Genomic DNA, 144,179 nt, shown 5'->3' with positions numbered 1-144,179 from the left:
TTAAATACTGAAAACCTCTGAGGACAGAGATTCTACTACCTCGCTGGACAACATACTTTGGTCCTGCACTATCACCACAGTAAAGATGGGATTTTTTTTCTGAGGTCCATCCTGAACCTCCCAAGTCAGAGTTTGTGGCAATTGCACCTTGTCATATGGTCTGCCACTACCATGAATTTGACTCTATCATCTTTGTAACTGTCTTCTGAGTAGTTGTAGGCTGCTATTAGATTTCCCCCTAGCCTCTTCTTCATCAGACTAACCAAGCCCAACCTTTCCTTACAAGACGCATCCTCTAGGCCTCTGACTCTCCTGATAATCTTCCCCTGGATCACTTCCAGTTGCTCCACGAACAAACAACTTGGAAAGCCTGAGAGCCCCACCAGTGGAGCAAGATCAGGACTTGTGTGTGTCCCTGGACATGGAGCTGAAGCACTTAGGGTACTCAGGCTCCCCACCGCAGCACTAGGGGAGTACACCATGACACCACAGCTGTCATCTCCAAATGTTTGTCTGGGATTCAGGTGTCTGTAGCAGGTAGCCAGATGTGTCAATGGACATTGAGGCAGTTACACACAGGAGACACCCAGGGTGCACTGAAACAAAACAATTTTTTTCACCAAGCTTTTATTTTTTGGCACCTTGATGTTCCTCCACCCCAGTAAAACCTCGGAAATCATATGGGTTACTTCAGGGGAAGGGTGCTGGCTGGAGAAAGGACTACTTTTGAAGAGCTTAACCGATGCACGCGCTCTGAATTGCTCAATAGCACTGCCTTGCAAAGCAGGAGTGGAAAAAAACAGAGAACAGAGTGACCTGAATTCAAAAAGCCTGACAACAAGCCCAGTTGTTGAAAGACTACAACACAGAAAGCTCACAGTGGGATCTCTGAAGCAAGGAGACCTAGGATCTTGGGAAAGGAGCATGGACATTCTGACTCATTGTCCACAGCAATCTGTCAGGTATTGCTAGGCCCATTGTATGTTGGTGAGACCTTGAGCTGCCAAATGTTATGAAAAACATTTCCAGTTGTATTTAACAGTTTTGTAACAGCAAGAAAACTCTCTCACCCTTCTCAGTCCTAAGAGAGCTGCTGTGGGGACACAGCAGAGCTGCACTTTTCCAAGGTCTGTACTCTCCCTGGATTTATGCATTCAATGACCTTGGCAGAGGTACAGAAGAAACCCTTTACCATAGCAATGGACTGTTTTTCATTTCTTTCAAGATTAGACACAAACATACTTTCTCTCATCAGATACACAGGTTTTGAAATTACATTTCTTTCCTCCCTCTTCAATAAAAGGATTTTCAAGTGCAGAGAAAAACCATATACTCCAGCTGTTTGGTTTCTGCTGCCCTCCTACAGCATCCCAAGACAGCAGATAAAAAGCTGCTGTTTTGAATCCTCTTTTCTGAGTCCAGTATTCAAATTGCAATTGAAGTTACTATCTACGTTGGCAATTTTAGCTCTCTGGTGATTGAAACCAATTCTTCTCAGCTAGACATGTACGGATGCGGTGCGTTTTCCTTCATCTGAGACTATGCAGGAATGGTATTGAGACACAGATGACGTGAGTTTGGAGGATTCCCAACTTAAACAGAGGATGTGCTGTACTGGATCGAACAGGTTTCCTATCCCACCCCTCTGCCCTCCAAACTGTTACTGCGTTTGGTAACGACTTATTCATGTGTCTGAGGGAAACGACAAAACCTCCCTATAACCGATGCTTCATGCCAACAGCGCAATACTGGAGGTGGAGAGAAGGCAGGTTCCTTCTGACCTTGAAAAAGGACAACTTAAGCAATGAAATTGCCATTACGCAGGCCAACAGATGCTGCAGTCGATTTTAAAAATCCATCCCTTATGGAAAAAAAGATGCTAATACTGCATGTGAAGGCTATGGTACTCTCAAGAAACATCAGACGGTATGTTGGACTAGATGATCTCCAGAGGTCCCTTCCAACCCCATGATTCTATGATTCTATGATTCTATGATTCTATGATAATCCACCAGATTGTGTTTAATTAAATGTCAGGACATTTACATCTTGTGGAAGCTTGTGCTATAAAATGCAGATCTTTTTCAAAGTTGCTTGACCACCATTCTAGCCCAATGCCTCCACACTTTTCTGACTAGAATTATTCCTTCTTGCTGGCAACCTGCCTGAGGGATGTACCCTTGTGAGCAAAATGAGAGCCGTCTCCAGGTACAATGCGTCCTTTCCTTAGTGACTTCCACCATGGAGCTACTCACTCTAAAAAATCCTTGCAGGATCAGCCTGCAGTTGTCCAGAAAGAGAGTCAACTGCCCACATTTTCAAAGGAACAGTCATGTGTCTCTTATCATGATATTAGTGAAAGTAAACGGATTACAAAACCTCTCTTCATCTTACACAGGTTATTATGGTGAATGGCCACATAAATGTATTGTAGATAACTGTGTTCATTCAACCCCTCAGCCCCATCACTTCTCTTTTTAGTCTGTGGAAGCACTACTAGTTACAATGCTAGCGATGGAAATGCCTGATGAAGCCTTTGGATTAGAAAATAGGTGGCTTCGCCAAGTCATCTGGTCTGTATTCACTGCCTGGAAAATTACTTAATTCTTTCTAGATAATCCTGAAAGTATAATTACTACACTGTATTGTATGAGCAAGTTCATCAGTTGTAAAACAAAACATTGACATTATCCATTTTATCCACATCAATTTTTACTCCTCACCTGCAGGCATGGCTCTTTATAGACAGTGGCATCAGCAGCCACTCTAAGAAGGTTTCTTCACAGAAACACGACTGATGCCAAATATTTGCCCACTTGCAAAAGATTTCCTTATTTACCTTTTTGTTAAACAGTGTTAATGTGATTTTCATTAGCCCCTCATGAAGGGCTAATGAGCACAATTTACCTGTGCACACATCACACTGAGGCACTTATCAGTAGATTATTGACATAAAAGAGTTACCAGAGCTACCATTACAACAACGCATAAGTAGAGGGAAGATGAGACATAATACACAAACAAGTCAAAGCCTTTCAAATTACTGTATAGCCCTTCTGGTTCCCTTGCTCACTGGTTTTGCTTCAGAAGGGGTTGCTCTTCCTTGCAAGTGGCATAACAACATTACAGAAGGCAGAATGAAAACAGGAATATTTCCCATACACGTGAACATTGATGATCTCCAGCTGTTCAGTGGTCCTGTGAGTGTAGCCCACTGTTGCTGATCCAGGTCTGGCACCCCCTTTCTCCGTGCCCCAGCTATTACCAAGTGTTGGAGAAGGAAAGCAGCTCGTGGTGCCAGCAGCTTCCCCCACCAGCCTGTCCCCAGATGGGCTCCTGGGGCTTCACACACACCACCACGCCAGCCGGCCTGGCTGGGGTCCAGTCATGGCTGCTCCTCTCCCCTTCTTGATGTCTGGCATCTTCTCACAAGAGTTTCTGGCAGGCAAGACGCACCAAGGGTCAAAATTCATTACAGAGATGGTTTGCAGAGAGCAGTCCAGCAATCTGTATCTTTCCGCACAGCCTAACTGCTGACAAGAAGTGCAGGCGATTGAGGCAGACCTGGCTTCAGCCATTCTCCCTCTTTTGTGTCTGGTACTGCGTTTTCCTTCCTAAAATGCTACGTCATAGAATCATAGAATGGTTTAGGTTGGAAGGGACCTTAAAGATCATCTAGTTCCAACCCCCCTGCCATGGGCAGGGATGTCTATCACTAGACCAGGCTGCTCAAAGCCCCATCCAGCCTGGCCTTGAACACTTCCAGGGATGGGGCATCCACAGCTTCCCTGGGCAACCTGTTCCAGTGTCTCACCACCCCCACAGTAAAGAATTTCTTCCTGATATCCAATCTAAATCTACCCTCTTTCAGTTTAAAACCGTTACCCCTCATCCTATCACTCCATTCCCTGATGAAGAGTCCCTCCCCATCCTTCCTGTAGGCCACCTTTAGGTACTGGAAGGCTGCTATAAGGTCTCCCCAGAGCCTTCTCCAGGCTGAACAACCCCAACTCTCTCAGCCTGTCTCATAGCAGAGGTGCTCCAGATCTCTGATCATCTTTGTGGCTCTCCGACGGACCCGTTCCAACATGTCCCTTCCCACATGTTGGCGGAGAGAGCGATAGCCATCAGTGCCACGCAAGGCTGTGGACAGAGGTGGCACATGTGGGGAGAGACATCCGTGCTCACCCGGGCACGCTGCTCCCTGAGGCTGTCAGCAGAGCGGAGAGCTGTGGGCGCTGGGACTTGGAGCCGTGTATAGAAAGAGAGAGGACTGACAATTATAAAGGTTTTTAGCTTTAATGAGAGGAGCAGGACTCGCAGCTTCCACTGACTTTCCCTGGGAAAGTAGTTCACAGACACTTGTGTATTTATTGTTTCCTCTCTTGATTGGGCCATAAAATAGAATAACTACCAGATAGACAGACAGATGTTGAAACAGGTAGATATTTTGTCTGGCAGGCTTTCACTTTACAAGACATACATTGGGCTAAGGCAGCTGCTGTTAAATTTCAACTCAAAATTCAGTTGTAACCCTATGATAAGCAAATCTTGCCTTCTGCAGAGGCATTTTTTTTCTGGGGAAAAGTATTCTGTAATGCCTTCAAGCCATCCAGAGACAGACAACATGAAAGCAAGAGGAAGGCTTTCCTCCTGAGCTGACTGAAAAGACCTACTTAAACCTTGCAGTTTGTGACCTGTTCTTCTAAGCTTGTGGAGACGCACCATGGTCCACCTCTGTTTAAAACCCCGACACAACATCTACCCAAAGAAATTCTCTTAGACATTATATAGAAACAGACGGGACTCTGCTGAATCTTCCAAGCACTGATCCAGTCCTGTCATCCTCTGAACGCCTCAGCAAATTAATACTACCCTAACCTCTTACAAGTGAAATATTGTTCGCCGCATTTCAGAGGTAAAGCACAGAGACAATAACTGGCTTTACACACATGAAAAAGTGCCTGTCACATACCTAGACTTTGAGACCAAATTGATGGTGTCCCAGGTGAAAGCATCTCCCTGGGCCACCACACTGGCTGAGTGACAGTGTGCCCAAGAGCTGCATCCTGCTCCCGCCGCTGGGCGCCGTGCCATTAAGCACAGCTCGTCAGCGAGGGCTCCTCAACAGGGACGGCAAGGCTTGCTGCAGCAGGCGAAAATAATCCTCTCCTGGAGCTCAGAACAACTGGAGTAATACCTGTTATTCACTACGCTGGAGTTGTTCAAGAGACCCAGAGGCCAAACCCATTAAAAACTTGGAAAACAGACAACAAAGACCAGGGAAGCACCATTTGTATTCACACTAAATATCATCTAGGAGTCTTAAATTCTTGTGTTTTATACACGCTGAAGAAACTTTACAAATTTTACTCCCCTCTCCCCCTTAGTAAAAACACATATTGAAAATATAATTGAGAGACTGAAAAGACCTCACCTTGCAGTTTTTTCATATAACTGCGCGAGGCGCTGACTAACTTAAACTCTCTCTTAACAAGTACCCTGTTTTCTCCAGCTGATCAGAGGCTTTCTGCGAGCACGACTGGCAGAGTAACGCTGTATCTTGAGAACTGAAACTTTTCACAGCAGGGTGCTGGCTTCTCTGCGAAGTCTTTCAAGCAGGTTCACAGCCCTGCCACGGCACTTCTGCTTTGCCAGGTTTATGCCGGATAGCCTGGCCTTGTTTCACAGCAAGCCGATGGCTTTGGTACTCATGCTCAAGGCTGACCTCTCCGGGTTTAAGCTGTGACCCGTTCCTGTTTCAGCTGGCACTGACTGGGGGGCTGTAGCCGCTTGAATATTGCTTGTCTGGGAATAAGGCACTATCTTCTGTGTTTTCCTCTCTCAAATAATTTTTTTGGAAAGAAGGACCCATCTACCCTGGGCTTCCTTGGGAATACTAGGGGAGCCAAAGTGCCGATGCTGCTGCATTCCATCTGCTGCATTGTGTGAGCTGCGGTGGCCTGAATGGACCCAATTCCTGGGGTCAGGCAGCAGGTTTTCTCAGCGTGTTTCTTTTTCCGCTAGATCTTTTCCTTCCCAAGACAGCTTAGGAGTTTTCTTAGGGCCCAGTTAGGAGTGAGAAGCAGGTAAGAGATTTAGAAGAGGCCAGAGCTGTGTCAGGGGCAGAGCACGACAGTCCCTCAGGACATCTTCTACCCTACTGTCTTCACAGCAGATTTTTGGGAAACTTTCCTGGAGGAACTCAGAAAGGTTCTGCAGGAGAAAGAAATGAAAATATTTTGAAATTTTGCTTCAGTCAGATGTACTTTCTTTCTCTTGCTCTCCTTCTCTTTTCTTAATGGAATCTGTTGCCTAAACACTTCCGTGCTTTTGTCTCCAGTTCTATTCTGCTCTTACTTGAAGGCAGCAATTTTGCTCAAGAGATTTATAGCAATAGAAAATGGAAGACAAAAGTCTCATTGATGATTTCAGACAACAAAGGAAAAAATGAACAAGAAGGTAATTAAAGTAAAATCCTGAAAGCTCTTCATTCTACAAGGTAAAAAAAGTGTCTCTAAATCCCAGTTTAATTTTTCTTGTCGTGTTGACTATCTGGCTCCAATGAATAGACAAAATGTTCCAGTGTATCTCCCTTTGTGTACATATTTTTAATTCTTTTTCTTGCACTTACATTACAAAAGGTTGAGAAGCTGGAAGCGATTTTGTGCACAAAGGAAGGGTATTTGCTCTGCAGTCTGATGCCTATTAGATTTTAAACCTGTTTGAAATAATGAATTGCAATCTATTGTAATTAAATATAAAACATTAATTAAGTGAGTATTATTAACAAAGCAAACCAAGAACAGTTTGTAAAGTTTATATTTCCTTTTATAGAAATTTCCCCTGCATATGAGAATGCTGTCGTCTAACCCGTAAAGGCTCCATGGCAATCACAAAAGGCATTTTTCAGTTTCAGATATGAGAATTGCATTCCTTTATGCAATGTAATATTATATTATTCAAAGTGTAGAATTATGGTACGAAGAGCTTATGCAAGAATTCTGCCAGTAAAAACCATATTTCTCTCATTGCAGATATTTCTCTACACATCAGTTCCAGCAGAAAGATGCATATGAGCAGTGTCATTGAATTACTGTAATACACAGAATATACATCACTCGATAATCTGGGTCTGAAAAGCCACACCAGAGACTATCATCTCAAGCAATCTGGCACTAAGAAGGTTCTTTCTTACAGCGAAATTTCCAGATGGGAGGGAGTAGATGAATTTATTAAATGTCACTGAGATTTTACTTCTTAAGAGTTGATTGATTCTGTCCCACATCACACTTTGAAGTGCAACTGATGAAATTTACTTTGGGGCAGAAGCTACTTGTCTCTGGGAGACCTTAGTGCACCTAAAGGCTTCTTCAGTTTGGAGCAGCGCAGCGTTGCCCAGGATGGTTATGGCAGCAGATGACTACAGAGGGAAAGCAACACCTTTGGTTGCATGCTATTGTGCGCTGCCTGTTCCCTTCTTCACTACCCCCCCGTTGCATGGGACCTACTGACTGTAGTGTATCACTGAGCTGCAGGACGTGCCTGCCGGGATCCAGCACCCAAGGCTACAGACTCAGCTACACTTGTTCTTTCCTCTCTCGCTCGCACTAAAGGCAGCCAGTTTCCCAGTGCCCCAAAGCAAATACAACAATCCCTTAGAACTCAGTAACTACTGGGTTTTTCAAAGGAAAAAAAAAAAAATTGTGCAGGAAATGTCTTTTCTTCTAGGCTCTGAGGGGAGCGAGAACGAGCAGTGGCTCCACTGTGCAATGAGGATTTGCCTTGCAGCAGCATCCGAATGCCAGTATTTCACCAGCAGTGCAAACATTTTCTGCACCTCGTGTCAAGCCAGAGATTAATTGTTAAAGCAGGTATTTGCATTAGGACACATGAGAGCGCACCCCGCAACAGCACGCAGACACCGCAGCCTCCACCTTGCTCAGGGCGCAGCATCAGCAGTACTCTACTAAGCTGTACCCAAAATCATGTCATTTACTCCTAACAGGGGTTTTCCTCCCTGTGTTGGTGCTATTTCTTCAGCACGGATCAGGAATAAAGCCAAAGCTCAGCAATCTCTTTAGCCCATTGCCTCCAAACTTCTCAAGAGCCGCTGGCAGGAAAAGATAGAAAGGTTCGGGTTTATGTCTTTAGCTTCCTCTCCTCCTAAGTCAAGGAGAGTGTTTGCATGGGTTTTGCGTAGCTATCCTTAACCAAACCCCAGCGTTCAACCTGGTTAATCCTCACAAGTTCTCTGTGCACACATAATCCAAACATCCATCTTTCCCAATATTTTACTGTCTTCTTTTCTGTTTGCATAACCCCTGTGAGGTTTGCAGGCTACGTCTCGTTCCCTCAGGGAGGTGGCAAAATCACAGCAAATCAGGCTCTTTGCTCTATAATTTCCCAAAGATCAAAGTTTAGTTATCATTAGAATGTAAATGTCACAATATTATGAAACTGGTGCGTCAGGACAGAACATATCTTTCTCTTTGAAAGTGTTTCTATGTGATGTGACATTTTGGTAACATTTGAAGGAGGACTTTTTTTTTTCTTTTTAATGATCTTTCTCAGCTTTTTTTGGCCAGTATACGTATGCTACTCCCACCTGCTAAAATAAATTTAAAATAAAGTATTTTATAAAGTATTTTTGTTTTTCAAATCAGGTCCAACATCCACCTTGTTATTTTTTTTTAGTCTGTTTCTCAAGGCAAGAAAAAAAAGGGTTGAGTTTTCACAAATATTAAGAAAGCATAGCTCCTAATCTGCCTATAAATAATCTCAAATTATCAACGTATCACAGCAAGAGTTGGGTTGCTGGAATGTATGGGAAGAGAGGATCGACTTGGGAAAAGCAAGAAGAGAAAATCCAATAAAGTAGTTATTCCTTTGAACAATAAAAATATTTATCTTAACCTTTCCCCTGTGAATCCATTACAACTACAGAATTTACAGTCCATAAAGCATCTCAGCTTTGTTTAAGGCCACAAACAGCTGGAGATCCTGAACTGAATCTGTAAAATTTCTTGGGCTTTGCTTCCGAACGCAGCTCTAGATTGCATCAGAAGTTACTGTTTTTTAAAGCTCCTCTATAAACTAATTGCGTGCTGTATGCCATATATCGATACAAAATGTGATGTTAGAGAACGGCAGCCAGCAATCTGCAAGTGAATTTTACCAACGCCGCAATCCCCAGCAAGCATTCTCAATGTCAGGATTTTTCTCATTTTTTTTTCAAGCCCATCAGGGTAACGTAGTTAAGTTGAGAAGTTTCAGGAGACAATAGAAGGCAGTTTTCACTAATTTAAGTACCAGGGTGGTTTAATGGGAATTCTTCTCCAGCAATGGCCAGGGCAGAAATGGAAACGTTTCAAAGTGGTCTTCACCAGTCTGCTTCCCTTGTTTTGGCATAATGCACTGGGTGTTTCGAACCCTCCACTAATTGAAATCCCATCTGAAGCACCGAGTGAGGTTGCCTTTGTTCAAGAGATGGGAGGTGAGGTGGAAAAACCCCAAATGTTTAGGTTTATTTTCTCTCCATTTGAAAGGAAAGAAAGAATATTGCTTGTGTGAGATGCTTGAATCCCGACCTGCATACACCATCTCCAGTGTGAGATCTAGCACGTGTTATCAGCTCATGTTTGTCTGTTTCTTCTCCAACAAGTCAATTAAACTAACAGGACTGAGGTTTCCTAAGATGTATTACACAAAGCACTGACTGCGGGAACCACGCAGTGATTATATCAGGTAACTCCAGTACATTGGACTATTACTTAAACCCTGCAGCCTGGAAACATTCATCCCCACAGCAGCCCGGTTTAATAAATGATTAATGGAGCTAGTCAGTTTGGACTGAGGTAAGCACTTATTCGGGGCCCAGGAGAGGTTGGGCAGCCAGTGCTGGGCAGAGGCTGGGCTGCGGACCAGTGTCACACCTGCCAGCCCCTTCGTGGTGCCACGGGAGCTACCTCTCGTTTAGTATGGCCTCTGTGCCTCCAGGAGAGGTGGGAGCAGCTCCGACTGCTTCCTAACTCCCCCAGACAGACATGCCCCTGTGATCTTGTAAAAAGTACAGCTATATGTTTAAGAGTGTGTGTAATACTGGCAATCAGACTCATCTGGAGCACCTCAGCCCAAAAGGACTGTAAAGGGACTCAGTAATACCTTTGAAATTAAGTATTTTAAAACCATAAATGATCTCTCTAATCAAGTGATGCTCTTCATTATCAGCCAGGAGAAAGGCTAAATACCAAGTATGCATCCTCGGGCAACTGGAAATAAAAAGGTAGAAACCCAAGCAAAAATTCCCCGCATCAGTAAGATCCACTAAATCATTCTATGCTCAGAAATATCTCTTTTCCAAGAAAGCAGGATTGTGCTTGGGATCAAAGACTCTTCCAAATACCTTTGAAATTCATTAAATTCATGTTGACCATTTTAAGCTAGTACACTCCTCCAGCCATAATAAATATCAAGGCAAAGATGGAAAAGGTCAGTGCAGGAAATAGCTTTAAGTGTCAGAAATGTCTGGCTCATGGTCTTTTTCTATAAGCATTAGAAACCACCTGTATTTTAAATTATACCTTTTCAGGTACAAAATTTGCAAGACTGCTGAATCTTGGCATGGACCTTTTGGTGGGAAAATCCCTGCAAGGTCCTGATTCAGGACAAAACTCCTGAAGAGGTTGGTTTTTTTGCACATTACTGCCTAGAGACTCCTGCAACATTCTGTAGCTGTGAAAACAAAGCATCTGGAAGCTGATAAAAAATAGCTGAGGGTGAGGTGCTTATGGGCCATCGTCTTCGTGCATAGTGTCTGGGATTGGCTGCATGGTAATCAGACCATTGCTATAGCCATGTTAGTCCGGGCACATAGGAGAGATCAGGTTTGTAGAGACTGGTAATGAGTTTTCTTAGATCAACATCAACATTTTAGCATCTCATCAGGCATCATGAGGGGATAGTGTGTCTTGAAGTCTTCTTTTCTCCAGTTGTGCCACCTGGCCTAGCACCTACATGTTAGGGAGAAGGTAAATAATGTAAAAATTATGCAATAAGTGTTACAACGTTATAAAACAACGTAAGAAGAGTTTTCCCTGCGCCGCTGTTGGCTGTATTACTCCCCACAGACAATTCCGAGACATGCATGAAGATGTGAGTGTGGTTCACAAAGGGCAGAGTCTAAGGACATTTGAGTGGGAGAACCGAGGGCAGGGACACAAGCTCTACAACCTGCTATAAAAAACAACAAGATTAGCAACAAAAAGCGAGGCACTGGCTGTAAAATCATTGAAAATTTAAAATTGATAGAGAAATCCCAGCTCCACTGAAATCACCAGCAGCACTTCACTGGCTTCAGAAGAACCAATATATTGCTGGGGATGAGTAGAAGGCACCTCACCGAACTCAGGCTGGTCAAATTGTATTAGAAAGACCCCGCATTACATTATATTTAGAAACAGGAACGCCTCAGAAACAGGAACCATATTGCTCTACAGGGCAAGCTCCCTATAGCAAGCGCAACAGAGAGTGAACCAGAGGGTCACTGAGGTAAATTTCAAAGCATTGCATGTTGGTAAATTCTATCCTGTTTTAATACTGAAATCTTTAATTGGAGTGTTTGTGGCCATTAAAGAGAAATTTATTATTGCAGAGCAGTTCTTGTAAGAAAGAAAACAAGTCTAGACTATATTTTTTTGCACATTTTGGCTTGGACTTCTTAAGGAATACTTGCAATCTTAACTAGCTAAGGGTTGAGGTTTTTTGTTCATTATAGTGCAGCCAAAATTATACCCTGTAACAACTCTGATAAGATTTGGAAAGGAAACAAAGATCCAAATGTAGTTTTAACTTGGCTTTCTTTTTTCTCTTCCTTTTTTTTTTTTTAAACCATTTTTCAGATTCTACTCATGTTTCTGACTTTTTTTTCCTATGCAGATAAATGCTATCAACTTATACCATCATATCATTGTTACTGTGCAGCAGGCAACTCAAGTAAAGTCTTGTTTTAGACCCTGTTTTTATAAACCAAGTTCTGTTTTCATATGACTAAAATGGTATGGAAAGGTAGGAATATTGCCCGTTATTGCAATGCTGTAATGCATTGCATATGGAAAAACTGAGTGATAAAGAGCTTAATTAACTGCGATTTATATTGATCTATATGTTCATAAAATCACCAGAGTTTGGAACAACTTAATTTGTTTTTAATAAGTGTTGCCTGGAAGACTAGTAATTACAGTCGTAAACCAATTACTGAATTAAAGCGTAGTAAATTTAAAAACAAAAGCAGTCACAGGATACTTCATTAGGAAGCCCACTAAGTCAAAGTAAAGGTTAATTTATGTTTATATGACACTAAAACAGCAGTAGCACCAGTGACAGGTGAATTTTCAAGTCTTTTCCCACTCTAAACTCGCATTCTTGAGCTTTCCAGAAACACTTATGTTTTGATTTAATAGTTGTGAGCAGGGTCCCAAAGCTGTCTTGTTGATTTAAGTGGACAATGTTAATATTATTTCTGTGCTGTGTGGGGGTGAGAAATCCTGAGCTGACCCAGAAGTTGGTAGGTTGCGGTGAGTCCACAGTTGAAGAACTCTGGAGAACACATTTGTGGGTTAACAGAGAAAAGAGTTGCTCTTGGCAAAGCCGACAGTTGTTGACTGATGTACAAGCTAGACAGGTAAGAGGCAAAAAATTAATTTCACTCTTTCAAGTCAAATAAAGTTCATCAGGAAAAAGCCGACATGCAGAGGTCAGGCTGTCCAAGAGATGATGGGAGCTCCATCCACAGCAACTGGAGACTTGTACACATGTAGCACTAGGTTTTGTCATAGAATCATAGAATGGCCTAGGTCGGGAGGGACCCTTCAGATCATTGAGTCCAGCCATCAGCCTAACACTGACAAAACCCACCACTAAACCATGTCCCTCAGCACCATGTCTACCGGACTTTTAAATACCTCCAGGGGTGGCAGTTCCACCACTTCCCTGGGCAGCTTGTTCCAATGTTTGATAACCCTTTTGGTGTAGAGACATTTTTCCTAATATCCAATCTAACACTCCCCTGGTGCAACTTGAGGCCGTTTCCTCATTTGTCTTTCTTATGCTGAAAATAACTTCCCTTTTTTTTTATTTAACATATTGCTAGGGAACCTCGGAGGAAGTTAAAAATGGGATGGCAAAATGATAGTGAAGACACAACCGTGTCAACATTTCTGCTATGACAACGCTTTGTTGGGTACTAGAGAGGACCTAACACCTTGTAAAATCTTGTGCTCCAGGCACCACAACACTGGGGGGCCATGTCTGAGGGAACTGAAGAGAAAAGGGAGCTAGAAGGAGAAAGTAACTATTCCACTTGGTGAATGAAGACTGGTAAACCCTGTAGCTTTCCTTAAGTGGTCTCTGAAGATAACATTGAGAGTCAGAGATGTGACAGTTCCCACGAATGTACTGCTAGGGTTCCCTGTAAAAAATTGACAAGGATTTATACTATAACTCATTGAAAGGGAAACTTGTGAAAGGTGATTATTAATAGATGGTCAAGCTTAAGAATGGCAATTGCTTAAGAACTTCAAAGAACTATTTGTTTTTTTTAACAGATAAAAGAACTAACAAAATTTGAAGACGGAGCAAAATAATTTTGGTTCTTCCAGAGCAAGCAAAGAGTCTGATGAATGCCACAGGCTCTGACACACCAAGCTGTGTGGGCAGAATGATGTCTGGTGAGGTTAACCCTCAATTAATCTAAGGACATGTGTATTTGAGAGAAGCCTTGAGTAACATGCAGTTGGGTACTAATTCAGGTGTAAATATTAAGGAAAAAGTTGTTCTTACCGAGGACTGTTCAATGGAAACGTGCTCAACACAAAACAAAGAGAAGTTCTGGCTGATCTTGAACATCATGTCCTTACTGTAGGTGACCCAGTGTAGGTGTTCACATCACCGCTCTCCAACCCTGTTCTGTCACCGTGATCTAGGTCAGCCTTAACACGCCGAACAATGTGTTCCTGTTTTTCTGTTGTTTTGTGGGTTGTTGTTTTTTTTTTGACGTGGATTACTGTGACTGAAGTGGGTTAGGGGGAGGATGGCTTGTGGTGGTGTGCTGACAGATCTGGTGACACTCTGCCTCATGAACGGCAGGAAGGGGCAAGAAGCTCTGGCTGAGCTGCCAGGGGTGACTTCAGACAGGGCTTGTAAAGCTCAACCATTGCTCCAGCAAGTGCAAAGACTGCAGAAAGACAAGAAAATATCATTAGCACTACCTCAACGGCGTACGCCTGGATAATGGAACTTCTCATCTTGACTACGCTAGTCAGTTTTGCTAGGACACCTTGGAGCAGGTAGTTTGCCGAGGAAAAAGTTAAGGGCAGGCACAATCATGGCCTCTGCACCTGCACAGTGAACAAAACTGTGGCAGTGGGCTCTTCAGCCTTGCAAACAAATATACAGCAATCGCTCAGGGCTGCTGTTCGAAGCTGGACAAATTCAGACGGGAAAGGAGATTACAATTTATCTGAGCAGGGGGTTATTAACCACCGAAATGATTTAGTAAATGCTGTTTGGGGTTCTCCATCACTGCCTTTGTTCAAATCAAAATAGGATTGCTCAACTGAAATACAGTCTGTAATTTGAAAGGGAACTAACTCATGCCTGGTTATAATTGGTGTTATGAAGAAAGTCAGACAAAACAATTACAGTGATCTCATCTGGTCTAAAAATCGATGAGTCTATTTAAAAGGAAAAAAAAAAACATCAAAAACCCAACATAACAGAAGTCACTCAGGAGGAATTAATTTCTAGAGATTGTGTTTCTCAATGGCATATCACTTTCCACTAATGCAAATTCGTACCTGGGGTGATAGCGCTGCATTTCTCAAAAACACTGTTTAAGGAGGCAAACTGCTTTTTAAAGGAAGCAGTAACTGTAATTCTTGGCTGAAATCACAGCCTCGGTGACAGAAATTACATGAGATTCACTTCTACAGGGGGTCAGAACTTTATCTGCTTTTCCCTCCTCTCACAGCCATAAGCGTGTCTCATTCTGCATGATTTTACAGAAGGATACAGGAAAATTTCTGCTCTGCAAGTTGTAGTATTTTGGAAATGAAGAAAACCCAGCGTACACTGGCTGAGTGGTTGGCTTTGATCTGAGGATGTCTCGAAGTCAAGGATTAGATGAACAGAGAAATGTCACTGATACTTTTCAGCTACAGAGGGTTGCAGTTGCATCACATCCTCAGCAATAATGATTTGGTCTTTTTTATAGCCTATCACTGGGAAGGACTCAAAATCAAAGTGAAAATGCAGAGTGCATGCAAAGAATCACTGCTACCAGCCCAGAAATTGAACCACTGATGGAAAGGAATATGATGAGTTTTTAATGCAATGAAAGAAAATAGATTCAATGAAAGAGACAACGGATAACTTTTCCAAAGCAAAGGAACGACAACAGCCCTCTATACAGCAAAGGTACAGTATGCTCACTGTTCAGAAGTGGCCAGAAAAATATTGGGACCTCAGCAACACAAAGCCAGGTTGCTCCATTTTGGTACTCCGGTATGTTATCTCAGGGCGTATACTGAATTGTCAGAAACATTTCGCTCAGTATCCAAGCATCCCAAAGAAGTCTCCTGTTCAAATCCTGAGCAGGGCTGACTGCCAAGCTGAAATGCAGTGTTTCAATGCTCACATTCACGTTTCAAGGTAGCACTTTGTTTGAGAAGGCAGTCAATCCCATCCCACCCCTCAGCGGCTGCCAACATGCAGGGGGCTGCTCCGCAGTCCAAAACCTAACCTGTAAAAAGAAAAATCAGTAGTCTCCCTTTATTTAGAGTTTTCAGTGGTTTAAGTGTGAGAAATGTGTATTTTACAATATGTGGTATGAGCATGGACCCATTTTTTGTAGTGTGAACACTCCTGGAGAGCCAAAGAAAAGGAGAGGGCAAATAGTTACATTTCTTAATTATTTTCCAGGGTCTTTATTCCTACAGTTTGCTACAGAGAACACATTTCTAAGTTTTGCAGATTTTTCTTGGACAGAACTGAAAAAAGGAGGGGTTGTAACTGCTGTAAATGCCTACTTGAGATTACAGATAAGCCCGAAAAAACAGCTGGCAGCTGCGCCGACAAAAGCAACCCTGTCTCAGGAAAAAGTCCTCTCCAGAAAAGACTGAGATCTCAAAATTCAGTTTCCAAAGAATTTTGAAAGCTCCCACAGAGTAGAAAGCACCAGCGCAGAGAAGCAGGGCCTCAGAGCACAGCGTTTCCCCCCCGAGGTGACTTGACCACAGGATACGTTGATTCTGATGACCGTGAATTCTCCTGGCTCCCTTTGGAGCTACCCAGTTCAGACATGGCAGATGCAAACTGGTACATCGGGGGCTACCAGCTGCCTCCCTGTCCGTCACCCACTGTGGCATCAGGTTGTGGAAACGCCTTCACGCTCTGTGAAGCGTGTGCTCTTACAGGCCACGTAAGCAACTGGTTGTGGCGGAGGGATTGCTGAGATGGAATGAAACACGTATTCCTAAAGATGACGGGACCTAAACCAGACACAGCAGCACCAGAAGAGACAACCATGCAACGACTGCGGTTGCTCAGGTTTTCTGAAAGAGAGTCGTCTTTGGGAAGCAAGGCGGAGAGAACGTGGTAAAGCAGCAGCCATCTTAAAGCAGCAACTTAGACAAAAGCCCTAATTTAATTTCAAAGATGGAGCTAACTCTGCTTGTGAGCAGCAACCCCAAAGCGGTGGGCTGGGACAGCAGGGGGGTGGGCTGCAGGGGGTGGCAGGGCCCTTCCACCCTGGGTTCCGCAGAAACCACAAATCCCTGGAAGCAGAGATTTACTGCTCTTTCATTACTCACCTGACAATCAAATTCTTTGCTAGAAATAATGCAGAAGTGTTTCAACATTTGATTTGGGGTTCCTCTCACTTGAAGGTGGCTTTTTTTTTTATTTCCCCTGTTCCACAGAAAATTTTCTCAAACCAATTCTGTTATGCACTTTTGAAAAATAAACAGGGCTCAAAATGAGTTATTTCTTATGGGAAAAAGGTCTGTTAGGAACACATCACATGTTCCATTTACTAATCAGAATCTTCTGATAATTTTTCCTGTGCATTGCAAATGCAGGCAGCCCGCGTTACATCTGCAGTGCTCAGATAGACTGGAACTGCTCCAAACTACTTCTCAAAAATTTATTTCTGAAATTTCCCATACATTTTCTGTTCCTTCATCCTGATCTCTAATGCATGTTTATCCGATGGACTAACTACATGCATATCAAGTTTAATAGAGTCACACCTACCATAGTGTTAACAAGTAATAGATTGTCTTTCGAAGTGCATGGAAACTGCTGCCTAAAGAAATAAATGTTTCAACCTGAGGAAACTCAAAGACAAAAAATATCAAGGAAGAAAGACAAATGGCCTCAGTTTACAGTAAAAAACCAAAGCAACAGGAAAACTCAAATTTTAGTGATGTGCTTCATGAAACAGTTTCACATGGCTGGTCATAAACGAAGTAGGGACCCAGGCCGTTCTCAGACAGATTTCAAGGATGAGCCAAACTGTCAAACAGCTACAGCTCTGATTTCTGCCTTCACCGCTCAATATCAGAATGATGAGGTCCAGGAGAAAGGATCTTTGGCTCCTGAGTAGCTAATGTGAAAACATGGGTCTGGGAAAGAAATAGCAGTGGTGAAGCACAGAGGAACCATTGAGGCAAGAAGTGCTGTTCTGCAGAAGTCTAACTTCCTGCAGCAGGGTGGGAAGGCACATGTGAGGACACAGCTCAGCCAACGAGATCCTGAATGTGCCATTTCCCTCCCCCCCCACCCCGACACTGACTAAATCACTGTAGAAATGCTGCTTATTCGCAGCAGCAAAGATTCTTGAGGTGGCATGCAGCGCAGGACTGAAAAAAGTGGCAATTTGTTTTCAGCAGACGCTCTGAGGGAGCCTGGCATCGGCATTTCGTTCAAAGGGGCTGGTAATTCCTTTCCAAAAACATTTGAAGGAGGCAGGTCCCACCTCTGCTGTTGCACATCGCTGCCTCCCCCAGAGGAGGTGGTTTCTGAGGGGAAGAGGCTGAGGATGATTTCCGGGACTCCTGGACCTTTCGTATCGCTCTCATTTCTGCTGCGCTTCGCTGCTGAGAGTACAAAGGCCTCCAGTATTCTTATCTTGGCATTTCCCACTTAGGGGAATGAGGGAAGCATTACAAATGAGTCTGCAGGGATGTATCGTGAGAACGGCAATAAAAACCAAAAAGACAGCACCGGGGGCCGTGGCCACTCAGATCTTTTGGGAGCGGTGAAACTCTTCCGCTGAAAAGCTTGTTCATTTGAGCACGGTGACTAGCTCCACTCCCGTGGACTGTTCCCGAGGAAGACCTCATGGTCGGACCGTCACGGCTAATGCTATTTTGAGGTCACATTTCTGCTCGCCCTGCTGCTCTCCTGCAGACCCTGCACTGAAGCAGCCTCCTCTCCCCTGGCTGTCCCCCGCACCAGGCAGGACACGAGCAGGGTACGCCAACATCAAGGACGCTCTAAAAATTCACGCTCTCTCTCCTGCTTCCTTGTTTAATGGTTTTATAGACAGCGAGTCTATCAATTATTTTTGGAGCCTAAAACCATACCCGTAGCTGTTGGGAAAAACACATGTGCAATGGCCAGCATCAGTCAGGAAAATGCTTTGGTTTTAATCAGGTTTTTTTCTGAAGAGCCATAACCCAGCTAACATCCCCATATTGTTATTGACGTGACCTGCTATCATCTGGCACAGTGAAAAAAAGCGCAGGGTGTCAATAGCTGCCAGGTGTTCATGTTGAACTACTTCTCTAACTTAAAATAATATTAAAAAATTAAAACAAACCACCATCACTCACAAACGCATTTCCTGTGTATTAATACGAGGCCATAAATGATTCTTGAAAACACTGAATTAAAAGTATAATTAATTGCCTAGGCCTGGCTTTATAGATTTAGTCCTTCCTCCCAGTGCACCCAGCCTTCCCCATGCCAGGCAAGTCGGGCTGTATCCCAGAAGGGGCTGATGCAGCCGCAGGACTTTATTGCTCCTTAAGTCACACAGCCTCTTTCCTTCAGTCAGCCAGTCGGACCGTTGACTTTTGCCCAGTGTCTACTGGATCTGAGCGCTCTGCCGCCATTTCAACCATGTGAAATGCCATTTTTTATTCAGCGGAACACGTGGTCAGGAACCCCCTTTCCATACGCTTTCAACACATTCCACCATTTCACAGCGTTACACATCTGTTCACTCAGCAGCCCCCCGAAAACCCGCCGCCTCCCTGAGCATCAGCTCTGTGTGGTACTTGCGTGGGAATAAGCCGGTTAGAAGAATCTCTAATTCCACGCTACAGCTGCCTTTGGGTATTAAACCATAGACGTCTCCGAGCCCTGACAGCACAGGACTGTCCTGCCCATGGTGGGGGATTCGCCAGGACAGGACCCCAAAGTGGTCCTCTTCCTCCCTCCTCCATAGCAGAGCTGGAAGTAGGACAACCACAGGAGAAGCGTGCGCCTTTCAACGGTGACCTCCAAGGAGCAGGGTCTGCCCTGAACATTTCAGAAACGATGCCTTGAATAAATAACTTCCCATAAAGATTTTTGATACCGCTGCTGACTACTTCGCAGTTTATTACTTGAACGTGCTTTGTGGTAGGGTGAGTTCGTTTTAAAATAGCACCAGTCGTACATTGCTCCTGAAACACCTCATTGGTGTTTAGAGGTGAGCGAAAGGGGCACCCCTGAGGCTTGATGTGAATATTCATGATGGCTCATTAGTTCCCAGTTTTTCCATAAGCTGGTCATTAGCAGTCAGTGAAAATTCAGAGAACAAATTATAACGTGTGCTACCTATGTGTAAGGAGAGACGCCCTGCGCTGGACAGGTAGGTCCTGACCTTCTCCTTGTACCAGTACTAGCACCTTGCTAAGTTGTGCTTCACCAAACCTTTGCCTCATTTCACAGATCTATATCCTGTAGAAAAAATATTTTTCACTAAGACATTTCAATGCAGAACATTATACGAATCCTCTGGGGATAAACACAGCAAAAATAATCGAAAAGTTAGTGATAGCCTAGGTGCAACACACGCAGCTGCATGTGTGGGCAGCATCTTCTAGGAGACTGGCGGCCGAGACGGTCCTCTCATCAGGGGCCTGAACGGCGCCACTGCAGAGGAATACAGAATGGGGACAAATTTCTTGGCCCAGTGAGCGTAAGGAGCTGTAGATGAGGAATTTTGACACACCTAGCTAGACCCAGGGTGGTTTCTCCTTCCATGCCACAGGATGAGTCTGTGACCTTGCAGCTGCTTCCTTGTGTTTAGATCAGGGCTGTGTCCTCCGGCACCCGTTTCATCTGGGTATCAAGGGTCTGACACAGCCTCTTTGGGTGATTAAATTTACTAGACATCATTTTTGTAAGATCCATGTACTTCTAAAAACTCTAGGCTACCGTGGGACATACCTGCAAGCCAGGAAGATAAATAAGGTCAGAGAAAACTCTGGGTTTTTACCTTCGGAACCCAGCCTGGCTGGTGGCCCAGGCAAATGCTGCCACAAAGAGCGGATGCTCCAGCCATCCTGATGTGCGTCTGTCTGAAAGCAAGGAGGGATCTCTGCACACCTGCTCCCAGGGCTCCTACCTGCGGTGCCTGGAGGGATCTCCCCCTTGTGCTGCCTGGGGAGACGGAACAGGTGAGGAAGCGGTAGAAAACGAAAGCATGACATTTACCATAGGGGAAAAAAAAAAAAACCACTCCCAAACAGGGCAAAGTATTAAGCTCTGACAGTGGGCGAAACTCTGCCCGCCCCGCTTAAAATCAGTGGCAAAATTCCCATTGACTTCAATGGGGCCGGAATTTGGGTATCAGTTTTATCGTGGTCTTCCCAGACGAAGCACCCAGCCATATTTTAAAGTTTCCTCCTGCCACTGTGGGAAAAACCGTAAGGTTTTATTCGCTGCTTTGGTTCTGTTTCACTGTATGGCATTTTGAGGGGTAAAAAAACCCCGACCCTGCGATTTCATTAGGAAACAACAGTAAAAAAAACCCCCCAGCATTTTACAACGTGACTTCTCGCCTGCTTTCCGCCCCCTGAATTCAATATCGGAGCACACAGGGATACAAAGCTCCTATTTTCACACAATCTGTGGTTTGAAAGGCCTCATTGGCTGAACATGCTAGAAACAAAACCATGGGAAATCGAAAGCATTATGACAGCTCTTTGTTAGAGTCCTTCAACACAAAAGAAAATTCAGCAGATGGACTCAAACCCATAAGCTCGCAGAAAGCGTTTTCAGATGGGATGAGTTAGTTTTGTGCCAGATACGTGTAAGCTGATATGCTCCAAGATATGCAAAACATGGATAAAGAAAATCAAGCCTTTGCCAAAACCTAATACTATAATTTTCATGCAGTCACACACATTAACTGAACCTGTGCTTCCCAGTCTTATTTGCAGGCCAACACTAATAAATAAGACTATGTTAATTTTCTGTTGCCTCCCCCCACCCCCGATCTATTTAAAATAAAGAACACAAACACCACCCTGCCAAACTTTACTGAAAAAAAAGTTCACGTTCAGCTAAGCACCCTTTTATCCTACTACTTAAGCCACTCCAAATCACTGCCAGTACGTTTCTAAATGCTCTTTGCTGAGAGTTGCAAAGCTTTTACAGTTCAGAATGTCAAGACTGACTTCATGAAAGATTAATGTACCTGAAAAGCCGGTCATTTATTAAAAGATCTTTTAAAAGCTTCATTTCTTAAAAAGCAAAGCTATCTACCCACCTCCGCATCTTGTCTGAAAGCATTTGCATACACAGCTTGTTCTCAAAATTTCAACCCTGTTCTTTTTTTTTCCCTCCCTTCTTCATTTTTTAAGATATTAATAGCAGGTATTTACTGAAACAGTGGCACGCTTCACCACGTGCCTTCTGCTTTTATACACTGATTTATCCCATTTCCCATACGAACACACAGACACCCTTTTCCTGTACACAGGGTTGAAGTGTCGGACCCTCAGCCCCAGGCTGCGGGATAGCAGCCTGGGGATTTTAGCTTCCAAACCTGCTCTTCTCTTACCATGGCTGGAAGTCTCCTGCAATAGCCAGGTGAGGACAGACTTTGCCTCTCCTGGATCTTCCACTGTCCTCTTGTTTTAGGACAGCCTGTTTAGGCAGCGCCCTTCAGCCAGGGAACGGAGGGGGCAGTGCAGGTGGTCTGGATGCCACAGGTGTGAGAGACACGGGTACCGTGTTACCAAGCCGCAGAAGGCAAAACGGTAACTATGGCGTGGATAGTGGGCCCGTGTCGTTCTTTTCAGTGGAAATTGTACCACCTTTGCATGTCGCAGTCCTCAAGCCAGCATTTCATATGGAGCCAAAGAAGTAGCAAGAGTACACATTGAACAAAATACAGCAGAGAAAGAAACACAGGCAATTTTGGACCAAGATGTTGATATTTCAAGATACGTTTAGCATCCTGTTCTTCATGAGTGTTTTCAGCCGCTACTTCTTCCTGAAGAACCACTTCTTGCTGTTTGATCTTGCCTGCAAATAGCATGGCACACCAGAAAATGAAGAAATAGTCCATTAAACAGATTAACATCTGTCCAGGACATGGCAGCTCAACTGCGACCACAGAGTTACTCTCTTGGAAATGGGCTGCCATGAATATAGAGGTTGTAAAAGACAGGTCAAGTTGTGGGAAAGTTGCTATAGGACTCGGGGGCATTAACATAACTAAGGGATGAGGCTGCTTAAGAAAGGCTAAGCAAGGAGAATACGATGACCTTGGTTATATGTTTTAGAGAAGATGAAAAAGCAAGACAAGGAAGCAACGTGCAGAAAGGAAGAATGGCAGCTGGGAAAACTCGTAAAAGGCAAGACACCAAGAAGGTGGAGAAGACTCGCAGTGCCAAAAGCAGGAAACAATAATAGCACAGATACTAGCACGCTCTTACTCTTGTCATAAGACCATCACGAAAATTACTTTAAATTTAGAAGAATGACATTTAAAAGACTACAGTTTTTGTTATATAAACGATTGTTGTTCATGAAAGCTAAAAGAAAAAAAAAGTCACCACGGATTATTACTGAGTTTTGATGGGCAGCCACAACCAAATTCTTCAGTTATCAAATATAAAATAGGGTTGAAGGCTGTTCATACCTACCAGGGCAAGACAGATGGTGTGGTGTAGCTGCCTCCACTTTAGATCACACTGGACCCCAAATGGACAATGTCCGAGTATTTTAGCAGTAACGTACTAACTGTAACAAACGCTAGGACACAGCTATTCATCACCCCTTGGGCTTCCAGGGAGAAAAATAAAAGGTGTTTATGGGTTAATACTTCTGACGGAAATTTGCTTATTTAGAGGTTCACTTAACAGATGCCATCATCAGGAGATAAAAGTCCTTACACTGAACAGACAATTTTAATGGCCTTTCCCATTAAGCTATGGGTGATATATTTCAAAGGGCAGATTATTGGAGTCGTTCTGCTGACAGCAAGGAATGACAGATGAATTCAGAGTATCTGTGAACATCTAAGCCTTGTAACAAGGATTTTAATATAGAGTTATATTACAATTCAGGACAAAACACCTTGACCAATTTATTCTCTGGTACAGCACAAAGGGACCTTACACTATATCTGCATTTATATTCATTGCCAAAATAGGCAATGGACCCTCACTGTTCATGGGAACAAAGCTCCAGATGCTCTTATATTCTAAGCCTAATGTGCTCAGCTACTGGTGTGGCACCATTAATCACGTAAAACATGAGCTTTATAGCCTTGGAAAACTGGCATCTCCCAGATTTATTGGTTTGACTACTCTGCTTAATAAAAAGTTTCTTATGAAGAAGTGAGCTCTGAATATAACGTACTAAACGTTGTCATCCCATAATCAATAGGGATCGGGAAGACTGTTTTTAAGGTTCAGCTCCTTTCCAGTTCTCCCACAGACTGAAATTATTCAGCTCTGTACTGCAGAGCTCCATTAAGCACTTTGTTTTTCATTGAATGACTGGAATCAAAGGCGTACGGCCTCCATGGACGGATATGCTGCTGTAAAAAGAGATAAGTCAGCAATACTGATTGGCTCTGTTGTCTGAGCGTGCCTTTTGATTTTTGAATTCCTGCCAAAAGCGTCATCATTCCGTGTTTACCCTTCAAAAGCCCTCGGTCACTCAGACGGTGCATACGCTCGCACAGCGCTCTCCCTTGCAGAAACAGTATCCATAAAAAAAAAATAAATTTCACTACTTGTATCTGCTGAATGTAAATTTGTGGCACCAGATCCTCTCTCGCTCATCTTGCACGACACTGTTGCTATACAATATGAAGCGACTAAAAGAGCAGTTTGACTTTGCCGCCCATCTCTTTCACTCAGAGAAATGGTTTATCTCTGCGCAAAGCTGTACGTAGCATTCAAAGGGAGTTTGTAGCATCATTTTCCTCTTCCTTTCCCTCCCCAGCAAGTCAAAACAACAGAACCACCATAAGCTTCTATGGTGGTTTCTTTTGTGTGAGAGTGTGAATTCATACTGAGAACATACTGTGTTTTCTTCACTTCTGGGGCCAGGACTCTCAGCGCTGGGCTCAGCTCTGGCTTCCAGAGGACGCCACAGACTTGCATCTTCCTCAAGAGCCATGGTTTAACCATGGGCGCTCACTGCGCGCTTCCCACCCGACTAAACGGCTGCTGGAGGCAGCAGGAACAGGACCAGAACGGGTCCCCGCTGAGGCGTGCCGGTGGGTTACAGGTCCCTGCAAACCCAGCGTTCGGCACTCGGGAATCTCCCGAGGCATAGACAAACCACGGACCCTCCTGACACGTCTGCAGGGGCAAAATGGTTATTCCCATTTGAAAACAAACCCAGATCAGACACCAACAACATGTATTTTACGCAAACAAGCAGGTAATAGCAAGCCTATAAATAAATAAATAAATAAATAACTCCTATCTGCATAAACTGTAATGAAGTGACAACTGAAGGCAGTTGTTATCCGCATGTTCAAAGCCTTGTGGACATCTTGCAACAGACGAGCTTTTCTTGTGACTCCTATTACTGCAGCCTCACCAGAGCTGCAAGTTCAGCTGACTGGGAAGGTCCGGGTCCTGTAAAATCTGAATCCCGCGCGTATTGTACGCAGCAGGGATAGTGGCGCCGGAGCCTCGCGCTGTGCTGTGAGTCAAAGGTGCCGCTTAAGATCTCGGGTGAGGAGATCTTTGCGGAGAGTCCGCAGGCCTAACCCCCTCATGGCATTAAAAGGAAATGAGTTTGATTCCTCAAAAGCCTACAGCTTCGGAACAAACCTTGGGAAACAAGTTCTGAATACTAGCATCTGCTCTAATCCATTTTCTAGTTATAAAGGCTTCTTTATTGCCGGTTTTGGCTGACAACAGTTGAGATAGCGTGTTTATCATCATTCTTAAAACACTCGAGAGAGAACAATGTGAGTGCATTTTTTATTTCAGTTTTAACTTCTTTATTTCATTGCTGTACAGCTGCATTACACTTGGCTTTAATCCCTTAAGCATTATTTTCCTTGGCAAAACAGTCACTGAACTGAGTAGAACTTACTATTGGAAAAATATGCTTGAAAAACCAGTGTGATGTCAATGCCAACTGAAACCCACGGAGCTTAAAATGTCACAAATGTGCCCGTAGCTGAAACACATAGCTCCTCATTTTTTTGACTGAACTAGGAATGTTGTAGTCTTAGGTTGTGAATCCGAGTGTAAAAACGATAGAGTAGCCTCCTAAAAAACTGAATGTGTGCTTTTTTTTTTTTTTTTTTGCTCCCCATGAACAATCATTTGGAAAACAATTACATAAAACCTGATGTAGGATAATTCCATAGGCAACAAACGACTGCGTGGCTCCGCTTCTAGGCTCGCCTGCATTAGCTGTGGCTATTAGTAAGAAGTTGGGCTACAGGCTTCTTAGAGAAAAGATAGAACCCGACTTTGTAAAACATCTTTAATATTCAAATATATAAATAAGCACTACTGAAGAATAATTCAGAAGACTGCAGTGATTCATTATGAACAGATGCTATAAACGGGAACAGTAACATTGCTAGGTAAGGAAGAAGCAAGCTATTTTAGGAGTCTTGAAAATCTCTTCTAGTTCTTCAGACAGATCATGCTGCTATAGTTACTTTATAAAAAAATTATATTCTGAGAAGCACTTTAGTAAAAGAAACCTTTTACTGGAACTATTATTTAACCAAGACCTTCTACAGCACTAAAACACACTGCAATTGAGTTCCCGATATAGTTTTAAGAATCGGAGGGGTAAGAAAAAGAACAAAAAAACCTACCATACCTGCACCAGGAGCTATTTATTAGCATAACACTCTTCCTTTTAAAGATTTCGTAACAACTGAAGTATATACAAAGTCTTACAGCATTTACACAATAAAAAAGTTTCCTATTAGCCGATGAAGTATAAGGTAGTGCTGCAATTTACTTCAAAGCATGTACACAGTAATAATGAAGCAGACCACTGTACTTTCAACTTCTCCGCTACCACACCACCACTGTCAGTTGAAATGACAGTTAATTAAACCACTGGGAAGACACAGATTGTCAAAAGATTTGTAACAGGTTGACCCGCAGCACTAACCATCGTAAGGAGGAAAAAACAAAACAAAAGAAAAAAAAAACAAAAAAAGGAAAAGCTACATACTGTCGTGTTTCTACACTTTCCTAGAGCTGTAACAAACTTTCACAGCCTTAGATATAACATATGCAAGACAACATAATCACAATTTTTCAGATATAGTTCAGCTACTGAGTGTATTTACTTCTGAATAGGAGGCGTTATATTGATATGGCTGTGTGTTTCCATTTTTGTTCCTTAACTGTTCAAATAGGTCTACAAAAAAAATTTAAAAGACAGCATGGAGTTTGTAGTCATGATGTGTTTGACTAATAAAGGCATTCAATATCAGCTATAGGATCTAATCATTCCTGTCAAAAGTTTAAGACCAGGAATCTTTGCGTAAAAAACAAACCCACAACATCCCGCACCTACAACCTTTCCATCTGTTGACTCCAACCTTCTTTAGGCTTTTCCAACAGGAATAATACAAAATCACTAAAATGCTTACACCAACCCAAATGCGAGACTCATTTAGGTTATGAGAGGTCAAGCAGATTCACTAGACTACTTCTGCTGTAAAACTGAGGGACCTTACCTAGAAAAAAAGAAACCTTTACTGAACAGTCCCTTACAAGTAGGGATATATAGTTTAACAACGATACATAATTTAAGAACGAGCATTCTTTGCCTTTTAGAAAGTTTTACATGTGCCAATAACGCACTTTCTACAAGAGATAAGGCTGTTTGCCTGTCGTCGTATGCCCAAACCCTTATTTTGGCCAATTTTGCTTTTCTTCCCCCCAAAGGGATTCTGTTTCAACTTAGAAGGTAGTAATGTCAGTTGACAACATCTGTATTAAGACAAAAAGTGACATATATAAAATCCACACGGAACCACATAAATACCAAAGAAGTCATATAACCTTTCCATGTAAACACTTTGATTATACTGAAGCCCTAATTAGATTCTCGTCTTAAACTTTTGGCAGATAATGTGTATGCTCAGCCAGGCTTTGTAGTTAGTTATTGTTCAAGTGGAAGCCAGGTCAGCTCACATGTTGACAGGCATGCAACTTGGAAACATTGCACAACAAGCAACACAAAGAGATTTGAGAAGTGTACAAGACTTCAAGTAGACTTCACAACCCTTCACAACTGAATATTCACAGACAAAGCTACAGTCCTTGCTTTTTCTACGGTGGATTTTCTCTCACACATGGGACACTTTCTGTGACTCTCTAGCTTGCTTGATGCTATATAACCACTTGATGATTCTGGCATTCCTTTCAATGGCAGAAATGCCGTATGGCACACGGTCATTGGCACTGTCATCGTTTCTAAGGTCGCTGTTGCTGTCCTGAGACTGTTCACAGTCTGAGCTAATCATGCTTGCACTGCGAAAGTTGAGGGATATAATATCAGAGTTAGCCCTTGCAAAGTTTTCCATCCCGAGGTTTTCAAGCTCTTCAGGATCCAGTCCGCAGTAGTTAAAGAACCGTTCAACGTCTGCGTCGACACGAAAGTATCTGTCGCTTAAGTCTGATTTTGATCGCTGTAGGGAGGGTCTTCTACTAACTCCGCATCCAGACTCGACTGCCTCAATCTCTGGGGATTTCAGGGTGGAGATGGCAGCAATTTTGGGCTTTGGAGGCAGAGGTGGGGCTGAACTACTGCAAGGTATTGCTTTTAAGGGCTTCGCGCTAGTTACTTTCCTAATGTCTGAGGAGCTGTGAGAGACATGCAAGAAAGTCTCTGCCGACTGATCTAGGAGTCTTCTGCTGACGTTGGAGCTGCTCTCCTGCGGGCTGCTACGGCCCTGCATGGGGTAAACCTTCAAAGACTCGGCAAACGAGTGTCGGTTCAGCTCCGTTGAATCGGCTCTGTGGGGCGGCCAGTTTCGGGGACCGTGCTTATGCCCTGAACCCGAGCTGGAGCCTTCGGAGCTGTTGATGATGTTCTTCAAGATTTCGAGTTTCAGATTTTCTCTCTGGACGCCACTCTCGGTCTTTGCGTTGTTGCTGAAGACTTTCAAGGTGGGGCTCCCCAGCGCTCGCTTAGCCGCTGGACAGACCGGTGGCTTTGCCAGCACCGCCGGCTTCACAGGCTCCTGTTTGGCATTGATGACCTCCTGGCTCTTGACATATTTCGCCTTGTCGGCTTCTAGCCTCTCCACCGCACTCAGTCTTTTTGGATTAGGCTCCGCCTGCCTGCGAAAATAGTCGGGTCCTTTGTTCAGGATGCGGAGAGGAACGGCGGACGTGAAAGTGACGGCAGGGCTGACCGGCTTCACCATGCTACCTGTCGGTAGTGTTTCTGTAGGCATGTTTGGTGGTCTTTCCCCCGCAGCCGTTTTGGATTCTTCTCTGGGATCTCCTAAATGCACGGTGCAGAAACATGTACATTAAGCACAATGAATAGCCGATGAATCCTGGGATCTGAGCGTTAGCAGCAGCGCCTCATCTCACAGCTCATTAAATAACACTGTGTTTCTCTTTTAAAGGCAGCCTTTGTAGGGCAAGGCCACCCGACACAAGTCCGTATTAGTCTGCTCCGCCGACTCCTTTCTTCTCGCTGAGGGATGCGGGAGTCTCGCCGTTCCCTTTGTGCTCTGCTACCGGCAGCGATCTGAAATGCAGAATAACCAACCACACGTTAGCGAGAGCGCCTGACATCAGAGCGATAGCAACAGCCACCTCCCAGCCCTCCTCTCCTCTCCTCTCTGCTCCTCTCCTCTTCTCTCCGCTCCTCTCCCACTGCCGGACGGGATGCAGCCGCCGGCACTGGGGAGGCGGTGCTCAGGGCACCCGTGTCCCCCTCTCGCCCTGCACCCCTGCGACTCTCACGAGAAACGTGTTGCTCCTTGCTTACAGTCTGAGCTTGGATTTAACTACATTGCACTGTAAAAGAAAAAAAAAATTAAAAAAATTAAAACCCCACCATGATACAGCCATGCATTTCTGGAGGGAGAAAGGGAAGCAAAATGTGTTGATTCACAGGATTAGATCTATCTATCTCCTGAAGATGGATGAAAGAGCACTTTCAGACTAATATCTTTGGCTTTGATTAGTTCATTTGTGGTTCATTTGTTATTTTATCTCTAAACCCCAAACATTTTTCTCCTTATACACAACGCACTCTGTAAATCTAAGAAATTAAGTGTATTTTCCTTTTTTATTAAATGCTTCAGAAAACTATCTGTCCTAAAAAGCAGACAGCAGAGACACGTAGCGTTTTAAGTGCAATGCGCACGTTTCATCGTTAATCTAATATAAAATCAACAATTAAGAAGTAGCAGATCTTGCTAAAGCCACCGATTCCAGTTCAAAGTCTGTTTGAACATTAGTCCCCGAAGCTCCAGCAGTAAAATGAGGATTTCCAGATTCTCGTGATCACCTTACAGGCTTAACAGAAAAATAAAAAAAGGCTTTGTTTTTTGATGAAAAATCTTGTGAGCACACAAAAACATTCTGACTGGGTTTGACAGAAAAGAACTTGTCTTCACACTTGGATACAATCAGTCAAGTTTTCTACCAAGCAGTAAGTGCGTATAAAGTTTACCTTCACCTCAATTATTTTAAGATCCTATCATTTAGGATTGTCACAACAGTCTAAAATCCAACACCATGGATGACGTTACAAGTGCTGTAACAATTTTTCCCACATGAGGCACTGAAGGACACTTATCACAGAATCTACTTTTCAACCAGTGATTTAGCTAATGGGTCTCATTTGTTTTATTACTGCCCCATTAATCTATGCTGCCCTTTTAAATATCCCATTTCTGTTATCGCTGTGTTCTTCAGGGAGAGAAAGAAAAGCAGCTGCTACTTCTTCGTTCAGCCAAAGGAATGCAGAGCAGCATCCTTCCCAGGGACAACACGCTTTCGTGTGCAGTGCCGTGCTGTGCCTGCTCATCCATCAATACCCAACTTACTAATACAGGGCGTGCCATCAGTATATTGTTTGGACCAAAAAAACCCCACCAAAAAAATTAAATTCCAGCTAAAGATACATTAACAGTAAAAAGAAAACAACCTCAAGTACTGATTCCCAGAAATACATGATCTATGCATTGAACATTCTCTCTAAATCATCCAAGGTCAAAGCAAGCAAATAAAATATATAAATGCTATAATGAGATTATAGGAAAAAGCTGAGCTTTCTCCTGAAGGCTCGCTGTCACAAGCATTCTTCAAATACTAACTAACATATTTAGGTGGGTGATAAACCAGACACGCATTCAGTGCAATTGAAAGGGTAGTGAAATGTTAATTAAGCTTCCCTTTCAATGTTGTTTTATAAATCCTAGTGCTAACTCCTCAGCAGTTTGACTTCCTGAATTTTAACTAAGTCTTTCTGAAAGAGAAAAAGCTCGCTTTCCTCATTTGAATCAACATATTTATTGGTGCTATTTTGAAATTAAGTATCAAATTTCCAAATGCGCTGAAGGCAATTCCAACGTGCATCTGCATGCACGTATTTCTCTTCCGTACACACAAATCAAATCTTTCCATGTTGCCAGCTCAGAGCTTGATGGATAAGTGCTTGTAAAAATAACCCCATTGGTGTCTGTGTTTGATACTTGTGTGCATAAATCAATTCTATGCAAGAGCAGGGGTCTTGTCAGGAGGAGGAAAAAGCCCCAAACAACCAAAACCCCAGTTCTCTGTACTGAACACTGTCAACCCAACTGAGTTAATACCACTTGAATAAGCGAGATCACAACCCTTCATTTCCTCCTTGGCCACTGTCATTAAAGGCCACCATGGTCCTGCCCCAGAGGACAGCTGCCAACTCCATTCTCTTCCCCGTGAGCAGCTCCACACACCACTATGGATCGGAGCTGTGGGAACTCAGGCATCGGACTCAAGGCTGCTTTTGGAACTCTGTCCCCAGCACTTAACAACTTCCTCACTCGGGACAACCCTGGTCAATGCCAGCAAGCATTGCTTAGGAGGCTAAGCATCCATGTTGGCTTCTACATCACACTTCAAAGGAAAAAAAAGAAGAAGAAGAAAAAAAATCCCACTGTGCACGCATGTTCATCCAAGAGAACAAGAGCGCTTGTTTGCAAGAGCCTATGGGGCCAAGTGCCCTGAAGTCAATGGAAATATGCTGTGTCTGGCAAAGAGCTTCAGGGATGCCTAGAAAGAAAAGCAAAGACCTGGTGAGGAGCCAGGGCAGAAATGGCCACCTGAGCCAGCACAGGGAGCTGGGGGAGTGAGGGCCAGGAGGTTACCCGGCCAGGCATGGAGGCTTTGTACCTGTGAGGCTGCTGCATTAAGGTACATGCAGCCACAAAAAAGGATCAACTATATTTGTGTGTGTGTTGTTTAAATTGTTCCATTCCACTGGGGTGCCGCATTTAAATATCACAGGGAAGTTTATTCAGTGCTCTCACCTCAGAGAGCTAAAAATTATTAACCAGATACTGTTAGGAAAGAAAGTGGGATGAAAGAGAGCTGGATGAATGTGAAGTGCTAATGAAACAACTTCTCCTGCCTGTGCTGGTGATGGCTGCGGCCGAATTCTGCTGCTAGCTGAGAAAGCGAGAGCAACTCCTACCAGCCCCTCTGCGGCCCACGGGCACCTGAAACTCAGCAGCAACACCAGAGAGCCTTGCTACTTATTAATTTCATCGGTAATGAAAAAAGGCTGAGCAGCAGCAGTTGCGGTGTAGTCTCAGGAAGACAAAATTGTGCCACTTAGTTTCCAGTTGTGAAAATCATCGTTGTAGCAACAGGGGTATAGAAATGGCTTTCTTCAGGCTTAAATTCCAAAGGAACTCACTGCCCAGGCATCTCCATTTCCTGCTGTAGACAGTCCTAGTACCAATTTTGCACTGCAGAAATTCAAAGGCAAATAGGTTTTCTTCGCCCAGCTCCCAGGAAATGTGTGACATACACTTAGGGACCTAAGAAACGGTTCTTTTACTCTGTTTACATCAAATATCTACTCTGTAGGTGTAATTCTTCCATGGACTGAATTGTGTTTTTCAGGATTCAATCTGGATTTCTGTCATTGCTCTTCCTTACAACAACTGCTAGACTTAAGAAATTAGTTAAAGAAATACAAAGTTAAAAACTTATGCACACATTCAAAGATAGTTCTTTTTAATACTATGCATACGTTAATAAAACCTTTATTAAAGTTCTCATTAAGCTTTTCTAACACCCAGCGACTGTTGCCGACCTGCAGAGTGGAATACAAAATGTACAAAGGGGTACAAAGGTTTCAGTTTTTTAAAGTTATATTTTCAGCCAGACACTTCGATTCAGGATTCCGTTGCAACAGAGGCAGAGATCCAAAGCACCTATTCATTCTGGGCAGCGTAGTCTAATCACTTTTAGGTCTGTAATACGTTTGTCAGATAGTCACATTTAAATAACAGACGCACTATCTGCATGATTTAGGAGAACACAATACAGCCTAGGGCAGCAATAGCTATACAACTAGCATTAACTACAAATAAATCCGCTATAAAATATTATTCCCTCGATTTAAAGCCAAGACAGTAGGAGGAGATAAACTATGGAGAAACTTTGGAATTACAGTTCCATATATTCTAAATATGCAGTTTTTTTAAATTTCAAAGAAATTTATGAACTGGCCCCACATTTCTTTCTAGCACTACTATTAATACAATGTTATTGTACATTGCTCAAGTTTATTTTTTCTCTCACACCTAAAGCTGCATTCTAAACACAGACCGAATGATGCCAACCGACAGCAAACAACGCGCCTCCCTCCCCGGTTCTGTGTTGCCCTGTAGCTCCTGCACCTTGGCCAAGTTTCAGCCAGTCTTTGCCTAAAAGTATATCAGAAGGGCACTACATATTTTAACAGTGTTCAAGTTGCAACACAGCAGCAAAAAAACCAACAGTGAAAATGTGGCCCAAATGAAATTAGTGGAATTTCTGCTCTTGACTTCGGCAAGGACACAGCTTCACCCGACAAAGCTACGCTGAAGCTGATGCTCTTAATTCATCCCTCTGGGACAGCGGATGAAGGGATTGTACAGGAGGTAGGATAGAGCACAGTGGATAAATATAACAAAGGCTGACAGCCTTTACTCTGCTTTCCTTGATATTTAAAGGCCCGTGTCAATTTTATTTTCCAGATGATAAAATATAACTACCACAACCATATCAAGATGCGCCATAAACATCACATAAATTCAAGCAGAAGTAATCAACAAGTGATCTCAACAGGACTCAAAGAAATCACGAAACAAAATCTGCACAGGAACACAGGACACAGACGGAAAATGTCAGGCTCTGCTAATGACTAGGTGCACGTTAGGGCTGAAGGGCCATTATGAAGATGCTGCTTTGTTAATAGTCCCTATAAAGTCTATATATAAATGAGGGCTACACCGGGAATGAGTTGCTAGAGGTCTATGCACTAAGATATACTGATGTATACGTCTAAAACCGATATAAGTTCTTCTGTGGATAACTGTCATTGTAAATCTCACATATTTAGGTTACAAAGTTTACAGATACAGCCTAAGCCTAAAGAAACCGGTCTTGAATTGACATAACATAATCCACATCCAGAATGGCAGCAGCATTTTATTTTTGAAACCAATTTTAGATAAACATGTGTATGGGTGTGGCCTTGGTCTCACAAAATATTAACCGTCAAGATAAAGCAAGAGGAGATGGAATAATCTTTCAGATCTACTACGACTCAAAACGCTAATAAAAGTGCTGATTTTCAACTCTGCTCCCTGCTAAAGCATGGGACAGTGAACAGTAAGTGAAGAGCAGTATCTCTTCAAGAAGACATTTAAGCCTTCAAAAGGTCATAAAAAGTGTGAACCGCAGTGACCTAAAAGAGTGTCAGAATTATGTACATGTGGGAAATTTCCACCAAGTGGCAAAGGCGGTCACTTTGCACTGCTGATGTACTACTTCCAACCAAAAAATCCAAAATACAACTAGCATTAACTTTGTAATAACTTGCATAGATGAACATACAATGGGCTGATAGAGTTACGCTACTTCTGCTTTGCTCTGACATCACACTCCAAGACTTTTAAGCTAAAACTCTCCTTAAAAAAACACCGCCACCACGTAGCGCACACTCTATTTCACTGTGCAGTTGAAATGATGAGGTTTAAAGCAGGATGCTGCCATAACCAGAAATGCTAACACTCTTATGGGGAAATAGCTTCTGGAAAATCCACAGAGGTACAAATGCCCGGAAAACAGGAAAGCTACTTATCAGCTATACTTACAGACTGCCCCTATAATGTATGCTTAGAGCTCACTGGGAGCTGGATGAGATGCCTCTTTGAAATCTTCAGAAAGTATTTTGCTTCTTTTTAGTTCTGAAATCTGGCACTGTTACATTTCCTACCCAGTAGCAATAATCCACTCTCAGAGCCACTTGCTTCTGGGTAAATACTGCCCTATAGACGGCTCCCAAACATGAAAACTCTGACTTCTTTCAAAAGGCGCAGACAGCTGCACAAATATACAAGAAAGCTCAGACATGAAACTTCCCTTTCTTCCAACTAGGTAGTATGAAAAATTTTTAAGCCATCTTATTATTTGGAGCGATAACATAGGCTGTGTTTGTAAAAGCTGTAATGGAAATCAATTCTGTTTTCTTTGGGCCCCTGTGTTGCTTCCACCATACTGCTCTCTCCGGAATAATTTCAGCCTCTCATTTAAGAAAAAAAATATCAGGAAAAGGTCTAGAAAGTATAATAAGGAATGTAACTTTTTATTACATTTGTAGCTCTAGCTTTACATGAATACTTCTATTTCAGTGTGCATTTTATGAGAATGATTCTCTTAACACTTTGCAAAGCTTTAGGAAACACCTTTACTGCTTGTTCATCAGCCAGTGTCAATGGTCCCAAGTCCAAACCACTTTCATGCTTTTAATTCTGAATTTTTCCATAACCATTACTTTTAAATTTATAGCCTCCTCCCTACAAAAAGATCACAATTCCCAATATGTCTTGTGGTCTCGTGGGCCTACACGATTTCCCCAGGATCCTTTCCGTACATTTAGAAATCACCACAGCCCTCTTCTTCAATACAGGGTACTTGGTCCTGATGTTCCATCACATTTCAGAGGTTCATCCAGACCCTGAGACAGGTCGCTGCTGCTCTGGGTCCCAGCTGCTTGGTCCCTCTTCTCTGGGAAGAAGGGGGATTCTTATTTCTCTGCTCCTTCATCACCTCCTCTTCAAACCTCTTCCCCAGGTTGAAGGCTTTTTTCCTCTAGTTGAAGAAGCAGTGCTAATCTGGACTATGCTTTTCCTTTCTTCTCTTCTACAGATAGGAAAAGCTAGCATCTCATCTCCTCGCTCCTGATAGCTGTGCTTCACAGCCATGCTCGGATTCAGCATCCTGGAAAACCACTTTTTTCCCTAATAGTAACATTTCAATGTGTAAAAAAAAATAATTAATCGGGGGGGTCATCGCTGCACACTGGGAAAAAACAGAGGGAGGCAGAACAACAAAACGGGTTTAACTATGAAGCTCGGCAAAAATGTTTTAAATGGAACACAATTCATTTTAGCTCACATGTCAAATCAGCAGTAATTCTTAACAAGTCCATTTTAAGAGCGAGATGTATTTCAAGCTACCCAAATCTTTGTGGTACTAGGTTCAGTAGAACTCATATGCACTAGTGAAGAAGCAAATGGAAATCTATCTGCAAAAACGCGGAGATACATCTGCAAAGCACCCTCCTTCTAGCATTCCCACACAGATACACCGCCTCACTACCAGGATTTGCAGGCTCCATCCACCAGTCGCCCATGTGGCCCCTGACCATGCAGCAGAGCCTGATCCTCTGCCCTGCAGGGAGCAACAGAAGGACAAGCCTAATCAGTAAATTAGGCGGCTGGGAAACAGCTCTGTAACTTCTGCAGCATCCCTCACCAAAAACCTGATTATCATTAACTCAGTATATCATTAATATATCATTAATACAGTATTTTCAATTCTGGGCCACTTGACACACTGAGATAAATTAAACATAGCCCTGAATCCTTTAAATGTTTGAAGACTTGTACGAAAGTTAAAGCGTTTTACTGCAGCATACTTGTCATGATCAATGCAGCTATGGAATCAGCCTTGGTCTTAACTTACACTGCGGACTGAGACCTAAAACATAAATCACCTTGGCTTAGAAGAACTTCTGCATGTAAATCTGGAAATACTACGAAATCAAGCCAGGTTTAAATTGATAAAGTGAAAAGTGCAGATTTTCAAAGTATAATTTTACATTAAACGCACAGTGTGTCTACCAACACGGCCCTCGTAGTCAAAGATTTTAGGACCCACGACCAGGTGACTTCAGTAGGTTCCCCTCCTTCATAGGTACTGCAGGAAGGCAACATGGCTTTCCTTTGAGATACAGCATCTCGCTTCATGCAAACCTGTGAAAGCAACCTCAAGCTGAGCACTCAAAACTAATGAACACTGAAACACACACAGCTAAAATGGCGGATTCTGCAGGGAAACAGAGTCTCTATGTCCACTATTTGTGATAGCAGTGTTAATAAAATCTTGAGTAGCTGACATTTAGGCTTACATCTCGTGTTGAAGCACGTGTTCTTCTGCTTGAACTAATAAATTGAGAATCACTCTCGAGCTCTTCTGCCTGGGTACAACACCCCAGCTACGTCTTTAACACCAAACCAGGTCAAAATGTGGACACCTTCCCCATCTCCCGTATTTGACTTACATGGTTCCCCGTCTCCTGTATTTAACTTCCATGGAAAGGAACTGTGAGAAACCTGGAAGTAACACGAGCACGTAGGACAGGCGGGGTGTTCAGGGCAACAGGCCCTGCACAGCCATGCCACCCAGCACAGGTGCAGCCCTGTTGTTTCTACTAACAGGCATGCACACAGCTAAGCCTGATGACTAATTCCCAAACTGTCGAGGAACCAGGGATTTCCTTGCCCACCTTGCTCATTCACACCACCTTATCTAGCAGGTACCTGCCGGCCCTAAAATGCAGTCAGGGATAACAAGGATAAGGAGGATGACAAAGAAAATACCTTTTCCTCCACTTGACTTGGAATGCTGACTGGGAGCAGCCCTCCAGGGCAGATGCTCAAAGTACTGGGCTATACCATATGTACAGACAGATCCTTCTTAATTTCAGCAGCACTTATTTTCAAAGGTTCCCACTTTTAAAAAAAATAAATATTTGCAAGCTTTCTTTAAATTAAGGAAAGGGTAAAAAAAAGCCCACATAAGGTACTTTGCCAAGAAATTGGGTTACTAACCCTGCTCCAGTGCAATTAAGTAATTTCTAGGATGTAGGACATTTCAGCTGAAATAGGAAGACCCGCTCAATATTCTGCCAATTGGGTTCTTCCTCAGGAGGTGGGAAACTTGCCCAGTTTGGGGACTGGGGATTTGATACCGTCCCATTTCTCAGAAGAGTGCGGCAATCTCTGAGCTCATGGACATAAATGGATACCTGCTGCCGCTGCCAACTCGATTTTGTGGGAAAGGAAAAAATTTACCAGGCTCTGTCATAAGAGGCCAAAAGCCCTGGAATCTCAAGTCGCCATGTTCACACTCTTTTTTTCTAAAACTGTTTACAATGAGAAATACATTAAAGGAACATAGTATCATAGCTATAAACGGATTTTATTTGAGAAATAACAATAAACCCCCAATGAAAAGAGCTACTGTTAGACATTCCCTTGCAGTTACTAACCCTGCAAAACTCCAGAAATGTTCAAATACACGAAGACCCAAAATAAACATATATAGCCCAGAAAAGAGAAACAAACCCAACAATTTACGCTGTGAGAAAATAGAAGCCATAAAGAGCTATTATAAATGGAAAAAAAAAATCACACTTAAAATTTCCCTTCCTTTAGTCAGAGATTTAATTAGCAAGAGAAACTTTTTAAAATACTTATTTTCAAAACAAAGCTCAATAACATCTTTCTGAAGTTTCTTACCTGTTGTGAAAATGTATTTGAAAGAAATAGTGCACAAGTATATGGAATATTTCTTATAATACTTACCAAATTTTTACAAGCAAGAAACCAGAAAGTCACATAGCTTATGTATATTTAACTCTTTTCTCTCTTAATTCAACAGATTACTCATCTTGTTATATGGAAAATTCTTTTTAATAAACTCTATACACGAACACAACCCTTTCATCTTTAGAAATAAATATTAAAATACAGCCAATGAATGTCTTTTGCTGATATTAAGAATGTACAAGACCACCTTTAATAGGCAGTACAGTAGGTACAAATAAAAACCGGGTATGCTAAACCCAGTACCATTAGAAAAATGATAATGTTCAGCCAGTGGAATACAATACCGTGGCCTAATTCTGACAACTGAGGACTTTTGAGCTATTCTTCTGATTAGCTGTGGGGTCTTGTTTGTCAAAACTCTTTGTATTAAACAGCCTTTTCTGTAACATGAGATATTAGTGCAGTAAGGTCAGCATGGCTATTTAGAAATAATTTCTACACCATAACTGCCCTGAGTTAACCATTTCTAAGCATTGAAGCTTTACGTAACATGAAATACTGCCTTAAATAAATGGACTATAAGTTTTGACCACGTAAAAACAAATCAGGTCTTTTAAAAATAATAATTAAAAAACCCAACAAAACCAAACCAGACATGATTTACAGCAGTGTTACAGGGCACTGCAACCTTCAGAGCAACTCCATGAATGATATCTTTTATTTTTGACTGGTACAGCTATGTTTTTCTCTAGATAAGAGGACATTTTCCCGTACCACAGGATAGTTCATTCCCCTTTTCTGGAGCTTTAAGTCTAACGATACATGGTGTTAGAACTCAAGGAAGAAAATGAAAGGAGTGCATAATACTATATCTTGAAGACATGTCTGTATGTTTAAGACTTCTTCAAGCAGATGGTTAAAAATACCAATTTTGGCACTGGAACTCAATTCAATTTAGGTTTTCAGTGTTATGATGTTGCAATCAATGATATAGCTGTATAACCCAAGACAAGTGCTAAGCTGTATATGCATGGCATGATTACACGTTTGCGTGTGTAACCCCTTAGACTATACCAGATGCATTTACTGGAGTTGTTGAGGTGTTAGAATACACCAAGTATATTTTCTTCTTAATTGCTGTATTGGAAATATATGCCCACAGAGTCCAGATGTTAAAACTACAGATCTTCACAAGCTGTTCACACCCTATTTAACTGAAGATGAATATCCAGTTAGCTACTTGTGCATCCAAACTTCTGTTTAATATCCAAGTTTGATGCTCACAGTGTGGTTTTGTATTACTGATATTTAATGTACTGACTCTTCACTAAAACAAGGTTCTTAGAAAGCCACTTTTAAGAAGTCAGACTGTCCAGATTCCGCGCACTGAATGGTTTTTGCATATCCGAGGGCCCTGATGAAGCTCTGATGATGATGGAAATTCTTCCTGGCCACAACGTTTAAGAAACCATAAAAACCTCACCATCTTAAAGAAGACAAAAGCTGTATCGAGTCACGACCAGTGCATTTAATCAAGTGGAGAGGAGGGCAGTGCAGGGAGGGTTGAGGCATCCCAGCTCCAAGAAAAAAATCAAACCAAACAACAAAATCGGGAATTGTGAGTGTGGAGACAGACACAAGAAGAGCGAGAAATGGCAAGACACAGAGAGGTAGAGGAGAAGTGCAATTCCTAGGAAAAAGACAGAGAGGAAAAGGTGTTGGGAATACAGGAGGGAGCACCAAACAGCAGGCTGGGAAGCAGAAAAAGATTACAAGAGCAGAGCGGGATTAGAGGAAAAAGGAAGAGACACTTCAAGTGTTCTTCCTCATCACCTCTCTCACAACTCCTATGTCCCGCAATGGGAACAGAGGCAGTGTTAAGGGTACAGTGGAACGGGATATTGCCCAGCAAAGCTCCTCACAAAGCAAAGCTGCCTCTAACCCAGGCCACTTCTGGGTTGCAGCCAAGAGATACATCCTCTCTTGCAGCCTCTGTGCCTGGGTCAGGCTGTCCACTGAGCCTGGTGGGCTGGTGGTGAAGGCCGTGAGGAACTGGTGCCGGTGGGGTTACCAGGAGGAGATCACAGAAGGAAACCAGGCTTAGAGCCCTGCACATTTTCAAGAGGAAAACGAACAGCGGAGAAAGTCCAGTCAACTGGACAGTCAATCGAATAAGGTTTGCTGTAGACTCCTAAGTAAATCCAGTTCTTCCTTTCGGCATCGCTTCAGCTCCCTTTCATGTGCTGTTTATGTGCTGAGACACACAATACGCTTGGCCCCGGGGAGTCCTGAGCTAGGGATGCTCTCGACCCTGTCCTCACAAGTGCCTTTGTCTACTGCTTAGAAAGATTGCTTAAATTATTTCTTTATTCCTATCCCCCTTTATAGTATCAGACTACTTCACCATTGCTACGTATCTGTTCTCCTCTCAGACCTGTGATACACAGCCACATTAATAGGTCCTCCCACTCCTGTAAACAAAGCAAAATCTCCAATTAGGGAATTATATCCAGGATTGAGTATGATTGCCCAAAGTAACAAAGGAAATTTCTTCCAAACTCAGAAGCTGGATACAAATATCCCAAGCTTGTAGCTACTGCTTTATGCCAATGAATTGTTACTTCTTTAGAGATGAGCATCAGCAAACTTTTTAAGCAGGTGGATCTAGAGAAACTGAACTTGAACATCAGAGGGCCAAGCCGCCTGAGCCAGACAAATACCAGGACACAGCAACAAAGGTGCTGCGCCTCAAGTGAGGACATGTGGTGTCCTTTTTTTCATCCACCCATGCCTGCTGCCTAAAGGTAACCTCTCCTGGCCAGCCACCCGGCCAGCACACCGTCCCCATCACCGCTGGGGAGCCGAGTCCCTCCATCAGAGGAGATGTCCCTCACTCACTAGCACCAGCTCATCGCTGGTCTGGACTGGTTTCAAGACATTCCCTAAAAGCTAATAACGAGGGAGGGCTGACTGTGTCACTGCGGCCAGGACGAAATGCTGCTTTCGTCATAAATCACGGATCCAATCTTTTCAGTTTGTAAAATGAGCGATATATCTCCAGCAAAACTACAGACTCCCTGAAGCATCTGTACAAACACCAAACACTGAATTCCCTTTTTAAGAATGCAGAAATAAAACCCATCTGGCATGACATCAGGAAGGCAAAAATATGTAATGTGACTGTGAAACTAGTATAGGTTAACTTGTGACCACAACAACTAACACAGATCACTTACAAGGCTTTGAATGTTCCTGGTGTCAGCCCTTGGCACAGCTAAGACAGTTTTGCTGCCTTTAATTTCATATCGCAACGTATCTGGAATTTCAAGCTCCCAATTTCCTCAGCTGACAGAAACGGTTTCTGAGATGGTTTCTGCATTCTGGGAACAGATTTTTACCCTTAAATTAGCCACACGTACTCTCAGACTTAACATTTTTTGTCTGGAAATAAAATAGCAGCGATAATTGTTAATTTAAGACCCCACATGATGCAAATTTGCAGTCTGGAGCCAAATACCGTGATTGGAAACAGATGAACATGAAACGCCTTCTACTGAGTGGAATTAAAACTAAATATTAGTGAAGCGTGTTGCTGATTTGATACATGATGCATCAGACATTGATTACATTGATTACATTTTTCTTTGTTACAGTGAAATACTAGAAGTGCCCTACTAGTATTTCAAGAATTGTACAACCATTGGCACAAAGTGCCACATGTATGGCTCTTGTCCTCTCCTGCCCTCCTTGGTTTCAGCTGGTTTCCTTGTACTCACCAAGGATGAAGCTACTGGATATATGACATTCTTTCCATTATTCCTGACGCTGAATTTCCCCCTTTTGTTCAGGAACTTTAATGATGAAGAGAAGATTTTAAACTTTAATGCTCATTTGCTCAGACCTTGAAATCAGGCACAGAGTTGACTCAGAGATGTTTAAGCTTTCTTCTGGTTTTGAGTGCATTAGTAATAACCAGATAAATAACAGAAAGCTCTGGAGGACGAAAGCTAGAAGCGCTTGCCTGCACTGAAAGTCTCTGTTATAAGAAGTTAACGCAATCTACTGAATGGAAAGACTGTACCACAGTACAGGTTGGGAATAAAGAATGGGAAAACCCCTGGAACTACTGAACTGTTTCCAAAAAGGATTCTGCCATGTTGACACCTACATCATTGTGTGACTGGGGCCAGCAAAAGCGAGCCTTAATCTTTCTTAAACAGTACTGAAGTATATCTTTGCAACTAATGAATCTGCCAACCCAATCGATTAGTAAAGGTCAAGGAAGAGAAATTCATTACCAGAACATACCTCACAGGACAGCAGAAGAGGACATGGTAAAGTCCTTCTGGAATTGCTTTCCTTTTATCAAACCCCAAGAAAAAATGTACATTTTAATTCTAAAAGGTACCTGTAAAAGCGCAATGCCAAACTGTTGTCCACACTCTGAATGGGGGAATGTAATGCTCCAGGGGATTCTGAAAAAAAAAAAAAGAAAACAAAATATGAAAAAAAACATTAAAAAAAAAAACCAAACAAGAGAGCAGTAATATAGCAGACGTGTACGCGTTAGTGCTGCTGTCATGTTGGAGGTCGCGGAAACGGGGTGCCAAGGCTGGTCCATGCCATGAGGAGGGAGGGAAAGAAATGCAAGGCAGCCACAAGAGCAACCAGGACTATTTCACGTGAAAGATGAGATAAGTGATGAAATCAACATGGCTGTGCACTGGAAAAGCTACGAGCTGTGTAATAATAACAACTAATTAAAAAGTCATTTGGGAAGCCTCAGAACACAAGCTCGCATATGCTGCAGTATCCGGGGTGCGAGACGAGATGCAGCCAGGCTGTGTGGACCAACGAGTAACACAAACAGGGCCAAATTTCAAAATGAAATTTGTAACAACACAAAATTCTGCATTTTAAGTTCTTGCTATAGATAAACAATCCCTGTTGTTTTGGTCTTGGCCATTACCAGACGAAGAAGACAGAAAATACTGTAAAAATCCCCCCACTCTGTTTCCACGACAGAGCTTTCGCAGGGCACGGCACCAGGGTCAGCTACTTTGTCAGTAACTGAGGATCAACACGTAAACGTTAGTGTTACTTCAGGGCAGCTGCTAGTTGATTTTGACATGAAAATACAGAATTTACAGTGATGACCTGTTTTTAAGTGACCTCCCATATTCAGAGTTAAGGTCAAAGAGCAAAAGGTTTGTGTGCTTAACCCCCCCCAACCCACTGCGAACTAGAGATGACAGCATATTTTCCAAACTCACAACCGCTGCGACAAAAATCTACTACTAAACTTTAATACATTGATTAGGAATTAGTTATTTACTATTCAACACCCATTTGAAGTGATTATTCATGGAAGAACTATAACATTAAAATGGTAGGACAAAATTACTAAAAAAATGGTGAATTTTGCTTTTTTTTTTTTTTAAATTAGGCTCTTCCCATTGTCTAAAGCACTTATTATATTATGCTTTTTTAAACTATGGCAGTAGCGTTACAAAACACCACTCCTGTCTATCCGATTGATACACGTTTCATTTCATATGCAATACCTTCTCCTTTTTCTCTCCAAAATAATTAGGTACTTTTCTGGGTTTTAAATCAGCTACTAAAATCCATGCAGAAAGAAATCCAAACCTTTGTATTTTGTGTCACCTGCTAAAAATATTTGTAAATGACTTCACAATACAATAACCTGACAGAAAATCGCATAATTTTAAAAATTTGAGATTATATTCCTGTAATTAAGTATTCATATACGCAATAGTTAAGGGAAAATAAATCAGTGTACTCATTTGGGAGGAAAATGGCTCTGCTGCAGGACGCAGCCTGCCTCGGCACATTTTTACGTGCAGGAGGGCACTGATGCAGTAAGAGAAGCAGCAGTTTTTCCTAAACCTTTGATGAGGCTGGTGACACCCAGCTGACGGGCGGAAACGTCAAGCTGAGGAAGATCCTCCAGCACAACAGTTCTTTAAGAGAACTCCAAAACACAAACGCCATGTAAGGGCACACACCAAAAAGTTTCCTTCTTGCCATATCAACATGTATACACTTGTATTTTTTTATTGATACAAGTACATAGACATAAAACCTCACATATACATCATTTACACGGATACTAGTAATTCAAACAGACCTGAAAACTATTTGTGAGGTAGTAGCTATACACAAAAATACCTTCAAAATTTTGGCAAGACTAGAAAAGTTTCTATCATTTCCTCAACATACGTAATGTTTATTTTAGATCGTTATTCAAACAGCAACAGGGATCAACACATTTATGATGTGACCGTCAGCGTTAACTATATTGTAGAATATGTTCTTGTTTAGTGAACAGCAGTGTATACTATTTAAAAAATGTGTAGCCTACTGCATCTTCTAAGTGTTAGAAAGAGGTTGTGGTAATAAAAAGTGCAAGTATTAGTACTGGAGTAGCTCTCGTACAGTGGGTTGCCATAATCTTCTGGTTCCACAATAAACATACTGCTCCAGGTGCCTCAAGGGTTTCTTGAAAAGGTATGCATTAAAACATGAAATTAGTAGGAAGGGACACATCACATAAGCTTCACTGAACTTGGATCTGGACCCAGGACAGCAATGATCAAGGAAGATTGACAAACAAAACCCAAGCAGATTAATGTTCTGCGGAGCTTTTAAGCACATGACTGGTTTCAATGCTCATGCCGTGAAACAAAACACCAACAACTCCATTTAGCATCCACAAAAGGTGCGTGCAGTGACAAAACTGTTAATGGATAAGGCTGATAGAGTAATATGGAGTCAGACCAAGTACTATGTAAGCTCTTCAACACAACAGCACAACGTTCTCCAGTCTACACATCTCACACATAGACAGGACCAACCATGAAGAACCACCAGAGACAACCACCTGTGTGCCTCCGCTAGAAGGAGAGCAAATCCTCAGGCACTGGATTTTGTAGGTGCCTGATGAACAGCCCAAGGCGGAACCATACATTAATCCACTGTTATACGTGGATGAACTGTTGTGATAACAGATCTCTGCTAGCATTTTATCAGCCCAACATAGTGCAGGCAGGGTACAGCGAGGTACCCTCATTGGCACGGCTGCACTGACAGCTGTACACAGTTACCACTCCATTTATTTCTCATTGCCACTCTTTCTTAGATTTTTTTTCCCCTTTAAGTAACCTAACAAGGCAGGGATAGCAGATCTGTATCACCACCACACAGAAGACTGGTCTCCACAATACTTTGATTTAGGAACAGTAAGTGGTCCCACAGTACTTCTCTTAAAAATCAGTAACAGATATGCTGATATAGTGCTAAAGGCACGGTAGCTGAGATCTACGCAAAGAACTGATCGGTCACTGGCTCTTACTGAACAGGTGCATGGGATGTAGTTGAACTCTGGCCTCAACATGAATCATTAAAGCAACTGTCCTTATCTTTCCAATTCTCTTTAAATAAATAGAGGGTGAAAAAACAAAGAAATAAAAATATATAAAAAACTAAAAATCAAACATTTCAGATCTTAAACAGCACACAGAAAGCTGATGTCAAACTTCTCAAAATCACAAAAATCCAGGAAACTGAGCCACGTACGCCAGCTAGTTTAACTCCTGAGCTTCAGCTGGAGGATTTAGCCTCCTTTGCAAGGGCAGAAAATGCATGACTCCTAGACAGGAAGCACAGAAATCAAGGTAAGAAACTGTGGACTAGAGTTGGACTGTAAAAAAATATTAATTTCTTCAATAATTTTCAAATCAACCAATTATAGGAGTGTGAACTACCACATTCTCCTCTGAACGGATGATTGTCTATAGCTTTGTTGTCTACAAAATCCTACAGCCTCATTCAAATTTATCTCCAAAAAAATGCTTTCGGAATGCCTAGGAAAAAACCACTCCACAATGGCCAGGCAGCTGGCATACCACAATTGCTCGTTACCCTAATTTCAACATCTAATTTATCATCTGCTGGTGAAATCAAGGTCAAGGAAAAGCATTAACAATTACTATAAGGAGATCTGGGAATCTTAAAATTAAATTTGTAGCTAGATAAATTCTAAACAATTCTACCATTTGCAGATATGTATTATTTTGAGCATTTGGCAAGCAAAAGGAAGGAGTGATGCTCCTTTCCAAGACTGACTGACTTGAAGACATCCACACCCAGGCTGGATGCTGGCAGGACCGAAGCTTTCCCTCCACCAGTAGTGCTAGGACATTCTAGTAACACGCCATGTTTAGAAGACTCATTAAATAACATGTATCTTTGCAATGGGGTTGAGACTTTTAGGACTCAGAGTCATTGAAATGTAAAAGCAACATAGGAAAATAAAGATTTTCTTCTCTTTCTGGCTAGCATACCTACTTTTTCTGTGGGTTAGCCTTATCTCTAAAGGTACCTGATCCTTCTGAGTTCACATACACTTCCAATCAGCAGGGCCATAAAATTCCACTTAGTCTCACCAATGGTCCCTTTAGTTGGCTGCTTGTCAGTTCAGCGTCCTTACAATAAAAAGAAAGCACTATGCTATGTCTGCCACGCAAGCAGGATCCCGGTGAGGGTTTTAAAAGGGAGAAAGAGGCCAGCTTAACATCTGGATTACTTATTTGAGACACATCTGAAGAATGAAAGAGACATCTGGCCGTGGATACTATCAGCAGAGGGACATGGCTCATAAACAATTCTCCAAGGCAATGCCAAGGACAGATTTTCTTCAGCAGCTCTTAACTGAAGAGGATGGTGAGCCCCACACCTGGGATAAGCAAACAAGGCACCACAGTGAAGATTTAGGGAGTGTACCCGATTCTTCCCATTTTTACTTGCTAAAAACCATGGAGATTTTTTCCTGAGCCAGAACTTGGCTTTTCCTTAGATAACCACAACTTGAGAATTGCCAAAATTTATCTCGGTTTAGACGCAGAGATCGGAATCTTAAAGAATAATAATCAAAACAAATAAAAGGACTGTTTCCCCTTGCTGATGAAAAATGAAGGAAAAGAAAAATGGAATAAAATTATTATAAAGGAACTTCCAGGTGTTTTCTTAGGCAACATCATGCCCACTAAAAGCATCTTACGGTTTGCAGTCTGTCTTGTTACAATAAGCTAAAATATTTATACCTAAATATACTTTCCATAGCTGTTCTGTTTTTTGCCTTCATACAGGTTTAGTGAAGTCTTGACCCTGAACATTAAAACCATAGAAATACCACAACAGGAAAAGTGAAAACCACACACACAACCTCATTTGAACTACCTGGATGACAACAAATCTTAATCAGGAGACCACACAGTAAGACATGCAGACACACAGAGAAGAACGTTGTGTGCCCAACCTGGCCAAGCTGTAAATGAATGGAAAGGGAGCTCAAAGCCGCAGCCCGAGCTTGGCTGAGGAGCACACAGTCTTTCTTTGTAAAAATATTCATCTCACTGCTTTTTTTGAAAAAGTTATCATAATAGGGGAAAACAAAAAAAACCAACCCACACCACCCCACGAGACAGTTCCAGAAACACAAAAGCTAAACGGAAATCTTTAAGAGAATGAAATTCAAGTCATCAACGACCTTTTCCTGCATGAATCACGGGGAAACTTTGCTGGCTTTGGTAGTATCGGCAAATGGTGACTTAAAAGGTTGAATGGTTTATGTGAAATACTCACATGTGGATGTGCTACTTTCTTACCTCACTGAAAAAGCATACCTGGTGTTTTCCACAATGGAATCCTCCATTTCCCCACTTGCATAGCTGTGTTGGTTTTGTTTGGTTTGAGTTTTTTGTTTATTTATTTAAAAAAAAAGTCTTGTAATAATTATGATTAACAAAAAACTGCAGGTAATCTCTCATTCTGAGAGTTAATGTTGAACAGATGTTTCAGCACATCTAATTGTACTTAGTTTTGCCTAATCTACCACAAAAGAAAACCAATTTTTGAAATGAGTGACTATAGTTGGAGCAATATAATTGGAGCACATCTGAAGCATATTACTTTTCCCAACAGTTATCGTGCGTGATATAGATATCAAAACATTTTTATAGACAGATACATTTTTCATAACTTTTACCAAAAGGTGAATTGAGGTACGAAAAATGTTAGGCCCGTATTTTTCATGGAAATGGTTAATTAAACCTAAATTCAGAGGCTTTGTGCATACTTTCAAGAGGTACTTGGCATTCGCAAGCCAAACTGTGATCATGAAGAAGTAGGTGTTTGGTGTCTCTGAAAACCGAGTGCAGCAATTTAAACTGGAGCGCACAGAGTCAAAGGCTACCTTTTGAAAAATTAGACTTCACACACCTTTGCTAGATGACGAAGGCACCATGCAAGATGTAAGGAATACAGCCCATTCCTCTCAATATCCCTGGTCCATCACCCTTGGCAGCAGATCACACACTTCTGTTACTAACACCTCTTGGTGAAAAGGAGGAGATGAAAATAGGACTCAGCTACATATGTGCTCTAGTACCAAAAGGGGATTCTTGCTCCCTCTCTACAAAAAAAAAAACACCTCTGATTTTTATGCAGTTATCTAATTAAATTTCACTATGCATATTAAGTTTTCTGATGTCTAGCTGTTTTATGTTCAGTCCAAAATCAAAAGAGCACACACTCATAAACGCCCCTTTCATTAAAAGAAGCCAAACCAAAAATTAAGACAAGGTTTGTCACATGTAAAGATATCCCCCACTCTATTTTAGTTGTTTCCTCAGTTCAACCAAGGAGAAGACATCATGCACTTAACTCCTAACTAGGTCACAAACTCTACCTTTCTAATGTTTTATTCATGTACCTTGTAAAAGGATGCACATTATGTCAAGTTCCAAAAGGAGCATCATGCTATGAGCAACAGCTCTTCTGGAATGGATCAATATTGTATTGGTATTACTCTATTTTAGGGAGGGAGAGACAGTTCCAATTTCTTCAGTCGGTGAGGAATAACAACATAGAATCAAGTTGTCAATCTCTTGACATGTTATTTGTTTTAACCTATAGTCAATAGTTCCTTGATGAGTCTGTGGATTATTCCAGAAGAATTCTCAAAAATATCTATAAGAAAATGTATTGTCCGAAGTCTAAAATTGCCATATAGAATTCATACATACGTCAGACAACATTTAACGGTCTGCACATCAAAAAAAGTCGAAACCTACCACTTCATAGTACATCCTTGGAAAACCATAATGCTTTTAGAATGTACATGCAGAATAACCGTGTGTGAATTTTCAGCTAGGAGATAACGGGTATCTTAAAAAATTAAATGAGAATTCATCAGGTGCCGTAGCTCTCAGCTCATTAACCTGGAGGTGCACAATATGCCTGATCCTGTTTCTTAGGATCTTTACAAACTGATACCTCTTTTCAGGCCAGTACTCATAACACATGATTCACTGAGATTTAGAAATTCTATCTTGAAATTTTCTTTCTTTTTTTTTCCTCCCCAGCTAGAAAATGTTGGTTATCTATACCACGCTCAGCACTGCTGAGAAAAAGAAGGGCCTTTGCAGAGGTTAAAAGCAGACTCTGGGCACTGAGCCAGCCTCCAACTGTGCTTTGCCATGCTAAACTGTGTGTGGATTTGCCACGATAGTATACAGTATCTGTAAAAAGGCTCTTGAAATACCAGAGGCAACCTAATCTAAAAAAAATAAATAAATACGGAAGCAGCAGAAAACATTTTTAAGTACCATTTTTCCACTTCAGTCACTGAGAGAATATGATTTACACCTGGATCCTGGATCTGGAGTAGCATCCACCTTTTTGGATTGGATGTTTGCATCTGACTGTGGAATATTTAGTTTTATGCTAGCCAACATGTTTTAAGTTCTTAAAGAAAAAAAGTCAGGATCAATACTTGCTGGATGGGAACAGTTGTAAGAATGAACACATCGAGAGATAAAAATAACTGAGCTAAGAAATATCCATTGTTTTTTTCTTTTCTGTTACCATGCCATAGAATTTGGTGTGACATCACAGTATATGCAGCCATCTGAAAATGTTACTTTGTTGGAGATGTTGCACAGAAAGGTAGAAAAAAGGGACAGTTTAAGACCAGTTGATATGAAAATGGGAACCAGGCTCTGGAATATATCTGGGATGCAGCACAGGAAAAAAGAGAGCTCGTCCTGTAGACATGCTGCCTGCCCGGTGCCAGACCCATGTTGACCCACCAGAGTGAGCTGTGGGGCTGGACCACAGGAGGAGAGGGGGAGAGCACTGTGTTTGCTCAGCCCTGAAAAGAGAGGGCTGCAGGGGATCTACCCACTGTCTGCACCTGCATGATGAGAGGGGACACAGACTGTCCTCAAAGGTGCACAGGGAGGGGAGGCATCAGACAGAGCTGCCACATGGGAAATTCTGGCTGTGTGCAGGGAGAAAATTATTTTTGTCACCATGGAGCCCAGAAGATCTGACGGACCTGCGTCCTTGGAGATACTCAAAACTGTCCTGTGCCTAGGCTCTGAGGAACCTGATCCAATGGGACCTGATTTGGGCAGCAGGATGGACCAGGTGACCTTCGGAGGCCCCCTCCAACCTACACGATTCTCTGATCTCATCTTGTTACCTCTGTTTCAGTGGTACCAAAAATTGGTGTCTCTTTGCCTCACCCTGTCCTCAGCAGCAAGTGACCCAAACACGGGCGAGACAGTAATAAATATTGCAATTCCCACGTTAAAATCCATCACCATAGATATCCATTTCATCCTATCACTCCTTTTTTTTCCATTCTTGAAAGACTAAGGTATTTGCTGCTCAGTATGCGCTGGGCATTTCCTCTGCTCTTCTGCTTTTTGCACCTCTCAGTGATTTAGCTGTCAACAGCACATAAAACAGGATGACTTGAGGAAATCAAGAAAACCTGAGGATGCAGAACAAGGACTACTGAGGGAAAAAACAGGTATGATCTCTCCTTTTTTAGCAGCGGGCACCTGTAACATATTCAGCAAGGCAGTTAGTTAACAGGCAGGGCTGTGCAGGAGTTCTTTGTGTACAGCATTTAGGAATCAGTTCAGCGAAGGGCTGAGAAGGACAAGAAGCTGCTGATGCCAGTGTATAACTGTCAGCAGAGGCTGAACGGGGCTGATGGGCTGTGCCATTCTGTGCAAGCCTGTAGCATTGAATATGCTACAGACGCCCCAAATACACAGTTCTGGTGATACAGATACGCAGGCACATGCAGTGACACACACGATATGCTGGGACAGAACTAAGCGGCGGGTATAACAAACACTGCTACTTAGAAACTCTAATCAAAGGAGATTTTCTGACGCCACAAAGCATGTACCAGGCAGAAAAATCACCAAGGGTCCCACATAAAGTTCTGTCGTACATATCACATTGACTGAACTAGCCAGTTTGATAATAGTGATGTGATCTGCTCCTTGCAGCTCATGGAAGATCACGTTTAGGCAGAACCATGCAATGATTTTATCAAAAGAAAATAGAAGATCTTGAGTTAGGCTAACTGTTTGACTCTCCGCAATGTTTCCGCCAACAGTACAGGTAAGAATATACAAATATTTGTAGTGATACAACTCAGAAGCAGTATTCCTAGCAGACATTAAGCAACAGAGATCACCAAACTAATTTTTTTTGCTTAGTGGAAATAAATAACAGCATTATTAGAAACTGACAGAGAACAAACAACTAAAGCAACTCAGCAAACCCCCACAGAAACTGGCTAATTAAATAAACTCCCATTTTTCACAGCAAGGATGCCTGGAATCTCAAGACTGTAAAACACGCGACTCTCTTCCCCCATTTCATTTTCCTTAAATCAGCTCTTTTTTCTTCAGTATCCCAATCAAACACAAACTACATTTTAAAAACATCCATCTTAAGAGATGGGCACAACTCCATCATGAAGCTACTGAAATCAAAGCGCAACCCTCTGGTACTTTTGTCACATAGCTCCTGGGAAAAACTGCTGGGAGAAGGGAGTCATTAGAGAAGCAAGTCCTGCTCGGTGGCTGAGCATCTTAGAGATGTTCCGTGCAAGATCTCAGGGTCTGGATTCACAGCTATCTTATCTGCTAGTTACTAATCCATATGAAGCAAACTTTGCAAGGGTAATATCAATATGCTCATCGATGAACCTCCAAATGGCTTTATGCTGCAGATGATGTCCACACTGCATGTAAGCCATGGTACTACAAATGTGATTTACGGTTGGTGAGGTTTCCAACCAGTGTCCCTGTACTGTCAGCAATCTCTTCTTCACTTTATTTTCTCATCATGTTGTCTATGCTATGCAATATGATTATTAGAACAGTATACCAGGAACCCACTGAAAAGGAGTACATATTAAAAGTAAAACATTTCCACCCTCATATTTCCTACAAAAGAATAAATGTATACGGCTCCTGCCACTGCATCTTTGTTTTCAGGTTCCAAGCATTGTTACCAGCTCTTTTGATAAGGAAGTTACTATTATCTTTACACAATAAGAGGTGATGCTAGGGATTAATAACATATATGTAACGTTTATTAATTTTGTACTGACAGTTTATTTGCATTTATAAGCTATACCTCAGGTACGATGACAACATAGCTGTCCTCCACTAGTCACACGCAGATTGCTTTCATCCTACAATCCCTCCACCAAAGCTCCTGGTAAAGAAAAGCACGACTAATGTAAAATACTTCACTTCTGAATTGCCGTGTTGTAAGTTATGGGACTGCTATAGCACCCACAGCGTATTAACTGCAAAGCACTAAACCTATACTGAGATGTCCTTCAGAAAACTGCCTACCTGGTGGGGCGAAGCACCACAGCAGCAATAGGTAAGGGGTGGCCAGAAGTGGACCGGTTTCAGCTGTCCAGGATGCTGGTGGATGGCTCACCTGTTAGATGAAAGCAGCTTAGGGTAGGATCGCCCTTGTGTTATGACAGCTCTCGAGGCAGCCGAATGATGGAGAACTTGCTTTGCAAAGGGTGCTCACTGCTGTGAGAAACCCTGGAGCAGCTCCCGGAGACCAGGAGCGGAGAGGGGCAGGGCAGCCCAGCTCAGCCGCAGCGGAGGACGCTGCCTGCGCTGCAGGTCACCTCCTGTTCCCCCCATCTGACAATGGCAAATCTCTTAGTCACTTGGCAGTTCTGGGAACGGAATACTGTCTTGTGAAACTCCAATATGGTTTTAATGCTACCATTATTAGCATTGTCTTCAGACAATAAAACGTTCTGTCGCAGTGGCTGTGGGATGACAGCAGTGAATACACACTGAGTCACCCCACATTAATTTAAACAGCACAACTGTGTGAACACATGTCCTTTAGTTAAATCCACACACACACACTCAAACGTAAAAATAAGCAGATCTCCAAGGAAGAACTCACTTTCTACACAATGCAAAAGCAACCCTTGCCGCTGTGCTTCTACAACCTCAACAAACATGTGGCAAAGGGCTTAGTATGACTACTCCTATTTTCTGACCTAGTAGTTGAAAAGTACACAAAGCCATACCCAAAAGGTTATGTCATTAAAACTGCATGTGCCTAAACCCATCTTTATCTGGTGACCTCCACAACCCAAGCAGAGACGGTACCTACAACCAGGCACACAGTAGAAGTTTCGGGTTCTCTCAAGAAGAAAAATCACTCGGGTGTTTTCTCACTACACGTAATAACATACCCCCCAGTTATGTTTAATCCCATTCAGAGCAGAGGATTTCAAGTCGGAGCATGGGGAGGGTCAACTGCCCAGTCATCCTTACCACAGGACTTGCTGTGCTGCCAATTCACCAGGCGCTGCTGATACCAATGAACATCAAAACCGAAGCAAACAACTGCTCTGTGTCCAAACTGGCCCGTGTTTCCGCCCCTTAACTAAACCATCACCAGGAATAGAAACTGGGTAAAGCACAGCTTCTGTATTTTGAAACGAAACTACAGAAGGCAGAGAGGGTTAAAACACACACGTTTTTTCATGTTGTGCCTGTGAAATCACCCTCCGCAGTCTTCCTCACACCAAAGCTGCACAGCTGCCTGAAGGCGCATCATTTTACACTTCCTAAAACAAAACCTCCTACGTCTTATGCTTCTAACATGCAACCACATAGGCTCCAACCAGGTATCAGCATTATGAAAGGATTTTGCTGTCGTGCACGCTCCCAACATTGGGCACTTGAACAACTGTCCTGCCTGATAGAGCATGACTTCAGTACAACGTGGATTCAAAGCACGTAAATTGAGGCCAATAGAGTATTAATACCACCAAACTTAAGATACTTTAATTCCTGTCCTCTAGAAGGAGCCCTGGTGTGCCTACCTTGAGTTACTGTCCTTGCCTTGCTGCTTGGGGGAACTCCTCTTCCTTTGCAGTAATTCCTCACGGACAAGAGCTAGGGAAACAAGTCCCCGGCTGCCTGGCAGTTTTAAACTCAATCAGACAACCTGAGTAAACAATAGAGCTTGCAAAAGTGTTCAAGTGTAGATCTGGCTATAGTAAAAATAATACTAACAAAAAGCCTTGATTTTTCCCACAGAAGATAACTGAAAGGGACTAAATTTCACAGGCAAATCCCTCCCTCCCTTGAAACAATAGTGTCTAATGGAAAGAAAAGGGATTTTTCTTGCCTAACTGTGAGGAAAGCTGTGGACCATAGCTTCTTATATATCCAGAACGTTGGCAATACCTAAGAATCTTAAAAAAAGTAGTTCCCCCTATGAATCTTTACACAAGTTTCTGCAATTACTTACACAGAACAATGTTAGACAAACAGCCAGCACATCTTAAGCCACACTGAAGGCTGTGTGGGAGCCCGGCAGGAGAAGCTGGCAGTTGTCCACCTCGTCAGGGACCAAGGTGACAGGACACGCTATCTGTAGGAGCAGTTTTTACCCTACACTAATTTCCCCTTCTTCTCCTAGCAGGTCTCTTGTGCACCTGCGCAACCCAAGCCTGGTTATCTCTGCCGGCCCAAATAAGCACAGCGCAGTGCGCATCCCTCCCAGCAGCTGAATAACACACAAACTCAAAATAACAGCGTGCCGTTGACCAAAATACGTTGCGTGCCGCTGGTTTCGTGACTGCTGGGGCTCCCTCAGGTCTGCACGGTGTGGGATATGTGGGGGCAAGAGGCAACAGCTCCCCCAATTCTCCCTTCTTCCCCCAACAGCAACCATATGCCAGGCAATGTGTGCATGGAAATGGCCAGGGACAGCAATGGCGGAGATGCTGAGGAAAACCTGACCTGGTAAAGAAGGATGGCGTGCTACCATCACCAGCCCCTAGCCCTCTGAAAGCTTATTGTGCCTTGCTAAGGAAATTAATGTGACATCAAGCCAACAGAAACAGGGGAAGGACTACAGCAAGGAGAAATTTGTAGGTCTTTGCCCCAGGGTCCCTCCCACCCATATATTCATTGCCCTTAACCTTATTTCCTCCCCCCAGAGGAGGGCACTGAAAGCCCTGCTGGCAGGCCACAGGTGGGCTGGCTGTCACCCTTGCATGGGGCATCCCGGGGCTGGCTGTCACCCTTGCACCAGGCATCTCGCTCTTCTCAGATTAGGCAATCGAGCCAGAAATGGCTACTCCAGCAGTGAACAAAACTAGTGTAAATTACAAAGGGCGGCAGGACCGAGGGTAATTGTAATACAGTACTCCTGAGCCAAGCTTTTAACTGGTTTTGCATCACCACCACAAAGCGAAGGGAACAAAGCTCCCGAGCAGGGTGTTAGAGCACAGCCTTGCATCAACATCACTGAAACGGCAAAGGGCAGCCTGCTGACTAATGGCCACTCGTAGTGTTAACTCACTCCTGCTTACGTGCCATCAAGATATATATTTTTAATCACACTTCCTAACCATTTGCATTTTCATTTTACGTCGCCAAGCAGGTGAATCCTTCTAACAGTACTATGCAAAAACTATGTAAAAACTCGAAATTTCAGGTCAGACCACTTCCTCTCCTGCTTAACCCGACTTCTCAAACAAGGAGAGACCTGCAGCGCAGAGGGGCAGTGTTCCAGAAAAGCTCACTTTCAGGGACTTACAGCTTATCCTTCTTAGCTCATGAGGTGGCTTGTGCTCTAAGCATGTGAAAAAATTAGTAGTTATTATTACAATTAGTTACTATTATTACAATTTGTATCATGCTAAATATTTATGCCCTTTTCTCCTATGCCAAAAGCTCGTGCTGCTACTTTACTGTGCGGACACGAGCCTTGTATTTCTGGGTTGTCTCTTTTTTTTTTTCTTCTTCTTCTTTTCTTTTTCTCCCCCTCTTCCCTCAGACATAAAGGTAAGCTTTAATATTTATCCCAAAATCCAAGAACCATGAAATTTTGGTGGAAATAGGTATCGTAAGATGACAAAATGCCCTGAGCGTTAAAATATATTAAAAATACCAATGTTTCTTATTTCACACATTCAATCCTAGAGTGATTTTTAGTAGCCTACAAAACATTAAAGCCTTGTAAAGTCAGATTTACAACAGAACTTGGAACAGCCCCATCTATAGCCTATGAAGTGCTGTTATAATGCAAACTTTAAAAGTGTCAAACTTCAGTGAATTATGAAACATAGCGCTTCCCCTCTTTTTTAGCTGTAATCTTGGATGGAAAGTGGTTATTTCAAAAACTGCCTGCCCTTGTGCTGTAAAATTTTATTATTTTATTTATTTATCTTACAGCTGTTATGAAATTAAAAGTGACAAACTGTGCACTAAATCACCGATTTTACTTTTTTTAAAAGTCTGAATATCATTATGAGTTCTGGATTGAAGTCTGTGGATAAAAGCAAAAGGAACAAAATCAAACAGGAATGTGTAGGTACATCCAAAAATCAGGTTTATAAGTTTCATAAAAGATATGGGAAGCAAAAGACAGAACAATAAAAATCTGACAATAACACAAATTCGGGCAGTAGGGACAAGAAACTTAAATTGAACAACTGTTTACTGGTTTTTATTCCTTCTTCCTAGTTTCCAAAAACACATAGCATCCTGGTTTTTGGGAAACGGCCTTTGGGTAAATCTGTTCATTTTCTTCACAGTGGATCAAAATAAAATTTTAAAAGTATCAATTTATGCCTACTTTCCACAGCGCAGAAAGATGAAGAGCTACTGGTATTTCTGAAGAAATTCATATCAGTAAATGTGCAAGACCTAAATACATATGCGCATTTCTCTTTAAGTATACAGTAGCACAATAACTTGGGGGAAACCCCACCAAACTGCTAAATAAATCTATATGTACTACATTTTCACAGTGAAGGGCCAAATTACATCAATGTAGCAGACGTCACCTTTTTTATGTGATGCCATGCGTCCACTGGGGCATAAATATATACTAGTGAAAATTTCTCTAGAAATTCTTGGTTTTTTTACAGTATCTTACTAATCCTTATAAAATAGCGTTTTTGCACTTGAATTCATTTATCTTCTTTCATTCATCATCAGTAGCTATTGTAGAAAATGAATAATTGAGATGCCAAATGTTGCCATTTATTTCAGTTTTGTGTGAGAAAAATAACTTAGAACTTGAAAAGTGTCATTGGAAATACAAACTTTTTTTTTTTACATTGCATGTATATATAATAATGCATTTATAGTATTTTTTTATATATTTTACCCTGAACTCCAGAAAAATCACTGCTTTTCTCCCCAGCACACTTTTCAATTCCTGCAAAGGAGGATGAGGATCCTATGTAAAATGTCATTGTTTACAATGTAAAACATTTTATAAAGAGTAAACAGAATTTACCTCCCAAACCAGGACAGCAGGGGAAGGTAAGAATAAGTGAGAAATATCAGAAATACTACCAGAGATAGAAAGTGAAGCCATTCATTAAAGAAGTTATTTAGCTCCTAGATTAAGATACCAAAGAATACAATTAACAGAGGATCCGCATCCCCGCAGATTACTAGGATTTGGAGACAGCAGAACAAAACATTTATAGACCGATTAAAACTATACGATATCCAACGTGACCATCAAATTTTGTGAAACTTCAATTTTTTCTCTGTGATGCAACTCAGATCATCTTTCCCCTCCCAAAACCTTCTCGTGCAAGGCCTTTTCTGGATCTGCTCCAGGGGAAGGCAGAAGCACAGATGAGCTAAAACAAGTAACCCAACTTACTAAACCCACTGCAAGGCTGGGTGCATATGGAAACGAAATCTCCATTCCCAAGCAGATAGACTAGATATGTCAGTACGTTTTTGCCATCTCTGATATAAAAATAGGCGTCAGCAAAACCCAGTATAAATTCTTGCAAGCCCCTGCAGGAATGCTGCTGTTTTCCTCTGGACTGTTCAACCAGCACAACCACCCAGAAGCTTCTCATAATCAAGGAAAAGTGGGGGGGAAAGGCAGAGGGGGAACCCACTCCAAAACCTCACTTCTGCTGTGTTCAAAACCCCCACCAAACTATTTTTCTTATTGGTTAGACGGACCTTGCAAAAAATATTCCTGGGTCATCGTCGCTGACCCAGGGTTTGTCCCTTGTCCAAGAAGGAATGACAGGATTCCTTCCCTGAGGTACTGGTGCCGTCACTCGGGTTCAAGACAGAAGCAGTCAGGAGCATTTGGTGGCCTGGAAAAAAACCAAAACATATCTGCTTCTAACAGCAAAAGCAAAACGAGGCGTGCTTCTACAAGCTGCATCTTACTATTCCTCAGGAAAACCTCCCTGGCTTTTTCTGCTCTGTATTTTTCTGTGAGCAGGCATCACGATCGGCATGTGCGGGGGCTGTTGCCAAGTGCTCCGAAAACTTGCACTCCTACACCTCGTACGTGTGTGCCCGCGCTCATGCACGCAGAGAAAACAGCAGCAAACTGTGGTGGCTGTGACCCGGAGGAAGCACCGAGCACCGTCTGCCACCCGCTGAATCCATGTCTGCGGGCTGCAAAGATGCTCTCCGGCATCGGTGTGGGCAACAGCAAAACACACAATAACAAAGGAGCTCTCAAAAAAAGAAAGGGAAAAAAATAATCATTAGAAATGTTTTGCCTTCAGGCAGCTCTTGGGTTTCTCCCCCCACCCAAAAAATCTAGTGTGTTGCTTCTGTAAGCCGTTATTGTTGTTCATATACATAAATACAGTGATTTCATGCCTGTTCTAGAAAGGGAACAAATTGAGCTGCGGAAACACACCCCAGTGTATGACCGGAATACAAGCTCTCATGCTTCATTCAAGCTTCTCAAGCACAACTTCTCTTTTTCTGCGTTTCTTTCTCTTGCTTTCTCTATTTCCCTCTATTTTCTTCCCGATTTCCGATCTCCAAATTTTAGCAGATTAAACTGGCAGAGGATCTTGCTCCTCAATAAAAGCACTTCTCAGTCTGCAGCTGCAGCAGCCAGACGTGCTGCGGCCCCAGGATGCTGGATCAGCCCCGGCGTACGGAGCATTTCAAATTTAGGTCACCCGTGCCTCTACGATCACAGGGAGCAGCAACGGCATGTTTTTTTCCACAGTTGGCTGTTTTCCCGCTGACCTGCACCTCGAACGAGACAACCGTCCCAACGCAATTTAAAGAACCAAGTCAGCACTGGAGATATTTAATGCTGAAGATGTCAAGAAAGGGCCAACGCGATTGGGAAGGGGAATTAACTTTCCCAAAGTTTGCTGCTGGAGGCCGAAGGGGCAAACACTGACACTGCAGGAAGGCGTTTGACTGGATGTGCTGCCTGCACGACTGGGACATGAAGAGGGGGGGCTGATGCCAGGCACAAATTGTCACCATGTGAGGAAAAGTGGAGCTGAGCCAGCAGCAGACGCGATAAGAGTTATCTCTGCTGGAGGCTGCTCGCTGCCACGCCGGCACCTCGGCTCAGCGATGACAAATGCCGGGGGGGGCCGGCGCCGAGGCTGGACCTCGCTCATGATAAATATGGCACTTCGGGCGCTGAGGCTGTCAAACCGGCAGCACATCCACCTTTCTGACCCAACCCATCCCTATTTGAGAGAGTAAAACTCCTTGAGGAAGCATCTGATTGCTGCACGAAGGCGAGAAAAGTAGACAGGTCCTGAGCTAGTGAAAGGTGAAGGGGGAAAACCCCCGACCCACTTCCCTTGGGGCTCTGCTCTTCCCCAGAGGGCTGGAGGGGGAGATCCTCAGCACCCAGCCTCCCGCAGCACCTGAAGCCATCCCAGATCAACGCAAGCTCTGGTGGCTCCTCTGCGCCCACACCTGCTCAAACTGCTGTCTAGTTGTTGGACTCAACAGTTATTCTTTTCCTCCTGTAGTTCTTTAAAAAAATAAAAATAATAAATAGGATTATACACTCGATACAACACAGCAACTAGCATGTTTTTACAGAAGAACAGTTCTGAGGCTATTGAGGTGTTCAGCTACACATGAATCCATAGGGGAAAAGCTTAATGGATAGCGATACCGGGTATTTTAGCTCGCCCCGTAACTTTTATTTTACTGTTTCAAAGTTGTGTTGCTCCCCCGTGTCCGTCCCCGAGCACGGCAGTGCGGGCAATCCAAGGGAAGATTTTTGCGAGGATTTTTGCCCGCTGGCTGTAGGCTTAGCCAAAGATTAACAGAGAGATCATCGGAGAAGCTACGCCTACTGAATATTCACCCGCAACTAAAGCAGCTGAGCTTGTCATTGGGCATTGCAAATGAGTCACGAAGGAGAAAAACAATTTGGATGGGCCAAAGTATGAGAAGAAACTTTATTTTTTGGATAAATTCACAGATTACTAGATGTTTTGCCTAGGGGATGATTTTCAGTTTTAGAAAAGATAGTAAGGAGATGTATCAGAAAAGATCCAACTTCGGGGGGGAAAAAGCTTACTTTACGTAATGGAGGTAGGTTACGTGATAGAGCTGAGAATGAAATCATAAATGGAAGAAAACCCAGTATCATCTCTATATCGTGACAACCAGACCTGTCACAATAAGTAGAGTTCATATTGTCTAATTTAGTTAATAGGTTTTTAGAGAAACAGCAAAGTTCATTCATGGGATACATTTTTTTTCTCTGATGAGAGATTTGCAGGAGAATCAGTGAGACAGGCAGTCTTATAACTTTTACACATATAAAAGGCTAATAAGCAATTAGGAATTACAGATATTAGGAAAAAGAGCTGAGTCCTTCTCCAGTCCATTACCCTGCCAACTGAAGATAATATTCTCCACCATCTCTTAGCTAATGAATTGCTAGATCTAGTACTAGAGACCAGAAGTGCTAGAGAGCCTCCTCCCAATTTTTATAGGAGATCAGTCCAGTCCCTGGGATTATGCATCTACGAAATGAATATTAAAGAAATTTTTAAAATATTTTTCTCTGTTAATCCTGATTCTTGCTACAATCACCTGTGTTGAAAGTTTCTTTTGTACTTCCGTTTTATTTCTTGTATTTGTGCTTTTCTTTCCTGATGGCCTTCCAATATCATCGATCTCCTCCAAGGGATAAAGCACCTGCAACTGATTGCCCATTTGAGGTGTCCAGGCAGGAAAAACACAGAGCTTGCTGCAATGCCAACCAACATCAATAGGGATCATCCACCAACTCCAGTGGAGGCAGGATCAGACTTTCAGAACCGCTGCTCCCCCCTGCAGTATGCTCAGTTGGGCACCTTTATATGGCCAACAGCTGCAATATCCCCTCCATTACATTTCAGACCCTTGCTGGTATTATTCCCCAGTTTTTTTCCAGCATTACCCTTTTTGAAGTCTCTCCATTACTTGCAGTAGTTTTATTTGGGATTATCTTTTGTAAAGTTAATTACAGTTTTGCATTTTATGTTCCTGACCTCTTTAGTTTCTTTTGAACTTTAAATATTTGTCCAGACTTGTATTTCCAGCTCTTCCTAATGCGAATGTGGTTCATACAGCATCTGAATTCCCTCCATATCATCAGTTTAGTGTAGAAAGGACAAAACTAAAGTCTTTTGGAGATGCAAAGGACAAAGCTTCTGAAGGAAGATGCAACAGTTAAATCCTGTTTTATCATACTACCCATCAGATTACTTTTGCTGAAGCCATTTTGACTTAAAGTTCTAAAATACTAGCACAAATAAAATATAATCTATTTTGAAGAAAAAAAAAGCCTCAACAACCCAGAATTAAAGTTATATAAGCTTAGACTGACTTCTTTAATAAAGCAATGGGAAGCCACAAACTGAGGAGAAACAATGAGAGAAAACATCAGTAACAGACCCACAGATGAGAGATTATATTGCCATATTTGAGAAAAATAGATGCTTCAAGAGATGTCAGCCTACTGGGAATGCTAAACAACATTGCTGCCTAAAACGTAAGCAACAGTAGAAAGTAATTCTTTATAGAGTTACAGTTAGTTTATCTTTAGCACCTGAGGAGTTTGGTGGGTTTTTTTGATTTGCTAGTCCAAGCACAACAGGGTCTCTGCATGCAATATGCAAGAACATGGGGAAGAAAGAGAAACAATTTACACCGAAGACTTGAGTTTGGATATAAAAGGCACTTTCCAATAATTTTTCCGCAGTAAACTATAATAGCAGACAAAGGTGATGCAGACACCATATGGTATGTTAATCCCAGTCCTGACAACAGCTCTGTTCTCCATCTATTCCTTCGCTAGACTGCGAGAAAACACACAACTGGTGTCACTGACACCCACGGCAAAACCCAGCCTCATCAGGCATAGCAAATATTAACGCATAGCTAAATAAAAGCTGGGGTCACTGGGAATAAAAGTTGTGAACGAGCAGCCCTGCAAGCAGTGCCACGGAGGAGCATCGCTGGGTGGATAAGGTACCACAATAACTTCTTAGTAGGTGTTCAGAGAAGCCAGGACAAACCAGACACAAATACACCCTAGAGCAAGGAGGATGCATTGCTGCCTTTGCAGAAAAACACACAACAAAAAACATTATCCAAATAACATGCTTGGAAAAGGAGCCTGGGTCATTCTTCTATAAACCCAACCAGTCTGTACTGCTACTAGCGCATAAAACCAAACCTTAAGTGCCAAACAGGACTTGGTTCTTACTTAAGGACTTAAGTGCCGAATGTGGGAAGGGACAGTCGCAACACCTCCATGGTGACGCACCCAAACTCTCCTTCCAGGTGAAGGGACGGGGAGAGGACAGGGCCGAGCTGCCCATATTGGCTGCTCACAAACCGGCCCCCGAGCAGCCAGCGGTGGGAGGCTGTGGATTTGGGGTGTGGAAAGACACAAACCAGACTCTGCTTTCTCATTCTGCCCTGCAGCACGGCAGCAGATGGCTGCTTCTGTCGGAGGCAGGCCTCGGCTTTTCCTTTAGGCGTTAGTGTCCACAACCGGCAGGCAGGCAGGCCAATACTACACTTAAAGAAAGAAAAAAAAAAAAAACCAAACACAAAACCAGGAAAAAATATCCCCCCAAACCTCTGAAAGCAATTAGAGTAGGGTACCTGCTCCCAGCATCACCAAAATGCTATTTCAAGCTCAGAAAACCTTGAGATACAGGTCCTCTAGCAACCACAGATGAGAAAAGCCTCTTAGACCTCTGAAAAAATACAATTAGTAGCAAAGGGAGGTGGAACTGGGAAAAATAAACTGAGTGAATTGGTAGGACACAAATTCTTCAACTAAAATATATTCTGACAACAGCAGTTTAAGCAGGTAAAACCAGACAGACAGTAATTACTTTTTTTTTTTAATATTTTTTTATCTCTAGATAATGCCAAAATGCCATTGCTGCTGTTGCTGAGTTATAAGGAGTGAAGCATGCAGAAATACGAAATTGTTCCTGCTAGGTAATGTAATTCAAACTTTAACTACTTATTTACTTTTGCAGGGGGAAGGGAGCAGTGGGCGGCTGAAACACAGCTGGGATGGTTCAGCAGCACGTGTCACCGATGCTCCCCCGTGCCATGGCATCCAGCTGGGATGGCACGCTGGGATGGAAGGGGGAGCACAGCCGAGCTGGAAAACACCACAGCTGCTACCCCAGCGGCTCAGGCTTTCCCTCACCACCGGGCATGGAAACTCAGCCAAATGTGGTTGTGTTTCACCCCTACTGTTCCTCTCCCCTGCCTTCCCACTGTAAAGGGGAGATGAGGCTGGGCTCCTACCCGCTCCATCCCCACCCCCACCAGTGCTCCCCGCTGAACCACCTCCAGCACCAAAGGGCCTCTGGAAGGGGCCCATGAGCACGCACCAGAACGTAACTCCAAGATCTGGTCTGGAGCCCATCCCAGCCTGAGTCCGGCTTCCTTAGGTATCATCCCAGCACTGATTGTTACCTCTCTGACCTAAAATTAGGCCATTTTGGTCCAGCAGCACGTCACCATGAGAACAGACACCAAGCGGCTGGGCAGGGTCAGGCTGTGAGAGGCAAGACACTGTGAGGAGGACAGAGGCACCCTCTGCACTTCGATAAGGCTGTGGGGAGCCATACGCCAGCAGGGACGTAGCCTTGCCCACCTCCTGCGTGGCAGCGAGACCTTCTTCTCTCCTCAGAAACATCCCTCGGGTTACACTGGTGCAACTGCTTGTGGGGGCACAGCAATATCAGGATAGAAAATTGATCCAGGATAAAAATAATGTCCTCCCCAAAAAAAAGATAGGGGGGGACAAGGAAGAGAAGCGCCATTTATAGCCTGGCTCAATTCTGGGTGCATTTAATTATGAGAAACGTGGATGCTTATCTCTAGATTTGTTCATTTTTTCTTTAAAAACCTTAATGTTAAATATTTTATTTAATATAAGTATCTGCATCTGACGTGTCCTGATCACAGTGCTGGCTATGCCTTATAAATTCATACCTGCCCAGCATTAATGGTTATGGGAAAGCTTCAAGTCCTAGCACAAACACAGCACAGCGTTGGTTTGGTTTGGGGTTTTTTTGGTTTTGGTTTTGGTTTGGGGACCTGCAGAGGAGCACTGCACACAGGCACACTCACTGGATGTTCAGATGAGAAGATACAGCAGCCTTCAGACACGAGCTGCCATCGTTCCGCTTCAGAGTCAACACTCTCCAAAGCTGGTACAGTAGATAAAACATCTCCGACCTCTGGGTAGTACAGAGACACATGAGATTATGACTGCTTCAGCTGCATTCTGCTCACAGGTTTGACAGTAATCCTCATGACCAAAAGAGCTAGAAACGCCTTTTTTTTTTTTAAATAAAAGCTCAGAATCTAGAACAGCATAGATTTTGGCCAAGATGGTGTAGTGATCTAATCCTAGCTGTTGATTTCCAGATCTGTCAATTTAGTACCACTTAAAAAAAAATAAGACTAAAACCTACCTCCACCCCCTAAAAGGATTTAAGAAATTATCACGAAACAAGAAGCACACCAAGTCACTACAAAGCAGATTTGGTTAAATATACTTCTGCAAAGGAGGTTACTTTTCAGTCAACTCTGTTTTAACTGCATTTCTTGATATTCCAATCTTCTTGTCACTTCTTTTCTGGCAAAAGTCTTTCTTTAGTTAGACTGCAGAATCAATTCAACTGAGATCTAATAAATACTGCTTATTTCCCATGCTAAGATTGGCTTTGCTTAACATGACCGAGTTAGGTAAAGAAGTGACAAATCCAGTTGTGCACACATACACTGATACGCAGCAGAAAAGCATGTGGTGTTTTCTACTGTGGGTGACGAAACGTTGCCAAAAATCCCCCGTGATGAGATCCGGTGAAAAGGCCATAACTTCCCAGCACCCCGGGCATGCACGCGCCTTGCTCGTCCCACACAACCACAGCTCTCGCCAGCCTCAGCAAGAAATAAGGGCTCACAGCAGCCTTAGAGGGTGTCATGAGAACAGGTTCAAGGAGTTGAGCCCACAAGACACTCCACTGTATAGGAAGTTACACGTGACAGGGAGTATAACAGATGATATTGCTTGTTTATTTTATATTTTTTTTTTAACAATAAGATAATGGAAATGATAGATGCAGTGGCCAGCAGGTGAAGGGAGGTGATTCTGTCCCTCTACTCTGCTCTGGTGAGACCACATCTGGAGTACTGTGTCCAGCTCTGGAGTCCTCAACACATGAGGGGCATGGACCTGTTGGAACAGGTCCACAAAGATGACCAGAGGGCTGGAGCACTTCTCCTATGAGGACAGACTGAGAGAGTTGGGGTTGTTCAGCCTGGAGAAGAGAAGGACCCGGGGAGACCTTATAGCAGCCTTCCAGTACCTAAAGGGGGCCTACAGGAAGGATGGGGAGGGACTCTTCATCAGGGAGTGTAATGATAGGAAACGGGGTAACGGCCTCAAACTGAGGGAAGAGATTTAGATTGGATATCAGGAAGAAATTCTTTACTGTGAGGGTGGTGAGACACTGGAACAGGTTGCCCAGGGAAGTTGTGGATGCCCCATCCCTGGAAGTGTTCAAGGCCAGGCTACGTGAGGTTTTGAGCAGCCTGGTCTAGTGGGACGTTTCCCTGCCCATGGCAGGGGGTTGGAACTAGATGATCGTTAAGGTCCCTTCCTACCGGAACCATTCTGTAATTCTGGGATTCTGTGTGATTCTGTAGTAAGAAATAGGGACATTGACACGTTTCATGGAAACAGGCATTTGCATTCCCAGTGAATATTAGCATTTCACCCTCCCTACTGCTGGCAATTTTAATGTTTTTGTTGTTTATTAATTGAGAATAAATATAAAACTAGTTACATAGCATTTCAATAGGACATTTGAATCAGTAGCTTTTTTAATTTTCAAATATGCAGAAAAAAACTGTAGTAAAATATAAGTGCAGCTGATATATATCAATACCATTGGAAAAAATCTGTGATCACACACAAATAAGATAATGCAGAACCTGTTAATATCCAGGACTTGGAGTGTGATATACAGTTCACATACTGGGAGCAGGAAGCACGTACCCTTAATAACAGCCTCCTGTAGCCAGGGGGCTAAGAAATTGCACCTACCATGGCTTTCACAATAGGACGCCAAAGGTCCAATTCCAAGAAGGAAATAAAACAAATTAATAAGACAAAACAGTGCAACCATTAAGATAAATTAATATTAATTTGCTTCTGGTCACAGTTTTTTTTTATATTATAAACAATGTGAATCCTAATAGAAATTGGGGGGAGAAAAGTCCACATGTATCTACAGGGCTCATCCTAAACATTTAGCAGCTACTTTGACAATAAGTCTTTTCATGTTTTGGTATACTAGTGCAATGTTAGTGTTCTTAAAACTAGCCTGAAGGGTTTCTAAATTAGTAAGTCAATGTTACCATGGTAACATAACGTACTACCAAAATGGACCACTTTTTATACATCCACTATAATCAAGTTACTGACCAAGTTATAAAAATTCTTGCTTTTTCAGGTTTGAGGGTTCGTTAGGTTTTTTTTGTTTGCTTGTGTTTGTTTGTTGTTTTTTTTTAACTATTCCTACAGCTTTTTTAGACTTATTAAGATGCACATAGAATTTTTGTTTATCATGCAGAAATAGATCCTGCATAAGCAGAAAAAGAATCACCACCACCAGCAAAAAAAAGCAGGTTTTGGAACTTGCTAAGTTCCCAGTTTCAGTTCCCAGGCATACAAAGTTTTAACGCCTCATCTCTGGTCTTACTTTTTTAGACTGCTCACAAGCAGAAGACACTCTTTCCTTGTGACAATAGTATTTTAAACACAGTGACACCTCGCTTTCAGAGCTTACACACCAGGATCCTGCCCACCATGCTGTCTCAGATACCCCGGGGCACATTAAAGAGCACTAGATGCCCTGAAAGTCAACCTGCCATCCTTGATCAGATAATCTTCAAACTGAGAATATTCAAGTTCAAAACATTCTCATATAAAGTTCAGTGTTCAAAAGACATCATCTTCACAGTCATCACATCCACACAGACCTGAGTATCTGTCCTACATTCACATAAATTTGATAAAAATATGAGTTTCTTTATAGATTAAAAAAAAACAAAAAAACAAAACACTAAAAAAATAATCCATCACCCTGAGAGCAAATGCTCTCAGTACAGCCAGCCCTCACCAACCAGCCACACCATGCAGTGCCTTCGTACAAGGGCTACCACAGGATCCCATGAGGACAAGGAGCCCCGACCATCCCAGCAAGTTTTCACATAATGGTCCTTATTCAAACTGCATCAAGTATTTGAATGAAAATCTTGAAGACTTGTATTTGGATACTTTCTATTGAAATATAGCATCTCATTGTATATAAATATTTTTTGTCATAGGCCTGCTGTAACAACCTCCTTGGGGTCTCACCATTCAATAAAAATCATTGGAAAAATACTGAGATTATGTGAACTTTTTCTGACTCTTGCTGGGTTGAAATAAAAGAGAAAGGCATTGGTTTGTGGTTGTGTCAATAAGCGCTAGACGTATCAGTTTATAATATTGCTGGCCAATACCACTACCATTTTAAGTTGATCACTGTTTTTTATTATGAAAAAGCAAGTAAAAATTCCTATAGTGGGAGAATACGTCAAATATTCAACTTCCCCCCCTCCTTTTTTTTTTTTTTAGTTTTTATTCTTTTAGGTGATGTTATCATTTATAGTTGAGAGGTAATGCCAAAGCACTTCTGATTAATTTGCTGAAACAATTGCTTATAATTTATATTCCTTTAAAAAAGTGGAGGGAAAGCAAGAAACAGTGTCCAAAGACACTATGCAAATCCCTCCAAAAACACTTACACAAGCACAGGATTGCTCCTTGCCTTCCTTTGCCACACAAAGCAGCAGTAAGCAAGACAGGAATCCAGGATCCCTGTCCCCCTTTACCTTCACCTTCCCAAAAATCACATTCGGAAGGTATAAAGGAGAAGCTGCTCTCCTGTTCAAAGGATCTTCCACCTGGGAAAATACATCAGTCAAAACATACTATATATGTGTGTACAGTAGCATACACACACACTCTTTCTAAATATATGTATGTATACACGGCACTACAGTTTAACTCACGTGATTTCCAACACGGATGCACTTATTTAGGTATGAGTGACTTTCTGCTGCGTGGATGGAGTTTGGGGGAAGAGTACATGATACTCTTTTCAAAAAACACCTGTGGATCCATGGGCCAAAGTGAAATTACACATAAAGCTCAAAGCTAGGACTGACCATCTTCAGACTGCTTCACTTCCTAACTTTAATACACTGCAATGATTTTTGTGTGTGTGCTTGGTTTTCTTTCCTGCTAATTACCCCATTTATAGGCTACAACTTAAAAAAAACAAAAAAAAAAAAAAGAAAAGAGGTGTCTCAGGGATTTTCACATACAGAACTGAACATGTACCTGAGAAATAAAAATTTAAACCCCCCACAAATTTATCTGTTCACTAAAAAGTAAAAAAGCCCTGTACCTGTGAGCGCTCAAAACGTCAGAAGAAAACTGTAAGTTCAAAAGGATTCGCAAACGTACGTTCCTCTTATTATGTTACAAGACATGCAGTGTGAAAAATTCTTCAGGATAATCTTCTCTGAATCATTAATTCTCTGCCACTTACATGAGGAAAAAAAACACTGGATCATTTTACATAGATTGTAACAAAAATCACAGCCCGGAGTACTTCTCTCTAAATTTTCAGGTCTCACAACTTGGTCTTTTCCTGGCTGTTTTAAGGGACAGATCCTTACTTTAAGATTATTCCATTTACATCATTAGGCAAAATAATCCCCCACACACTCCAGAAGTCCCAACAGCTGCATCTTCATTGGAAAAAAAACAACTGATAAGGCCAAGAACCAACAGTTGTTACTGCAAACTAACAGCTCTGGATCATCAGCCCCCATGCAGCTGCCTTTCCGCCAAGCAACAATACAGAAGTTGTAAAACTAAGGTGCTTGAAAATAAATCAAACACTCAAACTAGATTACTGCCAATGACGCGATCGTATTTTAGTGATAAAAATGCACGAAGCACCAGCCAATTTCAAGCTGCACTAATCTGAACATAATCCTTACATGTAAATCATAATTTATGGGAACTAATAACTTGAAATACCGACAGCAGAATTTATATCTTAATAGCTGGCACGCCAGCCGCTGAGGTGGTTCACACACCTGGCTGTTTTTATAATATGTGAATTGCTGAGGTGGTGCAAAAATTAAAGTTATTCTCATTGATCCCCATGCTGAGAGCGCACCTCGTCCCCCGAGGGTGAAGGGCACCGGTGGGTCAGCGGCGGCAGAGCTCTCATTTTACATCCCTTTGATGCGCATCTGATTGCCTGCCTTAATATACCAAAGTTTTGCTGGAGAATTTCCCTCTTTGTCAGAGGAATGTTTAAAATACAGCGGCTTCTCATGTCAAGGGTAATATTTATACACATTAAAAAACCGAAATTGCTGTGACAGTGTTAAAGAGTTGCGAATTTGTGAGGGGAGGGCAGTGCGAGTCCGGGCACTTCTCCATCACCTTGGCAGTGACACGTGGAAGGAAGGACAGCGGCTGCTGGGCAGCCACCCCCCCACGCTCCTCACTCCCCCTTCTCCTCTTCCTGCTGCAAGGACAATCCCAGGGTAAGGAAGAAATATACCGTTTTGAAGTGTTTTGCAGTTGCTTAGCAACTGCTACAACACCCCAAGAGATTTCAGTCAATGAACTGGCACATACACCTCTAAACATGTTGGCAGTGACGTGAGGAGCGCCACCACGCTGTTAGACATCTCAGCCGCGGGATACCCCCACCCCCAACACCAGCGTGTGCCTCCTCACCTTCCAAACCTGCTTCCAGCCTCCACGTATCCATCCCAAAATTCCCTCAACGACAGAAAGGCACAGCAAAGTGCCTGTGTGCTGGTAACGAAATTATTTTTAATTACGAAGAGGCCAGCTACACCCTTCCCTTAGTTACCACACACCTACAGACCACGACTGCTTTAGAAAGCAATTATGATGGAAAAGCTGGCCCTGAACTAGCCCTCCTGTGGTAGAGACCGGGTTTCTTCCCAAGCCATGCAATGTATAGGCAGTGACCATTACCGGCAATTCCCATGCCCATTCCCAGTTTCAGTGGGAAGCGATGGCCAACTTGCATAAGCCTTTTGGCCTACATGATCACACACCACCATCATACTGAGTGTTTTCAGATTTTCAAACCTGATATATATGCGCATATGCACAGATTTTGACAGGGAACAAAGATTCTTCCATTGCTCTTCTGTAAACTGCCACTAGGTCCACATAATTTATAAGAGATGATACAAGGAAGCTATGCTTGAAAATAATCTTTGCTGTTTCACAGACGCTTCAACTCCACCGAAAAGTACATATTGGGGGGGGGGGGGGGGGGGGCGGGAAACACACCACAGTGCTACAAGTTTTAAGTTATCAGTACTGAATATTATGCTAAGGAAAAGTAAAAATTCATGCTGCAAATTAAACCGTTTCTAACCATTGCAGCAGCAAGGTGCAGTAACAGCTTTCCAAGAGCAGCAACATGGCCAAGAAACTGCAACTATGTCTGAGCCGTCTATCCTGTCCCTTCCACAGCCAGCAGAGGAGAAGGACCATCAGCACCTGAGTCGGTCGGAGAAGCTGCACCCGCACCTGCTCGTTTCTCTCCATCGATGGGGCACCAGCCTTGGCTTAACCCACCAAGGGGATCCCAGGGGGCTGGCGGGGGCAGCCGAGGGGCTTGTCCCCACCCCAGCTTCCTGCTTGCACCGACACCGCAGAACAGGGAAATGGCCAGCACCAGGAATCTGTCCGGCACTGGCATTTTTGTGTATTTTCTGTGACCCTTCCGATACTCACACACTTCTCTCATGCTTTACCTTTACAATAAAATAACTTTTAAAAAAATGCTGCCCTCATTATAAACCAAGAAGAAATACAGCACCATATTTCTAACAAACAGAAACATACATAGTCACATTTGAATTTCAGGGTGCATCTTGTTTCCTGTGCTTCCTTCAATCCTTAAAAGAGGAAATTCTTTCATTTAATCTTCTCCCTCCTTCCTTAGGTTAGCACTCAGTTCTTTCTCAAAACAAGTTTTCTGTTCCAAGTTATCAACCACTGAGTTTTATTTATGACAGTGCTGTGGTACCAAGTAGACCTCCGTGACAGCGTTCCACAAACATCTCACTTGGCACCTACAAGAGACCCATTACATTCTTTTTCCTCATAATTCTTAGTGTATTGAAAAGAAATAATACAAATTCTTAGGAAAGCTACTTAAGAAAGGTACTGTTTGCTGATCTCTTCTAAATATCTAATAGTAGTTATGTTCAGAAGTTTTCTGATTTCTTTTGACACTGGCCCAATGATTTTGATAGCCATGCACTACCAACTGTTTTTATGTGAACACTGGAAATATAGATTAAGCCCTTAATAAATAAGTTTTGTGTTGTTTGGCTTTTTTGGTGGGTTTTTTTTGTTTGTTTGTTTTTTAATGAAATGACCACACAGCATTGCCAACTGCCTTCACTGGGAGCTAGTGAATGTAGCACAGTTCTGAATAATCTGGCAGACAAAACTGGGCTTAAGACTTTCAGGCATTTATTAAAAAAAAAAAACCAAACAAACATAAACAAAAAAACCCCCCAAAACCTCAAAACCACCACCAAACCTGAAAAGACAACAACAAAAACCCCTTGGCTTTCCAAAATGGTATTAAAGAGAGTTACTTAATTAATGCTTGGAACCACAATGTGGGTTGGACCCATGTCGCTCCTTTTTCGTACGTGGAGAAAAGCGCTTGGTCAGTGGAAGAGAAGTGCAATTCATACTGCAATTCCCAGCTCCTGAAAGAAGGCCATTTCCCTGCTGAGAGGCCACAAAGCAACGCTTCGAGTCTTCCAAAATGACAGAGCTACCTTTGCTCCCACAGCCACCACACCTACACAAATTATTTTGAGAAACACCAGAAAAATACATAGCGAGTTTGTTTAAGACCTTCAATACCAAAGAGCACCATAAGAAGTTGTATTTCATTTCAGCATTCTTTAAGCTGTCCTTTATCTTGTATTAACGTTATTTTTTAATCATCCTTCACAGGACAATTTGCTTTTCTAACTGACGGTAATTCTCATTGCACACAAATCCACTCATCTAGAAATGCCACCGGACTAGACTTGTTCTCTGTAATCAGTGAAGACACCTCAGCAAGTTTCTGTTGTGTTACAAGCTCTTGCCTACCATCTGCCCAGAAAAGTCTTCCCAGAAGATGCGATTCTCCAGATGCACTGTTACAAGTATATATGCAGGTCCTTCTGAAAAGACCTTTTTCTAGGTCTTAATTGAAGAGTTACTAATATTAATTTTGCAAGATTGCCTGGTGATACAAGGTAAACTAAAAGAAGACCATAACACAGTGGAGCACACTGAACTGATTTAACAGTATTAGCTCTTCCCTGGTGGAAAGGATGTAAAACAAAGCAAGAAGATAACTGTTTGAAAGCGTAATGACAAGGTGACTTAAGATGGCATTATGGAGCCAGGAAACCAACATTTTGATAATAAATGAGAGATGATAGATAATGCTAGGATATCTTATCAAGAGTTTCAACACTGAGTACAAGAGGGAAGAAAGAACCAACAAAAAGATGTAAAGAGGGATGATATGATCAAAGCCACAGGCTTGGGAAATGCTCTTTCAAGCAATATACAGAATTGATGTAAGTGGGACAAGGCCGCTTTCATCCAGGCTAGAAAAGCGACAGCGCAGAACTTCAGAAGCAGGGTGAGCGACACGGATGGGAAATTTCACAGCGCGGGCAGACAGGGAAGGCTGCATCTTGGACATGCTACATCAGGAAAGTCTTCAAGATACTGGCTTCCCCTGCCTGTGAGGGCCACGGGAGAAATAAAAAGCAGGGGTAGGAAGGACCAGTCAGTTTTTATTCCACTGATCCTGTATTTAATGACCGATTTTTAAAGCATCCATTTTTCATTATTATTTTAAAAGATTAACAGGTTTAAGGCCGGAAAAGAAAGATACTTTCTGATTCAAGTGGATTGCAGAATTTTTACCTTAGGGAAAAATTATGAAGCTAGTGTAAGTGCTACTTTGTCTAGGAATATCATCATAAAGGCTCCTTAAGACATAAGGCTCTCAGTAGGCTAACTTAATAGCAATTGCACTAGCTACACAAGAAAGTGACCTTTATTGATAAGAAACATTGGGACACTTCAGAGGTTTTAAAAGACCCTAAAAGCAAATTCAGATTACAGCTGAGCAGATGACAGCTTTAACATTAACCCTGTTTTTATGTACTTAAAAATTACACAGATAAAAATCACATCTACACAGAAATAAAGGTCGTAATCTAACTGTATCAGAGGCAACTCAACCATTCAAAACTTATGCAGACTATTTAAGGACTTACTTTCAAGGGAAAGTGCATTTAAAGAAGTACGAATCACCTCAGGTGACAGCTCACGTGAAATAGGGATGGGATGTTAAGCAAGTCCCCCTGGACTTCAAAATTATGCTAAAATCGTGCTTGATACAAGAGGGATTGAAACAGAATTACATGTAGTATAGTTTTGCTCTTTGAAAGGGAAAAATTCAATTATTTTTCGAGGCTGTAACAGTTCTGCATTCGTAACTGGGCCATCCGACTTCTCGCACCACTGCAAAAAAAAAAAATTGAAATGAACCAGTGGTAAAAATTAACCTCTTCAGCCTGTTTCTCAGTATTAGCAACTTATTTTCTAAACGTGGTAACTCAATTTTGAAGACAAAATGCAAATGGGGTCCCCATAAGCATCACTGTAGCTGGGTTTCTGTCCTCTTTATGAAAACACACAGAGCTTCCAAACTTTTCCAGAGCAGAGCAAGAGTGCTGATGCAGCGGCGCAAGGCACAGCATCGTGCTTCTGACTGAAAGAAACCAAACTTTGTAATGATCTCAAGAAGTCACTGCTTTGTCAGTGTTCTGCCCAAAAGCACCTTGGTGTGAATCTGCCTTTGTCCAACTTACAATTGCTGTTCCAACCAACTGGCAGGTTTCAGGAAGAAAACATCCTAAAAAAGCAGCTGACCCAATACCTTCATGATTAATAAAAATCCCTTTCCTCCTGTGAGGAAAAGCAGGAAACTCGCACCCCAGTACATGTTGCTTCCAGAAGCAGTGTATCACTTAAACCGTGTTGAAGGTCTGAGATCAAGTCCCTAAAACTTGTGAACTCTTCCTTGGGGAACACCATGTAAATACCCCAAGTACCTGAACAGGAACTCCTTCTGCCGCTTCTGTCACCTCTTCCCTGTGGATTTTGGAAGTCCAGGACCATGCAAGAAAGTGATGGTCACACCGGTGACAGCGCCAAGCCTATCTCAGGCTTATGGGGCAGCTTGATTCATAGGCAGGTCGCACTTTTCTTGAAGAATTTCACATCAAATGTTTGCGACATTTCCAGCTACATCATGAAAAGGAAATGAAAAGCAAGTTTTACACTTCAAACATATGGAACGGGACCTTTTCTTCTTGCTTCAGATGGCCAAACAGTCCTTGAAACTGAAATTCACAGCACATGTGAGCATTATAGACTTGGGGAGAAAAGGGGCTGGAGGACAGACAGAGGAAGGGACAGTTTTAAAACACAGGCACAGGAAGGGGAAAGAAGAGCAGGGAAGGGAAACCCAAGCCTGTCAGTACAAACCCATACCTTCTTCACTCCTGTGAAGGATTTTCAAGAGACAACTGCATGGACTAAAGTAACCTATTCAAGTGTAAAAAGCCTACCCGCTAAGCTAAAATTAAACAAACAGGGGGGAAAATGGGACAGTTTATAAGGATTAAATGATATATCTGATTAATTTTTGAAAATTTAAACAACAAAAAATGTTCAAAACTTCCAGTGGCTGTGATTGAAGCTGATGTGTTAAGCATGGAACTAAGCACGCATCCATAAATAGAGATTTGTTTCTTTCATCTTCAGAACAGTTGGGTTTTTTTTACTATTATTATTATTTTTGCCAGTGCTTCACTGTCTTAGAAATGTCTAAGTAGCATTTCTAAGATGTTATGCCAAGACCTGTGAACAAGCAGGAAAAAGTAAATCCCATATTTGAACACAGTGCATCGGAAGAGAAAACATGGCATTGCCATATATTTAAATAGAAAAAATCCACATGCTCCTGGGAACAGAGATAATGGTTTCTGCAACTTCAAATACAAAACCTCAGGTCTGCATGCTCTGTCACTTATCAAGGCCAAGATGTAAACAAAGAAAACTACTTCAACCCCAAACAACATAATACTAATGATGGTGGTAATTTAAACAAGGAGATAACTTACTTTAATGGGGGCTGAAAAGGAGAAAGAAACTGTGTTAATGCTATAAGGCAAGATTCATGGCTTTGAGGGGACACGAAGAGCTTTGTGGGGAAAAAGGAATACTTGCAAAGTTATCCAATTCATGCTACAAAGGATGCTCATAGACAGCTTCTTCCAACACTGCCCCTATGGTCACCTCATGCTTCTTTTGTATATTCCAAAGAGACTACAGGGAATTTAGTAGTCAGCCTTGTCCAGCTTCCTAGTTTTCAGCAACGCTGTCAGACCTACACAACTACCGTGGGCTGCAGAAACAGGGCTGAATACCAGCAGAGCAGTAATTATGCATATGTCAGACTCCAAAAAGTATTTGCATAAATAGAAAGTGTCTGGAGAAAGTCCTCAACTCAGGCCAGTTTTTCCATGTTTACTACTAAATTTGGAGCTATGCTTTTGAGAAAGGAGAGTTTAGCTGAGGGTTCACCTCCCTCTTCTGACCCAGAGCCTTTTGGTCTCCTCTTTCTTTCATGCAGATCTCTTTCTGGGCAATTTGTGCCCACTTACATATAAATGCGGACCGTAACAAAGATGTAATTATGTATAATAGTGCCCAACAAAAGTCATCTAAGAAAAATTAAACTTTCTCTAAAGCAATTTTCTCTAGTTTTTTTACTATACAGATGTAGCATATTATTGTGAAAGGGAAAAATATCTCAATGTGTGCATGAAACATAGAAAACCAGTGTGGCCTGGAAGAAATGGCATTTGTATATTTAAGAAAAATACAAAAACATTCTCCTCCTCCCTTTTCCATCTCTCATATTGTCCAGTTTGTCCTAGCTTCCAGGTACGTTTACACAGCAGCCAGAAATAGGTAGGTGTATATGTATCTACGCATGTGCAAATTCATACCTAAGGACAGGTATAAAATGTGAAGTAATTTTGGATAGCAGAACTAGTATAGAAAAAATAACTTGCCTAGAGTTTCAAGGCCTACTTGGTCTGCTGTTTGGAGACTTCTAGTTACAGAAGCACAGAACAGCTGAGGCTGGAAGGCACCTCTGGAGATTGCCTAGTCCAACCCCTTGCTGAAAGCAGGGCCACCCAGAGCAGGTTGCCCAGGACCCTGTCCCAGCTAGGTTTTGAATATCTCCAGGGATGAAGACTCCACAGCCTGATAAACCTCTGCCAGTGTCTGGCCATCCTCAGATTGAAAAAAAAAAAAAGTGTTTTCTTATGTTTAAATGCAATTTACTGTATTTCAGTTTGTGCCCATTGCCTCTTGTCCTACCATGGGATACCACTGAGAAGAGCCTGGCTCCATCTTCTTTACTCTCCCCTGTGAGGTATTTATATACACTGATAATTCCATACTTAATTTTAGTGAGAAGCAGAAAAAGAAAGCTCTGTACAGGATCCTAATGCTTCCAGTACTATGTTCTGCAAAAGCCAGAAGTAAGAGTCGCTATAAATGGCAGATGTACATATTTCTTGAAGATAAGGGAAGCATCAATCCAGTTTCAGCAAGCTTGCAAAAATAATCATGGCAATTCAACACCAGATGGATTTAGTATTTGTAGATGTATTCTAAGAATGGATGTGTTTTAAGAGTTAGTTGCAGACATGCCTTTGATGCAAATTTAGGCTTCAGAGTCATGCTGAAGTAAAATAAGAAAGTGTATGTTGCTTTGTAGCATAAGGAAAGAGAAAACACTTGAAAAAACTCTGGCTCTTTAGAGAGCTAAAAATCACAGTCAATAGTAAAGAAGCATCCCATTTTTTCCACACATACCATGGGAAAAAATCCTCACCAAGCCCTGCTACTGATGAAGAACCCAAGTCCTGTATACTTTAGCACGGGATGGGGGCACGATCTGCCTGACTGTTGCTCTGTGAGGATTTAATGAAGGCACTCTGCAAAACCTCCTCCTAGCATAGATCCTCTGGCAGGATCCTTCAGGCACCCAGTGCAGCACGTGTGCCAAGTAGCCGGCACAAAAAAGAGCAAAATGTGACTTTAAGGCAGTAAGCACCCACACGGCTTGGAGCCCTGCAGGCAGCAGCGAAGCTGTCAAGGTTCAGGTCAGTAATGTGCCACCGCTGCCTGAGACACCCACGAAGAGCAAGAGGGGCAGAAGCAGCTCCTTGGGGCTAGCTCTTAGAGAAGCATGGTTGCTGTGGGGTACCTGCACTGAGGCATGATGAAAAGGAGCCCCATTTGCAGAAACGATCAGCAAAGCTCCTTAATCACATTGGAAAGGCCTGATCTAAAGATGACATGAGGATGACAGGAAGATGAACAGAGATGCTTGCTTCCAGTAAAGAGGTAATAGGCTGAGAGGAAAAAAGCAGATATGTCAGACTTGGAAAGGTCAGGGGTAAGACTTGTATTTGTCAGAATGAGCTTTCCAAGCAGGAGCCAAGGACAACTTGCTCCAACAAATAAATAAATGACTGAAAAAATATCAAGCATCTTGGGTAAGAGAACTTAAATTCTTCACCTGCGTGCTGTCCTTGGGCACCTCTGCCTACAAAGTATTTTGGGATATCCACCCCCCAGAAAGGGAGTGGTGACTGCAAAGATGTCAAAGACCACATGGTTGAATGGCAGATAGAAGCTGAAAGGCAGAGAGATAGATTGGACAGAATGGGGAAAAAAAAAAAAAGGGGGAGATTTGAATGGAAAAATGGGTCAGATAAATTTAGAAAGGAGGTGACAGCAAGGCAAGAAGAAGAGAATTGTGGGGGAAAGCAAAACAAGAGGCACCAAAACACTGAAGGACAATGCATCGTCTATTTTGAGGTCCTGTTCTGTTGCACCCACCGTGGTACCTGCCTTCCACATAAAATTACCAGCAATCATACCGCCCCTGCTGGGCTTCACCCGCTCCCTGGGGAGGTAGGTTGCCACACCAGCAATCTCTGTACTCCACAGTATGCTAAAGGGTGTGGGGGGACGGACGGATGGACAGACAGGACACACAGATGGGACAGGACCATGGATTGCAGTAGGGTTGATGTAACAGTAATGTAAGAGAAAGGGATGCAATTTATCAAGTTCCTCATATGCCTTCTGACTAGACCGCTGTTGTAATGTCACGGCAAAGATACAAAGCTGCACACTCATTTCCAGATGACTGCAATGCCCAAAATACCCAATGCCAATTACCACGCTGAGACAGAAGGAAATCATCCTTACCCTGGGAAGTTTGTGCTGTAAGTGCTTATATAGACAGGAATAGTTATACTGACCTTATAATATTTTTCACTCTTTTTAAAGACATTTGTAGTGATGGTTTATAATCCTAAAAGCACAGACTGTTCAGCCTACCTTGCAAGCCCACAGTTTGTGGTCATATAAAAGATGCTTCATCTTTATTGTCTCTGTTTCTCCATTCCTCTCTAGCATTTTTCTGCCTGGATTATACAGGCAGGAGACACTTTGGAACAGGGACTGTATCATATTATGCATTTGCATTATAGGCAAACACAGAGATGTATTAACATCTCTCCTTCAGTATCATTACCTACAAAACCAGTACCAAGACCTTAAACATGGACCCTGAACAGATGCAAGAGCCAAATATTCACAAACTTGTAGAAATGTGCATACCGTGGAAAACCTGGATATTCACATTTCTCTCCAGTTAAATGGCACTAATAACCTACACAAGTTGTATTACACATTGCATAACTTTGCTACACAATGTGTTTCCACAGACTTCCTAATGAGGGAGCAGAACAGCCTCATCTTTGGGCTGGTCTACCAACTTCCAAAATGCTAAGCTCCCTTAAAAGAGAAGCAAGAATTTAATATCCTTCTTTGCCATTAATTGGGATTTTGTAGTACACACATTTACATTAGGAAGGTATGAATGGATACAGTAAAATCATTCTACAAGACCCAACAGATACACAGCCAAAAACATAGATGGCCATATAATCATCAGCAGTATAAATAAAATACTGTTTCAATTAATAAATCAATATACCACAGAAGTATCAGACAACTGCATGACAGGGCATAAAACCAAATAATGTCTGCTGTGGAATGGAATGGACAATTCGTGTTTAAAAATTACATATTTACAAAGTGAGGATCGGGGTTGGAAGCTTCAGGTGCTTCGTGGAAAGGCTGTAGCAAGTAGTTGTGCCTACAGGTGGCTGAAGCACGTCCATGAAAGACATCACGAAAGTGAGACAGGAATCTCGTTACCAGGATTACGCAGACAATAGCATCCAGGATTACTGATTGCCAGTTACATTAAATCTATCAAGCCGCACTTAATACTGCAGGTAATACCTTTACAAACAATTGGAATTAATCATAACAGGAGATTAAATGTAAAATAATAATAATAATAATAATAATAATAATAATAATAATAATAATAATAATAATAATATCTATTTTGTTTTCAATTCACCATACCACTGCAGCTGTGAGAACTGCAAGAAAAAGGCATTGCTGCTTCCATTCCCTGGTCTATAAAACACTACCTTCCTTTAAACATCACAAACGTTTGACACGCAGATGCCTGGAGCTAGGCATATTTCATCCGCTGTTTAAGTTCCCGACTCCACATAGTTAGTCCCCAGAATAACTTGTGCCAGGCGAGCAAGAGCCCTGTGTGAGGGGAGGGGAGGGCAGGACAGACCTTCCCCCCTGTGAGTCCTTGCCTGTGCCCAGTCCCCAGGCATGGGAGCATCCATGCCCCCAAACTGGGGCAGCAGCAGCCTAAATGTGGTCACATTTCTGACCCCGTTAATTAGCGCTGCTGCATTGGTGTGGGACGACTGGCACGACAATAAGGCCTTCCCAACTTAATGCACACCTTGCCGAGCCTGCAGAGGGAATCTCTGCTGAGAGGGTTCATCCTGAGCCTCTCCCACCACCCAGCCCAAAAGTTTGCAGATTTAAAAGAATAAAAAGACGTTCACCCCACAAAATACAGAAAACAGGCTATTGATTTCCCATGAACTCTCTAAGTGTTATAATAAGCATTTATAGATGGGCTATTGAATGTCTCGACCATTTAAAGAGACAGACATTTCATCAGCAAAGCAATAATTAGAGTTGGTTCCAAAAACAGGGGAAAGGGAAAAAGGAGCTTTAGGGCATAATGCCACTTTCCTCATTCTAACGTAAACCTTTACACGTATATCACTTACTGCTACTCAACTTAAAAAACTGTAAAGCATATAAGTACAAATCCTGCAAAATAAACACTGGTAATACTTTAAATCCCTACAACTGTTTTTCAGGAGTATCTCTTTCATTGCTAACAGACTACTCAAAAAAAAAAAAAGCATTAACCTTAAGCATCATCTTTCTGCTTAGGCTTGGCACAGTATGCAAAATTCATTTACACATGTCGCAGTAAAAAGACATAATACCTTAATAAGCCCGAGCTAGTGTAGCACTGTTTATCACAGGCACCCAGTTTACTGCATATATCCATCTCCAGCTAGCAGCCAAAGCTAGCATTGCTGAAAACACTACTCTTCAAGGAGGAAGTATATTTCTATTGGATTATAACGAGAGTAATGGTATGACACTGAAAGTACTAACAACATATTAATTTCTACACAAATGCATATTAGTGTTAGATAGTATAAGTGATTCTTCACCAGCTATACACATAAATTTATGAAACACTTGAGACATTGATTTTTGCAACATACATTTGTGCCCTGACAATACCTATGCATGCACACACACACACGCTCTCTTTCTCTCTCTCTCTCTGCATTCCTGGTTGGAAAGAATAACTTCCCTTTCACGTAACAAAGGACTTGGGGATGTATCTACAGGGCAACATATCAGAAATAAGAACAGTTCACAGAGGTGCCCAGCAAACATGCAATGCACGCCTCTCCTAACAAAGAGTAATTAAAAACTTTTACATCAAGAAACTCACTGGAAAAATTCAGAATATAAAATCTCATGCAGAATAATCTGAAGATTTCCTGTAGCAATACGCTGGTTACAGTTAAAATATGTTCATAGCAACAAAGATGACAACTTTTTTAGAGAGTAATCCACACGAACTGTTGCTTCGATTTGTTTCCTTTGTTTACCTAGGAGAAAAACGAGGTTATAACCCAAAGAGAAATGATAACAAAGTAGCTTATTCCTTCCTGTTACGGTATTGCAAGTTTAAATTACACTGTCACCAGTTCCAGTTTCACTACTGTCATTTTTTCTGGTGATGTTTGCATAGATCATCACAGCTCTTTCTGGAGGCAGAGATGTCCACACCTAAATAGCTGCTGGTGCAGCATTTCAGTTCCAGTGGGTGGTGGTATTCCCCATATCCATCACCCAAATTACGCTAACTTTTACAGCATTTTTCCAGCTATGCCTTATGTTACTTACAAATAACAATAGCTCAATATATGGAATAGAAAATATCAGCCTCTCATCTCTTGAAAATACACTGTCTGGATATGGCAAACATAATACAGCTGGGCATATTACTTCCTACGTTTCTTTATTACTAACATCGCCATTATTTACTCCTTCATGGGATGCTGTTGCAAAGGTCATAAAGATGTAGATAAATTACTTCAGGTAAGCCTCTGTTAAAAAAGGCAGAAGGCATAGTTTAACTGAAAACCTCTTTAAGACGCTTTTGCTTGGTAAATTGGAGCAACGAGGTTATATGAAACAGCCTGAGAACAACATGCCTTCAGATTCCGAGTCCTCCCTGTCCAAGCTTAACTGTTACCATGAAAAATGCCATTTTCCAAGTCTACATTGACGAAAACAACTTTGGAAATAAAACCGAGGTGAATGGAGACACCAAAGTAACTATTTTAGCCAACAGCAACAATCAAAAGAAACTGGTATGTACCAGCTGTGATTAAGCCCCCCAAATACTCTTCCTTCTGAATATGTCATCACAAATAATTATAGTAATCTGTTGTACCCACGACCATATAAAGTTAGCAAGCAAATAAATGCTCACATTTAAGGGTATCAGGAGGTAACAGTTTCATATCACATAGTTTAAGAGCAAGCAACTTAAATTTTGCTTTGGTTTATACAGTAGGAAAAAGAGAAAACCCTCTTCCTGGATAGGTGCAGGGGGAAGAGTGAAGACTAATACCAAAATAGCTCTCGTTCCTAACACCTTCCTGATCCTGGCTGAGACAATCTACTCGTACCTCAGACGCATGGTGGCAGCCAGCCAGCCAGATGACTGGTGACTTAATATACAAGTTCATGTGGCCTCTGGAGTCTGACACAGACAAGGGCATTAAGTTTGAGGTCTCAACAGTCAGCCTCAATGTTCAAAAGTCACTAAATGAGTCATGACTACATTAAGAGACTTTTTTAATGTATACATATACACACACACACACACTTCATGCTTGCTTCCTTCTGTTCTGAACAGCTTTCACTGTAAGATGTGCTCATTAAATATGCATGCTTTTTATAGGAAAAGTTGTGATCAATTGATGCGTAGGTCAAGTATGAAAAGAACTTAAATGGCTATGACGCTATGATAAATACTGTAATAGCCTCAGAATCACAGATGAAAAAAATTGGCATATCTATCTTGTTTCATTCTACTGCTGAAGGCAGTTCGGACAATAAACAAGGCTTTGGGCCAAAATTCAGCCTTTGAGAACAATAGATACATAGATATATATAGATAAAGGGATAATAAATGTGTATGCAAGCAAAGGATATACTGCAGTCTACCAGGCAGAGGGGCTTTAGTTTCATTTTGAAAGCCACTTAAAATAAAACCCAGTGAATGAAACAAAGAATCCACCCAAACATGAAGGCTCCAGCATCTTTGTTGAAAGAACAATAGCATATTACTCCTCATCCTTCTGTCTTGTGCAAGAGAACCATCAAGATAGTTATTGCTGTGATCAAATTAAAGAACACTTCACATAATTATTCTTTAAACTAATCACTATTTATAAAGATTTATATTCATGTGCCAGTAGTTATAAATGCTCAAATTCAATTGCTCTGCAGAAAACATCCCAGCAAAAGAAATATTTCCATTAGCATAACAAAAGGCAACCAGTAAAACCACTCACATGCACAGGCTCAAAATTTCAAATCAAAGCAGCATTCCTGTATAAATACACTCTATATTTGTACTAAATCCACTCTAATGATATGTTTTGTAATCTGATGGCTCTCCCGCCGGAGTACGCACGATATTAATGAAAGCAAGATCAAATTAAAACAGATGACATGATTAACAGTATTCATTTCATGCATGACTGTTTTACCGGAGAGATAAAGACCTGAAAGTAATTTACCACCAAGTAAAACTCCTTCGCTGACCTCTCCGCTGGCAGCTAGCGGTCCTTAAGTACTGATGCTTTGCAACAAAGACCAGTGCCTTTCATCGGGGAGGGGGGGCTTTCTTTTACGCTACGAGCTGAGCACCTCTCTCCCCTCGCATGCACACAGTACCTCTGTATCTATGTCTGTAATGCAGCATAAAGATTACTGGGGAAACCTATCAAACCGGCAGGCAGCAACCTCGCCCGCCAATAAGCGCCGGGCACATGCAGAATCCAGCACATGCTCGCTGGGGCTCGCACACTGTCACCGCTGCTTAGCGGGCTGCTCATCTAATTATAGCCGTTTGCCGTAGCGCAGGGCTGCCGAGGCACCGCGCGCGACGAAACGAGAGCTTGAACATATTACACCTCGCAGCCGAAAGCATCGACATTTGGGATTGCTATTTGCTTGGGTGCATAAAGACAAAATTCCTGCTTGGGGTTTTGTTGTTGTTGTTTTTCCTGAATGATTCGCCTACAAGGGGGTTTGTCTCCATCTCTGAAAAAAAAAGATATATTTAGGAGTGCTCGTTCAGAAGCTGACCACTTGTAGTTTGCTAGGTCTATTAGAAGACAATAAAATGCAGCAGTTTATTCCGCCAGTAAGAATTCTCATTCTGAACCTACATGTTACCATCATGTACACATTACCAGCACTGTATACACAACAGATCTCAGACGGGTTTAGGTACACTGCTTCGCTATCTACAACGTAGACCTCGGATGGGTGAGGCCCCACAGACGGGCTTTCAGCACACAGTAGCCCCACAGAAGTCAACAGGACCCCCTCTGTCCTTCACGTTTACACGTGGGCAGATACACAGATGACCCGAGGGCTTCTATGTGCATCGGCACGTAAAGTCCTAACTAAGCTTTCATGAGGCTAGGGTGGAAATGCCAAGGAAATTTTTGCCATTATGCAAAACAACTGAATTCATTTGGAAAATACTTAGTGTGAGCAAATACTCCTTAGAAGTAGGGGGAACTAACTCAAGTAAGCATTACACACATCTTATAAATATGTAAGTCCATAAAACTAAGGAGTGTTATGATCTAAGAGACCATTGTGTATTTGAAAGATGCTGAGAGCTTCTAAAATATCAGGTAAATAATCGTGAAAAAAAGATATAGGCACTACTGTTCTTTAGTCTTCCTTGGTAGCATGTTTCAATTAATCTTCGCTCTGATTAGCACAAATCAGAAAACAATCTTCTGAAGTTTTCTGTTCCCACGTGGTTCATGTAATTACCTAAGCTCTGCTCTGACCAGAAGGTTTTCAAACATCGGTGCAAGGTGGAAGTACACAGCCCGTTTCTCAGAAGTGCCAGGGCCAGCTGTCTCTTGTGAGATACAGTACCCCTTTCGTGATCGATATTGCCAAAAATATCATAATGCTACAGCATTATGCATACACAAACTTTACAATGCATTTTTAAGATGTTCCACTAAGTTACACATAAAACACATCCATAAACATTATACTTAAAAGACCCCGAACCCCACTGCAATGATGAGTTCCCATATGCCCACACCAGCATTTTTTCCTAATTCTTTACTCTTATCACCAGCTCCATACAGTATAAGGCACAGTCCAAGTGCATGATATTCAACGTTGTTTACAAACATTTTCATCTATCATGCTTACTTCAGTACAAAAATTGTAATTGCTACTACATAAAAATGTTACCAGTGGAACAAGACTTCCATGTGGTAACAGTGCAAGACCATATTTATTGACAATATGTAAATAGCTGTGTCACAGCTTCCTTAATCTGCCAGTGAAAATTGCTCATAACGAGTCGCTCTGTGCTAGAAGCGGACTTCATCTCTGTAAGAAAAAGATTCTCAAAGCTATATATGGCTAGAAATAAAAATGAAATGCAGGAAGACTGACATTTTACCCCTTGATTCAACTTGCAGTCAACATTAAGTTTTGTGTTGCAATAAACGAAGGAGGCTATTTTATTAAGTCTTCCTTTTCAGATTACATCATCTAAGGAGCTCATCAATTTTTATAAACTGTGCTTCTTTAAAATACTGTAAGAATATTACAAGTTTCTCAGCAGTACTGCTTGAAGCCAGAAAACTATGTATTTTATGAATTAAAGGGAGGAGGGGCAGTTATACAAAGGTTAAAAACTTCATTTAAAAAGAGTTCAAGAGACATGGGAAGAAGAGGTGCCCAATTATCTGATGATCAGATCCACAATGATTTTTCTAACAACATTTCACCAAAGGTAGCAACAGGGAAAACATGACCAATAGCCTTGACCCTACATCCTCTGATCCAGCAACTGGGAATGTTCAGTTTGCTAAACAAAGGAAAAGATACACACACACAAAATAAAGAAAATCAAAAAGACATAAACCATTCCTTGAATCTAATTCACCCTCACAGATCACCAAAGGTGCCTACAGCAGGTGACAAAATGACTGAGAATCCTGAAACAGGAATTAAACAGGCTTTAGCTGCCACAGAACTCTCAGTTTTGGTTCCCTCCCATGCAAGCTGCTAAGCCTGTGTGTCCCCGTCTCTGCCCAGCAGCTCCCCAAGCCCTCGCTGCTCCCTCCTGCATGAGTCCAGCACTGCTCCCCAGTGGTTTGGGTCCTGCATTAAGATGTTTCCCCATTGACAGCTGCTAAGTTGCATTTCAAGAGACACCTACTTGTCTCTGCCGCACAGTCAACAGTCACTAAACCTCTGTGCTTAGCTTAGGAGACCAGTCAGAGGAGTCCAAATGTCAGTCTTGATTTAACAGTCACTTCTAACCATCCTGACAATGTGCTGGGCAAGAAAGGTGTGGGGAACAGCACTGCAGGTCTCATGTTTGGAGCCAGTGGTTGTACATGAGGGTCCACATTCATCAAAGGCAAGTGGCTAAAGCTCCAACTGAGAGCCACACAGAGCACCACCAGCCTTCCCCACTGCCCGTGGTGACCCCACACGAGTGCCTGGCCCATGCACCAGACCTGGGATAGGATACGGCCACGTACAGGCGTGCCAGGAAGAGTGGCCAAGAGAGGTTTCATGAGGACACAGTCACAAGAGACTCCTCAGCTCCAGCAAGTCTCTGTTGGAAGTGAACAAATTGTTAAAGGTATGCGAGTTGGCCAATATTCGGCAGACTTTCATCGAAAGCAAAAGCCTGTCCCTGGCACAAGTTACCCGCCTGTGCTAAGCTTCAAGTTCCTGCTCCTCTGCATGAAAACAGAAGGTCTCTACAATTGTTTTTTAGAAATTAAAAGCAAGGGAGTTCTTCTCTAGCCCTGTTCCTTGATAGAACAGTTTCAATCAAAATTTTCCAAAACCATATGGTCTGAGGCAGATGCCCATCACAGAGGGGAGGAGAGAGGAAAACGTATGGGGGTATGATGAATTCATCATATGACAGTGACACCAGCATCTTGCAGTGAAAACCGTCTAGCTAGCACATTAATGAATTTTACACTTAATTTAGGCATATGTAAGTGAATTAAGAGACAGATTACTATTTCAGGAACAAATAACTTTTTACTATGTTATGATCACTTTTATAACTACTTGTATATCCAATGATTTCAATACAAAAATATTTAAAATAAAAAAAATCTGATGTGTCTTGCAACTGAACAGTTTTCGCTCTGGATACCATTTAACCTTTGACTTAAAAATATACCAAATATTGCTTGGAAACTGCTACTGCTCAGTTACTTAATTAGATTTTGCAATGTATAGTAAACATATGGAATGAAAATGAGTTGAGCAAAACGGCTGGTGAATCAACATGTTGTATTTCTGAAGGCAATAGCGTGTATATTTCCAAGCTGTAGCCTTGAGAGGTTGAACTGAACCAATTACTCTAATGAATATTTTACTTGGCTTGATGCATTCATTAGACTTTTAGAACTAAGCTAAACCATCCCACGGTTATGTATAAATAACAACAACAAAAATCTTAAGATTTTTGTATGGTATCTTTTACATTTACACAGATTAACAGATGAGGGGACAAGTTTCTCTTCCACAAATTTTCCTAAATTTCAATTTTTCTTCCTCAAGAAATTTATCTAGGATTTTCTTTTTCTTGTGAAAACTACTTTTGACTTCGCAATAGTTGTTGAGCTCTTTCCTTTCCTAGTAAGTAACTGGTAGAGTTTGGGAACTCTGCAGATTGGTGGTAGACTCATCACAAGACCCATCATCTTCATCCATGGAGAAAATAAGACATGGACCTACTGTTTCCCATATAAACTTTTCTTAAGAAGTCACAAATACCAGGCTTCAAGGTTGGCACTCAGCATGGGAAAAAACTATGTTAATTTTATGAAGCACAGGGACATTTCTTGGACTGATCCCAATTTCAATCTGTAAGACGGCAGTTACCTGTACATGTGTGGATATACATGTGTCACTGCCGCTGATCATGTTTTGAAATTGGTCAGCTAATCTGCAACTTTAGGACTTTTTTTTCAAATATGCTAATTATATCTCTAAATGTCCCAGACAGCAATTCCACTGAGAATACTCCTACAGAGTATTTTTTTTTTTTTATAGCATTCGTATTCACTTGTTTCCCTCAGAATCATAAAAACCAAAAAACCCCAAATGCCCACATTCCAAAGGACATTACCATCCCTCGCCTCCCCAGACCTACACATTGGTAGTACAGTCAAAGACCCAACTGACTGAAATGCAGACACCAGTCCCTCACGGCCACCTTGGAAAAGCATTGGAGGAGCAGTTAAACTGTCAGCGAGGTGTGTTTCATCCTACCACTGATGGATGCAGTAAAGAAGGATCTGAAGTGAAGCCTGCAGGAAGTTTTCTATGCTGAGCACTTGTATGCTGCCCACACAGACAGACGTGGAAGACAACAGTATTATTCTGTTTGCATCCTTAAGAACACAGAAATCCCAAGTTAAAACAGTAAGTAATTTTAAAAACTTCACATCACCCCGAAACATGCTTCCTGCCACATATCGCTCCAATACATCTCCATCTTAATGTCAACCTTCCATTTCTTCTTGAGTTCCTTCCACTTTTCCTTCAGTGCAGTGTTTTCTTCCACCTCTATGCTGTATTTCAGCAATCACCTCAAACTATACAAATATCCTTCATGCCCCCTTGTCCTTCCACCTTACTTATTTTTCCCTCCATTACCTTTCCTCACAGCTGGCAGCATAGATGCAGTATGAACTGCCCACTTCAGAAGGCAACACACCTGTCAGCACAACTGAGACCTTCGCAAGACCAAAACACGTGCCTTCTAGCCACCACTTCATGACCTCTGGCTGACCAGGTAGGTGGCCACAAAGTTGGTGAACCACAGCAAGGGACCACAGCCTTAAATAGCACATCCATACCATGGACCCCATATTGTGCATGCCTGACTCGTCTAAAATTAATGACCATGACCCTAGTGAGCCAAAGATTGTAAAATATAGGGCAAAAAAAGCAGCCTCTGCTTCCAAACAGCCAAATGAGAAAGACACATTAGCAGACCATAACAAACAGGTTTAAAAAGAGAGAGCAATGAAAAAAAAAAAAAAAAGCATGATTGATGTAAGATGCAGAAGTCCTAACACAAGGTATGATGGTAGCAAAAGTCAACTGCTCACAAAGACATGGGAGGTTAAATCTACATTGGAACAAGCCACAAGAGGGCTTCATAAGTGGAGATAATATTTTTTGTACTTGATGTGGTGGAAAATAGGGATCCCGAGAGCATCCCTTAAGCCAGAAAGCTGACAGACAAGTACAGATTTTCCTCAGTGGAAGAGCAGAAAAAAAGAGCTTGTAATATAATAAGTATACTTCCAGTACCTCCACATTATTAATCTTCATCACCACTGCTGGCACTTTCTTTTCCTTCTCTATTTAGTATCATTTTCACCATGACCACCTTACTGCAATGGGTGACACAATCTGATGCTGAGTATATCTTACTGAGATATCTATCGACTGGCCTGGGAAAACTTAAAATGCAAGTCCTCCATTAGAGGACAGGTGTAATTTTTCAAAAATGCTATGCTGCAAAGAGCGCAAAAGCTGAAGGATGAAGTGCAGCATTCCTCCCTTTGAAGGAGAAACTCCTGCAAACAGATTTGCTCATTTCTGTAATTAAGAATGTTATTTCCAATTCTGAGTAGAAAGCGAGGCTCCAAGGCTTCCTTTGATCTTGCGTGATGACAATGAAGGCCCATCAAGATTTCTAAAGCCCATTGTTGTTTTTTTTTTATTCTTCAAAGACTGTTTTCTGCTCTCTTACATCTCTCTATGCGAGAAGGCATTTATGTTGAGCTGCAAGATGGAACTAGAAAGCAAGTCAAGGTGCGACTGTTGGAACAAGAAGTGGTTCCTCGCAGACACTAATGCATACAGGCATTCGCTCCAAAATCACCCCGCTGCCAGCCAGCTCACCAGGAGCTCAGAGACTGCAAACCTTCGAGACTTCAAGTCTCCAGTCCACACCCGTAATTCAGAGTTTCAGAGCAACTCTCAGATATTATTACTTTACACAAGAGTTGAAGACGTTCAGCACAATGAATCCCAGAAGAAAACTACCTTTGAATGCAATGGCTTTGGTTATCATTTCAAGGCCAACAAGTTTGAAGACAGCCTACTAAACTTCAAATGTAAAATAAATTTAGATTTTAATCTTAGAAAGATTGTTAATTTAATGACTAGAAAGTGCTTCCATATAAAACCAGCAACTGTGACTTGCTATACCAGAACCCCGTCTCATGAAGCTCTTAAAAGAGACCAGAAGCATTTTGCTGGCACAGATGAAAAGCCTCTCCAGGAAGAGCAGTTTAATTATTTAACAGAGCAAGCCAAAAGCCCTTTTATGAAAGAGTCTCTACATAATGTTCCTGAAGAAGAGCGTACTTACATTTCAGGCAGCTTGTAGACCTAGTAGTTAGAGTTTGTGGGGCAGATAAGATCCCAGGCTCTGCTTCCAGGACTTCTTGTGGCTTTTAGCCAACCCTCTAATGCAAAATGAGCACACAAGTCACATAACTAGGGCTATGAAAAATTAGTATAAGTGGTGACAGACAAGTGCCCACACCAAGCCTAAGACTCTCTCTCCTTGTTTTCCACCCTTTTTGGACCATTTGAGCAGACACTCCCCTGTCCTCGCACAGCGTTCCAACTAAGGTGAGGGGGAGAGTGATGATCCTACTAAAACTAGCACAGGAGGTAGGGAGTGCTTTGAAGACGGGAAACATGCACCAGGGGAACTCAGTCACATCCTGGGGACAAATTACTTACTGGTCTGCCTTCTCAAACCTTTCTTGGGCAGAACAGCAGGCATTTTCTTCACTTCCCCTTACTAGGCCTGGGGGCAAAAAATGTTGCCCAATTTCTCCGCAGCGCATGCCTGCACAGCATAGTAGCCTCACACAAGTCACCACTTGTGATACTACTGCTGTTGAAACCCAGAATTTCTTCAGTTGACCATCCTCATGAAGTATTAGCTGCTCAGAAAATCAATCCCAAATTAGATGGAGCCTTTTGTCCCAGCTGCAAATCCTCAGCACTTCCAGAACAGATTCCTAAAAACACCAGGGTCAGAATCTTCAGTTTTACATTAACCGAAATGCAAGTACATAACAACCTTTGTCTCACTGGCACCACAATTTAACACTGCTGAGACACACATCATTTTAGTAGGCATTTATTATTTTAGCAAGAATTTATATCAACATAATATCAGGAGTAAAGCAGGCTAATGGTTATGGGTCTGAACCTAGCCTTCACTGTGAACTGAAATACAATTTGTGCGCACAAATATGCAGCAAGTATGCCTCATCTTTTCTAATACTGTATTGTCCCATGATGGACAGTACGTGTTTGAGATCATTGGTTTCCCCCTACCTCAAGCAAGTGATGTCTCTGTGAGTCTAAAAGTCCCAAACACGCCTGAGGTGGAAAAGGAAATCACTACAAAACCTTAATAGCATAACAATAATCCTTTTTTGTCCCTATAGAAATCAGGTACAAACATGAAGAAATAGGTCAAAAGGCGAACACTCAAAATTAAGTGAAGTCAGAACTGGAGCTTTCAGGGTGTCTCAAACATGTACCTCCTGCATGCTCTACGATAACATAGTCTTTAGCGATCTGAACAAGTAAGTCTCTCCTTGCTCCCAAAACTTCTGCCTTAATCAGGGTCTAAAGAAGAAGCTGCTCCAAAGCTAATCAGCAAATAAACCAGACACTTATTTTCAAAGCAAATTCCAGCAGCCTGTAGTCAAAACACAAGCAGCATAACCACAGTAAAAGGGCTTCTAGAGAAGGGAAACATGAACAAGTTTCAAAGTTACCTAAGTATTTAACACTGACTTCACTGTAGGTATTATTCTATAACAGAAACACCATAACTATGAAAAACACTGTATAACTTAAAAAACATCATTATTTCTATACACAGTTGGACTGCCGCATGCAATACCACCATATTCCCCACGCTAGGATAAATATTCGTATTTGGAAGGACCCAGGGGAAGCGCACAGTACTGTGCATTGTACTGAGTTTTCACACGGATCAGTTCAGCACATAAAGCTACAGCACATGCATGGCTAACCTGCAAAATCTAACCATTTATCTCATTAAAAGTAGTTAAGCTATTCTGGGTACTTACAACTGCCCCTTCTATATAATTCTGCATCTGCTTCATTAAAACCAAATTGAAATAGCTTTGAAATATTGATGTTGAGGAGAATTTAGAAGGCTTGTTTTCTCTTTGGGTACTTGGTATGACTATAGTCTTCTCTTGCAGTAAATTAGTACACTATGGCAGGAAGCAGTAGCTTCTCCTATTGTTTTGCATCTCATCAATACAATGGGACAAAACCCAAACAATTGATCTATGAACACTTTTTACTTTTAAATTCTAATTTACAAGTTAGGCTAAAGATTTAACTATGTTTAGAAGCATCTACTCATTCAGAAGATGAGAATTTAAATTGACATTTACAGATCTGAGATTACATAATGGAAAAGTCTGAAAACTACCTTTTATAGTAGTCACAATTTTTTTAGATCTCTATACACGTTTCTTCAACTCCCAATGAAAGGATTCACAGTAAAACCAGAGACTCCTTTAAATCTTCCAGTGATATTGTATACTAGAATATTTCATGTCTCCCATTCCATGACACCCCTCCAGTCCTCCTGCAGCTGAAGTCTGAGTTAATGTTCAGCAGAACTTACAGATAACTTCCTCAAGTAAATAAAAATACAAGAGAAGAAAGTACCATAGAATTGCTGAGGTTGAAAGGGACCTTTAAGATCATCAAGTCCAACCTTTAACCTACCCTGACAAAAACCACTTCTAAACCATGTCCCTCAGTGCCCCATTTACCCTTTTTTTTTTAAACACCTCCAGGGATGGTGAATCCACCACCTCCCTGGGCAGCCTATTCCAATGTTTAATAACCCTTTCAGTGAAAAAATGTTCCTTAATATCCAATCTAAACCTCCCCTGACGTAACTTGAACCTGTTCCCTCTCGTCCTATCACTTGTCACCAGGGAGAAGAGGTCAGCCCCCATCTCTCTACAACCTCCTTTCAGGTAGTTGTAGAGGGTGATAAGGTCTCCCCTCAGCCTCCTCTTCTCCAAGCTAAACAACCCCAGCTCCCTCAGTCGTTCCTCATAAGGTTTGTCCTCCAGACCCCTCACCAGCTTTGTAGCCCTTCTCTGGACACGCTCCAACACCTCAATGTCCCTCTCGTAGCGAGGGGCCCAAAACTGAACGCAGTACTCGAGGTGGGGCCTCACCAGTGCCGAGTACAGCCAAACTAACGGGGATAAGTGAGATGGACTGGAGATTATAAAAAAAAAAAAAAGCCTAAAATCTGTAGAAGCTTATGGCAGTGAAAGAGATTCAGGCCTTGCACTTGAGAAGTTCGCTATGTCAAAAAAAAAAAAGCCCCAAAGAGAAAAATCAAAAGGAAAATGAAAAAAATCATACGCACAAAAGAAAGGGGCAACAAAATCCACACCTAAAAGATATTAATAGGCAGACAAGTCCAGGAAACAAAGTATGCCTTCTAGGTGGCAGCACATCTTCACTCACCTCATCAGCTTCCAAAGCCTGCTGGAGGTAGATCTAAAAAGCTTGTAAGGAAAAAAGTAAAATTGTCATTGTTGTATATGTTATTTGCATCTCACTACTACAAATCTCAGGGGAACTTAACCGTAACTACTTTAAAAACAAAATTACCTAGGCAAGATCCTTCCCAGCAGCAACACAAGCAGCAGCTCATACTTATTAACTGTACATCTCACAGAGTGGACGTCACTATTTTATAGATAAATAGCTTTAGTTTACATAGTCTTCAAGGCAGCCAGATGGAAAACCAGTATTGATTTCATGTCTGACCCTCTGCAATTCAACACTTCAATCTAGTGAGCTAAAAAGGCAGACACCCTGACCTGTGGTTAAATACTGCAGTCTGTGGCACAGCACTTTCTCAGTGGAGAGAGAAGGGTAGTTAAGGGCTGGGGTCATGCCTTGGCAAAAGACCAACCACCAAATTGAAGGCACTGCTGAAGCTGGTCACTACTGGGGATGCCACCAGCAAGGCAGACCCCACAAGTAGCAGAGAGAAGATACATCATCTTAAAAAAAAAAAAAAGAAGATACCACTTCCAACTGAAAAGCGTTGCCTGTTGGGAGGTGGGATTAAGTGTTTTGTGTTTGAAGGTACTGTGAAAGAAGACAGAGGACTTACCCTCCACAAGTCCTGACCTTCAGAAGAAAGAGCCTGTGAAAAGCCTGCAGAGGCTGACTAGTGAGAACCCTTGGGAACACTTCCCACGTTGTTTTGGGCTTTTGTTTTTCTAAACATTAATGAAAGTCACTGTAGCTTACCACTGAGAAAATGAAGATAGAAACAAGGATAAGAACATAGAACAAAGCTAAATATAGGTATAGTTACCTGATGGCTTTAGATAACTGGTGAGTCATTTGAGTACTTGCACTAGAATTAAAGCATTTGAAAATTAAAGGCTGCTGGTATGCAATCTATAGAAGAATGGAAGACTACGTTACGTGCATATCCAGGCTACATCTCATAGATCCTTTTTCCTCCCCTCCTCCCCTCAAGATTATCTGTATTTTATGTTACAAAGATGAATCCATTTTGTTCTTTACACAAAATTCTTTAAGACAAGGAGTACCATTTCTTTGAAGAGACTCAAAATATTAAGCTAACAAGATATGAAGCTATCATCATTCACGACTCTATATAAACGCTTTCCTTAACGCTGAAATTTAAGATGTTGACTGTGACTAAAATAGGTGAGTGCAGTAACTTGGCATAGTCATAAGCAATCATTCAAGAAAAATGTGATCTAATACTTGTAATTTAAAATTATCTTGCTATCTGACTTACAAAATAAAGAAAACAAAGATATCATTCAGGTGAGTCAACATTTTCATTACAGGCTGCCTATCACAGTGAAAACTCAAGTGAATGAGCATTGCAAAAGAACATGTTCTTGTAGAAAGAAGTTATCAAGATGTAACTGAAAGAGTCACAAAAAGTGTGGTGTATATAGATTCTTTCATTTCTCCAAACCTGTTCTTATTAGTAGAACACAGAAAGAGAAGACAGACAACAAATAGAAAGATCTACAGAAGACAAAACCTTGCTAGAATGATCCACAGGTAACAGAAAACTTCATTTAGAATTGATGCAACCATATCCAGTTTGAATATCAGAATGATTACATTCTAATGCCAAGCAATTCTGCATAGTGATAATTTAAATCACACTAAAATGACTAAGTTTTGGCTGAGGTCACATATCTTAGTCTTGCTTTGCTCAAGCAGTCCACCTCAGAGTGCTTCTGATCAAATACTGTTTATATGTCACATGAGGAAATACTTATATGAAAGTTTACAGCACCTAAACTAACTATAAATTACAAACTTCAGCTGCAACAAGCAGCAGCAATAAGGGAGAAAAAGTTACTACTTTTTTTTTGTAAACAATGTTAAACACATCTATGTATAAACATGTCTCTTTCTGAAAAATACCTTATAGATCAGAAAACTATTTCTAAGATGTTGGCACATACAAATCAGGAAAGGCCGATTTAGGTTCCAGATTGTGCATTTATCTAGCATAAGTATTTATGCTTAGTAAGTCTATTAAGAACCCTATTATTAAGAAGCTCTTCTCATGCCTTGGTGCCAAAGTAGGAAGACTTAGAGACAATGGTGGAAAAAATAAAACCAGATATGAGGGAGTTCACAGCAAAATCATTTTCTATTCTTTATACTCTTCGGACTTCATTAAATCAGAGCCTAGTACTAGTTCTTTGGGAAAAAACTAAATAGGGATTCTTCTCATTCAACACACACTCTAAGAAACTCTTAGAAACAGGCCTGAGTGGAAACATTTAATTTTATCACATAGCAGGTAATTCTGGATGACCTACCACAATAACCACCATGACATCAGCTACCCCATGGAAAGATAAGGGCTGTCTTGAAAAGTTACTCTTGGTGGAATGATGCAACTTCTGGTAAGCTGAGAGGCAGCACTAGAACTGGCAACCACAATGGTAAAATTTCAGGAGGACTAAGTCCTCCACTGGAAGCCCACCTAAGGTTCACCACTTCACACGTGAAATGAGCTTCTGCCCTCCACAAAGAGCTCTTTCCAGTGCAGAAAACATGCAGCTTCTGCCTAACGAACAGCTCAATTGTAGAATGGTTTAGGCTGGAAGGGACCTTAAAGATCATCCAGTTCCAACCCCTTCCCATGGGCAGGGACACCTTCCACTAGACCAGGTTGCTCAAAGCCCCATCCAGCCTGGCCTTAAAAACTTCCAGGGCTGGAGCATCCACAACTTCTCTGGGCAAACTGTTCCAGTGCCTCACCACTCTCAGAGTGAAAAAATTCTTCCTGATATCTAATCAAAATCCATCCTCTTCTAGTTTGAAGCCATTACCCCTCATCCTATCACTTGTAAAAAGCCCGTCTCCAGCTTTCCTGTAGGTCCCCTTCAGATACTAGAAAGCTGCTATAAGGTCTCCCCAGAGCCTTCTCTTCTCCACGCTGAACAACCCCAACCCCAGCCTGTCTTCACATCGCTACTGGTGAGCGCTAACCAGGGTTAAGTGAAAAATCTACAGTAGGCATTTAATGCTTGAGATTAGCAGTCAATTGATTAATGTGACCTACTGGCCCCATTTCGCACACCAAGTCCCTTATGCAACTATATCTGGTAGATGCAACAGGAGGGTTATGCCACCTAATCACCTAATGCCTTAATTCTGTAAACTTTCCCCACTCAGGGCCCAAAAAACCTTTTTGTTTAACAAAAATTAGATTTACCACAGGAGTTAAATTCCTTTATGAGAAGATCCAATGTGATCAGAGCAGAAAACAAAACAATCTCTGTCCTATATTACATGCTTTTGGAATATCTTTCTTCATAAATTTATGTCAGTCTTTCTTTTAAAAATTTTACAAAGTCCAGAATTTCTTTGTTTGTGAGGTTTATGGCTCTTTCAGGGAAGTATATAAAATCACATACTTAGTATTTTGACACTGTATTTCTGTAATTAACGTAGCTGAAGATTTCATCATCTCTGAAAATGTATCCACTACAGAAACTGCAGGAACACCTAATTTGATTAATTATTAGAGGGTGGGGGTGGAAGATCTCCACATTTCCTAGGAGAATAAACTTTACAGTTGTCACAGCTGAAAGAAAAGCTTCCAAAAGAACAAAGCTTGTAACTCATCCTGAGTCATTTCTGCATATCAACAATGACTAGTAGCCAGGATCTTGTCAAACTGTTGGTTGTTGTTTTGTTGTTTTTTTTGTGTTATGTTTTTTTTTTTTAAAAAGAGTTTAACTATTGAAAAAAAAAAAAAACTATCAGGAGAAAAAGTAGAGGCAATCCAGACACCTCTGCCCCTTAAGTCATCTCCTCTAGAGAAACCAACTGCAGAAATTCAGGTCAACATGTGGCAAAAGTCACAAAACTTTATATATCTGCGTGGCTTCCAGCAGTGAGTGCCCAGAGCCAGAGAGGACACAAGGGACAGTTCCAGACAGGGACCACAAACGTCACAACAAGTACTTCACTGGATGCTTTACCCCAGAGTGAATGCAGCTCTCTTCTCCAGCTGGCAGCCATACAAAACATTGACTTTGATCCCTGGACACTCACATATGTGCTCAGAGATTGTCCCTCCTGTCACCGTTTTCTTCACCACCTCAGTTTGTAGAAAACTAGTGAAGGGTGGGACCTGACTGCTTTTTTATACCAATGAATGCTCATCTCCTTCATCTCACTAGGTCAGAACTTCAACGTGACATGATGGAAAAGGTTAAGATCGCAAGGTGATCCTCCTAGCATTGTGGGGCACCTTAAGGTTTGAAAGCCACATACAATGCAGGCAAAACAGCGCTGGAAAAGACAATTTATTTCTCTTTCTGCAGTTGATGATCTTCATGTGACTATTCCTCCGAGAAAATACAAAGCACTGAATACAGGAACTCCAGCAAGGACCTAACTAAAGCCTAGTAATATCTGGAGAAGCAAGAAATGGTGAACTGATGTTTACAAAAGTTTGTGTAACTGAACAGGAGTCTGAGACTTAAAATGGGGAAAGCTTCCCGGGACATGACTTCATGGCAAAGAGACTTTCTTGTAGTTTTAGGAGTGCAATTGTTTATAGCTATACATAGAGATACGATTGTTTTCATACTATTCACTGACCTCTCTCAGTATCACAGAAAGTGTTGTGGTCCTCTTTTTCCCCATCATCAACTTCAGATATAGTTGACCAATATCACAATAATATGGCTGGGTCTGAAATCTTCTGAGAAGTACAAAATGAGCAAACACCAAACAAAAACCAGAAGATTGCTTTAGCGGTGAAAGAAGGATTCATCTTACAATATCTTGCCCCTTTTCCTCTCTGCTTCTTGCAACTTTCCATTTCTTCATGCACTGGCCTACCCATTGTCAGGAAGGACCATCGATCTGGGCTCATTCTTCACCTGTCAGAAACACCCTGCCAGACTCCATTGTCTCACCACTTCTCTCTCAAGCCCTCCACAGACCTCTGTCCCTCTCCTTTTCTGGTCTTTCTACAACACTAACCACACTGCAGCGCTGCAGCTCAGAGCACCTCATCTCCCTCAACTGCTTTACTTTGACATGCTGTCAGTGCCTGGCCCTCTCTCTCTGGTGTTGCCTCTCCACCGGAGTCTCTGCAATGCTCTCTCTCGTGAGCAATCTTTGGTGTCCCTCCTTCCTTCCCATGACACCACTCACACTTACAGGAATCCACTCCCTCCTCTCCAGCCCCATGGCTGTTCCTTCTTCCCCACGTCCTGAAGCAGTGACTGTCCCACTTGCCCCAGTCCTCTCACCAACTCAAATTCCTTCACTGAGCAGCTTCCAAACACTTCAGTCTTGCCACTAGTCACTATCTACCACCACTTTGCCTCTTCCAGGGCAATATTTTTCCTCTCCTGGCTGCCTCCTGTCAACATCTCCTTCCACACGATGCACAACTGCTTTGTTTCTGCCTGAGGGCCACTGAATAGGGATGTTGGATAGGTTTGTGTTAGCTGTATTAATGTGTGCCTAAGGAACAGTAAGCCCTTTATTCACACCTCAGGTATAAGGTTTTAGAACAATTTTGATGGCAAGAATAGTGAGGGTCACATCAAAAACTGGAAAGTAGTATGCACTGCAGCATACTTTTGCCAAAAGTCTATTGGGCTAGACTAGTCCAGCACCTTTGCTTAGCACTAATTTTTCTAGATAATGGTAGTGCATATATTTAATCTCTAGACTCTGCTAAGAGTAAGAATCAGAATGGCAGAAATGGAAGGAATAACAACAGCATAAAATGCAAGTTTAGTGATCAAAAACTGCTAAAAATGCCAATAATCAGCTGGAAACAAGAAAAGAATAAAGACCATGTGCATGTCAGTCTCGACTATGAGCTGCTCTTATGAAGCCATCTGTCATGGGAGTCCTGGGCCAAGGCTATCCCAGGAAGAGAAAAATATATTATGAACGATGACCTTTCAGTAAGCTGGAGATGCACAACCTTTCCCTCTGAGAAACAGAGTTAGAAGAACAGCAGGACATTTAAACCAGCTGAAGAAAGAAAACCACTAGAAATTTTAAGCCACATTTTCAACTACTCCAATACCTTCAGCAGAGATACTTCAGCAGACAATCAAGATCAGAGCTTGCACCTTTCAGAGGTGCACCCTCAGTGAAAATCACATTGTTAAGAAAATGCAGTTTATTCACCAACGTTTCTCCTTTGAATTAGCAGGGACACAACTGTTCAAAATACAGAGTGGTGGAAACAACTGTTCATTTTGAGGAACAAGATTTCCCCAGCTCATAGAAAACAGACACCAAGCCTATCACATGTAACACGTAACATAGTGTGTGTTACCTACAGCATAATCAGGAGGAGCATACACCAATGAATTCATGCATCAGTACTCTTTTGCATAGAAGTACAGTCATTTTTACATCATGTAGCAGAGCTGCAGCACAGTGCAAGAAAAGTTGGTGCCAGTAGAGGGAGGCAGTTGCTCTCCAGGACATGCATCTCCACATTCCCCAATGCACAGTAGGAAGCCAACGAGTTTGTTTTTGTGGAAGTGAACTCACCCCTCAGCCATTGTGTAAATGTGGCTTTAAATCAAGCTGTAATTAGATTTTGCTGTATTTAACAAAACCTCTCTTGTTGCTCCTCTTTTCCAGCTCTAGACAGGAAATAAATGTATTCGTGAAAGAAAAAAAAGGAAAAAAGTTTATGCCTCTTCCCGGAGCATGTCCTGGCACACATGCAAAAGTAAGTACAAAACACAAAACAATAAGTTTACAGGACACTCGATCTTCACATACACAGGAACACAAAGATCTCTCAGCTGGCCCACTGTTAAATGTCACCTCACTTTTATCAATGTTCTGCTTCACATTAACCTTGTTAAAAGATACTAACAGTCCAACACTTGGAGTCTAGCTTTTCTTCATAAATTTAATTTACTTGGCAGAAAACACAAGTGGAAATCTTCCGCTAAAGACTCAGGCAAACTAAGACTGCCACGTATTCATTTTAGGATGGATCTTTTTTTCCCCTCCTCTTATTTTAACTATTATGGTCATAGCATTCCCATTTTTAACCAGATATCTCTATCCCCCTCCTTGCAGTCTTTATACAGACTCAAACCCTAAAATAAAACTGTGTGTTTTCTTCAAATCCAATTTACTGTAACACATGTTCCCCAGGGCGGTTTTATTTTGTTGAAGTTCTATATGGACTAAATTGCGTATTTCCACCGCACTTTACATTGTCATATGAGGAACCGCATAGCAAATGAAGTTGAGTCAACTCAGAATATTAAACAGTTTCGATTGACTCCAAAGCTCACAAAGAATTTTGTGGTGGTGGCCACAACACTGGATACAATGGTAAACTGGTGCAAGGAAATGAAGAGGACATGCCCAAGGCCACACAGCAAGTTAGCTGCTGATCTAAGAACAAAAAGTTTCTGCTTGTAATCTAGGCCTTCTTCCCAGTGAGTCAAAACCTGCTGATAACTATCTGGTCTTAAAAAAGTTTCAGATTCTTTAGAAGAAAGAAAAAGAGACCAAGCGCTAATTACTAACTTAAATGCATGCAACCATTGCTTAGGATTCATTAAGTTATTTGCATAAGTTACTCATTTTAGGAGTCTGAAAAGTGTGTCTTTTCAAAACAAATTAATTTCAAGAACATACGCTCTAACACCCTAAGTCTCCACAAATCTTCTATTATGCTGCAAATTTTAAGAAACCTAAGGCTGGTTGAGTCGACTCAACAGATAACCTCGTTCTGAAGTCAGTTTGCAGTTTAATCTCTGAACAGAAAAGATCAAGGTAAACCCAAATATTGGGAGTAGATTGTCATCCTACACCTGTAGGAGAATTCTTACATTTGTTTTTTTGAAACAGCCAATACTAGCTCTTCCTGAGGGCAAGATAACGAAGTTTGGTTCAATACCGATCCATAAGGACAATTCAAAAATTCTTATTATGTGCACAGAGTTTCTGCTTCTGAAACTGTAAATTACCTGAGTAAAAGCTCACAAGTATTCAGCATCTGTATCTCTACTGATACAAAAAAAAGTTTAAAGTTAAACATCCTGCATAAAAAAAAACCCAAAAAACTAAGTTTGCCACAACCAAAGAGACTATAGGTAGAGTTCCTTTCGCTCACCTTCTTTGACCCATAGAAATCAAGAGCTTTTTTTTTCTGGAAGTCTGGAAATTGTCACAGTATAGTGCCATGATCCACAACTGTGTGAAATATTATTAATATTAATGTTTAACCTTAATATTAATGTTTAACCAAGCCAACAACTCAGGAAAAAAAAACTGGGGGAGAAATGCCCTAATGCATGTAGCCAATGGTATGGTACCATAAATAGAAAAGGGAAGTTGCTCCACTAACTTATAAAGTGGAAGCATACAATAGGATTAGCCTTATCATACTTAAATTTCTTACCAGCAAGACCGCATCCTCCTGACAGCATTCTGCTTCCAGCAGGATTCAAACTCCAAGTAAGAGTCATTCTTAAAATAAAGTAGCAATAGTTTGACAGAGCTGGAACCATGAGCACAACACAAACAGCCAAAACAGTTTATTCGGGTTTGAGTCAAAAGAAAAAAAATACATTTCAGGCTAGATAAAAATAAGACACAACGTACTCAAAGAAGCTTCAAGACTACCATTTTTAGGTCTGTACTTTTCCCTGCTTTTCAATTCATATGTAGGAAGGTCAGCTCAAAGTGGCTTCCATTGTGGCATTTCAATTCAGATTACTCTCTACATAATAATTAGTGTCTTTCTTCTCATCACTTACATACTGTTTTGCTAGTCTGAGAATGTTGTTTGTATTTATTTCTGAGCAGCTTTTTTTAATCCCTTCAAAGTACCAGCATCCTAAGCATAGCTATCTCATGCTCCATGAACTTTAGTGCAAATGCTATAAGTGTTTCCTTTCTTCTCAATAACTTCATTACAGTGTTTATACAGGAATACAGTGCTTGTACTGTAACTGTGCAAAGCAAATATGCTGTAGTAAATGTAAGTTTTATTCAAAGTGTAGCTTTAAAAGTGTTTATGGCATATTCCAGCCTGGAATGCTAGTGTAGGGAAAAAATCAAAATGAGAACTAGATGACAGACCTTTCACACTAACAAGAATTTTGCAACAGTCAAACTGAAAAACAATGGGCTAACATATTGTCAAAATAAATCAGTCTGTCTGTTGAAGTTAGCTGCATTTCCGTTCCAGATAGTCTGAATAGAAATGGTTGAATATTGGAAAAATCTTACAAAAAAAACAGGGGTGAGGTGGCGGTGGGTGGAGTATGCCTCTCTCTTCTTCTAAAGATTTGTGTGTTGTTCCTTGTAACACCCTCCCTTGAAAGCATATTGCGGGGCAGTACCTCTGGTAATTCAATATTCTGCAACACAAGACAAAATTTGCGATATAGCAGCCAGGGAGCAGTGTACAAACTGTACAGACAGTACAAACATTAGAAGATGCAGGTTTGTCACTGTGACTATGTGATGCCAATGCTGAGGCATTTCGTCCGTCTTCAGGAAGCATTTCAGAAAATAAATTTAAACTGTTCAAAATTTCTTGGCTGTATCTAACGTACGAAATCTCTATTATGTCTACATTAGCAGCTACTGGATAGAAGCCGTCCTTATGTTTATAGGTAACATATAATCACACTGTCATTGTATGCTCTCCTACACTACTATTAAAAAAAAGATTTTTTTTTAGCAGAATATACATTCAATACATCTTAAAAATTCAGTATTTATATATGAATAAAACTAATCGGTAGTTTGAAAAATTCCAAAATTGTTTTAAAGAATGTTTGAAATTGTGCTGAAATTCAGACCTGTAAATCTGATGTTTTCCTCCAGGTAAGCAAAATTGTTAATAATTGTAATTTGGACACATACTTCTCTATCGATTATCATATAGTAGCCTTTTCAAAGAAAATAACGCGGCTATCAGCAACACTGGTCTTCATCTTAATTGTATTCATTATCACCTTCTCCATTCTCTCAAGAAAAAAAAAACAATCCAAAAAACCTCCAACCCCAGACTCTCATAAAACCCAAATCCCCATTGTCCTCTTTGCTAACTCCCTGCATCCTGAGCTGCACCTGCAAAAAGGGCGTCAATTCCTCTGTAACATCTTCTCAAGCTATTTATTCACCAGGAAAATGGTCAGAGGATAACAAAACTGGGATGAAACTTAAGAAGTGGAAGTATAAATTCTCTTTTTAAAAAAAGATGAAATGTAATTCTGGCAAGCTAGTGGGCAAGTACCAAAGTCATGATTTTCCTTCTGGTAGAATTTAGCACACAGGCCACCAGCGAGGGACTTCCCAAGTAAATACTGCACTTGGGGAGAAAAGCAGCATCAGGGACCCCATCCTAAGGGCTATTTTAGAAAAGAATTTCTGCCAGAAGTAAAGCACTTAAGCAAGACTGAAATCACATTAAGGAAGAAAATAAGGAGAGAAACACCAACAGTCTCTTATAGAAGCAAGTTTAAATAAAGTCAAAGCTATTAGTGGGGGCAGACGGGAATAGAAAAGGAAACAAAGGCATAAAAGTTACTGTACTACAAAAATCTGCACTGCTGGTTTCACTTCTTCAGAAAAAATATAGTTCTGTTTTAAGAACCTTTTTTTTCCTTTGACTGAGACAAAAAAAACACTTGCATTTTACCTCCTCTAGCAGGAAAAACTGGGAGAACATTTATTGTTTAGAGCTTCTTCTGTACAAAGTGGAAAATTGTTATGCTCGCCCTTAACACTCCCATTGAACAAGGCCTTTTTTTGGGTTTGCCTTTTTTGTTTGTTTGTTTTTGAAAAAAAGAAAAAAAAGACTCCAGTCAAAGGCACACATGGCATGTACACAGAGCTGCTTTTGCTTATATCACTACCACTAGAGCTAAGTGCTTTAATTCAGGAAATGCAGAAAATAACTAAATAATTTGAGGGAAAAAAAAAATATCATAAGCAGACTGAATTTGCTATTTTGAAATTCCAATCTAGTATTAATGGCAATAAAGCAGAGAAAAGACATGAATAAAATCCAGCACCACAGTATCTCAGAGATACAGCGATGCCTGAACAAATCAAAATCATCAGTTTTGGTTTGCGGTACAGAAGTTTACATTTGAAGGCAGCTGGATCGCAGTCAACTCTCCAGCTCCCACAGCAGCACCTTCAAGCTGTATTGATTTCTACGGAAGAAGGGCACCGTAAATCTGCCCGAGCAGCATTGCGTCATTCTTTTGGTTGGCTTGAAGAAGTAAATTAAATGTTTTCCATTAGGATGGTAAAGAAGCTATACAATTTTGTTTTTATTTCAAATACAGTCTCAAGTTACGGAACACTTTAGCTAACTCTGCGGCAAGGACTACATGTTTCATGTCTGTAAAGCCAGCAATTCAAGCTTATGCAAAACCAGATGTGTACGCTGCACAGTTCCCAGGGCTGTGGAGGGTTGTCGGGGTTGGGTTTTTTTTGTTGTTGTTGTTGTTTTTTTAATGTGTTGCTGTAGATTAAAAAAAAAAAAAAAGACCCTGCTTTGCAGTTAAATCATAGAATACACTGAAGCAAAACCAACACGCTCTTGAGGGGAAGAGAGGAGAGGGGGAGAGCAAAGAGGGTGGGAGCAGAGGAAAACTTTAAGGGGGTAAAAGCCACACACACAGAGCAGCGTAAAAGCAATGCTGTAGGACAATAAAGAGCAGCACAGTTCTGAGAAGCAATAAGCATAACGTTACTTGAGGTAACAAGAACTCCTTGATCAATTATTCATATAATTTACAACAACGGTCACAGCTGCATCAATGAAAAAAAAATCTAGGGCAAATATAAAATCTTCACAGCTATGAAGTGCCCTTGATTTTCACCAGAACATTTGGCTGTCTGACATCATGTGTTTCTGGTTAGCAACACACCCCTCCAACAAAGGGAAACAAGAGACAGAAAGGCACAGAACAAACTGTCTTGCTGGAAGGAGTGACAGCGTTCAAGGCTGCGTTTCAATCCGGGACACCGTGTATCACCAAAAGCTGACAGTACATTACACTTCCAAACGTGAATGCTCACCACCACCCCACTTAGGTACATGCATACACCCCAGCAGATTATGCAAATACCTTCTATGACATGTTTACTCACTCGATGTGTAAAATTGCACTTTTTAATAACACTCGGAAGACATACTCTATTTTTTTAGTGCATAGTTAGCTCAACATTTATTGTTTCATGTACTCCTAAGGTAAATTTAACAAAGGGAAACAGTAAGGAGAAATATTTCTGGATTGGGTTTTTTCCTCCAGTTTGAAATCACTGTATAATCATCATCAGGTTTTCTGCTCTGCCAAGGTGGCAATGCAGTATCCTCAGTTGTTCAAGACTACCTTGCTAGTGGACTGGAGAAACACAGTTGAAACCAAATTCAAAGAAGTGAGAAGTAGAGAAAAAGGGATGAATGGCCCTAACCGTGCTTAGTGGTCCTACTTCCAGGCACGCACAAACAAACCATAAGGGAAGATTACGGGGTGAAACATTGACCATGCTAATGGGAAGAGTCATGTCAATTTCAATTTTACTCTACTGATGTTAGGACAATGAACTTTGGCCTAGTTCGGAGCCCTAACTGCAGTCTAAATTAGGAAGATCAGTAAAGGATTAACAAGAAAAATTCTCTAACAGAATCAAGGAATATTTATCTAAGGGACCTTCCAACAATGCAGTTAACACCTTGCAGCAGCTATTTTAAAAAATGCGGAAGTTGGCAGACCTTTAGAAAGGCCTACATTTAATCTTGAAGAAATCTTTGGAAAACGTTTCCACTACCACTCGCTTTTTTCAGCCAACTCTCTACACAAATTTCAATTAATCTTGTCAGTAAGAATGAAAGATTCTGCATATATCATCACTACATTTAAAATCCTGGCTATCTAACAAAACCATAGTATAATCAAATCTCCCAAAGTGCCTCGATCTGTAGTTCTGATAGGTTCAACAAAGTTCTTTGGGTCACATTTCTTTTTCATCCATCAGCATTTGTCCTTTACAAGCAAGAATGAGTTCTGGATGACCATACTAAGAAGTAATTATAGGCTGGGAAACAGAAATTCATCATATGCAAACCTCATTCTCCTCCTGTCGCTGAAGACATCCAAGAGCGTTTCCATATTTTTGTGGCCACTTGAAGCGAGCTCTGAATGTGGCAATTAAAGTGGGATACGCTTCTAAAAACAGAGCATGCCGTAGAGCTCTGAAACAGCCTGTTCCCTTGTCAACAAAGGACTGCAGCTATATCTTTCTGCTAATATTATAAGGAATTACTTCTGGCTCTAGCCTACAATGCACTATGTTGTTTTTCCCCCCCTCTCCCCCAGCAGCTGCTATGACAACATTTGTACCTGGTAGCAAGCAGCAATACACACAAAAGAAGGAGAAAGCTCAGAGATGCATTTGTGCGTTTATTTACTAAGACAAGAAATCCTTATTTTGGAAATTGTATCAGCCACTTCAATTCGTTTGAAAATTAATCTGTTTACCTTGATTTAAGATTTCTGAGCTCCTGCTAAAGCTGCCTGGTGTGTTTGGAGGTCTTCACCTTCAGCAGAGGTCTCCAGACAAAGGCAGGTCTCTTCACCCTGGAACTCCCAGTGGCTCCTTCCAGCAGTGCCTGAAGACATAGCAACAGGGAAGGCATTTAGCTTCATCATTATGTGTCAAAGCCACAGTTTTAGGACTGGCCAGAAGCGTCCCTTGACATTGAATCTTTTCACTTAAACAACCTCCATTTCAGAAATCAGAAATGTATGTCGTCTTTTGGACACTGAAAGGCTGCAAAGAGGTGGTTAGCCATACCGAACACAAGCACTCAGTCAGCTGTAGAAGTTCTCAAGCGCTTATATTGCTAGTCCTAACAGCATAATCTCCAAGCTCTGATACCTGACCTACAGGTATCAGTTCTGAGTTTTCCTCATGTCATTATTTTCCCCATACTGAAACTGCTCAGAGACACGCTTTAGGAATGCTTCAGAAGAAAGAGCACATGCAGTGAGACATCATCTTCTCAGGTGAGTCACAGAGTGCTGGGCCACTGCAGGCAAGAAACCCATCCTGCTAACCTCCTTCCCTCCCTGTGATGACCTCCACCCACCTGACAACGCATCCCTTGTGAAATACGCACTCCAGAAGACTGTCTTTTGCTCAGAAAAATTCAAACTAAAAAATCCTTAAACTCCACCATCAGAAAGGCAGGAGAACAGCAAGACTGCCTTCCTGAAACAAATGCGATTCACCGCTGCTTCTTACATGTAAAACAGCCATACAGAATTTAGTAGGTTACAAGATGTGACCTAAAGCCCTGTTTAGGTTTATGTTCTTTTTCTCAACGCACCACCTGAGGTAAGATCAGCTCTAATCATAATACCATAAAAAAAAAAAAAAAAGTACTCTGGTACCTGAGATTTCTGGGGTTTGGTTTTATTTGGTATGTGCTCAAGCACCCTTAACTTGCACAAGCAGATGGCACAGCAGCTTCTTTTAAGCAAACATTTCTGAGCAGTTTCAAATTATTTTAATTTTCTAATCAGTTATTCATTCTAGAATCAGGACTGCAATCAGGTTACAGACCATGTGATGAAACATGGGGTTCCTTTAACAAAAATCTCAAAAATATTTGCAGAACCCATTTAAGCACCATTTCAATAAGACAATTGTCTCACACAGTTAACACACCAAACGAGCAGCAATATTTTTTCAGATATCAATTACTTTGGGTTTCCCCAGTCCCAATCTTTAGGGAACCTGCCTGAGTTTGGGTCTTGACAGTAGTACAACAGAAGTGAGCAACAATGGAGGGATTTCTGAGACAAATGGACACCTTCATGTTATTTTTTCTAATTTAGGAGCGTTTACAAAAGGAAGATGAAGGCATAAGCATATTCAGAGTGACGTAGCATTACAGCTACTCAATTATTATGGGACTGCTGTAGTATTGTTATTCTGGTATTTGGTAAAAGAAGGAAAAAAAAAAACAAACAGCATTTTAAAAACTGGGGGGGGAAGAGATGTTTTCCAACTTTGCCTTGTTTAGTACAACAATGCCCAACAACAGATTACCAACCAAAACCACATTATTACAAATTATTCTGATATTCCAAATGACTGTAATTTAAGCAGTAATTCTGAACTGACAGTCACTGCAGTCTCATTACTAAAGCAACTTTGCAAGCAAAAGGATGGCAGCAACTCACAGTTTACTATCCCTGTAAGTTCATATTCAACAAGTCAAAGGGAAAAAAGGGAACATGGTCACTAATTGCAGCTAGTAAATCTGTTCCAGACATGTTTCTTGGCCAACAGCTTGAGCAAGTTCAAGTATAAGCACTTTTATCTCCAAATTCAGTGACAATCTTTACAGCTATCAACTGGTCAGGACAGAAGACAACTCCAGAATCCCTAGAAGGCTGCTAAATGTACTGCTTAGAAAGAAAAACTTGCGACAAAATACTGCAGAAAAAAAAAAGTTTTTATCTTTTTGTGCAGGAAAATATTCAGCTTCACAAATTCCTCCCCTTCTGCCCTATTGAAATTGGAGTCCCTTGCTTTCTGCTTCTCCAGTAAGTTGCTGTTTTAGAGTCTGCAAAGAATACAGGTTGTAGCTCCTAAATTTACATCTGGTGCTGGTAGTGTTACGAGTCTCCTACAGGAAATACATATCACTGAGTTGAATATATTCATGTTTAAGGAAGAAAATATGGTATGAGTGTATGCATGTACATAATTAAATATACATATATTAAAGCAGCTGCACAGTTACCAGACAGCTTCTCTGAGGCACTCAGAAATGCACTTTAAAAAATATTTTTATGAAACAGTTTTGTATTTATAGACTACATCCTGAGTTTCAGCCTTTATCCAACAAGCTGGAGCCTTTTATGACACACGTCGTTTCCTGCTTCGCTGTCCAGTATCAACAAGTCTTTGGGCTTTCTTTCTAAAAAGAGTTTTCATCCTCACTTGCTATGTTCTTCCTCTCTTTCATTCTTTTGCTAAGTGTGAAATCAAAGTTTTAGTACTTACAAAAATACACATCTCAAGGAAGAGAAGCCAAACCTAATTCGGAAGGATCTGTGAATGAATGAATGGGCTTCTTATTCTAACAATCCCAAAGGCACCTATTTAAACCTTCAAACCTCACTCGAGTCTATCCTGAGGTTTCCATAATCCAAACTAAAGTCTTTAAAAACGTAGGATTTCTTGACAAAGAAATAAGCTGATATGGAAACTCAACAGCAGACGATTAAGCATTTGATAACTTGATGCTTTGATAAGGCGTTACCTTAATTGCTGTCACTAGGGAGAAACTGAACTCAGGAAACTGAAACTAAGCAGCTGGAAGAATCTAGCTACTCAAATAAATAAGATATACTTTCTGTGCCAAAAGAGATACGAATACTTTCTGCAGCCAAACAGAGCACAGATCCTGAGAGAGAATAAAGTTATTTAACAAAGCAGAAGAGGCATAGGAGATCTCAGCCATACACATGACTAGAAACAAGGAAATATTTACCTAAGGATATTATGACAAAAAAAAATAAAAATTAAAAATCAGGCTGTTTAAAGCAGACCCTAAATTTTCACAGGCAGGAGGTGCCGAGAGTCACTACTCTCACATCTCTATAGCTTTCAGGTAAAAAGCTTACATCAAACAAATTAGAAGGTGTAGCCAATTTAGAGAACATGATTTTCAGAAACATTAATTGGTGGAGTTTTGTTAGGAAGGTGCCATATCCACTAATTTCAGCAGTTTCTACTCCTGCAGACAGATACATTTTCATTAAAAGCAACAATAAAACTAAGCTGTAATCTGCTCACTTATTCAGCATTAAACCACTGAAAAGATGGAAGAATCAAATTAAGAAATACAGTAAAATCAGAAGCCAGGCTTCCCACAAGTAATGTTAACATGTTTATACTTCACATGGTGTTATAGTAACTATTTACTCTATATTACATTTGCTGGCAAATAAATGCATAAGTGTCTTCAATATTGGAGGTTTTACTTCTGAGCTGGAAATCTTAACTTTCACATTTTTTGATTTTATACATACCTGTTAAAAAAATTCACCCCAACTTAGACCAAGAATAATAAGTTTCATCACAAAGTAAGAGGTCTACGAGAAACTAAGGAGAGCCTTACTCATCACAAAGTTTGATGAAAATACCGTTAATTTTTCCAAGCAAGAGTTACATCAACTGGTAAGTAGCAGCATCTTTAAAAGTCTCACAGTTTCACTACCACTATTCTTGCAGCTGTGAGCATCACAGTAGGAGGCTCTAGATCAGCCCAGCTACCCAGCCACGATATACTGTCAGTGAAAGTTACAGTACATTTACAGAAGCAGAAAGTACGTTAATGTCCTAAACGTTAATTATACTGACAGAAAGCTTCAGTTAGAAGCAGATTACCAAGTCCAGGCACACTAAATTTTTGTTTGCTGGTTTATAAGTATGCATGTTTGAAAAACATATCTAAGAGAAAAGACAAAAAGCAGTTTCATTTTACCCTTGTTAGTTTTCTGCCCACGTTCTCAGATACTCTTTTCTAGTCTCCAAGACTGACTGTTTCATTTAAGGTTTGTATCAGTTATGGATTAAGCACTCTGTGTCCATGGAAATACACACATCAGGTACAGACAAGTTGTCATTTTATGATGCGCATGCACTGTTGTACCATTTATCAGGAAAATAAAGAGTCCTTAATACAACCATACGATTAATTACAAAAATCAGAGCTTCTGTCCTTCCAACCTTCCTCACTGGACTTCTTACAAGTTTATAAAGGTAAATGATAAAAAATGCATTTATCCTACGAACTTCTTAATGGAAGTCTATCGCTTTCCTGGAATGAATCACAGTCATGAAAATATTAAGAAGAACAACAAAAAAGGAACACAGAAAAACAAATGTGCTACCTGGTTCTGCAGGATGCGTTTTCTTTTTCCAGAATTAAAAAAAAATGAAAATAAGTATAGACATTATGCTAAAAATCATTAGGGTTCTTAAGCATCAGTAGGCAGCCCAGTAAAACAGGACTCCAAAGATGACTAAAAAGAGACGGTGTGTCTCTTGAGGAAGAAATTGTCTTGGAAGGCAATAGAAGGCAGAGAAATTACAGAACTTGAACAAAGCAGCAGTATGGACGGACCCGATGGTTTCCATCCTGCCACTCTTTTTGTGCGCCTGAGGAACAGCAGTCAGATGTCAAGCAAATTAATGACAACAAAAAAAGCAGTTGGATTTAGGTCTGGTAAAACAAACAGCTAAGATAGGTAGTTATTGAAGAGGATGGACACATCTATCATGGGGAACCACTCCTTCAAGAAACTCCACTGAAAAGCAGCAGATGACTGAAAGCAGGCCCCAGCTGCAAGCACAAACACACTTCAAGAGGTACCAACTAAAAACTGCAACTGGGAATTTATGAACCGAGTTTATATGCTAATATACAGTCTCCTACCACGTCCAGTCTCTGTGACCTCTTGCCAACAAACTTGAAAGAAGAAAGCCTGTATAACTTGCGAACGTTCCTGGGTTCAGTGGCGATGGCCAAGCTAAGAGTTGAAAGAAAGGCTGCGAAGCGGTAAGGAAAACAAGACAAATGACAAAAGGGAAGTACAATGATTGAAGTGACAAGAGAAGACAGGCTTAAGAAGGGGCCTGGTACCATGACTTATTTTAAGTAAATATGACTAGGAAATTCAATGAGAACATCAAGTTTCTGAAGTTTTCCCTGTGAAAGAAAATAGAAAAATACCACACTGTCTTATTACTATAAACATTACAGAGAACCATAAAATAAGGAACAGAAGCTGAAATTAAAGCAAAAGAGACCCTTGTAAGAGTTTATGGTGGTTCTCTAGCAGTTATAAAAAAGTTAATTAAGCTCCAAAAAAGGGCGTCATTAAAGCAATTAAGAATCATTCATTTGGGGACACCAATGCCAATGAGATTCATGGCTTGGAGGTCTTGAAAATGATTTAAGTCTTGGACACAGCCCTGGAGATTTCCATTTATAAAAAAAAGAAACAGCGTACTCTCTGAGTCTTTATTGATGACCCAGTGAGCATGTCAGCATACATGATCTTAGAGAATTATGTCCAAAATATAAACGACAGCCTGGGTATAACACCTGAAGTAAACCAAAATTCTGAACTCTCCTCTTTTTGAGTTTGCAGTTTAACTTTATTCATTTTTCATAGTCCCCATGAAAGCATAACCACTTTGTAGCTCATGAGATGCAAGCGAAGTAATTGGTTTGCCTTTAAGACAGACATTAGAAGCAATCATATGCTATCACCATCCTTGCCTGCTATTTGGGAGAAATCTTAGGACAAGACATTCGTGAAAATATACATGACAGTAACTACATACAGCTGAAGAGGGAATCACATACATTACCCTACCCTGTCTGCATTCTCACAACAAACTTTCAAAAAATTAGCAGCACTTAATGGGTAGAGCTGGAACTCTACTAAACATAAGAAAAGCATGGAACTAAAAGCAGGAACTACACATGAGACAGATTTTAGACCTGATAAGGGTGACACCTCTCTGACTTTTAATAGTGATGCCATTAGCATTTTAAGAAAGATACTCAGGAACGCATAGACACTTTCAAAAGTCTTTGCAACATCAAAGCTAGACAGGTCTTACTTAATGCCTTCAACAGATTTGGACTTGTGATTGTTTTTGTTGCAAATCCAGCCACAGTTGGAGAAGTAGGGTTTTTAAACAAATTACAACAAGAATTTTATGTAGCCTGTCATCTTCCCCTCATCCTGCCCTATCCACATAAGACAAGCTGTGCAAGAGACATAGGAGTCCTAAGCCTCCTATCCTGGTTCTGAACCACCACGTGAGATGTGTTAGTTCTCCCTTAGGTATGACCAAGGAACAATGACCCGCATTCAAAACGATAAAGTGACACCCAATCCCATTAAATGATCAGATCAAGGCAGCTCTCGGGTTTTCAGGACACAGTTAGATGCTGAGGTAAAACTTGCCCAAGCAATTTTGCCAGGGAATGATGCCAGGGAACTGCAAGCGTGGTTCTTCAAAGTACCTGAATGACTAGAGGCAGTACGGCGCTTTCATCAGATCTATCGGCAGATCGAGAAGTATGAAAGTGCCAGATGGTTACTGAACACCGAGCCATGCACTCGTTTTGGAGGAGTTTCAAGTCACCTTTGTTTGCTCACTGGCCAACACAACAAGAACTGAATTTACAATATAACCTTGAGAACTAGAATAAGTACAAATTATTAATAATGAGACATTTGCAAACACAGAGGACAAAAAAGAAAAAAAAACATCAAAAATAAAACAGTTGTGCACTCCATAAAAAATAAGGAACAACTGGAAGGAGGAATCAGCTGAGGGAAACAGTCATCGATTTATTGTTTCATTAGGCGTGACTGAAATGCAGATGGACGTTACAGACTGTAAAGGCAGATTTTCCTCTGGCCTGAAAGACTCTCCACCCCACACTTCTGCATGCAAGTTTCCAGGTAAAGAATTTTCATCAGCAAATTATGAAAACTCCAAAGTAGCAACAATTTAGTTTAATCTACATTCATTTGAGGACAGCCACTTGTTCACCCTGCATCCCACCCAGACTATGCAATTCTCTCTTCATAACTCAGTATAACCAGGAAGACTAACTTGGTTCCTGGTAATTCAACTGTAATTGTTTCTCTTCGGATGTTTCACAGCTGGAAGAGGAAAGGATACAGACAGGTGAACTCAGTTTTAGACTTTAAATCAGTTAACAGATGACGTGTTAGTAGTAAGAGACATGAAACAGATATATTGCCTGTGACAGGAAATACTAATTCTGCATCTGGTCTTCAAAAAAAAAACCCCCACAGTCCACTTTGCTGGAAATAAGAAGATAAGCAAAGCTTTGACTTGGGGTCAGGCCACAGGGTCAAACATACAAAGAGGACATAAATCAGAGATTGCTTCCAAAATTTACTTTCCAAAGCACAAGACAGTGACACCCAAGTGTTTATAAAACACACCAACACTGAAAAAAGCCAGGTACAAGGGCAATATATAGTAGCGTACAGACTCCAGCCAGGCAGAGACTTGCTGCCTGCTGCAGCGGTCAGTCCTACTCCCTGTCACCAGCCAAGCCTGGGGACCCAGCTCAACTCTTTTGGCTCCGACATCCACATTTTGCCTGCATCACACCTACGACAGGGCAGCTCCCTGGGACAGTGTGTAACTGGGAAGTTCCCCAGGACCCCGCACTACTGACCAAGCTGGGGACTCAGGGAGGCTGAGGTTAACACACCTCAGAGTACAGGCACCACAAACACTGCCTAGAAAATAATAATCATGCTTTAATGTAGTTATTAAATATACCTAATACTGGACTACAAAAAACTACAAGCAGTTTAACGCCTCCCTTTGTGACCTGTTTCAGTACTTCACTATCATCACTGACAGGAACAGTAAAATCATATCACACTTGCAGGAAGGAGGGTGCTGGGTATAGGATATGAATGATCCAACTGTAATGAGGCTGCAGAAAGAGTCCTTGCATCAGGCCCTGTGCTGCACAGAGATGGGATGTCTTACCAAAAGTCTTCCTCCCTGGACCACAAGAAGCAGAGCCCACCCTTAGGCCATGGGCTCAGTGCTTAGGACAACCCAGTAGATGGTTACAAAAGCAGGAATTGAGCACAACATGCCAGTTCTTCAAAATCTACCTTCATCACAGGCATTTAATAATAACAACATTCTCGTGCTGCACACCACAATTTTGAGAAGCAGAGAAGGAAACAGCTTCATACACTGATGCAACTCTAGCTCAGAAACGGGCCATTTGAGGTAATTCTGTACAGAAATAAAAAAAAAAATACATAGGATCCCATAATTGTTTACTTTTGTCCTGGTTCAAGATAGAACAGAACCAATTTTCTTTTCAGTAATTTTACTTTTCAGTTAAGTCTCTTCTAACTAACAGCACTCTGAAGTTAACGGCATATTTTTCAAACCACTGTCTGCTGAGTGATAAGGTCTCATGTTTATAGTTAATACCAAGGAACAGTATGCAGAGAGGCTCTCGCTTATACTTATTCCCGTAACAATCAACGTCAGCTAATTTTGTTACATACCAAGTTGGAAGGTCAGAAGCAGAAAAACGTAGAGGGTTCGCACCTGTAGGGAGGAGCAGACAGGACAGGTGACCCAAAACTGACCAACACGGTATTCCATCCCATCTGCATCATGCTCAGTATAAAAGCTAAGGGATCAAAGGATTCAGGCTCTGTCTTCAATGGCTGGCATCTGAGGAGGACTCTGTTCCTCTGCTTTTGATCCCAATCTGCACACTCCTGAATACAGATCCCATCCATCACTGAGTCCAGACTGGGACTTTCCCAGACCTGCCAGTGACATGATCGTCACCCTTGGGAGCTCAATATTGGTTTTGTATGTATTTGTATTTATTTATTTATTTTTGTATTAGTAGTATTATATTTTCTTTTTAGTTTTACTTTCATGTTTCATTAGAGTAGTTTAGTTTCTTTTCAACCCATAAGCCTTTCTCCCTTATTCTCTCTCCCTTCTCTTGTGGGAAGGGAGAGAGGTAAAAGAGAGCATCTGTCATTCACTTAGCGTCCAGCCCAGCCTAAACCATGACAACTTCTCTTTGTTTAAAGCTAGTTATCAAAATCTGGTTATTGTTTAAAAGATTTTAATAAAAATACAAATTATTACTACCCAAAATTTCAGTGCAGTGCTACAGCACTTCCACACCCCAGAGAAAGTGAATCCAGGCAACTGCTCTGCTCCACATAGCGGGAAGCTGGCAAACACAGACAAGGGGCAAGCAGCCAAACCAACTACTAATGCTAAGAGCAGTATAAATCAACAGTTTGAATCAGAAGGTTTTACACTTCCTTTCTGAGGACTTAGCCACTTACTGCTTCTTTTATAAACATTTATCAACCTTGTATCAGGTCGCTATGGGAAGGCATGAAAGCAGCAGCAGTTGCAGAATACTTCCATCAGTTTGACCTTGATTTGGGACACTTTTTTTGCCAAATGTCAAACCAGGAGTGGAGCTTAAGAGACTATATTCTCACACTGTTCTGACAGCTCAAACATAAACTTATGACACTTTCCTTATACCTTATAAATAAAAATATCAAGCAAGACGTGAAGCAGTCACATCACATCACTAGACGCAGGATGAAAAGCCACAGACAGATGATAGGGCTTTTCCATGGGTTGCCACATGCATAGTTTTCCTTTGATAACTCTTATCCTCATTTAACAGCACTGAGGTCAGGGAAGAAGGAAAGAGCATAAAATGTTTTTTAAAAAGCTTTCAAAATAGGAATGGAATTCATAAAGTAGACAGTTATTTCACAGCAACAGTCAGAAAGGAAGAGATAGGACACACGGGAGGTCGCAACTTGCCAGTTGCACATCATTGGTCCATAAAGCAACATCTCTTTTCTACCCTGAAGCCAAAGGGCAACTAAGAGCTCACCCTACCCCGTCACTCATTCTGCAACTACCTAGCAATTCTTTTTTTAAATAATAGAGATGGACCACTAACACTTGCACTGCTTAATCTTTGGAATTTCAAATGATCCCACAACTAAGAAAATAATGCTGATCATCTGGGTTACAAAAAGATCTCCAAAAATACTTGCAACATTTTTTTGTATATCAAAATACATATTTTTCACTGAAGGCACTCACATATTCCTAACAATGCGTATTTTGGTGATTCTACCAGACTAAATGTCACTATGGCATTTTCCCTTGTACAAGTTGATAACACTTGCTGTATCAGATACGCTGATGCTCCTGCAGAAAATTCTGTGCACCTTATCTACACAGATGGGCACCCAAACAAGTATTAAACCCCAAATATTGAATTTGAACATTCTCAATTGTAAGTTCAAATATATGAGGCATCTAAGAAGGTGCTTGTGCAACACACAAAATTAAGTATCAAAAGCACTAAAGACAAAAGGAACAAACTTTAAAATGAAGTCTAACATCTAAAGAGATTTCTACCTTGATCTTTATTGCACTGCTATCATTTCTTCTGCCGCATTTTCATACTGCATAAACAATGCATTCAAGTTTCCAGTTATTATGCTTGTGTGCTAACAAAAAAGGAGATACATTTTCAGAGGTGTGCCTCCTCAGACCCTCCTGAAGGGTTTCGCATGATGCAATTCAAGCAGAATGTTTCAATTTGCTTGCCACAAAAATAGGGAATGATTATTTTACTACACGTCAAAGAAAAAGTAGTATACCAAAAGTCATCATTTGGTCACTAACTATAAAAGTTACAATAAAATACGTGGGATGTAAACAGAATTTGATAGGCATACTTAAAACACATTTGACATTTTTCTCTCCTGTGTTTTTTTTTGGGTTTGATGATCTTTATAATCTTTATTCATTTTACATGAAAATAACCTAACTATGCAAGTTAACTTTTTAATCGAGCAAATTTCAAGCTCTTTTCAACATATGAAGAACTGTTGACAACAAACTTTCTTTTTATTGACACTACTTTAGCACTTACACTGCATAGCAATTCATTCGGGATGTTATAATTTGGTTCTGTGTGGGTGTCAACTGACTTGCTTCAAAGTCTGCTTCACATCTACTGTAGTTAATCAAGAAGAGGATGCAATTACATTAGTCACAGGGGCTGACTACAACATCTAAGGCTTTTGCACATCTCACTGTGGGAAGTTAGGACCTGCAATTCCACACATTGGAGGACTTCCCCTGAAAGCGATAAATATAATATTTCTTGTCTTTTGCCAGCACAAAACCAAGTTTTGTGAGGCAGACAGGTATCATTGGCAGGTCCTGGATCAGCAGACGAGCAGGCTTTCTGCTCTCCTCCCACATCCACAAGATCTTGGGCAGGAACAGCATTAAAGGAAAGCATCAATATACGAATGCTGAACACGAACTTTTTAACTTAAAATGACCTTTTATCCCTCAAGTTTGCACTCCTTGATGCAGTGCTAGACATGAAAATACAGACTAGTTTTCTAAGCCTTCACATTTGAAGGAAGTACTCCAGAAACAACTTCAAGATGCCAACACAGATGGCATCTAACTTACTTAATGTAATTTTTTTGTGAAGTACAACAGCCATAGCTTATGAACAGCATATTTCAGAGAAGCCTCTTATCTTGATTTACAGAACTTGCAAATTGATGGAAAATTCATTACATACCCTGTGTAAGTTGTTCCACGATTAATTATCCTAATTTAACTACCTTTGCTTTTGGTTCTAGGGTGACACGGAAGCTTAAGGGAAAATTACAGGCTTCGTAACAACTGTTTTCCCTGAGTTTGTTTAAACTCCTAATACAGTAGATTATCTGAAAGAGCCAAGAATTTCCCTATTCTTCCAGTTTACATATTTAACAGCACTATTCCCAATTTTTTCAGTTTACATATTTAACACCAGGCCAAGGTGCTGGCACTGCAGAGCTAAACATGTGGGGAAGTGACTGCTGAGGAAGAGCAATAGGAAAGCCAGACGAGGCAAAGGGAGAGATTTCATGTTTTAGTATCTCCTAATGAATTAAAACAAGAATTGGCAAGCTTTCAAATATATTTATTTCACTGACTTGGATGTTTTCACATAAGAAAAAAAAAAAATTTGGTCCTGTGGCCAGAGCTTGTTTTAGCAACACCACAAGCCCTGGTTTTGGGTGGAATTTGGTTTTCTTGTCTCTAGGGAGTTAGTGGACTTTCAGGGGACCTCTCAGATTGCACTCCGGAGAGCGAGTTCCCATAAACAGCCACAAAGATCATGAGAGGGCTGGAGCACCTCTCCTACCAAGACAGGCTAAGAGAGTTGGGGTTGTTCAGCCTGGAAAAGAGAAGATTCCAGAGAGACCTTACAGCAGCCTTCCAGTGCCTAAAGAGGGACAACAAGAAAGCTGGAGAGGGGCTTTTTACAAGGGAATGTAGTGATAGGATGAAGCGTAATGGCTTCAAACTAGAAGATGGTAGATTTAGATTAGATATCAGGAAGAAGTTTTTCACTCTGAGTGGTGAGATGCTGGAACAGGTTGCCCAGAGAAGTTGTGGATGCCCCATCCCTGGAAGTGTTCAAGGCCAGGCTGGATGGGGCTTTGAGCAGCCTGGTCTAGTGGGAGGTGTCCCTGCCCATGGCAGGGGGGTTGGAACTAGGTTATCTTTAACATCCCTTCCAACACAAACCATTCTATGATTCTATGAATGTGATCACCTGCGGTCAGGAGGCCAAGGCAGCACTGGAAGGCTACAGCCATGGCATGGGGCCTAGGCTGGACAGTGGGCAGGCATGGGGGCTGGGGCGGGGGGGGGGGGGGGGGAACTCCGAGGGTCCCCAGCCCCAGGGATGGCCCCACACTGAGAAACAGAAGAAGAGCACGTCCCTGTGAGCTTTTATGGTGGGGATCAAGAACGCATGGGGGGAGGTGAGCATTTTAATGCCCTCACAGAAAGGGAGATGCTCCCATTAATGTTTGAGGGTGGCAGGTTCCTCCCTCACCAGTGCATCCCCAGTCAGGAAGCTTTCTAGCCATGGAGGATAATTTTTGTTGAATAAAGCCTTAAGTTATTAATAAGAATGAAATCTCTTGACCTAGATTTTCTCCTAGCTTAAAAAAAAAAAATCCATATACACACACACACCACAGCCTCCCCCTACAAACACTAACTTATTATACTCATCATACACCACAGCACTTCAAAACAGATATTTCACAATGAAAACAAAGAAATAAAAAAAAGGGTTTTCTTGCCCCTCCCTTACCCAGCTTTGTGTAAGAACATGAATACAGATGATGTTTGATTAAAACAGAAACCTGAACCCCAGGCTGAACGTATTTACTTTTCAAAAGCATTTTACAATTTGATTTTCTTCTTGCCTGCTGTGATAATTGATGAAAACTACACAGGGATTAAAATGAGCACAGGTGTGTGTCTACACAGTTCAAAGATATTTGATCCCAAATGAAAATAATAAAAAAAAAGCTTGAGTATTTTTAGGAATGGATTTAACACAGCCTAACCAAATAAGCCTAGATTAAAAGTAGGATTTTACAGTCCAGACTTCATCTTACTGAAATTTGAAACTCATTTCATAATGTATCAGAAATTTTTGCAAGCGATACCTGATTTAAACTGGTATTAACAGCTCTCCATATCATAGGTGTCAGAGTGGATCCAGAGGAAAAATAAGGCCACTAAAAGCAGTAAAGAGCACTAAAATACAAACAGGCATGTGTAACAACAGACAGTTGGCATTAAATCAACATTATTTTTAAATTTGTGAGAAGTAAAAGGAAAGTCCGTGAGCTGAGAATATTTTACTGCCAATATACAAGTCCGCACAAAACCCGTGCTTATTTTCTTTGCCAAATTTATACTGCTACAGCTGGATCACAACTTCCTTGCACTCGAGAGGTCAGGAACTGTTTGAAAAGAAATGCATGATACAGCTGATCTTTGTGCCAACTAATCATACCTAATGCAAAAAATGTGATTTCCCCATTTTTCTGTCGCAGCCTCCTTCAGCAAGTAACTAGCATGTTGCTAATCCCAAATTTGTTGCACTACTTTGTTAAACAGATTTAAAAGACAAATACACACAAATCACACAGGATAAAGAATTTATTCTGTGCTCAAGGCTTACTGCTGTGCTTCTACAAGAATCAAAAAACACAGCACTCAATTGTATAGAAAACAAATTAATTTGTCCCAAAGGCATGCCAACAGAAGACTCTACACTTACATAGGCCTTTTTATACAGCAGCTATTTTCTTGCCTAAACTATCTAAAACACTGCTCCTACAGTAATGCATATTCAATCTTTTTGAAACAGAATCCAGTATATTTTTAGGCCTCTCAATAATAACAGTAGGAGATTACAAATAGATGGATCAGAGACAGAAGAATTCCCTTCCCTCCCCTTCCCCATACAGGGGGGCTGCTCATGGCTCCCCTCAATGTGGGACACGAGGTCATTAGCAGTACCTCCAAGCTAGCTTAATTTTCATTTAAGCATCTTTTTGATTAGTGAGAATGAGGGAATCCAGGCAATCATTTTGCAGAAACACATCACTGAAACTGCCAACATCCGAAATTTTCCAAACAGCCCTGTAACTACGCTTACCTCCATGCATTTTCATGTGTGTCTTACCACAGACTTATATTTTTGTAGCATCCACTACAGTGGGTACTATTACAAATCTAAATTAACTGCATCTCTATGCAAAACTATCTTATTAACCTAGAGCTTTTGAAACCCCTGAAGCTTTGACTTTAGATTTTTTAGATTTTCACACCAACCCTCCGAAGTCTCACCAGGGCATCAAGCCCAATCTTTCAATAGACTGGTAAAGAAACTGAAATTAAGATACGACAACCTGGCAAAAAATTAACACACCACAAACATGCTTCTAATATCTTTTTCTTTAAGCAGAAAACCATTTGCCATTACTACACAATTAAAAAACATTTATTTTAAATTTCTTAGAACACCAAGAAACTGTTTTAATTAATGATGACAGATGATTTAAATAGCTCCCTAAATACAAAAATTTTGAAGCTAAACAAAAGGAACTGTAATGAGAAAACAGTCTTTTACCAACTTCTTGATCAATTAAACATATTGGTGAACAAGTTTAATTGTATGTTTTCATCTGGGCCAATATTAACCATAGATGAAGTTCAATTTGTGCACAACCACATTTAAAACTGCAGGGATCATAAGAAGTACAAAAAACAAGACCATCAAAAAAGTTATCAAATGATTTTTCACATTTCACAAAGTTCTGAAGGTCAGTTCAAGCCCTGGGGAAGACAGAACCTGTGGGTTTTTTATTATAGGATATCATTCTGTACATAAGAAACCGTATATATTTACAGTAGAGTTAAAAATTAACAAAAAGTAGACTAGGGCATTCATTGAAAACACGTTAAGACTTCAGATCCTAAATAATTCAGATACTTTGAAATAACCTAAATCTAAAATTGCAATCATTTTGTTTTAATTAACAGATAACCAATTCCTTTTACTGCAAGAATTTGCATAGCACATGGCTAATTACTACCCTGTGAAGAGTCTGGGAGAAAAAAAAAAAAGGCAGCTAAATCTTAACATAGTTCATCAATACAATATAAATCTAAGTACCATTGTTAGTGCCTTTTTTCATTTTTTTGAGAGCAAGTATAGATAAAAGCATGCTCTTTAACACACAGGCAACTAAACAGGAATAAGACTGTCAAGTGAATCTGCACAGGAAACCCAGGATTAGGGCTGAAACTCTATTCTAATCCTTCCGTCCACAGAGGGAGTGGACACAGTGGATGCAGTCTCCAGGCAGCATGTGGTCTGGGCATGCACCTGCAATACACAGGCAAGACTTAAAATACTTACAAAAAGATCAAGCTTTGTCTGAGAAAAGTTTCTTGTTGGCTTAGGAAGCAGTGTATCCGCCTCCTTCAAAAACAAACAGCAATCACACACATCAGCTTGTCAGTGATTCTGCCAGAATGATACCTGTATGCGACACATGTACACTCAACCCATCATTTCTGGGAATGGACTTGACAGTGAGAAAAAAGCTCAAGAAAGCAGAAAAAAACCCTCTTGTTGCAAATATACCTAACAATTCAAGTTGACGCAGTCATACCAAACCACTACTCTGTGAACTTTGCTTTACCTTTCTGTGAATTCCCAGATTGACTGATGAAGTCTAAGCACTTGGTAAAGGTTGTCACAAACTGAGGAAGAATCCTTCAAACACAATAGAATTCCCTTAACAATGAAATAATCTTAGAAGATAGTATCTTTTATCTGGTTCTGCAAAATGACTAGTAGAAGAGCAAGGTTCATGTTTAAATACCATCTTCTTTTGCCTCACACAATCTTTTCTGATACTTTTATACTACGACATGAAGCAAAGTCACATTAGGTGCTACAGCAGGAAGCTTCCAGCTGGGCTGGGGACCTCAGGAGTTCCTGCTGTCTCTAACTGGGAGCTCTGCTGGTGCACCTGGGAGCTAAATGAATGTCAGCCATTTAGAAGTCTGTGGACCCATTTTGTTTCATGGAAAGATTGGTCCACTTTTTAAAAGTGCGTGGGGAGGGGTTTCTAAATCCTGTGATTATAGGTTTGGCATAGAGTGCAATAAAAATGGAGAACCACAGAGAACGATATGCTTTCCAATGCAGCAGCTTTGAGAAGTCTCCATTTTTCCATTGAGACTGAAACTACTGCTGTCAGTCCTAAGCCATTTTGTCATAAAAGTTTAAATACCAAAGCAGCAAGAGACTTTTTGCTTACATTTGGTGCTGCTTCTCTTAAAGCAGAGTGGAATTTAATTTAGCGAGGTTTATCCATGCACCGGGTTCAACTCGTACCCCATTTATAGCCAACACTGACAATAATAAAACCACAATTTAAAATGGGGAAGTGGAAATGTTTGCAGGCTATTTTCTGACCCTTCCCCCTCAAGCATACATGACAAGCCAACTGACATCAGAACTGGCTTAATACCACTTCAGGCAAGAAAAGTACCTAGTGGTAGAATATGAAGAGCCAGCTGCAGTCCACCAACAGATGCATCACAGAGCAACGGAGAACTAACTTACTTGTTTCCATACACCATACACATGCTTGTTTGTTCAAAATGAAGCTACAGGATCACCTTACCAAGTATAATATAATAATGAACACCATAAAATTCTTTGTAAGCAGTCAGACATCAGCTGCCATATTTGAGCTTTGAAGAAACTGTCACAGGCGAGTTAACAAGCTCCTAAAACCTAGCACTCACTGAGCTGATACTACAAGATATTTGCAGAAATGAAATAGCACTTCAGCTTCCAAACTGAAGACTTTTACATAATTAAGATATGTAAATAGGCATAAACAAAAATAAAGCCAAAAAACATCTGTAAGAGACTATATCTGCAACCATTTTCCTACTTACAAAGCCACATCCTTGATTTCAACTTAGTAAGAGGAAAGGCTGAGATAGTTATTTTGTATCTGCTAATTTCTGAATATTATTACAGTATGTTGTTACTGACAATCAAGTACTAATACGAATGGCTATTTAGAAGTTCATGGTCATCACATAACTTACCCTTTTAAGTAGTTTACTGTATTAAATGCTAAACAGCTTTATCCTGCATTAAATTGAGCCAAAAATGCAACAGAGCATCTTCACTGCTATTCTCAGTTTTCCCTTTGAAAAGCAAACTCATTTTGTTCTATAAAGAGAATAAAGTCTCTAAAAGAAGACTAAATTCTTTCTTTCTCAAAGGCAAGCTCTGAAGAGATTGCATAAAAAAAACGATTTTATTCTTGGCTCAAATACGAACATTTGGGAATCGCTACTTTTCAGCAAGGACTCACCCACTTAAAGGCAGAAGAATCTATTTTGAAAAGCAGTGTGAAATTTCAGGAAAAAAAAAAAACCCACACGTATTTTGCACTTCCCAGCTTTTGGTAGTTCTCCAGATAAGACAAAAATCTCAAAATAACCTCTTCCCCATATAACTGATTTCTCATAGATGTTGCCAAGTTACCTTATACCACCAGCAAGAACTTCTACAAGAAGTAACTACTTCCAGACAAAGCAACTCAGAGCAGACACAGTAAGTGAAAAGTAAAAGCATTTGAGGCATTTTAGGAGAGATACCCGAGAGAAGGACCTGGGGAATGGATCTCACCAGGCACTCACCTCACCCTGCCTTGTCACCAGTCTGTTCAGTGCCCTTCAGAAGATACAGGGGAGCAACACCATAGCTCAGGACTTATGGACAACCTCTCCAAAGCCCAGGGCAGGAGACGAGTTTGAGCCCAGCCCCGCCGCTAAGGACTATGCTAAGGACTAACGGTCCTCAGAGGAGCAACGCTTCTTTGGATGCAGACCATGTACTGTAGTTGTTTCCCTGGATTCAGTTCAAACCAGCTGCAAAAAGGGAAAGCTCATCTAGAAGATTAGATCAGGTCCCTACAGAAACATTTAGGGCTTTCAAACAAAGAGTATTATTTGTACGTGCACACATGTGGACACCATCATGTTACAGCAAAAATACCAAGGGATGGGGAGGAGGATTCAATCTTTTTTCTCCAAGATGAGTCAAGACTACCTGCAGACATTCACATAACGTTTCATGAATGTTGAGAAATGCTGCAGGTCCCACGGTCAGTGGTGCAAATCATAAGCCAGAGCTCTCCTATCAACTCCTTTTCCCCATCTCATGCGTGCGCATTTTCCTGGGAACAGTTTTTTGTATTCTCACAGTGTTTTATGTGAAGGGATTGCTACTTTCTATCTATGATGCAAAACCTTGACTGTGACCTACAAGTGCTCTGCACGGTTGGGCTCCTGGCACATCAGCCCTTGAAGCAGGCTGTGGCTCTCCTGTTGAGCATCCCTCACAAAACCAGAGGCAGGAAACACCAAAGGATCCTGGAGGGATGGCTAGGCAGACCATATGGTCCAGCCCAGAGGCCAGCCATACCCTGATCCCTGGTGAGAGGCAGGCCAGGCCACGTACTGTGGGCTACTGCAGGAAGCCCGGACCTGGGGCACAGCAGGGAGCCACAGCGCTTTCCAGGGGCTGCCTCTTCTCAAGAGCATCGGCAGGCATGGCCATGAGGCGCAACCCGCTGCAAGGACAAGGCCAACGCACACGTCCTGCCATCGAGACCTTACAGGGGACTGCGGAAAGACTCTGCCCTGAGTGAGCACTCTGCCTCTTGCCTCACTGCAGACGTGTCTCCACAAGCGGCTTTTACAGCAGGGATGGAAAAGAAAAAAACCCAGCAAAACAGCATCAGATGGTGGCTATTTTGACAACTGCACTCCTTTCACAAATGACAGTCTCCAGCTGCAACAACCGCACTGGGCGCTAGCTCATCTTTTCCCCCCCCCCTTTTTTATTTAAATACTCACACCCTGGAATGTATATAGGAATAAATTAAAGCACTTTTATTATATAGGTCAAGTCCTGACCTGTTCATCTACATACATTAACATAAAGGTAAAAGTATTACAGACATCAAAATGAAGCATTAATGGTTAGTTTAAATACATGTCCTAGAGATTGTTAGAAGGAAAAGAATTCTAAATGAAACAAAAAAATTAAGATAACAAAAGTAATAACTGAGAAAGTGAGGCACTACTTAAATTGAATCTTTTCCCCAAGAGGATTTTCCCTTGTGACTAGTTAGTTACATTTTACGAGCAGACAACATAATAAATGAGACATCTTCATTTGACATCACTGTACATTTCATACATATTCAGGATGAAGACTAACTATATAATTCAAGATAATTGAGATAAGTTTTGAAATATGCTTTAAATTTTCTGAAAGCGCTGTACACAGGTTTCCATGTAGAACACATCCCTTTTCTTCCCAAATCAGAAAAGAACTGGTTAAAACAAAAACCATCGTGTAATTGAGAACAATTAAGCAGGTATGATCTGTAGTTTCTCAGCAGGGGAAAGAAGTTCTCCTACGCTTCAAGCTGCCAAAGGCTGTGAAGTTGTGATCAAAGATATGATAATATTAAAAAAAGACAGACGCTGGACAGCAACCCAATGGCACACTCCCTGCTTTCTCAGGAGCCTCCAGAGGCACAAAGCCCATACTCCAGCATTGTAATTGCCTCCTCCATATCCTTACCCACCCATGCCTCTTCCTTATCCTTAGAGAACGCTCACTAGAAGTGCCAGTGAAGTTTGTAGGGCAGCGACCACAGTATTTCTTACATTCTCATTTATACTTTGCTTAATTGTCATGCCAATGAGCTAGCTGATCACGGATAGTAACTCTAAGAGCTGTTTGACTTGATGAACAAGATAAACGGAACGAAAGTGAGGTATATCTCATTGTCAGAGACCGCAATCTTTGCAAGTACAAAAAAAAAGTAAGTTCTGACATTGACTTTAGAAAAATCACAGCCTAGGAAGATCTACACAACTCTGTGTTACTCTGCAAAACAGCTTCAAATAAAGAAAAAAAGTTGCATCCACATGGCTATTCTACAGAGGAACAAGAGGATATTTTCTCCATTCCAACACAACACTTATTCTATTAACACTTAAAGTGAATTTTAAAAGTTTGGCATTCTACATATTGCCTAATAAGAAGGAAAAGGTATTAAGGAAACAATGGCGAATCCACTATTGCAACTCCAGAATTGTAATGTAAAAAGCACTAAGTGCAGAACTATTTTGTTGCTTCTCTCAGATCAGTATATTATGGTACCAAATTACACTTCACCAAAGGAGGACTTCACAGGGATTGCTAGCACTCCAGTCTGGTTCAACGTCGAAAACAGCTGACTTCATTTTCAAATATTAGATGACTTTCACAATTTGCACAAAGTTGAATGAAGTATTCCATGAAAGCAAGTCACACTGATTAAGGAACAGGTTTTGTTTCTCGTTAGAAATTCAGCTTTAAATTAGTGGAAGTTCTAAGCATGGGAAAGACATAGCAGAAAGACTGGAACCTCGCAGCAGCCAACTTTGCATTAGACAGTATCTGTATCACAACTGCCATAATACAAACTGTCTTCTTGCCTTCCTGTCTGACTCACACTGCAATTCCTTCAGGCTTAAACCACAGCAACGGGTGACATGCTACCAGCCTGCAGCACTGCAATACTAACCACGTCCACTCCTAGGCCACAGCACAATTATTAGGTGCAATACTGCCAGGGCTTTTCTGATACCAGTCTTTGTCCCTCCAGTCTCCACATTGTCCCACCTCAGCTGCAACACCTACAGGAAACAGAGTTTTCACAGAAAATGTTTTGGCCATGCAGCAAAACGGGAATGAAGGATACTGGGAGAGTGAGCATGGGGTCTATAGGGTGGGCAGCTCTTCCACTCTACAGCTTCACCGACTCCCTCTGACTAAAATATATAATATCATCCTGATGTTCAGCAGTAAAGAAAGCTTACCACCATTAGTAGGATTTGATTAGCACCGACCATAATGATAGCACAGGAGGCAAATATGCCTCTCCACTCTCCAGCTGAGCAGTGCAGCCCATATGATGCAGTAGGAGATGGAGTGCTAGGATCCGATTTCATACTGGAGCACAGCACCTTATAAAAAGCCTTTTCAGCAACAGTCATCCAGAAGTAATATGGAAATCAAATTAGTTGATTGCAACAATCTAAACAGCATCATTTGATACCTTCACAGCAGCTCTTGGATAATGAGAGTTTAGAAGGAGAAATCCTATCTTTTATTAAACCCAACATAGCTGGAGGACAGGGCCTCTCCCTACAGCTTTTGCCTATTCCATTTTAGGCCAAGTAATGAAAACATTAATGCTGCTTAGCCAGCAAAGCACAAGTTAATTCAGCTTCTATCTCCCCAAAGCCTATAATTCTCTGGTATAGTCTTCATGAAGAGCACTTTAAAAATGTTTCAAATATAACGTGAACAGCCATATAATCATCACTGTACATGCTCCTTTATGGGTGGTAAGGACGCTACTCCAGAACGCAATGCAGAGTGCACCTCCCGGGCACCAGAAGGATGAGCAGATGTACCTATAAGGTTAAGGTATAAGAAGTCCAGGAAGCGACATGTGGGTTCACCATCATGCTATGTACAGCTCAGTCATGACGACACAGCTGTTTCATAGAATCACAGACTATTTCAAGTTGGAAGGGACCCATAAAGATCATCAACTCCAACTCCCTGCACCTCACAGGACTACCCAAAACTAAACCATGGCAAAGGGCATCGTCCAGATGCTCCTTGAATTCTAACAGGCTTGGTGCTGTGACCACTTCCCTGGGGAGCCTGTTCCAGTGACCGAGCACCCTCTCAGTGAAGAGCCTTTTCCTAATGCCCAGCCTGAACTTCCCCTGACACAGTTTTATACCATTTTATGTTCTATTGCTGGTCACCAGAGAGAGGAGATCAGCACCTCCTCCTTCACCGCCTCCCCTTGAGGAAATTGTAGGCCATCATGAGGTCACCCCTCAGCCTTCTCTTCTCCAAGCTAACAAAACCAAGTGACCTCAGCTGTTCCTCATAAGTCATGAGTGCAGAGTATCAAAATTACAGCGAATGTACAGGTTGTGAACACACCAAAGCCCAGCACATACTGTAAACATTCATGCAAGCATGGGCTTCAGGGACAGAGGCAACACAGAGTACAAACAGAGGAAGCATCAAGCAAAGTCCAACAGCTGCCTGAGACCTGATGAGATGCTATATGAGGTGCCACTGGATCCCAAGGAGGCCACAATACTCTAAATTCTCCATATAATGCTTACAAAGGTGTCCTCTAGGACAGTCCTATACCACTGTTTTAGTCCAGTGTCTGTTTTCCTACTCTACAGAAAATAAGCCCTTACCTCCTGGTGTTAAGGGAGGACTTATTTTTTCATTCATATTCAGCATTTACTTCGACAGTTTTCCTTCATCCTTGATCCCCCCAGCCCACATAATAACATAGGCGATTCCAAATAGTAGGCCACTGTCTTGATTTTGCATTTTTACTACATTTGGGAGAAAGTATGCTGCAAGAATTTTGTTCTATCTCATCGGCACTCCTGTTCTTTAATATAATTTCTGGATACAGCTCACACAGACAAATTAGCAGGGTGATATTTCACATAGTTCTTGGTCTTTATGGTTCATTCTCTCACTTAGCTCATGTTTGCTGTGAGTTGCCATATTCCTAGATCAGGAGAGGGTAATTCACACATCTGCTTACCGTAACAAAAATCAGAAAGGCCAGAAGGGAGCAGATGATTTTCTCATCTTAAAGAGCTTTGAAATATCTCATTTAAGTTCCGCTCCCAACACTGACAGTCCAAAGAACCTCCAAGAAAGGTATGCAGCAAGTTTTTATCTCAAATGCTACTAATTTTACATTTGCTGAGTGAAAACCATATGTCTATTTGTGTGCATTTCTGCAATTGCACTTTTTCATTCATTAAGATGAGAAATTACTTCTTTTATGCAATCTGCTACTATTCAGATAGCAAAACATTGTGATGTCTGGTAGCAAGCTTGCTGTTTTTGGCTTTAGGAGGTTTGGGGTTTTTTTCCCCCCGCCTCTTCCTGTGAGAGGAAAGCTTTTCCCAAAGGATTTAAGCGATTTCATAAAACAAATGTAAAAACAAAGACACTTTTGTTCAAGGACTGAAGGTTTTGTTTTAAGGGGGATGGAGAGGGAAGGAAGAGAGAAATGACACTGATCATCTTTCAATTAAACAGGAAAAAAAAGACGATATCTCATTCTTAAAATAGAAACTTTGTGATAGCACAAACTTACTATAATAAAAGGGTCCCCAGAAAAAAAAAATCAAGTTAAGATTTTTCTTTTCTTAAATATACAAGTTTTTTTTATTATAGTCACAAGTGAAGACCTCAAACTATTAAAGCAAAGATCAGAGGAGAACAACATTTTCTCTCCCCAAACATTTATACAAACGCATTGCAGAAATCTCAAATGTTGCAGAATTTAGATTCTAGTTTCCAATTAGCAGATATTAATTAATGGAATTAACTGACTTATGGGCAAGTCCCTACATATTGCATCAAGTTTTATTATGTAAAAAAGAAGTCCAACAGCCCCAAGTGATCTTCAGTGAGAAAATAACATCTATCCAAATGGAGCAAAAGCAATCCATGAAGTCCCATTCACACTGCCTACCATTTAAATTCATTCAGCATCATCACTCACTGCAATTATCATTCAACAGCCAAAACTAACACACTGGGAGAACTCAATAGCAATATACTTCAGTAATATCATAGCTCAGAAAGGCAAAACAACACAGACAATAAGAATCTCGCAATTAAATACAACATGCAAGTGAAATCTATCACATTTTAACTACTTGTACTTACATGACTGATTTACAAACGTTAGTATTAAATTCAATTTTTTCTAAATGTAGTCTTGAAGTACATGCATGCATGGGAAGTGACAAGATTTCTTTTAATTAAGAGATTAAAAAACAGGTCTAATACCATTGGGGGTAGACAGGAGGAGAAAACATTCTGTCAAATAGGTCACAGCAACATTACTTTTTATGTATATAAAATAAAGAACAAATAAAGCGTATATTATCATCATCTTCTCAAAAGTGCTCTACCCAACCATTACTTAAATGATTCTCTTCTATCCTAGTTTGGGCTGCACATATATATATGCACATATACACACAAGAAACAGTTTCATTTCTAATGGCCCCCTGACCTCCCAAATGGCAACATGCACAGATTAACTCCTCAAACAGAGAAAGACAACGTACAAAGGTCATTACAACTCCAAAGGTCTGGGTCCGCTCATGAATTTGGGTAGTTATTTAAAACATACTTGTCTAATACTGTGTAGAGGTATTGGACAAAGAGGAAGACACTGCTACCAATGGTTCTTTCACAACAGAAGGACACTCCTTCAGCTCCTGTTTGCACAAAAAAACACCATGTGTAAACCTGAAAGTTAAACCACTGGAAAGCTGCAGAACAACCTTTCTTTCCCCATTCTTCTGCCCACAACTCTTCTCCTTTGCTTTGTTTTTTAACTATGCAAGACACCATGTAATTTACAAATGCTCAAATCTAAAAGGTTCTCCTTCAGTGTGGTCTAAGGTTCTGCTTTGTTCCTTCCCCGCTGTAACCCTTCCTCATTCAAAAAGTGCTTTTCTAAACAGTGCAACCCCAACCAGCTAATAGATATCCCACTGTTACAGCAATGAATAAAACATGAGATTTCCAATTTAATTTGGACACAAGGTAATGTGCATACTCAGTTCATGTGTAATATGTAAACTTTTCTCTTCCTTTCCACGTTAACCAGATTGTCCACTCACAATCTTTCCGTAATTCTCATTTTCTCAGTCACATTTTCTCTCCTGTATTCTTTCACATGTGCATGTTCCAAGTTTTACCTCCGTCTCCTATACCACTTGCTCCTTGCTGCAACCCATTTCTCTGCTTCCCAGTCTGACCATGCTCACCATGAACCCACAGTTCACTGACCTGTTAACAAGGAGGAGGATATTCCTTTCCACGTGTTTGGGCTACAGACAATACTGGATGCTGCTGTTATCTTCCCTGTCCAATAAAGTCTTAAAACATTTCCTCCCATCTCTTAATGCAGACTTTTCCAAGACCTCAAACTGTAACAGGAAATTATTGGAGTGATTTTGTTTTTAAAGAACACAGCAAAGCATCAGGAGACAAGTGCTCTGCTCTACCATTTGCTAGAGACTGTTTGAATTTAGGTTGAATCCCTCCTTTGTAAATCTGAAATAACTTTTCTACCTCATGCATTAATATTTGGAACTTGAAGGCTGTCAAGTGAAAGACACTATAAAAATGCAAAGCATAGCCCTAGTCTCATCTTTTTTTAATGATAAACCCAACAAAAGAGCAATAGGAGCAAATGAAAAATCACAATAAGTGAATAACCTAATAATACATGCTAAAACCTACCAAGACAATAAATTCAATTTTCCCTGGGATTGTTAAATTATTCTTTTGATGGCTCAACACAATCTCTTCACGTTTATTTCCTATGGGGGATGCTGACACATTGAGCTCATTACACAGCTCCTCTTTAAAGAAAACACACACATGCATTTAAAGCAAACACCTAAAATTTAACAGTTCTGAGTTTTAATAAACTATGCCGGAAAGGAGCTTGCAACTGGATTATTTCTAAGGAAGCAAGACACCTGCCTTATAAATTCAAAACAAACAGACATAAAGCAATGTCAAGACACTGATCTTGCTTTGATGTACAAAACACACTCAAAGCATCTTACTTTTTTAATGATTCTTCTCAAGATGCATCCACACAGATGACATACATTCTCCCTTTTTTGAAGGGTCATCTCAAAGACTTCCAGAAGTTTGACTGGGCATACAAAGCCCAACTACAGGACAGCTTATAAATGGACAGAACCTGATGCTATAGCAGAGATCAAATTAAGTCAACGTGGTGGAGCCTTCAAACCACATACACCATCATTACGCTTTCTATGAGGCACGTGCCTCTTCAGTGTGTACCAAACAAGCCTTCAACAGAGTTGCTAGAGGAAGTGTCTGAACCTGTATCTCATACCTCAATTTGTTCCCAGTGGTTATGTTGTGTTGGCCTTTGTATAGTTCAGCACCAGCACCTAGGTCAGGTGCTACACCTGCAAAATGAAGCCATAGATGAGCACACATCCTCCTGGCTGGGAGCCCCCACCCTGGGTCTTCAGCAGTCCTGCACTCCACCTACTGCGCAAGGCTCTGCTCGAGTCCCTTCTTGGGTGAAGCCTCCCTATTCCCATTCCCAGGAGCATGGTCATCAAACAAGAAGATGCAGCCAGTGCCATGGAGCACTCCCAAGACCAGAGAGCATGAAATCAGGCAGAAGATAGATACCAGCACACACTCAACAGGAAAGCATAAACCTTTTATTTATTTATGGGTTCAAGTTAGCCATCCTGACCTCCAGCCTGTACATCCATTTAAGCTTTTTCTGTCCCACGCATATTAATTTGTGGTTATCTTTAATATTTCATGAGTTATATTTGATTCCACTCCATTATACACTAAAAGAGAAGAAAAAGCAGCAGCTAGTAATGCCATAGACAGGGGTCTTACTTGTTATAAATTCCATTCATCTTCAAGTGACTGGACAACACATACTCCCCAAAAATAAGTATTTCTGCTCATCACACCTCTTTCACAGAAGTGTTTTCTGTTTCTGTTGATTAGCAGAGAAGATCGAAGCATAAAAGTTACGGTAGCCTGAGTTACTCAAACTGCCCATTTCCTTAATAGTCACATGCAAATTTAAACACAAACTGGGGCTTAAGAGAAGTACAGCTGGGAGGGCACCCAAAATCGGACAGTTAGGAAACTCATTGGGATCTCCCATGTACAACATTCTAACATTCATTCAATAAGTCATCAAATCATCCTCTTGTATGTCAAGTTTTTAATCCAAAATTACAGATGAGCCTTCAGTTTATGACCCTTCCTCTTCTCCAAGAATTTGCCCGAGGGAATTTATAAGCAGCTGCTATCTCCCCCTCCGCTGTTACTAACCTACAAAAGCCAGTGTAGTTTAAGTTTTGGTCTCTGGTCAAACTCCAGACTGTTCACGCCCCATCATCCTTGTAGCCTGGATGTCCCTGTACACTTTCCACTAGAATTTAATATTTTCTGCATGCAAGTGACCAGAACTATGTACAATATTTGACATGAAGTCTCCCTAACACCTTGCATAATAACTTGTCTATCTCCACTGGAGAGCTCTCACTGAGGATCACATTTACTTTCATTTTATGCCTACCATCAAATAGTCATCTCAATCTGACTATGGCATTCACGTCTTTTCCTCCAGGCCTGCTTTAAGGGATGACCTGCCAACTGATAGCAGATGTGGTGTTAATAATCACTCAGTAGATAACTTCACTTTTAGAGCTATTTAACTTCCTCTCATTCCTATTGCTTCAGTCATCACAGACATTCAGTTCTTCCTGTGCAATAATCCAACTCCGCTCGTTGCTGACTAGCTTTCCTAACTTTGCCTCATCAGCAATCGTCCTTTGCATATAGTTATCTCAGCCAGTACAGTGAAGTAAAGAGACCAGCCCCGATCCAGAGCAATAATTCCTTTATTCATGCAGATAGAGTCACAATTCCTTCTTCAGGTTGCTCTTCCAAGCCACCTCACCATTCTTTAGCCAAGCCCCATACTTCCAATTTAATCACTTTCGGTGTCACCCCATGGTGTGCATACTTCGAACTGAAGCCTTCTGCTCCTTTTGTCTAGGACACTCAGTATTTAACCAGTAATAATATGACTTTAGTCTTCCATGACCTAATTGTGGCAAATCCATGATGCATTTCATCCTGTTTTCCACTTATCTTTATATACTTAATTACTTTTTCCATTCCAAATTTGTTCTAAATCCTTGAATACTATTAAGACCAGAGTAAAATGTGTGAAGATTTCATTCTCTTCTCCTTTTAAAATAAATAAAAATATACTACTTATGCTATAGTGCCATCACAACTGCTACATTCAATTTGACAGGTAGCAACCAATCTTGTTTTTTAAACCTGGCTCCGGTGTCCTGCACCGACTCTTTCAGACCCCAAAGCAGAGGCCATTTGCTTCCTTAGTTTGACTGTGTTAAATCTGGAAGCAGGCATGAGACGTTTATTCTGATCATTTCTGTTTGACACCCTGTCTTTCTCCCATGTTCAAATCCTCATCCCTATCTAAAACTGTTTATAACTGCTAATTTTGGAGAGATTAGACATATTTTTCAACTATAGTCTGACCCTCACAATATCATAGCCAACTTCTCCTCCTCTTTTTATTTTTTTTTTCTTCTTCATCTTAAATTTCTTCATGCTCCAACTTTTGGCAATTCACATGCTATCCCTGCAGTTTCTGCTATCCGATGATCAATCCCCTCCTTCATTCCTTACAGGTTTTCCGGTAACTTGCACTATGTTATTCTTACAGCAAGGTCCGCAACCCCACTTGGCAAGCTTTTCCTCCTCCTTACTCCTCCTTAAAATGCAGTTTCCAAGCAGCTGTTGTACCTTCCATTTAAGACAGTCCAAGCCTTTTCTTCACCCCGCCCCCCAACCTCTAACTCCTGCAGGTCTTCAGCCATGTGGACTTCACAAACTAGTTCCTCTAACTTCTCAGAACTTGCCCTGCTAAAATAAAACTTCCTTGAAATAAAAGCACTTTGTAGCTGATATATACTTACCCTTCAGTTTAATTTAAAATAATTAACTTGTGGCTCATCAACACATGTGCTTAGGGCCTTGTGGAACGGAGCCGTAATCCAGCACTGGAAAGCAAGCCCCAGTGTCAGCCACGGAGAGACCAGAGACATTCCTTACCCAAAGTTCAAAGATACGCCCTCTAGTTCTGGGCAAGGCTGTAAACAGGAGCCTTCATTTTCTCTGCATTCCGCTGCAATTAATGGCCAGAATCTACCCTATGATATTTCAGTGTACCAATTTCCTATGTCACCACTGGGAAACATACTTACAAAAGCACATATGAGAAACATCTTTCCTTTTATACACTAGCACAGTACCTCAAATGAGCTCTGAGCAACCAGAACACATTTGCAAGGCAATGTTCTGTAATTTGTCTCACTTTTCCCTCGCTAAATCAATGTTAGCCCCCCAGATTTCGGAGCACAACATGAACCTTTAACAAAAAAACACCTCCCATCCACTGGAAGACTGCACCCATACTAAGTGCCTCCAGCAACAATTTGAGATCTGATGTCTCCAGCATGCGCACCACAAGCGTACAAGGAGCAGGGAAGGAGGGTGCTGATGGCCAAGTGCTACAGCAGGACATGGAAAGAACCGCTCTGGCAAAGTGGCAACGAATGCTCTCCACATGAATCTGGAAAACACCTTTTCCCTCTTCACTTTAGCTTGTGATATCATTTTCTTAACATGGATGCCTTGGCATGCAGGAAGTCCAGGCCTTCTGTGCAACACGGTAAACTTGCTGGCACGGGCTATCAGTTCCATCGAGGCAGTAAATCACACTTACCACCACATTCCTGGTATACCCGCATGTACACTGCATCTACCTTCTGCCCACAGAGGGAAAACTCAGTACCGTGGCAACTGACATGAGAAGTTACTAGCCCACAAAAAATAGGGGGGGCCCTGGCAGGGCATACAGCAGGCATACAGCTCTGCCAACAGCCCCACATCATGGCAAGGGCCACCTGCCATCTCTGAAGGACTAGTGGTCTCTGCACCCACCTCCTCTGGCCACCATCACCAACATGTACATCTCCCCCCGGGAGCACATTCACAGTGCTAGGTACCTTCTGCTCTCATCACCAGTCCCACCAACCTCGAGCCAAACCTTTGCAGAAGTGGGGTGTTCAGCCACCTCTGGACTGAGAAGCACGGCACGGGATGCTTTGAAAAAGCAATTTTCAAAAAAAAAAGTGTTAAGCTTTCAAAAAGCATTAGTCGCACACAAGGAAATAACGCGCCACCTTTTCCTCCAAAAGTGTTTTATCTTGTTAATTCTAGGTCAGCTGAGCGCACGTGTGGTATGGATTACACTGACCCTTTTAGAGCTCTCGACATTTTTAAATAAGTAGGACACTTAACGTTAGACACAAGCCAAGCTGTGCACCCCCTGTGCGCCGCACACCAAGATCAGCCAACAGGCTTTATGGGCAGAACCAAGGACAAATTGCTTTAGAAAGCGTGGCTCTTATGGCACATAAGTATGAATGTGAAATAAATTAGAAATGCCAAATCTGACCCAGTATTGTACGAAATCAATACAGGCATTTTACAAAAAAAGGAAGTTGAACTGAAGTGACCTTTGCAAAGCCACCCACCGAACCAGGGGCAGATTTACAAACAAAACAAGTATTTACAGCTAAGTGATAAAAAGGTCTACATTAAAGATAAAAGTTGTCTTGCTGCTTATAAAACACAGTAGCATTGTCATTTTAAGCACAAAGGAGATGTTTCATCCTTAAATATCTGAGCACAGTAACTGCAGAGTTTAAATACAAGTAAGGATTAACACGCAGATGACTGTAAAATTCAAGTTTAAAAAAGTTAATACTATGATTCACTAGAGATGTTAATTTGCCAGTGCCAGGTCTTTGAAAGTTTTAACCTTCCTCTCTGCCCTATGAGCTGCCATATACATTGGATCTTGGGACACAAATAATTCCATTGCTCTCCCTTCTTTTCACACACGCCTTGTCTGAGTAAGTGAAGAAGGAGGGGGGAAAAAAAAAAAGGCATTTAAGTAAATTACCTTTTGGATAAACCTCCTCCCTTCTCCCAGCTGAAGTTTTCTTTAGGTCAGATTAGCACTTTGAGAAGGATCCCGCCGCCGGCAGGCCCGGTTTCGGGCGGTGTTGTGACAGATGCGGGGCAGACGCCGGGCAGGGCGAGCAGAGACCCAAGGGAGGCGACCATGTGCTGGGCCAGCGCCGCGTCCCCCCAAAAGGGCATCCCGGGGGGGCGGGGGGCAGAGAGGGGTGGGAGTTCACACTTCGCACCCACCCGGGGAAATAACTCGGAGGAGTTCAACAGCTTATCCCCTCCAGCGGCTTTCTCCTGGGCCATATGTTTTCCCCTGACATTAGCCAGGAATTTCAGAGGAGCCAAACCGCTCTGCCCGCCCCGCCGCCGACCCGCTCGGGGCCAGAACCACCGCCCCCCCTCACACGCACACCCAGGGCAGGGGACGAAGCCGGCTCGGCCCCGCTCCCACGCGTGGCACCGACCCCCACGGGGGCTGTTCCCTGTCACCGGGGAGAGCCGCTCGCCCCACCGACCCCCGGCGGCAGGGCAGGGCCGGGCCGGGCAGGGCGGCTCCTGCCGCAGCGCCCGGCGGGGCCGAGCCCCACGCCCACCCCCGGGGCAGCACGGCGCCGCCAGCCCCGCGCTGCCGCCCCTTCACCAGACGCCAGGGCCGGGGGGTCCCGCCCGCCGCCGCCTCTCCGCGGAGCCGCCCCCAGCAAAGCGCGGGGGAACCGCTTTGGGACGGCGCCGCTCTCAGCTCCCGGGCCCCGCCGCGCCCGGAGCAGCGGCCCGGCCTCACCGCCGCCCTTACCGTCCTCGCCGGCGCGGCGCGGCAGCCTCCCGGAGAAGAGCGCGGGGAAGCCGCGGGGAAGAGCAGGGAACCGGGGCCGAGAAAGCCGCCGCCGCGAAGAGGAGGAGGAGGAGAAGGAGAGGGCGGATCGGCGGCCGGGGGGAGGAGCCGAGGGGCGGAGGAGCCGAGCAGCCGCCCGCCGCGCAGCCGGCGCTTCCTCCCGACACGCCGCCGAACCGAGCCGGGCCGGGCCGGGCCGGGCCGGGTGCGGGGGCCGGAGCGTTGGGAACCGCCCAGCGCCGGCGGGCCCGGTTGGCGGGGCGGGGAGCCCCAGGCAGGCGAGAGGGAGCGCCCCTTCCCCTGCCCGGGCTGCACAAAGGGGACCCGCCGCCACCGCCGCCTTTGTTCGGCCGAGCGGCGCCCGGGAGGGGAGGGCGGTAGGGTGAGAAGTTGGGCGCTTCGCCCACCCGAAGACGGTCCCTCCGGCCCTGGCAGGCGCGGGGTAACTTCCTCGCTGAAGTTAATTTGGGTCTGTGATGAAAACCCCCTCCACCTGTGCCAGACGCTGCTCGGCATCCAGCGTTGGAGTCAGCCTACACGCCGTGCTTCAGCTGCCTGTTTACGCCTCAGGAGCTGGCTGGTGACTCCTGTTAAATTAAGCTGGGTTTGTGTTGTGTTTTTTTATTGCAGAGGGTAGGTGGGATCGCAAAGACTGGTTGCTTAGCATTCTGCGCTCGGCAGTCACTAAGAACTAGTAAAAAATTAATTCCAGGTACACCTGTTTTCCATTGTCTGTGGTACTTCTCAGATTTTTCTTCAAATGTGTCCGCTCATTTGCCTATTGATCTGCACATGCAGTTGCTCACTGATCATTGAGGTACCTTTTGAAAGCACATTTTTCGCCACAGTACTCCATTGCTTATCCTATAAACCTCCTCCGACCTTCCTGGTTTCAGCCCTTTGGTTCAGGTACTTAAGTCAACACAGCAGTCCTGTCACGCGAGTTAAAATAGTAGAATCATAGAATGGTTTAGGTTGGAAGGGACCTTAAGGATCATCTAGTTCCAACCCCCTGCCATGGGCAGGGACACCTCCCACTAGACCAGGCTGCTCAAAGCCCCATCCAGCCTGGCCTTGAACACTTCCAGGGATGGGGCATCCACAGCTTCTCTGGGCAAATTGTTCCAGTGCCTCACCACCCCCACAGTGAAAAACTTCTTCCTGATATCTAATCTAAATCTACCCTCTTCCAGTTTGAAGCCATTACCCCTCACCCTATCACTACATGCTCTTGTAAAAAGCCCCTCTCCAGCTTTCATGTAGGCCCCCTGCAGATACTGCAAAGCTGCTATAAGGTCTCCCTTTCATGCAAGTTAAAATCATAGAACAGGGAGAATTCATTCCTCACTTAGAAGAGACTGGCAGATTTACAAATGCTCTTCTATGAGGACTTCTCTGAAGGGTAATTAGACTTCTTCAGCCATTTATATGGCGGGGGGAACAAGCAAAATTACTCAACCTACAGCACCTTCTATCTACAAGTGACCTTTTAAGAAAGCACTAACAAAACTAGACCACCCTAAAGTTGTTAAGACCAGGCACAAATGGAGCAGCTCCTTAGCCAAGCAGCCTTCCTTAAAATCTCTTCCCCCCTAATGTTCATTAAGCCCCCCCCAGCAGTTAAAAAAGCCCGCCTGGAAGTCCTTACTGTTTGCCAGAGCTCTGCTTCCCAGGCTGCAAGGGGCAGGGTAGCACAAGGCTTTTGGTGCTAAGCCAGCTCTTTGAGTTTAATATTAGACCGAGTCGCTTTGGTGTGGCACAGGCTGTTAAAAAAAAAAAAGGTGCTTTATCGGTTCCTCTAGCTATTGCCTAGAAATCACCTGTGAGGCCCATGAGGTGCCTGTTGCAAGGCACGGGGTTGTGAGGAAAGAGGGGAAGCTGCAGAACTTGGGCTCTTCCACATAATTAAGGAGGACCTTCTGCTTCCTGGGCATGTTAGCACGACTGCATTAGAGAATGAGAAATAAAAGTATGTGACTTGAGCCTTCACTCCTGTAGCTGTGTTGCAAGGGGGAATATTTTTTTTTTTATTTTAAAATTAAAAAAAAAAAAAGGAAGGGATAGATATCCTCCCCAATGTTGGGAGAAAAAAACTCCGAAAGTATAAAACAATGTAATAAACGTGGAGAAGCCTGCCTAAGCCATCAGGCAGCCTTAAGTAAAGCCAATGTGCTGGAGGCGTAAGCTACATCATATATCCTCGGTGCTGCCAAGACCTGCTCGCTGCATTATTCACTGGGGACAGAAGCCAACCATCAACGCCCATAGCCTGTGCTGAAGGGAGCCCCTGCCACACAACGGGGTGCTCGTTTGTCACGTGTTCAATACACAGGCACCCCATCTCGTGTGACTGCCTTTCACGGTAGGTGCATTTTGCCCTTCATCCTTTAGGCTGGATGTCTGCAATAGGGGGAGGAATAGGCAAATGCAGCTCATCTCCTTTTACGTGACCAGTTCTGGCCAGAAGATTTCCCCATTCCTGGTCAGAACAGAGGCTTACCAATATTTCAATTCCAGTTCAATATATAAATGTTTGTTAAAGCCTAGGCATGTGTATAGCACTTATATTGTGCCCTTACTGATGAAACAAGAGCTATGGAGTTGTTTCTTACACTACTAACTGGTAAGTTTTCCACACCCTGGCATCACATGGTGGATAGCTTTATTAAATTATGCCACACTGTGCAGCTGCTGCCTCTGGAAAGAAGTATGGAATAATACAATTAATATCTCAGCTTTTGATGTTAATTTAGCTACGATAATATGATCTTCATTCTCGCCATCAAGACCAGTAACAGCCTAGCCTCTGCCTCAGACAGATGACCAACCCATTGAAGCAGTGGCTAGAGATCTGCAAGGCAAGACTGGAGCTGATGATGAACACCCGTGGACTTCATCATGTCCCATATCGCTTTAGTGAAACCAGCACCCTGGCCCCAGGGTGACATTTAAGGGCACCTTAAATAATTATCCTCGTACACAGATCTTTGTGTTTTGAGATGCCATAACACCTGATTTATAAATAATATCTGAGGCAAGAAAATAATTCTCTAAAACGTGTATATACCTGATTAAGCTCATCTAATTCAACAAGACTACATAATAGAAGTTAAATAAAACACATGCATAAGAAAAAGTGTTGTCTGGAACTAAGCTAAGAACCTCTGGAGATAATCATAAAATTACCCAGTTTCAGACTTCTTTGCACTTTGCTAAGAACAGATTATTATAAAATGCATTAATCTTGTCAGTCCATTAAAGTATTTCAC

The 144,179-nt window shown here is 41.7% G+C and overlaps 1 protein-coding gene across 8 annotated transcripts; it reads right to left on the bottom strand.

Annotated features, from left to right (window-relative positions):
- Positions 1–25,490: 25,490 nt before the first annotated feature.
- Positions 25,491–141,088, bottom strand: FAM110B (family with sequence similarity 110 member B). 8 transcript variants are annotated; one of them, XM_063326903.1, is made up of 5 exons: positions 140,872–141,088; positions 117,340–117,382; positions 108,697–108,827; positions 43,044–43,110; positions 25,491–29,277 (listed from the first exon to the last, which is right to left on the bottom strand). In XM_063326903.1, exon 5 carries the CDS (start codon positions 28,973–28,975, stop codon positions 27,863–27,865), a length of 1,113 nt encoding a protein of 370 aa, XP_063182973.1. In that variant the 5' UTR covers positions 28,976–29,277; positions 43,044–43,110; positions 108,697–108,827; positions 117,340–117,382; positions 140,872–141,088; the 3' UTR covers positions 25,491–27,862. The 8 variants fall into 8 exon arrangements, with proteins under 8 accessions (XP_063182973.1, XP_063182971.1, XP_063182974.1 ...); XM_063326901.1 differs by lacking the exon at positions 117,340–117,382; XM_063326904.1 differs by lacking the exons at positions 117,340–117,382; positions 140,872–141,088 and adding an exon at positions 135,352–135,468.
- Between the last annotated feature and the right edge of the window lie 3,091 nt (positions 141,089–144,179).

Source organism: Chroicocephalus ridibundus, chromosome 2 (genome assembly GCF_963924245.1).
Source record: "Chroicocephalus ridibundus chromosome 2, bChrRid1.1, whole genome shotgun sequence".
Classification (NCBI taxonomy): domain Eukaryota; kingdom Metazoa; phylum Chordata; class Aves; order Charadriiformes; family Laridae; genus Chroicocephalus; species Chroicocephalus ridibundus.
This window is presented reverse-complemented; position numbering and strand designations above follow the sequence as displayed.

What these genes read in the sequence shown, in the direction of transcription:
- FAM110B (XM_063326903.1), bottom strand. Translation starts at nt 28,975, where the DNA reads ATGCCTACAGAAACACTACCGACAGGTAGCATGGTGAAGCCGGTCAGC.